At 40.4% G+C, this 144,179-nt stretch overlaps 1 protein-coding gene across 3 annotated transcripts; it reads right to left on the bottom strand.

Annotated features, from left to right (window-relative positions):
• Positions 1 to 28,516: 28,516 nt before the first annotated feature.
• On the bottom strand, positions 28,517 to 114,793 carry ZFP64 (ZFP64 zinc finger protein). Of its 3 annotated transcripts, XR_011049515.1 has the most exons (7): positions 114,671 to 114,793; positions 113,866 to 114,105; positions 112,320 to 112,481; positions 111,247 to 111,309; positions 110,371 to 110,622; positions 104,855 to 106,530; positions 28,517 to 28,655 (listed from the first exon to the last, which is right to left on the bottom strand). XR_011049515.1 is itself a non-coding variant. In XM_068416211.1 (6 exons), the coding sequence occupies exons 1-6, from the start codon at positions 114,723 to 114,725 to the stop codon at positions 105,230 to 105,232; spliced, it is 2,073 nt and encodes a 690-aa protein (XP_068272312.1). In that variant the 5' UTR covers positions 114,726 to 114,793; the 3' UTR covers positions 103,024 to 105,229. The 3 variants fall into 3 exon arrangements, 2 of the variants coding, with proteins under 2 accessions (XP_068272312.1, XP_068272313.1); XM_068416211.1 differs by lacking the exon at positions 28,517 to 28,655 and having other exon boundaries at positions 103,024 to 106,530; XM_068416212.1 differs by lacking the exons at positions 28,517 to 28,655; positions 112,320 to 112,481 and having other exon boundaries at positions 103,024 to 106,530.
• Positions 114,794 to 144,179: the final 29,386 nt, after the last annotated feature.

Here is a 144,179-nt window from a genome sequence, read left to right as displayed (position 1 = left end):
GTAACGATGGAAAAAAAGGCGATATGGGACTCTTGGCTCCTTTGTGTAACAGATCATGGATATCAAGGAGAGGTTTTATTTATATGTCATTTGTATGCACAAGATTTATGCTTGCAATTAAGTTTCAGTGTAAATTAGCCTAGCCTGTGTGTCTGTTTAATTGCAGGTGCAAATCAAGTTGGTAAAACAATTTTTTCTGCCTCTTCTTGGCTTTATAAGCAGCTCACATCTGAGCTTCAAAACTCCATGTGTATTTTGCAGATGACAGTTGTGCCTTGAAAAAAGCAACACAGATCCTAGCTCTCTTAAAGCTTCAGCTAGTAAATGGTCTCTTACACATTTTAATTAAAGCAGTTATTCAACAAGAAGCCCTTGTTAGGTTTCGGTGCCTAAATTCACTCAATTCTGTGCATCAATAGAGTAAATCGTATCCAAATATTGATATATGCTGAAAGTATTGATACAGCCGAAAAGGTATCTGGCTTTTACTTGAGATTTTCCAATTTCTAAGCCTGGTGTTATGTGACAACTTTAGCATGAGCAACCTTTATCTCTGTGCTCGTTAATTGAGAGGGGTCAGATTACTTTAAGGAGCCAATCACTTCGGGGTGGGGGTTGCTGTAATTTAGGACATCAGGAATTTTGACTCCAAGAACAATTCTTTTCAAACTTCTCTTTTCATCTCCGAGATTAACTTTTAAATTTTCAGGGAGGAGGGGAGGATAGAGGGGCTGGGGGAGCAAACCAGAAGCACCAAGGCGATTGGCAGTCACCTTGAGTGTACTAAAGGGTGACCAAAGAGAGGAAAAAATTGCAATTTCCTTTATTTACTAAGCTTGCTCCATTCCCGATTGTGTATGACTTGGCAACAATATATCGATTTTTCAGGAGTTTCTTTTTACAGTTACAAAAGAAAACGAAATTACTAAATGGGAAGGAAAAATTCTTTGTTCTGTTTTGTAAAAGAAACAGGTTTTTTGTGTGTTTGGAAGAAATAGAAATGCATTAAAAGAAGAAAAAGAGAAGGAAGAAGATGATGCCACAGAAATCAATACAGAGAATTAGGTGAAATAGAACATCTTGTATGTTTTTTTAGAAAATCATTTTTCATACACTAAATACATTTGCAGACTTGTTTCCTACAGACCTTTTCAAGTTGCAATTTGAGTCTGAAGCTATAGGCCTCCCGATAGGTTATAAGATGGCTGAGAAATCTGGTTTGTTATTTTTGGGAAAGGAAAAGATTAGGAAGAACTCAGGCCTTCGGAGACCATCTGAAGTAATCTTAAGAAATGCACATATATTTATCTTCCCTACACCCACATGAAAGAAGGTATAAAGTTATTGCCTGGGGGTTGAAAGACCTGATCATGTGTCATCATCAAGGCGCAGGGTGTTACCTCCATTTGACATAGTGAAAGAAGAACTCGGTGCTGAGACGGCACATCCTCACCCGCTGCATGCACAATACTGAATGCTGGTTCTCCCAGACAGGCTGTGTAAGAAAGTAGTTGTCTGACCTCAGTGTGCGTAATGGTGAAATCAAGGCTGAGTAGCTTGATTTTTGAATGCTAATGCTGCTCTCAGAAATGGTGTCTTCACCTGATATAATCAGGGAGCAGCCCATCACCCTCATTTCCCCCCTTGCTATTTATTTTGGGCAGTCAGTGTGCTCAGGGCTGTTTAAACACAGAAGATGACAAAGCCCAAGTGGCTTACAATCAGGAGACCTGGTATTTTCTCTCAGGGTGAAGTTACAGTTTGGGATGAGCCAAAATACCTAGTTACTGCCATCCCTGTTTCCAGCCAGGGATGGGAAAAGGAAGGATGGTGGCACAAAGTCTTTAAATATGATTTTTCCTGCTCACAGAGCCAAAGCCTCCCAGTTTAGTTTGATGACATTTGAGCATCAGCACTAAACAGCATCATGGCTAAACCAGCCTCTCCTCCCACCTCACTTTTGTTCTTTTTATGCTGCACTGGCTGAAAAATAACCCAGTAAAAAGAAAAGTTGCTAGCTCAGCTGGATCATTTCCTCAGACCACAGCCAAGAAAAATGCTTGTGGGTCCATCCAGCAAGGAGGGCAGGCGTGTGGGGCTGGACCACGCCAGCCACGGGCTACAGCCTCCTGCCACCCACAATACCTGCACCACCCAGGTCTCTCCCTTTTATCAGCTTCTCACTAATATAGCCCTGGACAGGGCAGGAGCAGATCTCATGTGTTCAGGAGCAAATTCTACTTTTGAGAACGCCGTGCAGGGTTTTTCTTGCCGCCAATGTAACTTCACCTCTAGGAAAGGGGAAATTAGTCTGCAATTATGTAATTATCAGCCACCCTAAAGCTCAATTAATGGGTTCTGTAACTCTTCCAGAAAAGGGGGAGGTCTGTTGGGTGCACAGTGTAAGAATAAACAATGGGAATTTCTCTATCCAGCTCTGTTTCTCTGTATTTTTAATTGCATTACTAGGGTGATGTGTAAAGGAACCGAATTCAGACTGGTGAGGGTTTCCATCTGCAGCTACTGGCTAATACTGATGAGCTGCCTGTTACCTTGCTGTGCCTTATTGCAGGCCCTGCCTGTAGGAATGGAGTTGCTTCAGCACAAGGAATTTTCCTGCAATAGCCTGGGGCAGCCACGCACAAACAGCCTCTCCGAGGAAGAAATACTCTGAATGAGTAACCCAGGATACAGTTTCCTGGGATAGAGTGGATTTACTTCAAGTCATGGAGTTGTATAATATGGGTGTAACATTTTTTCTTTAAAAAAATAGCCTGCCCCTGCCCTTTGCAGTGAATCGCTGGGGGTGTTCCCCAAGGTTAAACAGCTTTTCTAATATTTAGGTATCCACAAACAGTTAATCAGGAGCAGTGACTCCAAAATAAGGCTTCACATAGATAAAGACTGAAGAAGGACTTGAAATTTCATGAAACAAGGAAAGGGTGGATTCCATCCCAGCACAAACACAAGGTTTGCTTGTCCCAGAGGGGTGTTGCAGCCTCCCCTCCAGTTTCTGCCATGGCCCTGCAATGAATTTGCACCAGTGAAAAATCCTGAAGGTGCTGATTTACTGGCTCACTAGCACCCAAACTAGCCAAAGCACGCTACTGTAATACAAGAGGGGAAGGACAAAGTAATCCATAAATTCACCTGTTCAGTCTTCATAAATCCTGAGGAGTGAGATGTCCAGCTCCTCCTTTGTGCCATTACTCCATAGCCAGACAACAGCTTCTTCATCCTCCAAACCTTTGCCTTGCTCCTCAGACACAGCCAGGAGAACCACTGAGATGGGGTGGGTATAAATGGGCTCCCACAGCAGCAGTGTGATGTGTAACAGCTGAGGCTCTAGCCCCATAATGCTTGTGACCCACCAGCTTCTCTTCTACCCTGCCCCCTACTTTCAACATCTGTTCAAGAAAAACTGATTTTATTTAATCAAGCCTTACATGTAATTATGTGTTATCTGTGAAATATGATGGAAGCTCCATCCATACATGTGCAAAAAAAGAGGAAAAAAGTTTTAATTCACTGGTGCCTGTTTGAGGAGATATTTATGCAAACTTCCATAATTTTGGGAACATGCTATTACATGGCCAGCTGATGGCACTTCTGAAAATGAATGGCTACTGTTCAGAGCACTCACTGTTCATATCAAGCAGTTCCTCGATACAAACTGTTCGGTTTCGGGTTACTAACTCCCATGATATTTGATGTTTCATTTAGAACTGAAGTTCCTAGAGAAACAAATGGTTGTAAGAGAAGCCTTTCTTCTGTGGATCTGTAAAGTAATCTTAAAACACATGATAATAAAGAAAAGCTTGAAAATGTGGGGTCTCTGTGGGGTTCATCCTAAGGTCACAAACCCCCAGAAAGCAAACAGAACTCTACCAGTATATATATATATCCATTATATATATGTATATATATATTTCCAGCATATATATATCTCCAGTATTTATATATATCCTCTGTGTGTGCGTATATATATCTATTTTTATATATATTAAAATCTCAGATAACTTTAAGGTAATTTTGGAGCTTTTGGGGTAACTGAAACTAATACCTGTTTTTTTACGTGGGTTTTTTTTTTTTCCTCCAAATACCTGTGAGGCATAATGCTGTGTTTATCTCACTCTTATGTGAAATTTATTCATCCAAACCCAGCGCATATTTAGTTTTCCAGATCCTATCAATGATACTTGAATAAAACAGGCATGAGAAATCAGATTTCAGCCTGCTTGGAATATGAGCTTCAGTTTCTTTCTGGTTTTAGTCTGATGATCAGAGCACGTAAATAGATTGTGGAGATGCAACTTGGAAGAGATATTAAACATAAGGAAAAGAAATCTCAAGGGAGATAGATGGCAGGAAGTGAAGTAATGGGCAAATAAAAAGAAACACACATTGTAGGGCTGGGGAAGGACGGGACGTCACCATGATCGATTGGCTCCAAGTGACAGATTCTTCGGAGGCAGAAAGATGCCTCAGCAAGATTGAGTTTAACTAAGTGGGCTGATCCACAGTGGGCCTCTAGCCATAAAACAGATTTGCCAAATTGCCTTTGATTCATTATATTTATGAGTTTAAAAAGCATGTAAAATATTTTTACTTTTTTTTTTTTTTTTTTCAGGAAAGAATAAACATAAATAATGCAGGAGAAGGCTGAGTTCAGCGGTGTGGAAGTAGCACCCACCTGAATCCTGATGAATATGAGATTAGGGCATATGGGATTGGGTGTGCGTGGAGTGAGACTCTGGGGACAGATCATGGCATCCAGGGAAGGAAACTTGTATCTGAGTAGCTGGTTATTGCTGTGCTTGTAAAGCTCATCATCTCTATCTTCTGGAGACAGAATCCCTCCGCAGGCATTTGCACAGCACTTTTCCTGCAGTGTCTGAACACCAAAACTTGATTTTAGGACAGTAAAAATTACTGTGTGGGACTAAACCAGGGGAATGGGAAGGTGCCAATCTCACTCAATAACCACTTTTGATGCTGGACATCATTTGATGCTCAGGCAGGATGGTGTAAAAGACCATGCAAGATAATCAGCCACCACATTAGGTATCATCTTGACCTGAAAATCAGAGTATAGATTAGACCCCGAAGCCTGAGGTTAAACAACCCTTGCAAAAATGCCATTAGCAATAACAGTTAAACAAAGATAGTTCTGTCATCCAGTCTGTGCACGAAACATTTAAAATCCCTGTCTTGGTGGCCATGAGTCCCACAGTGCAGTAAATCACTTCACTGAAAAAGCATTTCCTATGAATTTGCTGTCTTGTATAATAAAATATCTCTTGAATGTCATGTCCCCTTTTTATGTGTCTCTCTTCAAATTTTAAATGATTTTACTTCCTGCTGGAGTCAGGCTATTGTTTAATCCATAAGAGCTTCTTGCCTGATTTTCAGAAGTGCTGAGCACCCACAAACTGAGTCAGTGGGCTCTGTAAATGTGCAAGATTTTTTTTAAGATCAAGGCATGGTTTTGATGCTTAGCCAGTTCAATGATGCCATTGATTCCAGCCCATTTGATGTAATGGATTTCCCAATTAGCAGATAGGGGAGGATCACACCTTGGGAATATGTGCTTCATAAAGGGATACAGTATCTGCTCTGAACAAGCATTTAAAGCATTAAACCCAAAAATGAGTCCAAACCCCAGTTGTTAGTTCTCCAGCTAACAACCTACCTTCTGCAGCTCTAAGTAGTATTTAATCTTCTGAAGAATAATTACTGCTTGCAAACACATTAGCAAGAACAGCACAAGATTGGCTGAGAATCCATATGTTACAATTATTGGGTCTTGCTGTGGTAATGTGGGTGGGCTGAAGGCTGAATTTTTAAATAAAAGATGCACAGGAGGAGAGCAAGAGTGCAGTGGAACCGGCCCGTAGCGCTGAGGCTGTTCTGTATCTGAACTTACTCAATGGAAGTAAAATATTTTGCTTATGAAGAATTTTCATAAACATGTCTGAGGATGTGTATTAGAGGTACGTCTTAGGATGTGCATTAGGAGTAAGCTAAACAAGATGGTATAAACACAGGAATGGCTCTGTAATAGGAGAATAAATGGCCTGTCCCTGCTTCCCGCAGCAGCCCCTGCGGAGGCTGCGCACCCGGCGGAGCCCTTGGCTGGAGCGAGGGACCGCAGGAGATCAATCCCTCAGCCAGGCGTTCGCTGTTTAAATCTGGGAGATGCCTAAATATAGAAGTGCATGGCTAACTCCAGGATCCCATTTTTAAAATGTCTTTAAATTGCAACCACATCTAATTTATCTTCAGCTAAAATTAAAAAGGGCAGATATACCTCAAGAGATATCTCGGTGTCAAAAATACCTAAAAGTTTCTCAGGCAGTGGAAAGAACAAATCAAAGAGAGCAAGGAGATTTTATTGGCTTTATTATTAAACATTTGTCCAAAGTGTCTTGCCAGATTTTGAAAGCTATTTAGGCATTGAAAGGTACAGATAGGCATGTAAGGGTGCTTTCAAGAGAGTCTAAGCAGGTCAGGTGCCCAATTCCTATTGAAATTCAGAAATACCTCAAAATTAGTTTCCCTGTACTTTTATCGTCTGGTCTTGATTCCCATTAAACCCTAACTTAGGCAAACCTTAGCTAGAAAAAATCAGATGTTCAGCATTTAAAATCGGGTAGATGCCTAAATATAGAAGCAAATGCCTAATTTGAGACTTCCACTAAACTTCTGTTTAAAACTACCACCACATCTAACCTATATAAAGGCACAAATCCGAACTGAGTAATAATAATAATTGAATTCAAATGCTTTCATCCAGATAAAGGGCAGCAATTGAATTAAAATCTGCAAGGATTTTTGGAGCCAGGGTGGACAGTGTAAGTTGTAATCTAGTTTACGGTATAAAGTACTAATTATACGTCCATGGTATTCATCAGATGAAAACATTTCCTGTGTGATGCAAAAAACGTATGGTAAAGATTAATTTAATTATGCATTTTATAGATGAAACTATGTTTCTAATATTTTGTAACTAACAATAACTTTAAAGGGCAACTGTAAATATATAGTATTTTGGAACCTTAAGAGATTAAAATAAATAACATATGGACCAAAATCATGCGTGAGGCCTGGGGTACAGTTTTGCTAACATCACTTTTAGAAGTACAATACTTTACTGACAAATAAGGCCAGCAAAAAAGCCAGCTCAATATAACCTCAGTAATATTGGCCAGAAAAGGTCTTTTTACTAGTGAAACTGGGAACTGATTTAAGCTAAATTGACAAAAAGCCAATACGTTTTTCACTGGTGAGGTTCAACAGTACTGAAGCAGGCCAGTTTCTGGCATTGCTGTTTTAGCAAACCTGGGAGGAATAAATACCTGTGCATCTCTCAGCTGTCAGCACTATCCATTGAAAGGTTACAAAACAAATCAGGATTTCCACTTATTTTATCTAACTCTCACCTTCCTACTTGCAACTCCGCCACGCTGCTTTGGAACAAGGTGCGTGACCGCACCTCTGTGCCTTGGCAGCGTCTCTGGGTTGTAGCATCCTCTCCCCGTGGCAGAATCTGCTCCGCGCCCCTGGAGCCGGTGCTGCGTGGAAGGGTGACCTTCAGTGAAGTTCTAGCAAGGATAAACATCGCTCTCGCTCTTTCTCTGCCTCATCTTCAGATGGGAATTATTGTTGTTACCTCATCACAGGAGCGACATATGACAAACACATTAACGGAAGGGCCGGGCTAACAAAACAACAAAAAGTTTGCTCTCTTGACGGAGTAATTAATTTTGATGATTTTTTTTTGAAACAGTGGCCCTGCTCTGCTCTCTGCCTGTGGATAGGTGTTAGGTTATTCCTGTGAGAAAGGCGGCTAAGGGTAACGGCAGCAGCAGCTGTGGAAACCATTCGCAATCTAATAGCACTTCTGCGGCGTCCCCAGTGAAAGCCCCGTCATGTAGTGAGCAGAGACAATTCCATGCAATAATAAACAAAGAGTATCTATGTGAAGATAGTCAAGGTGAAGTCATTCTTGTCCAACCTTTTTTTTATTCTTTTTTTAGCCATTCCCCTGTTTATTTTGTGGCCTCAGCCTGATTAAAGTCCTCTTTTTGTGTTCCTGCTTGGTCTCATAGGCTGCATCACTGACAACTTGGTGCTATTTAGTTTTATTTGCTCTTAAAATGAACAAGGCATTCTTAGGATGTGTTATGTGATACTACTGTTTTGTTACTTCCCCTGGATAATAAACAGTCTGGAAATTAATGATTTATAAAGGGTTAGTGTTTGTGTGACAGAAACTAGGACAAGTGGCTTGACTCAGATCCTGCTTGTGCCTGTAACTCTAAATATTTTAGATGGTTCACCTCGGATTTGCATTTATTCAGAATCCTGCCCGATGCACTTCTTTTAACACGTATAAGTCAAACGAACATTTAGCGCTAATGTAATGGCCACTGATGAAGGAACCTAGTAGAAGTCATAGCTATATTTTCTTTGCAATGAAATACATACACAGCTGAATCACATTAGAGGGACAATTCTGCATGGTAAACTCCAACTGGGCCTTGTTTGTTGTACAAATAAGCTTCCGCCCTCCAGGATTTAGGAAGACAGAGTATCAGCCCCTTGCACAATGCTGCTGGGAAGCGATTCTCCCATGGGGTCAGTCATCAGCTGCATGTCGCAGGCTATGACTAACCTTATCTGCGGATTCATGTCACGGCGAGTTTTGAGGCAATTGTGGTTTCCAACAATCCAGGACTCCCTCCACGTTGCTTCTTCCATGCACCGTAGTCCTTCCTGTGCTGGCCCATCTAGTTGTGAAATCGGTCTGTCATCCAGTTCAGGGAACTGGTCCAGCTTAAAAACACACACACACAAAACAAAAGGGATGGAGAACCAGCTCGGGATGGGAACTGGGAAAGGTGTGATGGGGCAAGAATACTCTAAGCCCTTTCTGTCACCAAGCCCTTTCTTGCCATGAAGCCGCCATCACAGATGCCAACAGTTCAGTCCACAGGTTTTAGACCTTTTGAGAGGATATGTCAAATACAGTGAGGGATATATTGGCTGGCACAAAAGGCTTGATCCTGCAATAAAACTTAATCATTCGTTAACTTAAGACAGCATTTACATAGAAAATATGAACATATTAATATCTGCACACATCCTCAAGTGCAATTGCCTTGGACTTGATTTAGCTCTCAGTGAGCTGTACAAGCTTTCTCCCACTCATATAACCTATTTAACAGAAAGATACGCAAACACACCCTTAATGAATAAAACTGAGTAATACTAGGTGATGCGACACACAATTTTGAGATCGCTGCTAAAATCCATTGCTGGGAATGGCTGTTGCTCCAGCTGAATTTTGGCACAACTCTGTAGACTGAGAAAAGAGCCCTTTTTTTAAGCTGTGCACCTGCAGAAATGTCATAAAAATCCAAACAGAAATACTAGAAAACAGTTCTCATGTGAACTCGCCCACGCTTTCATGATACAAGTATAACTCCCAGGCAGAGCACGTGGGATATATAACACCCTCAAACAATGGGCTTTTGTTAATGAGCTCAGGAGAGGCTCCAATATAATTTACCATACAATGGTGCACTGTAAGGGATGTGCAAATCCGTAAACACCTCCCCCTCTGGCAGTGTTTTGTGGTTTTGAAACAGCACGGTAAGATCACATAACCTAAACTGCAGATGCAGGGACAGAACAGACCTATCAGCCATCCCCAGCTCAGTTACTGAGACTCTGGGTCAATGTCTTTAAAATACTTCCAGCATCATGGATCAGTGGCTACAGAATAACATGATGGTGTTATGTGCGGGGTTTTGCTCACGTGTGCCTGTAAGCGCTATGTAAGGCTTGATGTCTTTCATGGACTTTCTGAGAATTGCATATGGACAGGAGTCCCTCGACTCATCGCTGTTTTCTGTGGGGGTCCTGCCTTGGGAAGGGACACCTTACCGAACTCTGAGGTTTTGGTAGCAAAATGCATCGGCAGCTTGTGAATGGAAAGATTGAAAAGCGCTATGAAAATTGTAAATCGTTAACTGTATTTTTCTAAAAGATTAATGTCAGATCCTCAAGAAAAGGGCATGTCTACAGGCTGCTAATTTATTACCAGTAAAGCTTGGTTTAATAAACTTGTGGTAAATATTTTCTGATTTTAAGACCCTTTAAGGCTTCAAAGGCTCCCATTTGCTTTAAGGTCCCTAGGGATGCTGGTGCCAATGAGACATGTTTCATTAATTATGTTGCACAAATAAGCCAAATATTGCACAAATGTGTGTAGCAACATCGTGAGGAATGCAGCAAGGACTCTTCCTAACTTCACACGGAGCAGAGCCGCCCAGCTGGGTGCCCTTTTGAAGGACAGTTAGGGCCTGAAGCGCACACTTGGGTCCTGTCCACACCCCAAAATTGTATCGTTACTGTTTAGGTCAGCACAAAATTGCCAATAGTTTTCCCTCTGGAATTCACAAACATCAGGCTGTCTTTCCCAGTGCACGGCCCTGTTAAAATAGGAATAGAAGGAAAAAGCACACTGCAGGGACGTTGCAGATCCCTCAGGTCTTGTTGGGTTGGAAATTATGCAAATATAGTGAGATGCCAGAGGATGATGAAGTCTGAGGTTGTGTTCCCATAAGTCATCTTTGCCTGGACAAGGTTGAAAGTGGGGCGTCTTTCTGTGAGGAGCCTGGAAGTGAGATGCTCTTGGGTCAGGTTCATACACAGAGTTGTTCAGTGCTGGAAAATGAAAATACCTGTGAGCAGGTAACTGCAGTAAAACTGAATATAGCAGGAAAGGGCAATAGACAGAGATATTTCACAGCTATTAGTAAAAGAAGCCACATGATGATTGTACCTTTCAGGAGGACTGTTGGAAGAGCAACAGGCAAAGATGAGTTTCCCAGAGGGGCATGCAGGAATAGAAAACCTCTTTTTGATTCTCACCTTACCTTTTTGCTTGCGTAACTCACACATAGACCAGCAAAAAGCCGCATCTTGTCTGAGCAGGTGAAAGCCCCCTGTTAAACAGGCAGTTGATAAACTGAAAGGCTGGAGATAAACTCTTGACCAGTCCCTCTCTAAACCAACTATTCGCACAATCTGTGTTTTCCTGGTAGCTGAGAAGGAAAATTAGCAAAAGCTCAGTGGTAACTAGAAAATGGAAAGATGCTGTTTGACTGGCTGGACACAAGAGCAGTTACAAAACCACACTGAAGTACTTACAGCTGAGGGAGACCTTAAGAGCATACGTTGACAGTGTGCCATATGTCAGGGCACGTGCTGCTTTATATTACTTGGTGCAGCTTTGTGAAAGAACTGTACTTGCCTTGTATATGAATTTTAAATGAATTGTTAACACATTTTATGAATCTGGTAAAGGGGTGCTGATGTGGGAGAGCACACATGTCTGTTCTGCAAGATGGAGTAAATAAATCATGACTTTCACAAGATAAAACTTTATTGAGTAGCAATAAACGACAGAAATACTTCTAACAGCATTTAAAGCTGTGTAAAAGAAAGCACGAAGGGCTGATTGCCCCCGAGTACACGTGCTTGTAACAGCTCGTGTTGCACTGATGGGAGAGAAGGTGCTTTGCTGGAAGAGCACTGGCTGTCATGCACTATAACTCCCTGGGTCTTTGGTCCATAATGCCTTTCAGCACCTACATTTGTTGCTCACAGTATCTACAACATTTTGGTGCCTTTCCCTAGACATAATCCTTCTCTCACTCTGCCTTTCCTGTCCATAAAGTCCTCTGCTGTTTTGTCCTAAGGACCATTTTGGACCAGAGGACACATCATCTGTGCTGCTCTCCTGCCTGGGTTCACCCTCCGAGCAGGTGGGGAAAGTAATTTTCTAGAATAACACACTCAAGGCCTTTGGGCATCAGTAAGCCAAAATTAAACTGAAAAGTGGGCAAAAAAAATTCCCATAATTTTCTCTTAAAGTTCTTCATAAAAATACCTTGACTCTTGTCAGTGCATTTTGGCCATTCGTAGAGGGGTGGGTAAGAGCTGCCTGGCAGGTCCTCTGCAGTAGGGGATGGACTCCAGAGCATCTTGGGCAACACATGCAGGAATGGTACCACAAATTTTGCTTAATGTGCTGGTGACTGACATGCTGTTACATGTGAAGCATTAGAGATCCACAGGAGAAAACTGCCTGAACTGGTATCAAAAAGCTCTTGTACCTTGAGCAATGTGGACCGGTGTCCTAACACACAAAACCAAGGCACCTTTTCTAGAAATATTTACTCAGCTTTAGGAAACATCAGCATAGAAGTTGGACTCTGAAAAGAGTTTTTGCTGCTATGCTATTTCCAACAGCTACATTTTTGCCAAATCCTCTCAGGCAGCAACAGATTCTGGCTTTTCATAGAAAGTAACCAAATAATTGATCTGGACTCTCAAAACTGGAAAACCATAGTTCTGCATTATTGACATAGATGTTATAGATTTACTTTACAATTATATTCATGAAAATCTCTAAGTCTAGATGATCAGTTCCTGGATCACTTGCGAGATTGCCGAATTCTGTTTACATCTCATGTATTCCTTTCTACATCTCTCTGTTCATGAGACATTGATTTATGCTGCTAGAAGCCTGTTTGCTTGTCTTACCCTGCCCTATCATGGTGGCTTTTAGTATTTGCTTTTGTCTAAGACTATTACTACTTATTTTTTAAATAAACCAGCTATTTAAAAAGGCACTTTCTCATTCTCTGCTTGTATTTTTTTCTCTGTCATTTAGAGAAGAAACAATAGAGGACTGTGGAGGGGGTATTCTGGGGAACATAGTATCTACCTGAATGTCTTTCCCTTCTTCACTGGGTTGTGTATCTGAATTTGTCTGGATCTCCAAGAACCTGTGGGTCTTTGTTGAAAGTGAATCAGCTGAAACCCCAGCCTTCAACAGGCTCCTCATCTGAGTGTACTCCAGAGACTCCTGCTTTCCAGAAGCACAAAGCCTGGGGGATCAGTCACAAGACAGACAGTATCCAGGTTGGTATCCAGAGTCCTACCTTTACTCATGTTGGCTCTTTTCTTCAGTGCTCTTCCTCTGCAAAGCACTCCTGCCTCTGCACTTCTCAGGAACCATCTGTCCCCTGCAAATTTGTTTCTTTGTGTGCTATGGCCATTCAGGAAGGTTAGTTCTGCCCTAGGTAGAAGCTGGAGGTCCAGATGCAACTTGAAATGGAGTCAGGCAATGTAATACTTGGAGATTTGAGAGAGCCAGAACTGATTTCCACACACCTTGAAGGTGCACAGCAGGAGTAAAAATTTGTACCAGAAAATCTGGAGTGCAGTTTGTACCAGGAGATAATGAAGAGTCCATCCTGCAGCTTCGTGGGTGGAACAGCCTTGATACAGACCTAGGGCTATTTTGAGAATAATTTCATTTGACCACTGGGATATCGACTTTTACTGGTGAAGCCAAGTGTGGATATATGCAAAGATACCTCCACTTCAGACACATTTTACCAGTCAGGCCTGGCAGGCTGGCCCTTTCAAAGAGCTTAACTTGAAATACACCTACAGTGATGGTATTCATGTCGAGGTATTACAATAAGACAGCACAGATCATCCTAATCGTGGGATTACTCTGCAGAGGGGTATTTTTTCCCAAATATTGAGTCAAAGATACTTATCTTATGTAAACAGGTGTTTACAAAGTGAGAAAATATCATCCTGCTTTACCCCAGCACTGTCAGGTTTATCAAGAAACAGTTCACTAAATTTGTATGTGCAACAGTGACCCAGTGAAGTCAGTGCAACATTTCCCCTTTATTGAAAGGGACCAGGATTGCAGTCTGTAATTTGTGAAATTAAGTTTCTCAAGCTTTAGGTCTCTGGTTTGATTTTGCTCCAGAACTATAATCTGATCTATTATTTCTTTACTCTTCATGGATATTGGGATGATCAGAATTGTTCAAAACCAGGAAATGAAAAAAATACAAAGTTATCTTGTAAAAAGACACAGGCAACATCACTTTATGCTCCCAGGGAAAGTTGGCACTTTGCACAGACTCAGATTTCATGCAACTATTCCCTTAGCCCAGCTCAGCGCTCAGTAAAAACAAGAGGAATTTCCATCATCCCGAAAGGTTCTTGGTTCCCAGAAAAACTCCCCTTAAACCTCAGAGGTACCCACAGAAGCAGACAGATGAATCTTTCTTCTCAGTAAAAAATAGTTTTGTAGATGAATAAAGTTTAAAAAAAAAAAAATCACTTGCCTGATTGATCGCTTTTGGCTGAATGTGAAGTGGAATGAAACCTCTTGCAATGGGACAGTCATACTTTTCTTCTAGTGCATTCACTGCAGGCTGCAGCCCAATAAATCTGTTCTTCAGTGTATCCACAATACCATCAGCTGATCAGGGCTCAGCTGAACGCTCTGTGCTTACTGATGATATAACAGAGACCCGAGACAAGGAACTTTATATACACATGACAGTAATCCCCCCTCCATCCAGACATTTTTAAAACATCTTAATGTAGAATTAAAACAGAGATGTGAAAAGAGGTGAAATTATTCAGGATATACAATGGAAGAATTTTATTACCAAGCTGACTGTGTTATAAATCAAGTGCTCTGTAAATGCAATAAAACAATTGTTTAGTCTGCATGATTCATACCACAAACCTCAGTATTCGGTGTTTTGATCTTATTGCAGCAATAAACTGTCTAGACAGCAATTAACAAACTGTTTTTTCTTCAGATGTTTGGAGTGCCTTTGCTGCCTGATCAGCACTCAGAAATACAGGGCTTTTTCTCTATTCCTATTAATTATCAGGTTGATCAAGAAGCATGGTTAGCCATTCTCTGTAATTGTATAACATTTCTCTTTAAGTGAATTGCTATAGGAAAAGTACCGATAATACTGTTTTTCATTAGTACTAAGTAGCTAAGATAAAGATTTATTTTGCCATGGTGCTCTAGAATGAGCTTTAGAGTATAATTTATACTGAGCAATAGCATGCCATTTTAGGCCCCGATTCAACAAACTGCTTACGCACGTGCCCAACTTTAAGCATGTAAGTAATCCCAGGAGAACGTGTGCATTTAAATTGTGGTGCATGACTCCATACTTTGGTGAATTACAGCCAAATAATTGATCCCTCATATATAGCCATCCCTTATCTTTTCACACAATAAGTGGCGCAGATGTGTTGCGTTTTGGTCTTAAGCTTAATGGCTTACCAGTGGGAGGTGAGATGGAAGGGGTCCTAAAACCTAGGACAGCTTGTGGGGGAAGAAAGATACTTGAGAAAAGCCTGCAGAAAGAGATTGGGATAGTTTCTTCAGATAGTCATTTAACATGTGTGATACAGTGAAGCCTTGAAAATCCTATAATGTAATTACACAGAGTTTTACAGAAAGGTAAACAGAAGCGTATTTCCCGTGACGGCGTGTGTGGGTGAACCCTTCCTTTTCAGGAACGATTTAAGGTGTGAGAGGCATCCACTGTGCAGCTGAAGCACGGGCATCAGGGGCTGCAGCGCGTTTGTTCAGCGCAAACACCGAGGCTGTAAGTGTACGTGTCTGCGTGTGTGCTTATGCTCGTAAAGCAGGGAGTGACTCACCGCACACCACCTCCCTCACACACCGCCGTGCTTTGGGGGGTTAATGCAGCTCTGTACAATTTACAGGAGATGGAAACAAACAGCCCCCGGTTTGTCGCCGAGTATAAAATAGCAAAGCAGCGTTTTCTTGACTTTTGGGGCATCCCTGGCTCTTCCTGCTAGTGGAGAAGCCGCTCCGTGCCGGGAGCCCGGCGGCCGCTGCCCGGCCCTTGCTGGACAGCTCCCGGGGCCGGGGCGGGGGGCTGCGGGGCTCCCGGGGCCGGGGGCTGGGGGAGCAGGGGGGCTGCGGGAGTAGGGGGGCTGCGGGACTCCCGGGGCCGGGGGCTGCGTGGGCACAGCCCACCTGCACACGTACCGGAGGGAAAACATCGTGGTGAGTTCTGCTGTAGTGAGCTCAGGTCTTCAGGCAGCGGAGTTGCAGATAAACGTCCAGCGGTGGCTCTAAGAAAACATAAACTCGTGGGTAATTCAGCTGGGACGCGCTGCTTGCTTCGATTTGCAGAAATCATTCCACAGGATTTGGCTGTAATGCGAAGTCAATGACTAAATAGGTGTGATCTTAAAAGCAAAATGGAGAAAATCAATTTGAAGCTGCTTTTCAGAAGTTATTTGAAAAATAATCCTTCTTTAAAGAAAAAAAAGTGGGTTTTTTGCAAATGTTTTCTCTCATTCCCTATTGTGGCAGTGGAAGGAGGAATAGGGAAAAAACCCAAAAGTGTGCAGAAAAAGAGAAGGGAAAAACTACAATCAAATCTGGTTTGATTATCCTTGAAAGTGGAAAAATAAGAAATTAGTTGAAATGGAACTTTTCAGCTGAATTCACAGTTTTCATTCACAGTGTTTCTAACAGTTCTGGAGTACTGTTTGGCATCTGCAGAGGTAAAATATTTTATCTCAACATAAAAGGAAATACTATGGGTCTGATCCTGATAAACAGTGTATAAAACACGCTTGCCATCCTGACCAGCAGTGCAATGCAAGTGGTATTTTTAAGTCACAGGTGGTACACAAAGATGTGAAAAATACGCTGAAACTTGCGAAGTTATTTTTTGAGCACTATGTGGTTTATATGAAATACTGCAAGGCATTTAATTCAGTGATATCAGTACTCCACAGCATCTTAAAATAAATCACTGATCTCTCAGCCAGTGGTGATGATAAGGTGACCAGTTCTAGTGCACTTGCAGAGGGATAATACAAGTTTGATGTTCAGATGCTAAGGACTCCAAATGCCTCAGTTATTAATTTATCTGTTGATGGTGACCCTGGTGTTGCAAAGATTTCTTTGAGTGTCTGTATTACAGCTTCCTTTGCTTTCCTGGGAATATTTGCAAAAAATAAGCACAGTCCTGTTGAAATTAGGAGCAAGTTTCAGGGTTAAGATTTACATAATTTCTCTCTACAACTCAAGAACGTAGACAAGTAACAAAGGCAGTTGTCCCTATTTCTTTCCTGAAAAAGACCCTAGAAGCAAAGAACCCAGAAGCTTCACCATGTTCTCTTTCATTGAGCAAGGTCACAGTAACCAGTAACTGGGGGAAAGGAAGATTCTGCAAGTAGACATGGGAGGATATGCATTTTACAGGTTATTGATTGAATAATTGATAAGTCCAGCACACAGTAATTACAGTGGAGAAGTCTGGATGTCAGGATTTGTCAGTTATATCTGGAGGGGCTGGAGCAGATGTGAGGGGAGACTATTTAAGTGCAACCCTGGGAAGTGTGGGAACCACTGTAGGAGTCAATAAGTGCCCCATAATCCACTGACAAATACTTGCTATGTTTGTTTGCTTTTTAAATTTCAAAGAGTTTTGCTTACAGAGTTGTACACCATTTATAAAATCCTCCTCTTGCTTCAGCTTCTTCTTTTTGTGTGTGCTTTTTTTTTTTTTTTAAACAAACTCATTCCTTTGGAAAGCTTGAAAAGGAAGCTTCCTTTCATTCTAATTTGCTTTTCCTCTATTATGTATGAACACTCGGCAGATTTAGCAGGATTGCCCATGAAGTCAGACGTGAAGCTTTGATATATTTTCCCTGGAGAAACATCTTTGTCTTGGGGCGGGGGGGGGGAATGTAGAACTACGCAGAGTTTTCAAACAGTTGTTAGGAAACACACGCAGTCGGTCAAATCAAATTCCGAGCTTGCTAACCTTGACAGTGTCCCTTCAAATTAACTTTGCAGCCTGGAAACACACAAACAAAAATGTTTTAAAGAATTTATCTGAAGAAGCAGCAGTGGCAAAGCTGAGGTTTGCTGCGCTGCTTGTCTGGAGAGTGAAATCCCAGCGGGTTCCGTGCACCCACGGCGCAGGGAGGTGGCCTTCCCGGGTGCTCCCTGTGCACCCACCCACGTCCCCTGTCTGGGGGCAAGGAGGGCAGAAGGGGCCTGTCTGGGAACTGGTTAGAAGCTGGTTTACTTTAAGACATTTACCAGCAGCACATGAAGCACAAACACGAGGCTCGTTTCACTGCGCTGGCTGAGGTGGGGGCCCCTCTGGCACGCTGGTGGGATGCTCTGCTCAGCCGGCCATGGGCTCCCCTCGCAGCTCTAAGGCCTCCGTCCAGCCCCGAGAATCGCTATGGGTGTCAGGGAGGGCTGCCTTGGCACTGGGAGGGACGAGGAGCGTGCACAGGAGGGGCCTGTCCCCTCGGCTGGGGGCTGCCTGGGAGGAGCTGCCAGCAGGGACATGGCCAACGCCTCGGCCACCCCCGCAGCCAACACCAGCCCAGCCCTGGGAAGGCAAGGGAAGGCTCGGGGGTGCAGCCAGATCACACGCATCCCCCTCCTTTCTGAGGGTATGATTTCGCCTGTGGATTAAATCCATATTGACACACTCCTAAAACGTAAATCACACTTTGTTCTCTGGTTTTCCTCAGGATTGTAGCCCATCTAAGTCCCCCACCTAACTAGGCACCCTGTAAAAATTCATGATGGCATATTAGCACTTTCAGAATATTTTTAAAAGGCAGTTCAATGTAACTTAAATCCATTTTTCAAGTTTTCATGCAGGAAAAAAAATTCCCAGCACAAATTTTTCCTACTTTTTTTTTTTTTTTTTAATTTTAATCTTGGGCATGAAAATGCATTTTCCCTGTTCACTTGTGAATCCTTCTTTGGCTTAAAAAAAATACAGAGGGTAAGCTGTGCTGATGAGTCTTAGGAAGGTGGGTGGAAGGCAAAAAAAAAAATAGAAAAGAGAGCTCTGATGTGTCTTTTGTGCTGCTGCACAGAAACTGCTGCCTGTAACACTACAGCCAGGCATGCTCATTGTACAGCCAAACAGCATTGTTAAGCTGGATTGCTGAATTTCATTATTTTTTTCCCCCCTTTTCTTTTACACAGAGGTAAATCCGTGTTTTTACAGAAGATGGAAAAGCAGGCTTGTTTAACTATTTTTCAAGATTTTTTTTTGTAGAAGCTTCTGCAAGAGGGAGGTGCAGCTGTTGCAAGTTTATTTTTTGTTAATTAACATTGGATATTTCAATAACAAACAGCACTCCTGGCACCCATCTTGCAACCCAGAAAATCTTTAGGGAAAAAAAGCAAATTATTAGGACCATGGAAGTTGTTCAAAACAGCAATACAACATCCCACATAACTCACCTGCTTTATAGTTTTAATCCAAACTCCATATTCAGATCAGTTTCTTCAAAATGCTCCTGTGCTTTTCCAAATCAAGCCTGAATTCACTGAGAAGCAAAAGTCCTATGGCAGGGAAGTCCCCTCTAGCTCAGAGTTTTATAGCCAAATCAAGGAAAAACAGTTTCACCTGGTTTTGACTCAAAAAATCAGGTGATGTTCATCTATTTCAGATAACTATAACTTTGAGAATTAACTTTCCTTAAAACTTTGGGGGTTTAAGTGGATATTCATTAGAACCTGGCAGAATATTCTAACGAATGCCATTTATCTCAACATCAAGATTTACATAGCTCTCAATATAGCCTTAAAGAAAGACAAACCAAACCAAGCTTAAAATTTCAATATTCCAAATACATTTTGTTGCGTTTCCTTCCAGTTAATTCTGCCAAACAGTGAATCTAATTAACTGGACACAGGAGGGCCTTTATGAATGGAATGTAACATAACCATACAAAGTAATCTCGTTACATTGTAACAAGAGGTTAAATACCACTTCCTGCTATGTAGTAGCTGTTAAGTATAGTATTGATGAAAAATATGCTAATAACACCTTCTGAAAAGAATAGCTTAGTTCTTGTTAGCTAATCTCTGCAAGCTGTTTGGTAAGCTGCTTTTGTGGTATGGGTATATCACATGCACATCAAGCAAAACTATTCTGTTATGTCTATCACCGCCTTTTAAACTACTGGATTGTGTTTTTTTTTTTTCCATGGGGAAGATTTACATATATATACATATAAATATATATGCGCACAAATAACCAGTGTTCGGATCTGTTCCTCAGCACTCTTCCCACCCCCCTGCTCTGCCTTCCTCTAAAGGCTGGCAGTGTGAGAGGAGCTGCCAGGCGTGGGGTTGCTGACTGTATCAGTGCTAACACCACAGAATTAAGATAGAGTTGGAAACAAGGGCCTGGGTTTGGAACCCAGTTTGTGCTGAAAATCCCCCAAGTTTCAAGTAAGGCTGTGCTAGGGCTTTTTATACAGATTTATACAGAGGAATGGGAATCAGACTTATTCTTTCACTTGTAAATCAGCAGAATTCTGCTCATAAACTATTACTATTTGCATCTGGGGGATAATTATTAGTCAAAGCTCACAGTTAAACCTGAAATTTTAACTTGAGAGTAATGTAAAAAAAAGTTAACTGTTTTAAATCACAGCAGCTGGAATGGATTTTCACAGTCACTGAACTGATTTGCAGTTGTATTAGTCCATCAGCATCTCTCATTAGGTGTCTATAATGCAGGCAGGGACATCATGCTAAGCCCCTGGGTTTCTTCTGTGCATGGGCCCATCTTTATCTGGAGAGTAATGTTCTGTTTTCTTTTCTCCCTCTTCATTTCCATAAAAAATATGCACAATTCTCCGAGCCATTCAGTCTGCAAATAAAGGCGGAAGGCTAAGTAAATTTGCTTCACACCAATTATTTTTGTGAGGTCACTGAGTTAAGCATTAAAGAATACTGCTGTGGATGAGCACTCGGGAACAGTATGATTTGTGCTACGACCTGGACAAAAGCGCTCAGTGCATAGCAGAATACGACATTTATTGGGAAGCTTTGTTCCACGAGTTAACAGAAGAATAATCCCTTTCTTTTAACAGCTACGAATTACTCATTTTACCGCATAACCCAGCTGCACTGTAAGTCACTTTTGTAAGACACAGCATAGGAAAGAAAGTGAAAGATGTGTGATTTCAGAAAAAAAAAATTGATTGCTCAGTTCGGTATCAAGCTGTTTTGCTTCTATGCACAGCGTGAGGGTGAGTAGTCGTCAAATTATTGTGTTGTGTTTTTATGCAAATAAAATTACAGAAGGAAAGAACATTTTTAAGTAATCAGAAGCCAAGTGAGGAGCCAAGAATCCAGCTGTTGTGGATTTGCGTCGCTTTATTGTCACACTTCTCACAGCTGCTTACACCAGCGAGAGGCTGGCCCCACATTTTACTGTTTACTGTGTATGGCTGGCTTGTGAGCGGTAAGTAACTGTGACAAAATGCTCTGCACATGGGTAATTGCTGATGATTACATTTCAGACAAAGGACTCAGGCTTGAACAAAACAATAAGGCAATATTTCCCCAATGGAAGACAAAATTATACAGAGGTTATATTGCTATTAATGGAAGAAGGAGTAAGGCTTAAAGTCACTCTACTCATCTCAGGATGCGAGGTCAGAATCAGACCCTAACATTTCAGGGGATTTAAAAAATCAAACTCAAACAGAAAAATATGACTGTGCCTGAAAAACTTAGAGATCAGGCGTGGGCTAGAATCGATGGAAATTTGACCTGAAAAAATCACTGTGGGATCTGATAGTTTATCATGATTCCTAGGAGACAGGGCTAAAAAGTGGTACCTATGCTGGCATTTTGAGTAAGACCAAGTTGCTTTATTTTTGGACACTGTTTTGTTACAGTAGAACATAAGTGACTATTACATGTATCAATAAAAGGAAGGCAATCAAATTACACGTTTGATTATTTAGTAAAATATAGCTTTTAAATCACACATCTAAATCCAAACAAAGCACATGCTGTGCCTTTCAAAACCAGATGAGAAGGCAAACGTAGCAATGGCCTGAATTCTCACTGCCCGGGTCTATTTGTGCCAGGGTGGTACCCCAAATCAGAGATAGCTCCCTCCATCCCCACTGGAGATTTCCACCCCCCTCAAAGGACGGGAAGGCACGAGTGCCCCTGTGCCGTGCACCCATGGGGCTCCCACTCACCGAAACTGATCCCATCATGCTCCCTGTACAATTGTCCCAGTGAGTGCAGAGCCACACACCAAAATCTGGCCATGAGCCACCTCCTATTTGCATTAGGGGGCTTGGAGCTGGCCACAAATCCTCTTTTGTAGCAGCTTTGGGTTTCTTCTTCTCTCTTTTAAACCGGGACCCGCTCAGCCCCTTTGGGGTGACTTGCAGGTATCCTGGAATGACGGATGGTAGCAAAGAGTTTCTTATCAGAGGCAGGACAGCATTTGGAGCCATTTGTTGGTTGGGTTGTGTTTTGTTTTTTTTTTCCAGTCACCATATCAAGCTTCCCCAGGTGCTTTAATTAACCATTTGAATGACTTTTCCCTCCTCTTAAATATGCTTCAGTTTGGGTGCTGGGTGACCGTACAGGGTCCTCATTGTACACCTGAGTTGTGCTGAGATTATATGGCCAGGCATGCAATGGAAATATCACAATGGAGATTTGGTTCGGTTTTGTTAAAAGAGAATATCTCCTGTACAAAAAATGACTTCTTAGAGTTTTTAATCTTTCACAATTTTAATGCCTGCCTTGTTTTTATTAATAGTAGAAGTGATCACAGTTCTCTCAAAATAGGAACAATTACACTGGTGTGAGGCCTCACTGGGTCATCTCTTTGTTCAGACAGTAAGTGTCACTTAATTACTGTCAAACAGACAAACCTATCCCTCATCCATTTGCAGTATTTAAGTTAGTAAGGGCTGAAGCTGATCAATACACATGAGCCTGGTAAAAGATGTCATTTTGTCATTTACAGTAAGAGACAATGCAATGAATGCAATATTTGCTCTTTCCTTGAGACGTCTGGGTGTCAACGATAACACCCAAGGTCTTTGCCTTTGTCACAAATATTTGATTGTCTCTTTGGCACCCTCAGTCACTAACAAACACCTCCAACATTTACTGGCTGCTGCCCATTTTCAAAGCGAAAACAATGCCGAGAGCCACACATCCCTCTGCTGCAGAAACTTGTGAAACTCTTTGTTTCATTTTTTTTCCCCACTGTGTTGAATAACCCTCTTGTCCCATATGTCAGTAAATTTGAGTTCTTTTACACTTCCCAGATCGGTGTGGACCAGGCTAATGTGACTAGTGCTGACAAAGGGACCACTGCCTCCAGATATGAAGCATAAGCACTGCTTGGAAAAAAAATAACTGTTTTGTAAGTTGATTAGTGTCTGCTTGGAATTTGGTGCTATTTATTCAGTCCCAGGAATGAATGGCGAATTTTCCTTGAGTCATCTTCCTATTCTCTAGTTCTGCAGATCCGAATGAGCACAGAGAGGGTAAACAGTTCTGAAATGAAAATAGCAAATTCCACAGTTATGACTCCAGTAAAATTACTCAGGCATTTAAATAATGGGACTTCCTACTCCCCAGATATCTTCCTTTCTGAAGAATTGTCTCAGGAAGGGATAGCATCAGGGATCATAAATTGTCTTTTGGCTTTTCAACACTTTACAGGCTCCCATGCATCGTCAACAATAGGACTGGGGAATGACTCTTAACAGCTCATTAAGGCTGTTTTTGCCAAATGCAAATAATAAAAAGGCCTCTTAAGAGGCTGTCTCATTTTTATTCAGAAAAGACTACTACAGAATATAAAAAGATGCCATAAAATGGAAATGCAATAGAAGACCCAGTGCAGTTATCTTTGGTGTCCTTTGAAAGATTTCCAGGCTAACTTCAAATCTCATGGGCATTTCTGGATGGATTGCTGAATGATTCTGCTCTGCAAATACGATGGTTAATACAGAAGGACAGTTAAAAAAAAAAAATCAGATACAGACACTGTGCTGGCAACATACACATTTCTGAGGAGTAAGGGAGCAGAAAGAAGCAGGGATGAGATTTTAGTGGATTTGCATCACTTTTGCCACAGTTTTTTCATATTAGTTCCCAATTCTCTTCCCCTGCTTTGGCCTGAGTGTAGGTCTGACTCTTCAGTGCTTTTGACCTTCCCACAGACAAAGAAAATACACTTTGGCTATGCATGAAACCCAATTTGGTGTCCCCAGACAGGAAACTCTCTCCCCATTTATATGCTAAGTGTTGGACTAGAATTTCCTAGATTAGTGCAAGCAATGGCAGGAGAACCACGTCAGAGCATTTGCTGGAGTTTCACGGCTATTGCCCCCTCCAGCCTCCTGCCTCGCTACTTCTGTGCTCCCGCTTGACTCTCATTGCTTGGGAGGCCCATTCCCAGGTAACCTTCCATGGCCTTCAGCATCGCTGGATCAGACATGACCCCAGCACTCATGTCTGCATGCGGGTGCTGGTACCCAAGTTGCCTGTGAGAGAAATATGTGCTGAGGCCTAAGAGTTTTGGCACTGATATTTCTTTCTTTTCCTCCTCAGAAGAAGCAGGATTCTGGCTTGATCAACCTGTGATGTTATCACCTAATTTTCAGAGATGTTAAACACCTAAAACTTTCCTTGATTTTACCAGAGGACTTGAATGCTCATTACTTTTTGAAGTTAGGTCTGCAGGTAGCCTATGGTAACAATCACTAAGATATCTGAAGATTGCATTGAAGACTGCGATAGTCTAGTTTATACAGACAGGGACTTGGGATCCACCTCCCTCTATTGTTAAATCCCAGTCCACATATGAACCAAAGTCACTGGACAAAGATGTCCACTGATTTCAGCTGAATAAGGCAATTACTCCAGCACAGCTTTAGAATAACTTTAGAATGACAATTTATATCAGCTGATGCACTAGTCCAATTGATTTACACAAGTGACCAGTGTTATAAGAGATTTAGATTTACTTCCTTTCCCTCCCAGGAAGATTTTTCTTAGAATATTGTCTGGAAAAAAAAAATATTTTCTGAAAGCTGAACATTTGCTTAAATCTGAATTACTTGAATACTGGTAGGTTTTCCTTATCTTTTATAATCATTGTTATTTATTATGTAATAAAACTAGAAATCCCCCAGTGAAAATCAAGCTGTCATTGTGGGAAATGAGTCCGTTACCAGAATTCCCCAGAAGCTCACTGAACGTCGCCATGGGGAGCCTGCAGTCTTCATAAATTTATCCGGCTCTCTTAAATCAAGCTTAAGAATTAACATGAAGATCAGACTTGGTAACTTCTCTTGAGTGAGGCTTGAAAAAGAAACAAAACAAAACAGAAATCCACTGGGTAAGGCTGCAGAACTTGGCCCAGACAGGATTCATGCCTGGGAATTACTCTTGGGCCAGTGCTGGCCTGTATGAACTCCTACATAATTTTCCTCAGTGCTTACCTTTGTACAGCCTGAGCCAGTGGGGTCACATCTCTACATCTAGGTTTGATTTTCCTGAAAAAGAATGGGGGAGGGGGGAAGAAAAAAAGAAACAATATATTTGGTTTGGGGCTTTACTCTGGTGTGCAACTCGAAGAGGAATTTCTGGCTTTGTTCCATACAGTTACTGATGCTATGCCACACGCAAGCTCACGTTGTGATTTATTGCAGTTTTCACTACCTTGGCCTTTCAGAGTGGAAGGGACAGGCAGACTTGACTTCTTAAAATGCAAATGAACCAGAACCTTGAGGGGCCATGGAATATTTTCCTAACTTCCTGAGAGCCCATAAAAAATGTGTCTCTAACATTGTGTTATGATGGGAGATCCCTAAGAAGCAGCATAATGAAAAATGGCACCGAGTTCTTAAGTGCAGGAATCCAACTCACCTCCATGCTCTTGAGAAGCTTGCTGCCTGGTAAGTTAACTTCTCCTGAGTCTGCTCTCCATGTTCCCCGCCCTCCCACATTTAGAGATTGCATTGATTTGATAGTGGTTCATTGGCGCTATGCCCTCTGAGGAAAAAGACAGTAGGGTTAAATTGTGAATAGCCCTCAGTTTTGAAAAACTGCTGAGCTTCACCATATGGACTGCTATATGGCAAGGAATATGCTTTATTGGCATTGCTTGGAGGTTTACAAGCAATCTTCTTGAAGTTTTAATGGTTGCTTGGGTGATTTATCCCATCTTGAGAGTCAGCGCTGTTAGGAGGCACCCAATTCTTGAGCTCTTGCTTTCCTTTATTATGAAAACCTTTAATCTTTCCTACATGTACCATAAATAACCTCATTATGGCCACACAGAGAAAATGTAACAGTTCCCATGTAAGTTTTGACTTTTTACTTAACACTTTTATGAGCTACTTTAACTTCACAAGGGGGATGCTTAATATACAGCAGCAGAAATTTGGTGGGTGAGGAGTGAGACCAAGAATGAAAGTGTCATATACAATTTTGAGTCTTTGCAGCCATTAAGTTCAGCATAATTTTTCAGCCAGGACTGCTGGCATGAAGACAGGCACTCTTTGCTTCCTTGAAATACTCAAGGGCATCTTGTGCTGCTTCTTCCAGTGGCTGCTTCACAGCATTTAGTACCCCAGTATCTGGTACCTCAACCTAGTATTTCTCCCCCAACACACTACTTAAATCTGTTCTGTGTCAAAGTGTTTTCATGGAAAGAAAGAAGGGATACATTTTGGAGGCTGGGATGGGAAGCACTAATAGAGTTGAACTGAAGACAGAAGTGTTGAGGTTCACAGCATGAGTAACATTTACTTCAAGTTATCACTTGCATGTATTTGAGACAAAATCCACAAAAACTGAAGGACATGCAGGAGAAAGGAAAATCATGATAACCCTTGTAGCTCAGCTATATCCCCCTTTTATATCGTCACTTAGGGAAAAATGGGGCATAATGTCCTCAAACCCATCAAATACTCCAAACCTCTATGGCTCTGTATCAGATCTGTCTTTGTCCAGATCTATCAGATGTAACGTTCTGCTCTTTGCCTCAGTTTATGTACCTGTAAAATGCAGATGACGATGACGTTTACTCCTCTTTGTGAAGCTTTGTGAGACCTACAGCGAGAGAAAAGGACTCTATTAATGGTCAGCACTAATACTGCTATTTTTTCCTTTAGCTTTAGTGATTCTGCCTCAAGGGATTTTCTTTAACAAAACCTCGGCCCAGGCAAGAGAGTTAGCCTTTGGGACTATGTGGGATGTAGATCACCACGCCCGTGGGTGGAAAGCATGAGACAAATCTCAGATAAGGAGGGAACAATTAGAGAATTCAGACTGATGTTTCATGCAAAAGGACGTTCACATTAGCATAAAACAGCAGAGCATATAGCTTGAGACAGAGGGATCTGTAATTGAAGCAAAGCTCTAAGTGCATCTCTTGAACTAATTGCCATCTCAGAGATTGTAAAAAAAGAGGGGGGAAAAAGGACTGGAGGGCAAATTACAACTTTGGAGTAGGGATGGACTAAAGTTAGAGGATGCATGTGAGAGTTATGCAGGGAATTTGCAATGGGTTGGGCAGTGTTTTATGGAACATTTGCCCTTAAGTTTTAAATATGTCCTTGGTTGTGCAAGGGGGGTGGGGAGTGCAGGGTCAGAAATACCTCTCTTTTTTAGATAGAGCACATTTGATTTGAAATTAAATAGAAGAAACATATAATGTATAATAACAATAGATTAAAATAGACCATCATTTACTAACTCTCACAGCAATCCTTATGCCACATTGTGAACACTAAAGCCAAGTCCCCAGTCCCACGTACAACATCACACCTTTACCTGGGAGGTTTTCACTATTGCCCAGAGCACAGACATCGCTCCCAGCCAGAAGCAGGAGCCCGGATCTGATGGACCAGTGGCAAGCTGGCAAAAACGACATTCCAGTAATCACAACTGGCTTAATTAGCGGCAGCTCATATCTTTTGGAAATGCATTAGTACAGAATGTAGATGGGGATACTTTATCATTAGGTGTCCAGTTAAAACAATAATAAACATATATTGTTGAAACTTCCAGAGGTTCAGACTATTAGCCCAATCCATTTGCTTCCCGACCCCCTTTGTTATATTTTCTCACATTGAAGTTGCAGCCATTTCGAAAAGGAAGCACCTTTTTGCTATAATTATTTCCAGCACCTAATACAGTTGAAATCAGGGATATCATGAGAATGCCTATGTGCTCCTGCAGTATGGAATAAACACCTCGTATTAAACTAGGATTTTAGTTGTACTTTACAATTGCTATCAAGAAAACGTAGATAACTTTTCCCCCTTTGTGAAGCTCAGTAAGGTCTATGGATGTAAAAGGGACGTGATGTCAGTAGTAATCTAATTATTTTTTCTTCTTGTTTAGTGATTCTGTTAAAGGAACTTCCATTAACGAAACATATGCGCTGACAAGATAGCAAGCTTGTGTGCTTTTAGCAAAGCTGGGAAGAGTTTGCTTTGGAGGAAGCATGAGTGTACCAGGTTACGGGAGCCAGCACTCAATCCCTTCCAGTGAAGTTCAGAAACCCAGCACAAAAGAAACACAGCTGGGATTGCTTCCTCACCTCACTTCTGGCTTCTTTGTGTATCCACAGGGAAGGGAGCAATAACCAATCCTGCAACATGATGCAGAAAAACTAACTTAATTTGCAGTTATGTAGAAATAGTCTCTTTTGGGGAAAAAAAAACAGAACAAAAAAACCTTGTTCTCGTTGCAGGAGTTCATTCAAAGGGCTGCTTTAAACACATCTTCTTACCCTGTCTACATGCTGATGGGTGCACTGTGTCAATGAGAGAGCTAATTCTCCTGGCATGTGCTAAACTTACTGTGAACGGCATACCTTGTCCATGAGGATTTAATCTTCAGAGGTAATTTGCTGGAATAAAGACAGATTATACAAGTTAGCAATATATTATCAGATATTTTCAGATATTATTACTATCAACACAATCAGTTATCAACTTTAACAAGCTGATCTGGCAGACAAATGTGCTATAATCTCTCCAAAAGTTACTTTTCCCTGTTTGAGTCTCACCATCAGGTCCACCTGTGGCCTGTGGTTGAGGCCACACAGTCTCGCAGAATTGTTTACTTTAACTCGAATATTCCCATAAGTCTGGGGCTGTTTCCCAATTTTGAAGATGGTGTGGGGAGGGGATTGGGAGCTGATGATAACGGGATGGAGGAGATTAGGCAGCTAAGCCATCCATTTTAGTTCCAGTGATCAAATTTCACAGTCTTTATCTGAAGCACTGACTAGCTAACTTTTCAAGTGAGGGTAAAATGAGGGAGTGCAGCTATAACCAATAAATTAATGCATGTTGATCGCCACCACAAAATTGCCATCTGTCTGAAGGTGCCTGTGTCTTTGTGCCGGTATGTGTGCTTGAGCTGGAGAGTTTGATCTTATAAATGCTTATTCTTGTTATCTGTAGAATTATAGCAGAAAGCTCTGCTCCCAGTTGTGATTGCAATCAAGGACTCACAGTAAGCATCACAGCAGAGAGATGAGGTTTGTAAAGATCAGCACAGATACCAGGGACGGGATTCTGCTCTTACGCAAACAAAAATGCTTAAGGATTGAATAGCAAATGCTGTACTGGACCATTAGGTAGAAATTTCTTATCAAGAGGGGGGGGAAAAAAAACGAGTCAGGGGAATTAAGTCAGTGTTGCCCAGACATTTTACAAGGAACTGTAAATGCTTAATACTATGGGTGCCAAATACTACGAAATACAATTAAATGTTATTAAGCTTTTTTTTATGGTAAGAGGGAACTTTTTCTTACAAATAGTTTTTAACTAGTAGCTTTACTTGTTTACCCTCAAAAAGAAAAATTTTACATGTTTTATTTAAAACTAAAAATGCAGTGTTATACATATTAACATTCTTTGAAAGCTCCCAAGAGTTTTCCAGACCTCCCATAGGTACCCTGAGGGGAAAATCAGAACCACATATGGGGAAGTGTGGGGGTGAGAAGAGAAAGAAAAGTTAGTTCCACGTGGATTTTAATGCATCTGATCTCAGGAGGCACAAAAAAAAAAAAAAAGTGCATTTTACAAGGTGAACACTATATTGATTTGAGATCTTTATATCAGAAGGAGCTCAATTAATCTGATTTCAGCTGACTAATAATACATCCCTACCTTTAAAAACCAGAAGCAACCACCATAGCAACAAAATATAAATAAACGTACACAATAAAAACCCACCATAACAGAAGATATTGATGTAGATTGTTAAAAATGGAAAATACTGTAGTTTAGGTCCCAAAAGCTTCACAAGTGTTCACAGTGGTATTTCTGTTACAGGAAAGACTTGAGGTCAGTTTGAAATACAGATGGTGATTTAACTGTTTTGATCTTTGTTGTTATTTTATTCTAATGATTACATGTTCTATAAACCGAACTAGACAAGTCATGTTTCTTGTGAACTGCTGAAGTAATAAACACATTATTTAAATTAAACCTATACGACTGACTGTATGAAGATGAAATTAAAAGGTAGAGAGGAAAGGTGAGAACTTAGTAACAAACACACAAAAATTACAAGTCTCTCTGACTTTACTGCCATGGGATCAGAAGCTCACGTGTACAGACAGTATTAGAGCTGCTGAGGCTTTGAGCTCACAGAAGCAGCACTAATGGCATTTCTCCAAGGATTTGCATGGACACTGTCATGATGTCTGCCTAGCTGAGACGCTTCCAGTGTTGCTATTGGTATTTGTAACCTGGAAACCTCTTTTTGTTTGCACATGGAGTAATATATGTGTGTGTTCTGGAGTTCTTTTGGCTAGTTTGACACCAGAAGATAAATAATACAGCACCATATGAGAGTTAAGAGTCAGCTGTCACCCCATAATGAACAAAGATATTCAGAGGGTATTGTAACAGGCTAAAACTTGGTGCAAAAATTGCTATGGATAAAATTTTATCAAACTGGCTTCATTCACAGGTGGGTAAAATCAAGATGTTTTGTGCATATTTAAAAACATAAAAAGTTTAATTTGCAAATGGGATGATAACAATGATAATTTCCATTATTTTGCTGTTTTAAACAAACAAACCAACCAACGAAACCCATAAGAACAGTAACTTAAAATTTCTGCATTGTTTGTTGAAAAGAGATGACACAACAGTTTGGGCTCCAGGGCCACCTTAGCATTGCAGAAAGGTGGCAGAAGGCACCTGCCAAACTACTGCCCCCTTCTCCAGGGTCCCTCATGCACAGTTACCGAGACTTTCACCCAACAAAGTGCCAGCACTAGGACAGGACACAGTGTGTGGCCATTAATCTGCTACAGCCCAGGCACCTGCTCCCCAGAACATGACTGAGACCTTCCTTACTCTCTTCTCAAAAAGGAATTTCAAGAGCAGGAATGTTTTCTTATCAAGAGCAGCAACTTTCAGACAGGCAGACTCATGACTGCTGGATCAGATAAAGTAGCTATGGAATTTATATGGTCCCCATTACAGAGTATCCAAATGTAATATGTCACAACATCACGCTGACATTGGGAAACATTTTAATCTGCACATTTCCTTGTATAAAGGGTGAAACTGAGACAAAGACATAGCAGCTAAGTTGCTCAAGGTTGCCCAGGAAGTTTGCAGTCGAGGGAGGACCTGAAACATGGGCTGCCAGGGTCCTCAGCCAACACACTACCCTCTGCACAGCTCTTCCTGTCTAAATTAGTATTTGTGAAATTTTCATTAATGATGGTGTCTAGTGAGCTGTGTAAAGTACATGGAGATGTTATATATGATGGACAAATTGTTGCCAGCAGAAGTCTATAAGAGGCCCCCATTTTGCCATACACACCCCTTTCATGCCCTGTACAGAGCCTGTGCCAGCTGACTCCCGTGCCATGGTGAAGAAATCATGGATTTTAACAGCAGCTCATGTAGACTGGTAGCTAGACTCTACCTTCTTGCTCAGCTGTCAGTACTCAGCTGTTTGTGTTTAATACAGCTGCAAGAGTGAATCATGGACTGGAGCTGCCCTGTGTCATGCTGTAAACTGTCCAAATCATCACACTGGGAGGTTCACAGTGTAGGATTTCAGAAGTGTAAGTAGAAGGAGTAGAGACAAGAGGCATGGAAAGGGGGTGTAAAGGCAGCCTACTGTGGTAACTGGTAGAAAATGATGCTCCTGGAAACCAACCAGCCATTGACTGTCACCAGTCTAATCTCTTACCTTCTGCTCTTGCTTAACTTGCCCCACACATTGGGAATAACTTCTACACCATTTCTCGCTGGCTGAAAGTCGAGCATTTGAATCTGACGTCTCCTTTGTAAAGAAGTAAACAATATCTCTCAGGGACTGATGTAAGTCATAGACACCATCTGACACAGTAATGATGGAGAGACATCCTGACTTTGCTTTTGCTCACAAGAATTAGAAGGTTCCCTTTACTTTCCTTTGTACATCAGCCCTACCTGCAGTGCTGTATCTGTGATTTGTTGTAGATAGGTTTCTACTAGTTCCTTTTTCAGGGTGAACCAAGCACTTTCTTTTTTTGGTTATTGCATGACCACAATAACGGCCTACGTTACACTGATGAGCAGTTGAGCCTGAGAAGAGTGAGGAATGCTTTGAATTAACCCCAGTGCTTTGTGCTTAGAGAGAGATGTTATCTATCAGCAAAAGTAATTTTTATGCAAGAGGAAGAGATAAGATAATATGAAAAACATTAGACATTTATTTCCATTTCTTATATTCGTATGTATGGGGGTTTAAAAAGCGTTATAGAGCACTTTAAGATGTACTACAAAAGACTTTTTTATATATTGCTACTCTAATCAAAGTCTAAGAAACAGGTATGCTCTGGCAGCAAATTAGAAGTTGATAGACACTTCCAACTAAATTGAAATGAATTATATTCTAGCAAAAACGTGCCAATAAGTAATTGTTTGTGGGCATACTATGATAAAGGGGTTACTGAATAAATATACCTGTCATCTTCTAATAGTCAAAACCATAACTATACAGATTGATAACACATATAATATGGGTTATACAATCACATGGCTTTTGTAAATCTAGAGATAAATCTGGACCCTAGATCTGTAAGCTGCTGAATCAAGTTTCGAAGCCAATTGCAACCAGCCAAATACAGGTTTTATAAGCTTTCCTAAAAAAAAAGGAGAAAATAAATAATCCCAATTTACTCTTTCTGTAAATAAACAAACAAAAAAGGCTTTTAATTCAACAGGGTTGCTTCTGACATGAAGTTGTATTCAACGTGAGTAAGGGTATCAGAACCCACCATGAAGCTGTTTCAATGCTGCTAATCAGGGCTGGTGGCTTTCAGTAAAGACCATTAAGAAACAATGAAACCAAACCCAAATCTACTTGCTGATACACAATCCATGAGCACATCTATCATTTCCTCATTTTATCTGCACTTTTATTTACAATTCCTATGTACTTAGCAAAACTTTGTGCGTTGCAAGCCATATACCAGGCCTAGAGTTCATGCACAGGCTGTCGAGTTAGAAGCTGGGATCTGAATGATACATAACATAGAAGAAAAATTACATAAAAATAATGTTGTGGCGTTTTTCTCTCAATATCACATGCAAAGACAGAGAAATAGAGTTCAACATCGCACATTGAATGGCTGTAACTATGCTAACTGCAGGGCTGCAAGCACATGAAGTCCAAGGGAAGATTCACTTCCAACGCAACAGAAACAGTTTCTGGTCGTTTGAAGTCAGCGTGATGTTCTTGGGTTATCATCAATTCAGTAAGGCACTTAAACAAGGAAGTTACTTACATGCTTCAAACGAAGAACTTTGATCTGAAGTTCAAATGTTATAATAGAATATATGCCTTGGCACTAGATTTGCTTCAAGAGCACAAGGACAAAAATACAGACTCAAAATAATTGTGAAAAATCCCACAGGCTTCAGATCATAAAGAGATATCACAGAGGCTTTTACCTGTGATAATACCACAAATTCCCTCTCTTTCTGGAGTTCTAGGAATGCGACTATTCAAAATTTCTGTAGATTAAAAATAGTACTTATTTAATATGAAGACTACACTGCAGGCTGTATGTGTGGATACACAGTTAAAAATGCTGTTACTATTACAGATTATGACTTTTGAATATTGAGATTTTCAGGCCACTTTAAATTTGAAGTTCATTTATCTCTGCAACAATTTGTCTAACTTGACCACAGAGTTTTTTTTTTCCAGAAGGAATCAGAAGCAAGAAGCCCTCCCTTTTTTTTTTCTTTTTAGAAGACAAATATTTTGTTTATGTAATTTAAAAAAACCCAAACAAACAAATATCCTCCCTCAAAACTTATGAATTCTCTCTTTGTTCCAGATGATTGTAACTCTTCTGAATTAGGCAAACCATTTGGTGTGTGTGTGTGAGACCATAGAATGAATTTTATTACAGCTACAAAACAGATTTTCAGAAGTCGCTTAGTAACTGAGAGCAGATGAAAGGGGAACCAGCTGAGATCTGTGCACTGCAAATTGTTTCCCCATGATTAAACTATTTCATCCTTCGGGCTAACATCTCTGTACCTGTTTGGCAACAAGTGATAATGTTAGTGATAAAAGTCTCTCTTGCATGATCAGGGCAGGATGATAACAGTTATTACTATATTTTTTTTTTGTGGTTAGTAAACACTTTTTACAGATATTTTGCCAAATACAATCAAATATGAGGGATTAAAATAAAGAATAATAAAAAAGAGACTACTATTGTCACATTGCAGCATTGCAGGAGGTTGTGATGTGTTGCTAGAGTTTTGCCTTGGGAAGAATGCAGAGCGCACCTTGTTAGTAAGAGTACGGTATGTGGCTGTGTTCCAGTGTGGCCAAATTATTTTTGCTTTAATAATCACTGTTTTGGCTTAATTATGAATAATTAATACAGATTATTGCTATGTATTTCTAGTTATCATAAACTTAAATTTACTACTCGCAGAAAAACATACAGGTAACTACTAAACTTATAACTGACTCCTCCACAGAGCAAGAGAGATAAATACTGTTTATCCCTCAGAATAAAAATAAATAAATAAAATATTCATTCCTTTGCTTATCTGTTGTATTTTTTACTCATTTTATAGTGTTACATTTTGGACAAAGCATTGCAAACTTATGGGCATCACTTTCAAAGGTGAGTCTAACCCAAAGCTATGCATTTATATTTTTATCAGGTCAATGGGAATTCAAAGCATTCAGTGTCTTTGCAAATCAAGTCACATTTTTAGGTGCTGTAAGCCTGAATTTTGACTAGTACTTAAATATAGTTTCAGCTGATGTTTACAAGCATTCCTGAACAAAGGCTTAATTATCAATTCAAATGCTAGTTTTCAGACATCCAGATTTACAGTTCTGGCTTAATTTGTGTGTGTGTGAAAACTTCTGGAAACATTTGAGATCCCAAGTTTCAAGAAGTAGAGATAAGCCAAAAGAAAGATTTTTTGGGCCATTTAAAGTCAGATAGAGATTTTTTTTTAAAAAAAGAATCACAGAAAACTGATACCAACATACAATCATTGCTACAGGAATCTGAGCACTTGGACTCACAAATGCAGCAGCGCTGCCTGAACATAAAGACACCCCTTATTTCAGACTGCATGTGCAAATGTGTGAGAGGGTGTGTGGAGGCACCCGGGAAGCCGCTTCCCAGCTAGGGAAGGTTTGTGTGCAGCCTATTCAATACCAGAACTTTTGCTACTAAACTGTTTTCAAATACAGTTCATTTTCATGACACGATCTTTAATGAAAAGTGCCTGCTGAGTGCAGTACAAACCATTTGGTGCCCCAGTGTCAGGGGAGGAAAAGAACAACATTCAGTAAAACTGAAGGTTTTTATTATCACGTCGTAAATGAACAAATGGCATCTGTCAATACAAAGGAACTCATAGGGGGTATAGAAAGGAAGCTTAGTTATTACACTCAGGGTGTGCTGCTGAAGTGACAAACTGGAGTTTTATTAACATGCCAGTTATAGATCTCCTCTTCCTCCCCCACCACCCCGACCCTTTTCTTTAACTCCTTCAATTTGGTACATACCAGAACTGCTGTAAAATGAGCTTTGGTCAGACAGTGCTGACCATTTAATGCTGGAAGTTGCAATCATCACTATGAGTAATTAAAAAGCAGGGGCCTCTGTATTCGAAATGAAAACCTGGCTCCAAATTCACCCCTCCTTTGGGGAACGCCCCTACACGGGATCAGGCAGCAAGCCTCCCAAAGCACTAACCCCATCATAGTTTTCGTATTTAGGCAATAAACATCTTTCAATGCACTGATAAATGACAAAGGTGTTTATGAGCTTCAGGAAACGTTTATACCAAATGTATAAAAAACAGAGATGGGATTGTTCATGCTAGCGAGGAATTGGGTTCGGAGCGAAGATGCAGAGGGAACGGAACAGGAGGCGCGGGGGGTGGGAACCTCAGCAATGATTTTTACTGGAAGTTATTAAGGAGTTTTTCTCATAAAAGACTTCAGTGGCCTTGAGCAGGTGTGGCTGCAAGCTGGCAAACGCCAAAGAGGCAGTGCCCTGAGGTGAGCCGGGGAAGCCCTGGGGACCCCGCTCCCTGCCTGGTGAAGGAAGCGGGGCTGGAAGTGCCCCCCCGCACTGTGCCTCGCTGGGACGCTGAGCCGGGCTGCAGGTTCACAGCAGGAGCGTTTCTGTGTCGTAGAAAGGGGAAAAGCTGGTGTTCCTCTTTGGAAAAATCATACAATTAGACCTACAGTACACTGAAAAGAGCTTAGCGGGCCAGACCTAAATCATGTTAGCAACCATGCAAATACAGGACATCGGGCATTTTTAACGGAAGCAAGAAAATCCCAGAATCGCTTACGTACTTTACTAGCTTTTCAACTGCAGGGTCCAGTTTGCATTTTATGATTAGCAAGCATCAGAGCTGCATTTAAAATGAAGCATGAAAGGAAGTGCCTTTTGGTTATGACTATAAACAACAATCTCAGTGAGACTTCCTTTATAAACTGCCCAGAACACAAAGTCAAGCTGCTTCTTGCTGATGCACTAAATGCAAGCAGGAGTTTCATACTGTCCCCCCAGAAGGAAGGATTCCATGCAACAAAGCCTAAGGACCAAAACTGTGAAGCCAGGAGATTCAAAAGATGTATAATCAGGTCTAGATCAATTTGCAACTCAGACTGACCTTGTAAATCAAGGCTTGCAGTGCTTGGCAACGCATGGGAACGCCGAGGTGGTTATGCACATCCTGTACTGGCCCTTGGATTCCCTCCCCCCACAAAGGAGCATGCTGTAGCGCTACTTTCAAAGAGTAGGAGGGTGGACATGGTCCCCCACTTTTTTAGGGAGCAGTTACAGTTCCCAAAGTGTGTGCTGTCTCCTACAGTTCCCACTGGGGATGATGCACAACCAGCCTGTGTCATACCGCTGGCAATGAATTACAGCTGTAAGTGTTGGAGCAAACTCATCGCAAGTGGAAATTGTGCAGACGCTGACACAGGCTTCTTGGGATAACACCTACTCGTTATTTTTCACCTTTACCTCCTGATTCCACCTTGCTCCAACATTATTAACATGTCATGAAAAGAGAAGCCCATCTTTCAGACAGTCCACGATATTGAAGAAAAATCTGTTTTGTCCAAGCTATTTGGAGGCCAAGCTACGCTTTGCTCGCCTTTCCAGTGTAGATTGTATCCTCAGCTGACACAGCTCAGTGTGGCTCAGTAGGCCGCAGACCCTTTTCGCACCTGCAGAGAACCTGCCCCCACCACACTTCCAGTGCCACTTGTCATAAAAAGATTTATCAGAACCTTTGCACAAAAGCTGCATTTCCTTTCACTGATCGACAAATTAAAAAGCCTCTTAAAACCAGAATAATCTCAGGGATGTCGCCTTTTGTAGGGGATGACTTTATGTGCCCATTTCCTTCTCATGCAGACTCCTGCTTTTACAGCTTAATGACAACAACCGCTTAGCTCCAGCATCTCCGCCGCAAAGGGAAGAGAAAGCAAATCAGGATACCTGGCTGCGACTGCCCTTCTCTCTTCATCTGGAAGGGTGACACCTCTCAGACCTCTCTTCCCCTGCCCCGAGAGATGTGAGCACACACCAACGTAAACTCTTGGCTGAAACAGAGGGAACAAACCTGATAAATCTAAAATGCCAGAGCAGTTCTTCAGCCCTGACCGAGCACAAAAAATTTTGGAAGTTTCCCATATTAAAGCAGGAATCTTGCCATAGTACTCAACGTCCTACAGCAGAGTTACGCTGGGTTACTGAAAATGAGGTTACCTGTACACTGCCAGGGAGGTGCATATGCTCTCTCAGAGAGCGAAACTTGCCTTCAGCAGAGTTTTAACTCAAAATTAATGTAAAATGCAAATGGATGAAATAAAGATTGCCAGTCTGTTTCAGTAACTTGCTGCTTTTTGGTTTTATGTGGTGGGAAATGAAAGGGCTTGTGTATGTTTGGCAGATGGAGGGCTGGGAACAAACCTCAATATTTGCTTCAAATTAAAAAAAAAAAATCATAGTAATTTTACTTGTTTGTCTCCGTGTCCTCATGTTTCCACTCTTTGTAAGAGATTTGCTTGCTGGGGGAAATCTTACAGAAAGAGCAGCTGTTGATATAAAAGGGAATGTTTAGGCAAAGCAATATTTAACATTAATAATTTACATTGGAAACATGATCGTGGTCTAATTTGAGAAGAACACTTAATCTCTGACATCTTGGGACTTACACATTTCTGGGCCTGTGCATGTTTCAAAGCTTTTCTGAACCAGGACCTTTAAGGCTTTGTCTTCACCGACACAAAGGTGTCTTTTTACAACCAGCCGAGGAGCCCGTGGTGGGGATTTTACAGTGAGATAACTAAGTGGAGACAAGGCGCTTCGGTGTTTATGGCGAGGAGGCAAGGTCATCACCACTGCTGACCTCACCACGTGCTAAAGCAGCGCGGTCTCCTCTGGGGTTTCACAGCAGCGCAGCTCCTGCTGCCCACTGTCCCCCGTGGAACATAAAAAGTTATCACGGAGGACATAGCACGAGGGCTTCTCTGCGCTGGGATTAGAGGAGGTGAGCTAACACCTAACTACAGGGTCCCTAAGGGCTGGATCCCATCAGCTAACAGGTTAACATCCAACCGGCCCTGCATATTCCGTCGAGTTAAAAAAGGCCAGAGCGTTGCTGCCGGGCCGTGCCCGTGTGTTCATGCCCGCTCTGCAGGCACCAAGCGCTCATGCTGCTCTCGGTCACATGCTCGTCGCAGGGGTGATTTGCACAGGCCCTCTGTGAGCTTCTGTATGAAGAATCCTTCCTCCTCTTCGGAACAGAATAGCCATGTTGTATCAGCACTCACAGTGAGGAGAGCGCAGGACGAAGGAGGTTACTGGGGAGCTATCATGGCTCATGCCAAGCCATCTCACGGGGGCAGGAAGGATTAGCAGTGAGCTCCATCAGAGGACCTCCAAGCCAAGATGCCATGAGCTGCAGCCTCGTTAGTAAGTCCAAAACTGGAAAGGGACATAAATCCATAGCATTTCACTCAACTTTTTATCTTCCTAGTCTTTTCTGTTGCATAAGCAATGAAATTAATGAAAGTTTCCTGCATATTATGCAGTTGGATACTCCGCAGTCCAATGAAGACTGAACATCCCTTTCTGTAGTCTGGAAATACAGATGTCCTTCTCTGATATCCAGCTATTTTCAGGAAATGCATCATGATCTTTGAGACTTCTACCTCCCCATCAAATTTAGATCAGACAAGGCAAGAATTCTAGAGTTGCTTGAGGAGAAGTGTCTACAGAAAGAGACAGACACCATGTTATGATACGGGTCTCCTTTCCTGTATAGAGCAAGACAAAAACCTTTATATTTATAAAGACTTACTTCATACCATAAGAACTAGAGACTGAGAATACTACTACCAACTATTCCTGCAGGTACCACAACATGACCAAAATGTTTCTTTTGCCTGGTTGTTTTGACCTTGATCATACAGTAATTTGAGATGGCTAATGAGTTAATGATTGTGAATGAGATACCAGTCACGTAAAACTTTGCTATTTTCTCTCTTAATGGAGATTTATACATAACATGCCAAAGCTCCTTTTGTAGCTGATATGCATGTGACTCAGTCACATGAGTAGTTTAAGCACAAAATTCTCCCCCTGCAAATTGTCATGTACAAACAAAGGAAAAATCCATTCAGTTGAGAAGGGGGAAAAGCTTCAGCTGAGTTGTTTGTTTTTTTTTTTTTTAATTTTAATAAGAAAGTAATTATTTGAATCACATGAGAAAAGGGGTTGTTAGGGAAGAAAGCCCAGGCAACAGTCATCCTTATCTAAGGACCCTAAAATAAATAGGGTGAGATCATCTGAAGAAGTTATTAACACATCAGCTATGCTGAGTACAAGCACTGTGACCCATGGTCATCTTTAGTGCAGTATAGTGGCTACAAAAGGGATATAAAATGTATGGAACTTTTTTCACCTTTTAGCTCATGCAGTGGTAAATTGTCTCATCCTGCTGATACATTGCTGTTTGTCATGAGTGATCTAGAAATGAAAGGAACAAACACAAAACAAATCACTGACACATTTCACACCTCATCATCAAACCCATGTTCAGAAACGCTGTGGAGAACTTTTGTTGTGCTCTGCCAATAATCATGAGGGGAGAATCAGCCCATATATTTTTTATTAGAGGCACTAAAAATCCTGCTTTCACTGGATAAATCTATAGTATAGATTTATGAAGCCAGTATTTTTTTAAGAAACAAAACCAATACTGATATATTGGTACTAATACTTGACATCTTTTCTAGCAGCTTTCATCTAACAAACTTCACAAACTATTGTTTGTGAGGAAAAACACCCTTGTGGAATTAGTATAATTAAACCAAGCTACATGAGAAAACTGAAACACTGGGATGATTTCTGTACCTTTTCCAGCACAACTAACAGTAAGCTGGGAATTCTTCCTCTCCCCTTTGCATCTGATAAATAGTTTATTTTACCATCTATTTAATGTACTTTTCTTTTGCCGTTCAGTGGCAGCACTGTTGGCTTTCCGGGACAGGCACATTGTATTTACACCAGGATCAGATAAGCCCCAGGCTCACTTACTGCAGTCTAGGAGCCAGACTGATTGCATTTAGAATAAGAATTTCCCATAGTGTTACTATTCATATTCAGAATCAGAGAAATGAATCTGTCTAATCTCTACAAAAGCCTGTTGGCATTGCACTAAAATTGGCAGTACTTGAAAGTTTCCCATCAGGGATGAGACCCAGCAGCCTGTTCTCCCCAGTACAGTTATTGGCAGCACTGCTAAAGTAGCATCTGAGGTCCACTTGCTGGTGGAGAGGAGATGGCAGTTCAGAGCATCCCCTTGTAGCCAGATAGATGTGGACACTAAGGACACCAGTTAAGCAGGCACATGGTGCCATGTCTACCAGGGCCACCCCATGTCTGCCAGGGCCATTTGGAGATCTCAGGTTTTGTCCAGAGGTCCCTTTACATGGCTTGGGCCATGCACAGCCTCCCTGTACCAAAGTGAGCTAATCAGAAAATAAAACAACCTTGACATGTTCTTTGAGTTGAAATTGCAGGTGGATTTTTCCCAGTCTTTTTTCTGCATGTTCCCATGACAGCTGTGCTGGCACACAGAGGCAAGAGTGGCTAAAGCCAGCATTATTATATGCACACATATGTGCATATATACATCCAGTGACTTGACCTAGGGCTCCTGGCAGATCCTGCACCGAGGCTGGACAGAAGCCTCTTGTGCTTGGGAGCTCCTTCTACTTTGTAGGTGGGGAAACAGCCTCATTTTTCACAGGTACAAAGAGGAAAAACTTTACTTACACTGAATATGAAGAAATGCGTTTTGTGTAAATATCTTTTACCCTCTCTTGCCATCCACCTCCCCTGCTTCTTCTGGCATAAACTGTTGCATTCCTTTAAGATTTATGAAAGATTATTTGAGCGAGAAGTGAATGTCTCAGCAAACGACTAACTGACCTTCCACCTATGATCATGACCCTAAACCAGATGAGCCTTTTGAAGAAATATTTTGGATTTAGTTTGGAAATGGCAGTGTAATTGAAACAAACTTGGTGGGGCTGTTCAGCCCTCAGGAAGAACAATGCTGTGGTTAGGAAACCTATGTCTACTGCTTTGTCTTCTGGAGTTAAGTTAATGGTCAATTTTTCCACATACAAGACAAGACAGAAGGAACTTTTCAGACTGTAGTGGTAATAAAAAAAATGAGTCATTTGTTTAAAAAATTATTTCATGTCCAGAAAATAGCTTTCATCAAGTCTATAAATCAGCTACAAATTGAAGTACTTGGAAGTTGTGTGTGGTGTTTTGTCTTTTTTTTTTTTTTCATTGTCTTACTGCGGGTATCTGTCCATATTTCTGAACAGGGAACAATGGGCATCTAAAAATTTATCTTTTAGTCTCACAGGAGATATCCAGGCATTGAGATAACCAGTAATGCCTGTATTATAGACCTTCATATAATAAGACAGAGGTAGGAACACCAATGTCATGAGATGCTGCAGTAAGGAGGGAAACTGTACTTGGAGACTGTATAAATGACAGCACTTCAAAATTCTCAAGAGTCTCTGAGCCAAAGGTCTCAAATACAAATTAAATTTTCTATTACCTCTATGAGCTGAACCAGGTCTTGCTTGACATTTAGTCTTTGGTCACTCCTCTCAGCGACACTACGGATGTGGTCAGAAGTTATCTGCACAGAAATATGTGTGAGCCAGCTTGATGGTGCTGTGCAGGGCTGTGTTTTGCTGCCACATATTGGGAAACATATCTAAAGGAAAAAGCTTCAATGCTGAACAGCAACTAAATTATTTCTTTGCTTTTTACATTTAAAACAATAATGGAAAGGCCAGAAGAATCTCAAAGGCTTGATTTCATAAAGGGATTGATTTGGGCAAAAAAATCTGAAGTGAAGAAAACTCTCAGTTTAAGACACAATGAGTTTACAAACTACCACTAGTTAACCCAATCTACAAACTGGAATTCAGCGCACTGCCCTGGGCAGAGGGAGCAGTTTGCATCAGCTAAGTTTTGAAGAAAGATATTTTGAAAAATGCAGCAGGGAGTGATGTGTGTAAAGCTCAGTGAGACCAGTACTCTTGATCTCTTTAGGCTTTTTTTTCTTACTTACTTTTTTTTTTTAATTCTCTAAGTGCTTCACTTCTGATTCACCTTCAATATCATTGCCTAAAATGGGCTAGTTTTAAAATTCCAGGCTTACTCTCTTTTTTGCATATTTTAGACTAGGGAAAAAGAAAAACCCAACAATTTATCACAAACAGCAATAAGATACAGCTATAGTGCAAGGTCTAGTTAGACATTTTAGTCATACGACCTTCATCTTTGCAAGGATCTATTGTTACATTCCATTTATTTTTGTCAATATTGACATCTGACCATGGACACAAAATGATCTTTTTTTCTTGCCTATACTCTCCTGTCCAACTTTGCATTAAGAAAGCAATTGAAAAGCCTAATGCATGGAAAGTGAATCTTTTGTATTCACTATAATGCCCAATTTTTCCTTTGGAGTTACCAAAGCTGTCCAAACAAGAGCTAGATTTTCCCTTTCAGAAGAGAATAATGGAAACTTTAAATGAAATCAGAAGGTTACTTGACCTGTTAGAAACTCTGAGGTAAAACTGATGTGAAATTATAACGTAAAGCGATGTGAGGCTGTTATATAAACCGTAGTGCATTATGCAATCTCATATTTTCAACAGAGCTAAAAATGAAAAAAGCTCGGAAACTTGTAACGATTATGCCAGCTGCTAAACTATCATGTTTTGTGTTGTTGCCAGGATGTGAACCTGAATATAATTTTATTTCAATTTACTCACAGTGAAAGATTGATTATGAACAATCAATCTATCAAAAGGCCTTTCAAATATCTATGAAAAATACTGTTGCTTGCTACTGAATTTCACCCAACACTTTGCAAGGAGAGTCCTGAGTACACCCTGCTCGTCTCAACACACGTTTCCACCTCAAAAGCAAATCCTGGACTCCTGAATCTCAGCAGCATTTTTACATGCATCAAGTCCTAAATGTGACATCTAATTTCAGACATTTAGAGTCCAGCTATTACACCGACGTAGGACTATCTGAAAGCAGGGATTCCACCTAAGAAAATACCACCTCTCCTTGCAGATGTCTTCCCAACCTCTAGTGGGAGAGTACAGTGAAAGAGAGAGGGGAAAAAAAAGCTGGTTTTCACTCACTTCAGCAGATCTAAACCCATGGCTCTACCACCAAACATGCAATAGAGACGACGTGGGTACTTTTGCTCCAGGATAGCTTGGATTGTGCTAAATAAAGCACCATGTTAGTGGTCAAATCCTAGAACTGAATCAGAAGGAAAAGCACTTACTGCATTAAATCTTCTTCTGGCCCCCTAATGTTCTGTGATAGGCACCCACAAAGAAAGGACGTTGCACTGCCTGTAGCTTTATATGACAAAGCAAAAAAAAAAAATTGTTTGCAGCCAATTTACCAGTAAACCCATCTAACATCAGCTTGTCTCTCTGCTGTACTTGTTCAGCAAGGCAGAGTCAGGGATATCCAAGGCATTGCTTGTACTCATCATAACCAGAGAAGTAATCGTCCTGCTTAAGATCACTCCAACGCCAGATCCAAACTCTGAATTATGCCATGATTACAGAACTGCACAGTTATACAGCCAACTAAACATACTTTTCCTTTAGTTTTAAAGAGAATTGTTTTGAACGTGATGAGTAATACATAAATATATTGCTATACATTCATTGCAAGCTCATATATTCCCCAGCATTATACAAATGTGAACGCATGAGTCTCTCTTAATCTGCTTTCCACCCAAATGAATACATATTCTGAATAGGCAACGTGGGTGTAACACAAATCTTTTGATATAGCCATGAAAACTTCAAATACTTTCGGAACTTTTTGTTAAAAATAGTTTACAAAACCCCCTATATTTCAACAACTTTTTTTTTAAATATTTTTTTTTATTGCACAAGAATTAAAGGAATGGCTGATAGTGTCAATGCTTAGAAGGCTGTTTGCCTTTTAAGCTGAGTGCCTTTTCGTCTTTCTACATGCATTTCGCCACCATTTCTTTTTTGATGAAAGTCTTTTCTCCCCCAGTTCTGTGCATTAGGTTGACAATGCACAGAATTGCCAGACAGTTTTGTCGCTTATGCCATAGACTTTACTATTCCTTTGAACCTTGCTCAGCGTAAAAGAAGTTTTTCTTAATAAGTAGTTGTTCATCCTTTGATATGCACATCTGGATGTGCCTCTTATCTGCAACATGGTAATGCTGTTTCCTGAAGATAATGATAAAAGAACAACTGCAAATAACAAAAAAAAAAAAGCCCAAAATGCCTTCAGATTTCTTTAAAAAAAATATCGGAGTGGAGAAAAGGGGAAAACTCTCTCCCCTCATTTATTTGGCCTTTTATAGTAGCTACACAAACAGATCCCAAAAGCAGAACAAAGGAAACAGCTGAAAGATTTACATATAGGAATCAATGGCATCATAAGTGTAATGATATATAATGTCTTTGAAAAGTTTTATATAGCTCAAATTAGACCTTATTTGGCTGTCAATCTGCTACCTATAATAAGGCAAAACATAAATATTAATAATTACCAATTCAAAAACCTATTTCCCAGTGCAGCTGATGAACTGATGAGGAAGAAAAACCTCTACGTCTGGGACTGAGTTCTTGCAGTGTGTGATGCTGTACTGTATCTTCTATCATGGAACCTGCAATATTTTCTTTAACTTTTAGAGTAAAACTGTTTAGTATCACTATAATCCTGCCTCCACCAGTTCTGCAATCTGTTCCCAATCTCAGTTTCTATTTTCACCACTGGGAGTTGAAGAAAATGGTTGGCGGGGGGGCAGGATGAATCCCACCGCACACAATACACCGCCGAAATGCGTGATCTGGGGCCCCACTAACTGCCTAAACCAAAGGGCTCCAAAAAAAAAGTTTCCAGGTCCCAAAGTTAAGCCAAATTCACAGAAATCTCTGCTTTCCCCATGACACGCAGCTGAAGCAATTCCCTTATCTCTGTGAATATTTCACAGCCACTTTTCCCCAGGACAAATCAGGAAATAGCAAGTCAGACTTTTTGGTGGCTACATTCAGTCGTTTGCTCTGTCTGCTGCATATCCCCGTACAGCGATGAATAAAAGGTGACCAGAAACTCTGCTCCTTATAAAACTCTGCGCTGCAATGGCAGGGCTGCGGACGGAGGTGCCGTTCCAAGTACTGAACGCACCAGAGATTGTGGTGCTGGACCCTTCTTAGCCTTACAGATAACATTCATGAATTGATCCCTCATTAGTATGCAGCAGGCATGGGAAAATGATAAACTCCTATTAACACTGTCATGGCAACTGAAAAAATGGCCGCTTTGGAAGAACAAGGTCCACAACAGAAGAAAAGCAAAGGCCTCTTTCCTTTCTTCTGTTTGACATCTGTTGTTTAACATACAAAATTGTATTATAGTGACACACACTAGTGCAGGCATAGTTAAAGGTTTGTCAGTGATTGTTATCATTATCAGCTCCTATTTTCAGGGCTTACGTGGCTCATCTCTGAAAATTCGCTCTGGGCTGCAACCTGTCATACAGAATTTCAGCCCAGAAGCAAAATTTATTGTACAGATTTTGTCTGGATTATGGCTGAGCAGAGAAGAAAGAGAAAAGTTGTCACTAATTAATTCTCCTTTGTGAAAAAAACTCAGAAAATATACTGTACATTTTTTTTAAACCAAGTTAATTTAAATACACCTCTCAAGAAATTTAGAAGTCCAGGATCTATTTAAAAAAATCTTATCAATTTTTAGAGTGACACAGGTACCTAAATCAACGAGACACATTATATTTTTTTATTGTTAAAACATTGTTAAAGCATAATTTATGTATTTGATACAAATTACAGTTTTGTTGTAATCTACTGAGTTTACTTCCACAATAAACGGTTTGCGCCATTTCCTACTGAGCTTGTGGTTCGTAACGCGGATTTTTACTACATATAGACAATACCTCTTGTTGTACCTGACTTTGTAGTTCTGGTGACCTTGGGGCTCAATTTTCTTGTTTTTAAACTGAAGACAATTACCTGCAGCTATAAAATATTTCATCTGTCGCCCCGTGAAGCAAAATAAGTGCTAAATATTGTCACGGAGTCCAAATTGATTGGTCAGAGACTCAAAAGGCTAATAATTCATCTCCCTTCCTTGTTAACCGAATCAAAATGAGGGAAATCCACAGGCTGTGATGCTGTACTCCCCGCTGCCCTGCCCACCTACCAGGTCCAGCCCTGGCTCTGGACCCCTCCAGGGGCAAATTTAACTCCTTCAAGTTGGCATAAAACCCAACTTCAGTAAAACCATGGAGGGGGTGATGTGGAGACCTCATCAGCAAGTCTGTGCAGCGAAAGCCCAGAACTTGGCACCCACAATTGCAGTTTGACAGCAAAAAAATATTAAAACTCTTACTAATGCCAGGTCTGTTTTACTTGGGCCAATTCCCAATCTGGTTTGTCATCTGGACATCCTACAGCCCCCTCCTCCCAAAGCAGAAGAGTGTGATGCGCTGCTGGTCATCCCAGCGCCCACCGGAGCAGTCCCATGGGGACGTCCTTGCAGTTACACTTCAGCCACTTTCCATGTCTGGCCAGCTTAGATGTTGTGAAAAGAGACTCTAATCAGGGCCCAGTAATTAAAAAAACATAATTATGGAAATGACTGCCACATTCTTCGATATTTTAATCTTTGTGTTGGGGCAGTTGTTACCCACGCTGCCTAAAGAACCCAAACACGCAGCTACGTGCTCAGTCGCTGTCCCACACCTCTCGCCCAGTGCCCTCTGCTCACAGCATCAGGCACCGGGATAGCTTCTGCTTTAGCCCGTTAACTGGTACATTTACAAGATTAATTCTTCTTCCAGTGCTTTATGCTTATGCATTATGGACTGAGATGCTGCTAAAGATGTGACAGAAGGAAAAAAAATACCAACCCACCAACAAATCTATCATTATGGAGGATCTGGTTCAGATTTTATCCATGTTTCACCTTCATTTCCATGGACATGGGGCAGAAAGTTCCTGTTGACACACAGGCCCTTCCTCCCATGGCCTCCTGTCCTTCTTTCAGAAGATCCATTTTCTTTTAAATACAGCCTTCTTCCCTCCTGCTAATCACACGTATTCATCTTACTTAGGTCACCTCTTACTGCTGTTAGCTGCAGTAAGACCTCAGGATTTTCTGGCGTTAGGACACCTCCTTTTTATCCAACAAACTGCTGTGGCACGCTGCATCAGACAAGACTATGGTATCTTTAACAGGTTTCTACATGAGCTGCAAATGATTCACATCCCCTACCTTAAACAACTGCATCTCTTATCTTTTGAAGACAACTCTGGAAAAACAATAAATTTTGCTAATTATGAAATTTGTGCAAAATAAATCACCTTGTATTTGTGAAATTTGGTGATCAGCATGCCAAAGAGTGACATTTTGCCTGAATACCATCTGCATCTTTCAGAGGTCTATAAGAAATGCATTTTTTTTCTGTCCACCTGCATTTATTAATTGCTTTCCCACAAGAACTCCCTCTCCTTAAGACTGAAGCTGTGCTGTGTGCAGATAAATGCATACAGAGGTGATCTAATTTAATTTCCTCTCATTAATAGCCTTCCTCCATGGCAACATATCAACTGTGACAATAAGGACACCTGAGTATACACATATTCTGTGCAGTCTCCTTATAGGCGAAAGCACGTCAAGCGTACTAAATGAAACAAAAAGAGAATTTTAAAATGTCTTTCAAGCAGTTTGTTGAGAGTTACTTGATCAGGGTAATATTTCAAGAAGAAATAGGGGCTTATATGTGGTTGTAGGCAAAATCTAAAAGACAGGCCTAGGATTTTAGCTTTTTATAGCTGCTGCTGGATCTTAATTATCCTTGCAAAGATCTTGCACAAAGCGGGAAGAGGGGCTCCCTCCTCTTAACACAGCTGAGGGTAGGAGACAGCAGCGGTCCCCAGCCGAAAAAGGGCCAGGGCCAGAGGTGTGAACCCAGCACTGCCATCCTCCCATTACTCTCACCCAGTTGTTAACTACAATGCTGGGCTATTTAAATGCTAATATTATTTAGCATGAAACAATCATTCAGGTTGGAGTCCCGGATTTTCTGAGGGGGAAAAGAAAAAAGAAACTTTGAAAACATTGCCTTGCTGTTCCCCAGGACAGCTCCTCACTCATATGTATTTTGGGAAGAACATGCTGGCAGTGCCTTGCAGTTGATTCATGGGGTTTATTTTTTTTAGTTCTCTACATATTCAGCTAGATCTTTGTTAAATATAGGCAAGTTTTGCTTTTATCTATTTTTCTGTCCTTTATCTGAGTGCAATTTTGCAGGTTTTCTTTGTGTCAGATCCCGTAACACTCCTACAATCTCCATTATTTTTTCAGGGGAAATTTGGAAATAGAAAACCCATCACAAATGGATAAAGTGCAAGCACCAAGTTGAATTTCATTGTGCTACCCAATTTGTGAAGAGCACAGGAAGAAGGAAGGTCACAAAGAATACTTCTGTGTCTGACCATTTCTTAGATAGCAGTTTCTTTACAGCCTGTGTGTTGAATATCACACCACAAAACCTGCCATTGTTCAGATCCCAGTGGCTGGTCCAGGCAGACAACAATCAACACTAAAAGAAATCATCGCTAACATTACACGATAGTATCTGCATAGAAATGCTGAACTCTGTTTGTGCCACTGGAGCTAAGATAATGCACAATCAGGACACCAAAATATGCTACTGTCCAGAGAAAAAAACAAAACCAGAAGCCTTTGAGGTGGCTGGACAGGAAAACCAAGTCAAATGAAGAGCTGAACAAAACTCACAACTTCCTCCTCACAACACTGACATCCTGGATTTAGAAATCCCTTGCCCAAAGCAATTTAAGCTTCAGCCTCCAAAGAAAAGAAATCCTGAAAGTGTAAATATGGTCCCTTAGTCCCCAGTAGCTGCTGAATGAAAGAGATGCTGCTTTGCTGGCCACCGTCCAGGTGGAAGTGACACTCCTGGTTTCTAGGATGTGGGAAAGAGATTTGGAGACAACTGCTCTGAGCTGGGGATCTTTGTTCATCCCGGCTCCCATCTGGGTGGGAAGGAGCTGGGAGTACTGGCTGCCCTGGTCCTGGTAGAGCCTGCCTTGCCTTGTAGGTCTGCCCTGGAGCTATAGACCTTTCGATGACAAGACTCACAGAGTGGTTGTCCAAAAATAATACAGACCTCAGCAAGGAAAGGGAAATAGAAACGAACTGGAGATTTCTCTCCCTGTCCCCCTTTTGGCTTTCTGTAGTTTGAACTAGAACAACATTTTTGGGCTCCCCTCTCCCTCCCCATTTACTGGTCTGCTAAGTGTCTACACGGTTTGGGAGTGAAACTGCCAACCTAGCCTGGAGGTCTGAAAATTCAGAGCACCATCCTAAAGCCCTCTGAAGACAATCCATCTCTGCTGTCACGCTTTCACAATTTCACTGAGCTCTGATTTAGCCCATGTATAAGTTGCTTTCCCATTTACACGTGCTCTGAAACTTGATGAGAGAAAGCTACTTGGTCTGGATCTAAAATCTGTTATTAAACTTAAATAAAACAACAAACCCAATCATTGCAACTTCTTGTTTTCAAATGAGATTTTCTGTCCCAACTCCGCAGACTCAGGAGGTTGAAAGACTTGGGAAAAACATGCTTATCTACAGTGAATACAAGCCCTGAGCTTGTGAAGACTCGTGTATCACTAGTTCCCATGCATTTTTGTTTTTGAATTACACAGTATTTCCTTTAAAGAGCTTGTGAAGGAGACAGTACCCCAATGACTTTCTTGGAGCCAACAAAAGCGACAAAAGTTGTATACCAAAATGAATTTTCATTGACGTGATAATCTTCTGAAATACACTAATAAGTAAACCAAATCTAAGTTTATTCCTTCAGAAGATAATTTGTTGCATTTAGCCCTGGTGACAGTGGGAACAGAGCTGTGCACAGCTGATGCTTTTCCTACAGAGAAATAAACTAAATGCAGACTGAAATTAAATTACAGTATTGGGAACTTATCCAGTACCACACATTACTTTATATGATTGCATAAATTGACAGAAGATTTTGCTTTACAGGGTTTCTACTCTGAGAAGTGACCATGCAAAAGGCTTTTTTGTGCCATGCATTTCTGCTTCCTGGGACTGATTCAGACATACAAGTGTTGTTTCCATTTCAGTGGGTTTCCATGGGTCAGAGCACAATTATTCCTGATAAATGGTGGTCCAGGATAAGATCCATCTTTTGGAACATGTTTAAACTCCTGTCTGATTACTCCAGTGGCTAAGAGGATACAATTTTACTGCTTTTAGCCTTGCAGGATATATGCAGGACAACTTTCCTCAGCACCAGAATAGTTCATGAAGTTAGAGCCGGCTGGGCCAACACCTCTGTTTTGAAGGCTAGAAGAAAGCAGATCCCCAAATTCAGCCCACAGAAGGAGGGAATAAAATCTATTTTGCCTGTCTCTATAGCAGGCAGGGCTTTGCGGTTTATGTCAAGGGCATAAATTGCTGTTTGCCAGGGGCAAGCACCGGGGTTTATTCATCGTTATCCCAGTTTGGGAGCTGAACAAACACTCCTCAGTAAGCAGGCCCTTGGCAAAATTTTCACCACAGTGTTATCATACTGGTACATTTAACCCGTCAAATTCCAGTCATGAAAAATGCCACCTTGTCATGCCAGTTTTACAGGTAGTACCTAAAAAATCTCAGACTTGCATTCCCAGTGTTAATTGTTATTATTCCAGTGTGCATCAGCAGACCTGTTTCGCAGCCTGCAACTATCTTTGAATTACATATTACTCCAGAGGTGCTTGGGGTCAGATAGTAACTGCATTTTGTATTACAGACGTTTCAAACAACAGGAAAAAAAAAAAAAAGGCTGCTAACTGATAGTGATGAAAGATGCTAAGCTGGCAGCTTAAAGATGGAACGTGCACTATGTACCTAGAAATAACAAGGGTCCCTAAGGTCAGTGTGACTTGTCCTGCCCGAGGGAGATCCCCACTGGGAAGGAAGCTGTTTAATACTCCAGAAACTCCTTAATAACATTGCCAATAACAACAATAATAATAAAAATATGGTACAAGGTAGTTAGAGTGAGATTATCAAAGTCTTCGAATAGACAGTTAAATGGTAAGCAAATGAAAATGGCTGTCAGGGATTGCTGCATGCCCAGAGTAAACTCACAGTAGAGACCTAATAATACCAGGAAGTTCCCTTCTGGAGTTATTCCTCTCTAAATGTCATGTCTTAGGAAAGAGGTTACAGTGATTTCTTTGTTTTACAAGATGCAAACTGTGCTTAAGGAGGCATCTGGTCCCTAGAGGAAGGTGGCTTCTCTTAGTGACTAACCTGGACATCTCCACCCAGTGTGCTGGTTTCTGTAGAACCTGCAAAAAACCCATCTTGCAGCAGTTCTGCACCATGTGAGGAGATCAGTGGCCACCTCCAGGCAGTGACTACTGCTGGCCAGGCCACCACAGGAGGGGCTTGGTGAGCCTGAACAACCTGGAGGACTTGGGTCTAAGTAGCTGCAAAGATGTTTTGAAGAAAACAAAATAATTCCTAGCCCTCAGCATGACCCTGTCACCAGGGAGGCTGCAGAACACCACCTGGAGAAGTCCTCTTCCTTGTATTCCCTCAAACCTCTTTAGCCGAGTCACTGGATACAGTGTTGAAAGAAAAGGGAAATTCTTAATCTAGTAGGTCTTCTCCCTCTCTAAATTTCCCAGTTTCATGGAAGTTGACACAACACTTGAAAAATGCATTTCGAGCCATCACATAATGATTCAAGGTTCTGGATTTAAACAGTAAAAGACAAGAAAGGAAACAAAACCAAAATAACACTCCACATCCTGCTTTACAGTCACTTGAGCCCATTGAAAATTGCCAGAAACACGCAAGAACTTCACATAGTTCTTCACTATCCTGTGGAGTTTATCATATATGTTTCCTCTCTGTATCTCTGATCACCTACTAGCTGAATCACAGAATGTGATTCTGTGATTCTGTGAATATCTTCCAAAAATCAAAGCCCAGCACTGTGGAAACACGCTGTGAGCCTTCCTTATAGCAGAGACAACACCAGGTCCGATCTCACAGAGATCAGAGTACTCGTGCTACAATTCAGGGGAAACATTTCTGTACATGAGTCATTTTAAAACACAGGGGGAGTTTAAGGAGCCTTAGGTCAGCTGAATAATCTCAGAGGATACTACGACTTCATTAAATCCATGATGCATGGTAATTCACATCACATCATAAAAACTGAAGGGGACCAAACCCACCCTGTTAATTAACTGATTTCACCACCGAAGATTTTCCCTGCCCTCATATTAATAGAGACCTTGAAGTCTGTAAGGGCTGTGTTAAGATATTTGGTTACATTGATGTAAATGTACTTTTTCTTATCAATATGCAAACAGGACCCTAATCTATTTATCTCCTTCAAATTTCATTTGGGGGACAGGGGCAAGGAGGGTTGTCTTTGAAGGTTGCTTTCAAACTTTGGCATCTAATGAAACCAAGCAAATAATACTTTAAGCAAATAATATTTGTTATGTGCAAAGAGGACTGTTTAGTTTTCAGTAGTATTTTTCAGGTTTTATCACATAATTTTTGAAACAGGCTGTAGTTATACATAGGATTTACGTTCTGCACGGCACGTTTGCATAGATCAGCCATTACAAGCACCCTTGTGAAAATAAGGCATAGTAAGGCACAGATGTCCCTTGGAAGACCTAATGTATGAGGCTAAGTACATAATAGTCTTTAATTTTTCAAGGGAAGAAGTCACTTTGGAAGATGTTAGGAAGGTTAATGCCAGGGAGCCAATGACATCCAGACAACAGCAATCAATTCATTTCAAGAAAAGTACAGTGGTTTGGATTGCAGGAAACATCAATCTGGGCAATAACAGCTCCTCAGTGCTATCCCTCTGTCCCTTTTTGTGTGTTTCTTGGTTGTGTCCTGTGTACAACTGTAAATCCTCAGCACGGGGATAGCATTACAAACATACACTCTTGAGAAGGCTGAAAAGGAAGCTCAGTAGAGCAGAAAAAGATAAACTGATATTTCTTTTCCCATCCATTTTCGTTGCAATTTTTTTTCTGTTCCCTATCCCCACTTAGCAGTCCAGAATTTTTTTGGTCCAACAGATCATTGCCAAGTCCCACATCTCATGCAAGGGAAAGCACAACACAAAATCTTGCACTTGCAGAGGGAGGCTGACCTTCTGTCCTCGTATTTTCATGATTTATTTAAAGGCAAGTCCTATACTATCTTCATTTGAATGTTCAAATCCTCCTCTTGCTCTGGGGAAAAAAAACAAAAGGTAAAGGTATTGAGATATCTTTTAAGTCATTTTAAGCCAGAGTATCTCAGCAGGGAAGCCCTGTAGGCTGTTACCGTTATAAGGACCATGTATAATACCACCAAACCTCAACTGCTCCCAGTCACTTACAGTTATCCCTTTTCTCTTTAGGCTCTTCTTTTCAAAATAGTAGCAAATTGATGGTGTGTATTTTCCCTCTGCTTGTCAGGGGATCATTTGAAGCTGAGCCATCTAATCCTGAAGATTTTTTAGCTAAACAAAACTCGTGCACTTTATTGACTTGGACTGTGGCATGTAACCACTAGTCTGAGCTAGGACTCGTGTACAGCCACCATGCCCTTGGGGAATGCAGCATTTATTATCTAAGGGTGCAATCCACCCGGGCGGTTGCCATAGCGTATGTATTCTGCATTTTCACTGCAGAATTTTCGCTGCCGCTCTCTGTTGCATTGTGGGAGATTCACTGCGCGACTCCCAGCACACCACAGCTCATGCCATGCTTCTGTTTCATAATTTAAACAGTTCAAATCTTTGTTTTAAAAATACCTGCAAGGAACAATGCAGTATTTAGCCCTGGTAGATTATCTGGGCAATAAACTGCCACCAGTCAGAAGTTTGCACTCGACTGGCCAGCTCCCAACCTTTAGTTTTTCTACTTTCATTTAAGAGCCTTCTGTTGCCTTTTGTATAACAGGTGATAAAACTTCTCTCCCCTCACTTGATGCCTTTCACTTCATGCAACCAAGAATCAAATCACCAGTTTTGGCCATGCCATCTCAGAGAATGCGGGAGCTCAGCTCATTTTCCTCATTTGCCTTCCAGACCTCAGAGGCACAGGGTATAGGTGACTGTCCCGCAGCATGGCTGATATATTAATAACAGCAAGTATTAATTATACTATGATAATAGATGTTTGCCTTATCATCTTATGATTCACAATGCTCTGAAGCATTCATCTGTTCTTTTTATTTTGCAGCACTCAGTCAAGCCATATGTCATCTGTAAACTTTAATCACTAATGTATTTATATAAGAGTGGGCATGTGCATATGAGACAGACAGGGCTTGGGCAGACAGGGGATGGTAGGGAAGGAGGACACTGCATACATGGCTGTTCAGCTGTTTCACAATAGGGGCAACGCTACCGAGACCACGATGGTGCACATGTGGATTCTCTTGTTGACTATGAGAACAAGTCTGTTCTCATAAGAAACCACAAAAAATAATTGCAATATAATGATCTGAGGATCCCACATTATTTTCCTTAAATCTGTTTCACTATGCTGAAACTCAGTAGAAGATCAATATTCTAAAAGAGTTTGGTAGCTCTTTGCCATGTGAGGCAATCTCAGCAGACTAGAACCTACTCCCACTCCTTCATTTGGATTTGGTATTATTTGACCCCATTTTTCACTCATACTTTGCAGGTGTAGACAGTAACAGAGCTTGTGAACAGGGAGAAAAATAAAGACTGAGGAGAGCATATCTTGCAGTTGCTATTAGTGGAATTAAATATGGATATCAGGGAAAGGCAATATTTCCAGTAAACCCACTGGCTCCAGTTCTAGGAATTGGCTACAAAGAATTAATTTAAGAAAGTATAATTAAATCCATAGACATTCTGCAAACAGAGCGAAGGCTGAAGAGTTGAGAATTTTTCTGCAGAAAAGTTGGCTATATACAGATGAAGACAGTCCAGAGACCCTTAAATTCTTATTATATTCAGCAGGGGGATTGGACTAGATGATCTTTCGAGGTCCCTTCCAATCCTTAACATTCTGTGATTCTGTGATTCGCTTTACACCATACAGTCCTTAGGTCACTGGATCCCCCAGTCTCTTTGGTTAGACAGACCACTGATCTTGCACAAATACAGATGTGAATGTTACTGCCTTGCCACCAAGAAATTATTTTCGAGCATAATGCTTAAGAGTGTTTACAGTTCAAATACTAACAAAACATTTAGAGGTACACATTTCAATACAGTATATGGGAAACACCTGGCCTCAGAAACATTTGGGTAAAAATTGCTGTCAACCTTCTGTTTGTCAAAAGGGTATATTTATCCTTTGACTTTTTGTCATGACCTCTGCATTCTGAAATGAATTAAAGGTTTATGTGCAGGAATGCAGAGAGCAGGAAATCAGGAAATAGCATGGGAAATGGCTTTCCTGTCCCGTTTCACTGCTTTACGTACTGTAACGTCATCGAGTGCAGAGATTCTGTCAGTTTATGTTGGCGTCCTTAATATGGGGTGCGCATGGTATATCGCTTTGTTCTCTGCTTCTGGAGTACCAAGAGGATCTATTAAAGGATACAGTGTTGATTTAATTTCAGTACAAGACAACAAGAGACATGTTCAGATTTCAACGGTGATTCGTTTATGTGGTTAACGGGAAAACTAGACATGTTTGAGCTAGTTAGACACAATTAGCGCTCACTTTGAACCACCCGCCCTTGCACACATTTTTAAAAGTAAAAGTGGAAAGATTAAGTCTACCCAGGAAGCAAATGATTCATCTAGCATTTTCATTTTCACGAGCTAATTTCTCTAAAGGAATATTCAGTTTGGAGGTAGAGTTCACAAACTAAGAGTGCATGAAAATAATTTGTATTTCATAAACAATTTTCCGTAAGACTTCAATGCTTTTAAGCACTACAACAAAGAACCAGGTGGGCAAAGTGCATGACCTATTTGGTGCTTAACAGCCTTATTGAAATGCATTGAAATACTGAGTTGGGTGGAATTGCTCAGTCTGGCTCTCAATGGTAGCAACAATAAATTGCCTGAATTATTTTCGAGTTGTGCCACTGAATTAGAGGGGACACAATTAAAAAAAAGAAAAAAAGAAATCAAGCAGGTTTTACAGTGGCTGGATACTTTCCATGAAAACTTATCATCAATATTTTCTGAAAGTATTTGGTAACTGCTGGTTAGTAGAAGATGTAATCTCCAAATATCTTAAATATAAAATCTCTTTCCCTCAAGTACTTGAATATGAGCATCAGGATCCAGCTTCAAATTAGCTACACTTTGGTTTGGTGGCCTTTTGAATTAAGTAACATCTGTAGAACTCACTGGGGATAGGGAAAGCTCTGAAAGCAGCAGAACTCACTCAGCACTTTATAACATCAAGTTCTTAAAGACAGTCCAGAGACCCTTAAATTCTTATTGCCTTTTCTGTTGAATTTGACAAGAATTGCCGTATGCAGGAGAGTAAGAAAGGTCTTATACTCAATTTTCTTAGCAATACCCCACCTAAGAAAAAGTGCCAAATACCACATTTAAAGATGATCACAAAACATCTATTAATATTGTGTTCAGCTGAGCTTTTCCTCTGTTAACACTATTGTAAAAAAAAAAAAAATCTCAATCTACCTACATCATTCAACTCCCCTCCCAAAACTGTTCTTGTTTTTCACTCTATATATCCCATATCTGGATGGAAAAACAATTGATGCCAATTTTTAATATTTTTGTTTCTATGCCTTTGTTTTAAACAAATCAACTAACATGGCTAAAACATGCAGGTTTTCATTCAGCTGTTTAAATACAGCATTTGGAAGTAGATGGGTGTTTACAGGAAGCTCCAAAATAGGAATGTATATTTTTATGCAGTAATTAGTGATTGTTTAATATACCAACTGGGAAGGCAAAGAACAGCATAAACACATAATTGTTACCAGGCAGGGAGAAGTAGAGCATTAGGAGATAGCATAAATAGTCAAACGTGACCTCAAAAGGTCAAAAGAGAACTAAACAATTTTGTCACAGCACTTGCTTATTTAAGTCAATGCAAGTCCAATTTCCTCTCTGCTGGTTTGCCTGGTATTTTATACTGTCCAGTATTATTCTTATTTGACAGAGACACACACAGAATCAGTTGTCCTAAGTACATTTACAAGTTGTATGCGACTATTAAGCAAGAATAATCTAGAGCATTTTGCAAGTCAAAAACAACTATTTTAAACACAATGCCACGTAAAAAGCTGAACTAAAAATGTCCATGTTATATTAATTTCTAACAATGATTTACTGAGGTCAATGACAATAAAAATGCAAGTCAGCTATGGAGGCATTTTTTAACCTGGCTGATTTTTTTTTTTAACCCCCTTTATGCTGCCATGTACAAAATTACCCTGGAACTGAGCACCAACAAAATTTAAAATTCAATCTCTGAAACAAACGATTTTCACTAAATTCATTCATGTTTTGAACCCCACTCCCCCCTGAAAAAGCACCCCCATTCTATTTCAATGCAAGGCTAGGATTTCACTGTGGGGGAGTAGCCCCTATGTATGAACCACATGGAAGACAGGATTATTTGGTTACACTTTAAATCATGTTCATTTTTAGAGCCTGTTCTTCATAACAAATAGGGCATTTTGTCCTCATATTCTTTCTCTTTTTTTCCCCCCCCTCTCTTTTCCTTTTTTTTTTTTTTTTTTTTTTTAAAGTTTCCTTAGAGTGATTATAAAAATCACTTAAATCCTGAAGGGGAACTATGCCTCAGTGACAAAACAAATTTGCCACAAATCATTTTACAAAAGAACAGCAGGACTTTAGACCAAACTCGGGAACTGTTCCTATTCATCATTCATTTGTTTTGGAAACTCCACCCTCCTCCTGCCATGTTCAATATCTAATTGGCATTCTGACACTTCAGATAACTAAACATCTGCTGCATGGATGCTTCTTAGAAGTCTTTTGTTCTGAAAGTTGGAGTTCAAGGGATACAACTCACCGATACACTAGATTCATGCCATTGTTAGGGCAACTACTCTTCCTGAATGAAGAGAAAACAGGCAAATAAAAGCATTTTGCACAAATACTTCCCCCTACCCTTCTGATAAGCTTCCTAAGGGGTTAGTGTATTAAAATTCAGATGTCAGAGTACTGCTGTTTCTTAGCTATTTCCGCGGTTTAGGAAGTCAGGGTCTTTGCAACCCTCCTGTTAACAGCTGTTGACAAAAGGTTAATTTCTGTTGCACTGACAAGCGGGTTTCATCACCGAGTAAAACTGAGTGCAGATTTCATTTGCCTTTTTTTTTTTTTTTTTTTTTTTTAATATAGTAGTTCAATTAACATAAGTGAATAAGGTGGGTATGTACTATTCAGTGCTGCTGTGAGACCTTAGTAATTAATGTTTTGAAAGCAGTTTGGAACACTTGGATAAAAAGGTATTGTAGACTTGTGAAGCAATATTATTATTGGATCAAGAAATAAATCATATATAAAATTTTGGGAGCTAGATTTACATGTTTCTGCTGCTAGGTCTTCTTTAGCCTAAAGGCTTTATTATATAATGCATTCAGGCAATATTGTGAATACATTATCTGTATTGCTGTAGCTTCCAGTGTTTTGAGATCAGCCTCTGCATGCCGGGCCCTGTTCAACTTAACATAGATGAGGAAAAGCCACTGACCTCATGTACTCATGGAAGGACAAGACAGGCAAAGGCTGGGAGAGAAGGAAGCACAAGTCGGTACCTAAGCTATGACGTGTTTTGGTAAACAGCCAAGGATAAAACCCACATCACCGGGGTCCTCCTTCTGCTTCACTGTTACGACATTTCATGATGTGGTTCCTACTTAATTGTAGCAGAATCTGGCTCTCATCCAGCAGATATTTCCCTGTTCATAACCATAGAAAGAATATTCCCTTCCCAAGTATGGCCTCTGTTTCTACAGACAGGTTTTCAAATGTCCAAAGGACCTGGAAAAAAAAAAAAATACCCCAAGACCCTGGAGAGATGCAAACATCAGAGAGCAGTGGATGGGGCTCCTCACTGTCCCAGGGACTCTGCCAGGCTGAGCAGCTGCCCAGGTGCTACAGCAATCTCCTACCTGGCCAGATTTCTGAGCCTTGCTTGGTGTATTTTTTCCTCTGGAAATCTAACACTCTCTGAAATCAAGTTGCTGTAAACTCTGTGAGGCAGGTTACAGAGGAGGGCACTGATGAATGCCCCTAAAAACCCATTGTGCCCACGCTGCTGCATGAAAAAGACTGCTGAATACACTGCATAGGAAACAACTCACGTCATTGTCCTTCTGCACACACAATCACTCAAATGATGCATGTAAATAAGAGATTTTATAGGCACATTCACTTTGCAAATCCTTCCCATCTATTCCAAAAGAGCCACATTGTAAACATTAACAGGCTGATCGTAAGCCTGAATTTAGCAGAAAGGCTTCCAGTAACACATGAGTGGGACTGAATGAGACAGAGTGACTTCTGTATCCCAGATACCTCACTGGTTACCAACCTCAGACTTTGGCCCTTGCAAGCATTCAAAGTGTATGAAATCTGTTCTGTAACATGTAAATACACCAGCCAACTAACAGAGGAAGGAGACAAAATTGTGTTAAGTATCTGTCTAGGCAGAGAAGGGATGGAAGAAAAAAAAAATCATAGCTACTTATTTGAATTAATATCTCTGCAGGACCTGACACAGACAGGACAGTTAGTTCACAAAGGAGTCACATTTGATATTCCTCCATGCTATTTTTGATGAAGGGCTGGGTAGTTATAAAGAGCTAGATGAGATGGGTGAAAGGGGAATAGCCATTTTTTATCTCTTGATAACTATGGCCAAAAGTTAAATGCTTGTTAAATGCTGATTTATATTCAGTGCGGATGAGTCCAGGTTGGCAGGATGGAGTTACCATATGGCTTTGGGAAACCTGGATTTAATTCCTTGCCTTCCTAATCTTTCTCCATCTTGGCCAAGTGACTTAGTAATTAGACCTTCAATACATATAGTCTAGTGCTGCTGAATGCAAAACATGTTTGCAACAAAGAACAAATTAGCAAATACATCGTGTTTCCCTGTATTTTCTCAGGGTATATCCTAGAAAATATATGACTAGAATAATTAAATTCTTCAAGTAATTTTACTGAAGCCAACTAGCTGGAAGAACTCTAGCCCCAGGTCTGCTTGGCCAGCCAGGCAGCGAATGCCACTTCCATGGCCAGGATTAGTGGCAGCTCATTGCCAAGAGACTGGGAAATGAACTACATGAGAAATTACATTTGGGAATTTGGTGCAGTCTGGATGTGGACAACAGTCCATCATTTGAGTAACCTCATAAAGCATATTGTAGGAGATGAGCTTACTTTCTGCTGCCTGGAAAACACAGCGTAAAATGACAAGTCCTTTTAATGCCATTTCTGTGCCTGCTTTGAGATTTCCAAACCTAGGGCACCTTCAGATACATACCTTTTAATCTGAGTCAAAATACTCAAAGCGGGAACATTTTCATTTTTCCCAGTTCAGCACACAGATCTGGATCCAAGAGGAGGCAGCGTTTCACTGGGAAACCTTCCATGAAATCTCTGCTTCTCCACAGAAACTTCTGCCTAGAAGTCTTCTGGCTGATAAGGTCTTTCTTATAAAGCAATTGAGGGTCTGCCAAGTGAAGAAGGGGAGAGAGCTGGAGCTCTTTGCATGCTATGTCTCCAGTTCTCTGCTCTCAGGCTTCTAAGATCAGGTCTGTACCAGAAAGACCAAGGTGAAGTACTTCCAAATCAGTGCGATAGCTCCCACATGTATGTTTTTCCATCGCTTGGCCCAAAGGGTCCCTTGAAGCATTTTTATTTTCTTCTGTGCCCCCTCTCATGCCTGCACTCACATCCTCTCACCGAATCGCTTTCTGGACATGGTTGTTGGTTGGCGTCTTCTGTCAGTCTGTCCAACCCACTTTCTCTTTTCTCCCCCCTGCCTTTTTTTTTTTTTCTTGTAAAGAAAAGAGATGAACATCTATGTCAATGAATTCCTGACCTACATAAGCTGACCCTGAGGAGTCAGAGATAATACACAAGAGCAAATGAGGTCAAAAATGGAGAAAAGCCCTCACATGGTGAACTTCCTAGCAAGGTTTAGCTGCACCATGACTTCCTGAGAACCACTTGGTGCACGGGTAAGTTTCAACCTCTCTATGTCCTTTAAAGGCCTTTTGGTTTCTCTATGTAAATTTTTGACAAGGTTTATTGCCAAAAAGGGTAACCCTAGAGAGAGGCCTATAAGAAAAGATTTCTTTATGCTCTCCTTCCTTCGCCCTTCTGCGGTGCTGGCACGCTTGAGTGGACGTGACAAACTCGGTTCTGCTGAGGACAATGCAACGGGGTGGCCCTGGTGGCTTCTGGCACAGGACTCGCCCCTCCGCTGGCACCGCTGAGCTGCTGGGGGACATCCCCACTGTCCTGCGTGGGAAATGGAGCTATAACCCTTTGGGATGACCTCACCAACTTAGAGATGTCAGTGCCCAGCAAGGGAAAGCTTGATCCTCTGATTTAGCAGGACTGATTTAAAAAGACTAAATAGGCATCTATAGATAAACGTAAAATGTCAGTCCATGCATTTAAGCTGTTCATACCTGGCAACAAAGGTCATATGCAAAACATGCTAAAGCATTGAATTTGAACCAGACAGCCTGCAGCTTTCTGACGTACAAAAACCAAAAAAAAATCCTTTCACAAAAGAGGTCTGAGAAGTCTTACCTGTCGCTGCGAAAGCAACAGTGTCAGAATCCTATATATTCGTGCCCAGCATGAAACAAGCTTCTTTACTGATGGTAACATAACATCCAGGTGTTAGGCCTCAACCCCACTTCAACTATTGTTTATTGCCATTGCATGGATTAATCCCTGCTGTCAGTCCAGTCTGCAAGATGCTCTCAGAAAGAAAGGTCTGCATAGCATCACAAGTGTCAGATCCTGCTTTGATACACTTTATCTTCCCTTATCCCTTCAAACTCACCATGACTACTACGCCTGACATGCTAAAAATGCTTTAGAATTGGTGCATATAGGCTAAACGCTGGTTTCAGGGGAAAAAACCCCTGCCCACCCCCACTTTTTCTTCTTTTTTTTTTTTTCCTTTTTTGACAGAAATCATTGTTGATCTGATAAGAAGTTTGTGGAGTATCCAGTTACAAACTGAGAATCCCCAGAGTCGGTGATTCATTAGTAGTTATCCTAGTGTTACAGGAAGTAAACAGCTTTTAGATGTGCATTTTGCATCTAATTATGTCACAGTCCACTGGCCTTCTCAAAGGTGTGTTGTTTTTCAGGGTAATACATTAAAGATAACAGATTTTACAACAACAGCTGGGAAAAACCAAAAATAGATAAGTTGTGGAAGCTTTGTGAAAGAAGTGGGAGATCTTTGCTACCCAGAGAAGACAACTGGGTGTCATTTGGAAGGATGTGAAACTTTTTTCCAGAAAAAACGGGCTGTCAAAGCATGCCTATTTTTGCAGTTCGTATTCTACCTCCAGAAAGATCCTGAATCCATTTATTTTTGTACTTCTCCATGGAACAATCAATTTCAGTTAATGCTCAACGGCTTCATTCTGCCCTCAGATTCATTAAAGAAAACTATCCTGGATTTATATCGCAGCACGAGAGGACAGAGCTGAGCCCAGTGGGATTTCTGCACTTCGGAGTTTCAGTTTACTACTAGGGGTCAGAAGCTGAATTGCTGTGTATCCAACACTAACGGTTTTTTAACATAAATTATCTGTCATTTCAGCTGAGTTGAGTTTGTTGAGACTCAAGAAGTGTTTTCTCTAACAGGCTGGATGCCAATGCACTGCTCCCACTGCTACCCAGGGCGTCTTTGTCTGTTGCCCATCTCCTAATCCAGGCGCTCATGACTGTTACTCGCTCCCTCTAACCTGAGTGTGGCAGCGGATCTGGCATGACCTCGCTTGTGACAAGAGCAGTGAGACCAGCACAGTGCAAGGCTGATGCCTGAGACTGTGTCACTGGCAATGTGCAGGGAAGACTTTGGGCCCACTGAACGTGGGTCACTACATCGCAAGCCTAGAAGGAGCTAGAGGGATGAGTCGAGGAGAGCAGATCCTCCTGGGACATGGGCCAGAGTGATGGGAGAGATGTTCCTGCAAGACAGCACAGCCTGCCAGGCAAAACCTGGCACCACCTGCTGTTGCCATGGTCTTCACTTATTTTCAGAGATGTTAAGAAGAGGATGACAGTGCATTTTGGACACAAACAAGGACATTCCTGTCAATGCTGTCCAGGATGTATTTAAGTAGGGGATGACTGATCCCATTAGTCTGCTAAATCCCAGACTCTGGGGTGCAGAGAGCAGCATTCTTAAAAAACAGGCAGGTTTTTCTAGTTTTACTTTTAAAAAGGAAATTAATAGTCTAAGTTACATTTCAGTAAACCATAATTTGATAGTGAATAATAGTCAGAGGTTTCATTAAAGCACATTTCCCCTGCCATGACTCCTAAAATTCTGCCACCCGTGTGCCAGGAAAAATTGTTTAGTGATTTTCAAGCACTTGTGCATCCTTTTTTAATCCAAAAAACTACTGTTCTATTATTTTGCTCTGCTATGGTTTGCTGGTTTTGCCCAGCCCAGGGCAATGCTGTCAGACTGCCTGTCCTCTCTTCTGCTTTTTCACCAATTCCAGCCATCTCCTAGAGAGCACCAGCATAAAATATCTCCCTCCTTTGCCCATTTGTAATGACGGATAGCAAAGATTTAGTAGTCATCATTTAATAACCATCATTTAATAGTCTACGCACAACTATTTTTGCTGACAGCTTGAAGAGCTCAACATGTAATGCTGGGGTGCCCTTGGCTTCCCAGCAGTATGTGTGCATTCATAGGAGCTTTTTCCTTGATGTTCTACCGCACTTCTCCACAATCACCTGCCTCCACCTCACAACAATCTCCTTTTACTCAATAAAAGCAAGGATAGATATCTGGACAAATTTGCCTGTTCCCACCTCCTCCTGGACTGGGAATCAATGGCTGGGAATGGAATTACAGGGTGGAGTTGAAGGATGGGTTTGGTCAATAGTGACTTGGGCTTTTGCCTTTCATTCCCTCCTCCAGCACCTAAAATGTTATAATGTCACAAACCAAAGACAACACAAACCCAAATAAATAGGGAATACAGCTGGTTTTCCATTGCTTTTTGCCTGCATGGATTCTCCTGTTTCTACTATGGAAAACCCAGGCAGCTGCTCCTGCCTCCATCAGCACACTGAGTTCTCTCATTCCCTCCACTCCACACACAGAAACCTCGGGAAACAGATCTTCCTTTGGGACTTCTACTTGTCTCTCTAATTTGGTTGAAATCAGGCAATTTCTTGCAGTGGGGAGGGGGATGAGGGAGATGGGCACACAGATAAAACAAAGGCATAGGGAGTATAATCACCTAAACCTCATTTCCTTTGGCGGCATTTCACTTGGGGACGGTGTGTCCCTGGGGGATGACGTCCTCCTGCCTAGCACAGCGCTGCCTGCTTCAGCTCTTCCCACCCCTGGCAGCAGCACTGCACACCACTTGCAGTGTGTGCCCCAGTTCCTCCCATCCGCAGAAGGGAAATTAAGACTTCCTTCCTCATCCCGGCTGGGCATTGCTAAGATCTTCCTACCGTTTGTGAAATATTTAAGATCTGCTGATGAAAAGGCTGTGGAAGGCCACGTTACTCCACCTCTGCAGCTGGACCCTACGTCAAGAATGCATGATACCTGAATTTAAAGAATACACATATTTTTTCCTTTTGTTAAATCAGTGTTTCAGTAATACAAACTGAATTAATTTGGTTGAACTCACAGCTAGAGTAGTGGTTATGTTTCTAGGAAACTACAAAATGAAGGCATTTTGGAGCGCTCTTAAACAGAAATGCAAAAGTCCTGCTGGCAATGACAAAACAAAGTTTGAGCTCAGAATGGAAAATGGATGGGTTGTAAATAACAGTGATGTTAAAACCTCAATTGATTCAGTTCCACAGTTAATCTATTATATTCTTCCAACGGAATTTGTTTTGCTTGAGAAGGATTATATGAAATCATAACCTTCATTGACTTTGAGTGATTCATTTTTTTTGTAACCAGATGTTTAGTTACAGCTGATAAAGCATGAAAACCTGCATTCCTCACAGCTTGCTCTGCATGGGTGTGTTGGGTAATAATGACAAATATTAAGGTACAACATTGCTCTTCTTTGCTGACATAGCAGTGACTGATCTGCTTATCAGATTCAGCTGGGAACTAGAATGCCAAAAGAAGGGGAAATATGAATGTATCTAATATGAGCCTAATGGATCCTGAGAGTATTTGTAGCTCAGAACAGGCTGAAAAAAAAAATTAAATGCAAACAAATTTGAAGAGAACCCATACTGCCATTCTGTGGGGCAAAGAAGGCATCGCACGGCTTTTGAGGAGATGTGATTATTATCCAGACTGTATATGAAGGTAAAAATGCAGCTACAGTTGCTTACAAATGCTGCAAGATCTCTGTTCCTTACACACATCTGTAAACCTCAGACAAGAGATGAGCTTCTCTGTAGAGCACCTGGTCCAGGAGATCTAGATGCGCCTGTGAACGTTTCAGCGTAGTCAGCAGGCTTACAGAAGTGAAACTCCTACATAGGGTTTGTACAAGTCTGAGGGATGGGAATGCATTTTGTCACTATTTCACTACCAAATTTTCAAACACACTTAGAACCCAAAAGCTTCTGTTGGTTACGGAGAGGTGTGTCACAGTGCTGAGACAAACTGGCTGCTCTGGGTAAGCAACCCCTAAGAGTGCAACCATCCAGTCATCGTACGTGCCAAAGCACTGGGATCAACATTTCTTTGAACAGCAAGTTCTATGTCTTCTAACAAATGGAAAACGTAACTCAATCTTTAAGAAATCAATGAAAACGTAGAAGGAAACTTCAAGGCTCTTCTTAACTGAACTTTTTATAAACAGATTAATCATTTCCAGAAATAGAAAATGTCAGTCAGATCATCTTGTTTGACACAAGGTCAGCTTTCTGCAAATAAGGCCAGCGACATGTCAGATGTGAAGATAAAACAACAGCTTTGCATTACGCGAGCCCAAGGTGCAGTTACCTGTGAAGGGGTTTCATTTAATTTCATTCATTTCAGTGCTCTGCCCAACCCTCCTAGGACCGAAATTGAGAAATGCAATTTTATTATTGCTCTTTTTAATGTCTGTGCTTAAATTAGTAGCGCAGCTGAAATTTTAGCCAAACAAGCAGCAGCCTCAATAGGCTGAGCACACACCAGGATGCAGGCTGACACTTTGGAAATGGATCTACCTGAAACAATTTAAGAAGTTACCATCTTTGTTTGTTTGCTCCCACCTCTCAAATAGTTATCACCAACCCAGAGCGAGTAATAAACAGCAGCAGGCAGGAACTTCTTGAACTGCACTAGCCAGACCTGCAAGAATCTGTCAGTCAACACTCTTCGTCCTGACATACTGCAGCTCCGGCATCCCCGCTCTGGCCTGCTCTTGTTCAGGTACTTTTGTTTACACCATTGTGGTGCAATGGTTTGGGAATACAGCTGCATTACCAAAGCACTACTAACTCTAGTTATGTTAAGAATTGGTGCAAAAGTGAATTCACTTAAAAATGTCAGTTTTCATTAAGAAAAAAAGTTGTGTTTTTTTGTTTTTTTGGTTTTTTTTTTTAATACAAGCCTGATGGAAAAAACACACTCTATGTATCACCTAAGGGCTCGAAAATGAGTAAAAGAAAGAAAAAAAGAGTACTGAGTAATTTTTTAAATTTCATGATTTAAAATGATGCCTGATATGAGATTTTAATGCTGCTTAATTAATAAGGTATGGATGAGCTATACATGTTTCCTGTCTAGCATTTCTAGCAAGACCCCTCTGTGCCCACCTCCCTAAACACTCGGGTATACCTTGCACCCTTGCCTTTAGGCTATGAGCGCTATAGACAATGATATGTATAAGGTTATTGTTCCCTCTAGTATCCTTCATTAGAACCTGAAAGTGTTTTTTGAGATGAAACCCCATAGTCTATATACATAATAATGAAACTTCAAATAACTTGCAGTGCTTCTGCCGGTGAAGATTGATGCCTTAATGTTAGTTTTTCCATTTGAACATGAAGGAGTTTAAGGCTGTGTTTTCTGAAATATTAGCCATGAAGAGCACAGAACCACTAGCATTTGGCTCAAACAATCCTCCCAGCTGTTTATTGCTCCACTGGCACACTGCAAGGGCAATTGCTCAGCCAGGAGCTGAAAGAGTCATCCTGTGCAAATGAAGTATGCAATTGCCCATGCAATCACACGCCTCGCAGAGTACAGCTCTCCCACTCATATCTCTGTCCTGCCATTTACTGACACCTATCACAAGACCAGAATAGCAGCTGGAGTGGTATGTGGGCAGTAGCTTGTTTTTTTATTTCTTTTAGGAACTGTCCAGAGGCCTGAATGACTTTCTATGTTAAATTACTGCAGTAAAGTGCTTTATGAATGTTCACGCTCTCCTTCCCACCTCTCAAAAAATCCTAGTCTCTCCCTCTCGAAAGCAAGTTATTCCACCACATATGTTTTTCCTTTGAAGGAGGACGAACATGTACTACATCGATTAGGCACATCACTTATTGCACTGCTGGAAGATGCTCAGATGCATCCTGACAAGGTGAACAACGTGAGAACTTGCAAAGAGTAGGTTTACATTAACATAGGTAAAAACTTGGATCATTAATAGGTTAATGTGTGATAATAGTGACAAAACACTGCAGAGGCCAAAAGGCGCACACACAATGAAGAGCTAATGCCATGTTGTGTCTTCATACAGCCAGACTATGGTATGGATCTCATGTGAAAACAGTCACTCGAGTCACAGTAAGCATGTCTGGCTACAAATCACGGTTTCAGCACTTCATGACAGGTTGGCAGGTAGAAGGATTAGCAGTAGCATGTACAGCCAGATTACTACAATTAACAGTTTTGCCCTTATTGAGATATCAGATGTATTTTGCAGAATTCAGGTACAGTATCGCCCTGCTCCAAAGCCTTTGAAGTCCGCAGAGATCGTGAGCTATATTAGCATTTGCCAAAAGCGACAGTGTAATCGGCCATGCCTGAAAAATAATGGGAATTGTCAACACTTAATAAAACTACCGTAAGAGGTTGGATTGATCTCTTTTCAAAGGCAATCTTGCACCTGTGAAAGCTTGTCCATAGCAGTATGTATCACTGAGTTGTACAGTTGTTATTGCAGTATAATCATCTGTTTGCACCTACAAAGTTGCAATCCAGCTGACCTGAGGGCAGGTGAGCCCAGACCTCCTGTTTCCTGTAGTTTCTTATGATTTTATGGTCGAGAGTGGAACATTAAACAATAAAGTTCCTGTGGTAACTTATCTGTGACAACTTAATAAAAATTATGTTAATATTTGCTGGAGCAGAGCCCCATATCAAGTTTACCTCTCCCAAGACAGTGCCCTAATCCCTAGTTAGGAAAATTATATGCATTCTTCTTCTCTCCTTACAACTCCATTTTCAACTTTAATTACTCCATGAGAAGTGAGACAGTTTCAACAGGGAAGACTGTGAACTCACTCCTGATTAAGATATGCTCTCACAGCAAGTGGGAGATGTGGTTTTATTCACCCAGGCTGAAAAAGGAACAGATGAGAGGTCTCCTACACCCTGGGTGTCTGCTCCAACTAAAGAGACCATAGGTGGGCAGGATGGGAGGACCACCTCCAGACAGACCAAGACCCTGTCTCCGAAACAAGTGCTGGCACTAGAACAGGACATGGCCTATCTGGGTGACCTGACTTCAGCACTACTAAACTAAGTGAAAACCAGAGATAAGGCCCTCATATTCTCTACCTCTTCCTTCTTTGTGGGACAAGGACCAGATGGCTTTTGCACAAGTGATGCTTGGAAACAACAATTGCTGAAGCTGCTTTAGATGGCACTGGCCTCTCCTATCCTTTCAAAAATCTAAACAAAAGTAACATGATACACTCAAACCCTTTCATTGCAGGAGAGGTTTAATGAACCCAAGGACTAAGAGACTTAATTTCTTTTTTCCTGCTTGCTTTCTCCTCCTCCTGACCAAGCTGGGATGCATTTCTTATGCAATGCTAATATGAATGACAGCATGCAGAAGGCATAGCAGAGGATTTCCACAACACCCGGGCTTGTATTGTGCTGCACCTTATTATCATTCTCTAGCCCTGCACATATGGTCATCTTCCATTCTTCTAACTGATTCCAGGGCCCTGGAATTCAGCATGACCCCTGAGGGCTATTCTAATGCAATCAGTAGGAATACTATATCCAGGGCCAGTCCAAAATCAAAGGCCTGGCCAAAGCCCAGGATAAATTACAGCTGTTATAAAGAAATCACCTTTTCACCTTGGCCCTCATATTCTTTCAGTTTACAGTCATAACTCAGCAAGGCCAGCAACATTTGTCATTAATAAACCTGGTTGGATAAACAAGACTGATGGATTAACAAGTCACATGTAAAGAAATCTGAGAAAGTGAAAAGCTTTAGACAGAAGGTACGGATAAGCTGAACTTTTTTTTCTCCCTGAGGTAAGAGAAAAATTGATATATTTTTACATCTATTTTTCTGTACATTATCTTCACTTGTAACATGTGCTGGCATGACTGACAACTAGTAAGTACAGTAGGTCTGAACAGCTACTGAAGAGAAGACACAGCCCTGGCCTACGTGATTTCGGAATGCATGGATGACCGTATGATCTATGAGCCTGATGTTAACAGACACCCTGCTTTCTCTAAAGTAGAGACTTCTTGCCAATATTTATCTTTTATCCTCCTTGTACACCACTGTGTTCCTTCAAACAAAACCCTTTTGCAATTTGAAGTGAGAGAAAGGATATTTGACTTTAAAAATACATAACCATTTAAGACCCTAATTTCAAACTGAATTAAAGAAATACCTTGCCTAAGAGTCATTTGATTAAGAACGTTAAACTAAAGTTGGCCCCAAATGTGCAGTTCTGCAACTCTGACAATATATGATTTTCCATTAATGAAACAAATATGACATGGCGAGACTGGCATGCCAGAACATGAAGGGTTAAAAGAGAGCTGATGGAAACCTGTGAGAAAGCGGAAGAGCAGATTATATTCCCTAGCTCTCTTGGGAAACCCTATGAGGGTATGATTTTTCTTTATTAATCTCTCTGTGATTTATAGTATTGTGATTTGAAAATTGTTAAATATCTGTTAAGAAGAACAAATGCTGTGAAATACATGTAGTATATTAGTAGTTTATATAAAAATATGTATGGGAGTATATTACATTAAAAAAAAAACCTACTGAAATTTTTCTGTTAAAAAAAAAATGCAGATAGGTGAACTGTACAATAAGAGCAAACGTCCATAAATGATCTTAGATTAAAAATCCTCCCCAGTGCTACCCTGACAGTGCACAGAAAGCAAGGGATGAGACAGTTCAGTTGGTTTAAGAAAGCAATGTCCGGGTGTTCAGAGATGTTTGCACTGAAATTCAAACTGACCGAGAAGTCTGTAATCTCTCTATTTTTGTTTCTGACACAATTTAGTCTAATTAGTCCCAATTTCCCACTCCAGGTAGTGGTCTCCATGAGGAAGAGAGAGGGTCTGGCTGGCAGTAGCTGTGAATGAATATGCAAACACCACCTTAGAGGCTCAAAACAATATCCTGGGGAAAAATAATTTATTAACGTTTCGATGGGTGTTTTTTTTTTTAAACTATTTGGCCTTAAACTGTCTTCATCTAGACATCAGCTGTTTACTCTGCAAACATCCCCACCCAGCCAGCACAATGCGAGGTGCCCGCTGCAGAGCCCGCAGCTGCAGAGCACCTTTTGTGTTTTCAATTTAAAGCCTTTGGGTTGATAGTTCACATTAACATGGAGAGAAATATACAACTTGTGAGTTTGAAAAGCAGTTTTTACTCATAAAAACCTTTGATAGTTTAGCCATCTGGTCAGAGTGAAAGAAGCTCATAAAAGAGGACCAAATAGGGTCAAAGGTCTCTTGCTACGTGGGTCAAGGGGGCCGAGGAGGGTTTGCTGTAGTGGACTTTACTAAAAACTTGTCAGTGAGGATCTTTGACAAATTATGGCACATTCCATGGCTTTTTGGGAAAGTATTTGATTACAGTGTGCAGGAATGTTGTTGATATTTGCAAGCTTTAAGAAAAAAGGCATTTAAATCAGAAGCTGTAAAGATCCTTTAGGAATCGTTTTCTGCATGAATATGCACAGGGGAGATTTTTATTTTAGTCTGCTTTAATTTTTTTTTCTCTTTTTTTTTCCCCCCATATAAAAAGATTCAGGGGAAAACAAAACAAAAACCTCTCTACTACAGAAAGCACAAAGGCTTTGACCTTTGATTCAGGTCATTTATTCTTTTAAATGGTCACAAATTATAAAACATCCAATTACTTTTTTTTTTCCTTCCATCTTTTGGTAAGTGACAAAGCAGTAAACAAAACGGGGAAAAAAAATTAAACATCTACATTATTTTTCTGGTTTGATCATTTAACCTAGTTAACTATACTGCTTTTATTTGTAAGAGGTTGTTATGAAAAGTAACAGGATTTAAGCAGACTGAAAGCAATTTTCTTGTAAAGGCTCAGAAGAAAGCAGAGGAAATAACATTATTTTTATGAGGTGTTTCATGGCACAGCATTATAATAAGTCATAGTACAGTAGTCATGTCTTAAGGGACAAGGCTACATCACTAAAAACCACAAAAATAATTGTGTCAAAAGTTTTGGTTTGTTCTTTCATCCTGGGTGAGGGGGAAAAGTGGCAGAGAAATGAGTTAGTTAAGAACATGGACTTAAAATATACAATACTAACATCCCTTAATAGAAATCCACCTATTTCAGCTTAATCCAGCTTCCATTTGTGTACATGCCATGGACTGTGGCCCCAGAAAATTGGATGCACATTCATTTCACTTGGAGCAAAAACTGCACATAGTTTTCTGAAGACTAACCTCAACAAGGGGAAAAAAAAATAATAGCACTATTGCAACTTATTAAAAACTTGGCTGGCTGGGATGACACTTTGAAAAGCGTTTTGCAACCTCTTGATTTAAAGGTATTTTGTTGTTTTTAAGGTTGACATGGCAGTTTATAGCTACTGTGACTGCAGAGGAGTTCAGTGTTACAAAATATCTGTTTTTTTCTTTGCATGCACACAAAGCAGCAGTGTGCTTCTTCGTACACTACCTTTCTTGTGACATCTGAAATTAGACTCTGACCTTACAACAGTGAAACATCATATCTGCGAGTGCAAAACAAAAATGCAGGATTACACCAAAGCAAATAAAGATATGCATCAGTTAATTGTCACCTGACTGTTTTTTAACAAACATAAATCAGGTTTAATAAGTTGGATTAGTCGTTAAGTTTTCTTTTAAAGGAACTCTGATTTCTGTACATACTATTGACTCTGAAATGTCTGTGTGTCATACAAACACACGAATTTATCTGACTTCTGCGTATACATATATCTCCTACCTCCTGGCTGGAATTTATTTTACGTGGAGATTCTCAGGGGATGTAAATCAGCAAAGCCCCATTGATTTCAACAGATCCTGGCTGCTGGGGGCGTGCTGATATATCAGCAGAGGTTCTGGCCTATGGTGTTTATACTGCCTCTAAATAAATAAATAAGAAGCATTAAGAGGTGATTACGTTTAGAGCGCAGATCTGCTCTCAAGCAGGTTACAGAGTGACAGTTAAATAGAAATCAGGGCTTGTTAACTACTCTTTAACAGACTTTATAATAAATAGGCTTGTCCATTAGTTGTAATGATCGTTGTGGAAGGGCATTGCCCACACTGTCAGGCTTTCTGAAATTAAGAAAGGAATAAAAAAGGTGGGAGTGCAAACCCCCAAACTGCCAAGGGTGTGAAATGGTCTTGACCTGACCCACAGGGACAAAATAACCCAACAGAAGAGAGCAGTTGTGAACTCAGTACAGTATTTTGCAAGCACCGTGACACCTTATCCTTCTCCAGGGAGGAAGGACCTTGTCTTGGAGACCTGCTGGAAGCCATGGGTTGGAGAAGACATTGCCTGTCCTTATGCTAGCGATCATTTGCTGACCTTATCAATTGCACGAGGAAGAAATTACCTTTCTTTAATCTAGAGAAGGTAACTAGTAAATGCTCTTCTTATGTGTCTAATCCCTAAATCCTACTAAACTATTTGCCTCAGTAATATCCTACTGCAGTAAATTCCACAGGTTAATCATACACCAAACACAAGATTATTTTCTTTTATCCATTTTTGTTGACATATAAAAGGACATTTTAAATTTGACTGCCATTTATCTTTAATCATCAGATGGATAAATAAGTGTAACTAACCACACAACTTTATTGTGTGACATGCACAGAAGCATCTCTGGTACTCATGGGGAACCCTAGCAAGGTGGACGGAGGTCCCAAAGTACTGTGAAGACCTCAGTCACCATAGGTATAGGCACGACTGTAGTACTGCATGAGACAATTGTCAGGACAAGTGCAACGTCTGGCTATGGCAAGGCAGATGTGCTGTAATTTCTCCTGAGGAGCAAAGTTGGTTTTTATCACTGAAATTCCTTAGAGATCCATTCAGTTAATATGGGACATCAGTTGCCCTTTGATGACAGAGTCTGTGGAGCCTATATATGCCAGCAGCTGCTCTTTAATTATAACATTACCTCAGGACCTATAGGGACAAGCAGTTGCAGTCTGGCTGCAGAGCGTATGTGGGTCAGTAGCTGATGAAGCTGAAATTTATCATTGGAATGATCCCCAAGCACTTTGCAAAGCAGGAGAATGATTAAGTATGAAGGTAGCACTAAGCAAGGTTTAAAGATTAAGGAAGAACATGCTCAGATGAGAGGTATTCAAACTCAGATAATGATGTGAAAGCAATGGACAGTACTCTTGGTAAGATGTTAAAGGTTAGAAATACAAGGTTTTACAATACAGAGGCATCTCTTGGATCAGGAAAGCCTTCACGCAATCAGCAATAGACCAAATCAACTCTCAGTCACACTGGGTTAAATCACAAAGTTATTCTCTGTCATTCCTGTGTAAGGGAAGTTGAACTTAGCATGTCACTTGTTCTCATCTTCAATTCGTTTTATTTTATTGGCATATGTAGATTTTACTATCTTGTAACACTGAAACAGAAATAAAACAAAGAATATAAAGATATGTAGATATATTGTCTCTGTATCACTAGTCAGAAAATTGAAGAACGGTACTTTATACTTCTTCAACAAGAGTGAGGGAAGACCTATTCACAGCACATATCATAGCATTTTCTTTCACATTACTAATTCATGGACCTAAAGTTGCTCTGAATGAGAGAGCTCACAGGCTCCTTCCCTTTGGAGAGTCAGAAGTCCCCAGGTCTGTCCTGGTTGAATATCGCCTTTCAACTGGACCAAGATATGTGTTAAAAATTATACACACATTTACAATGCTTTTCCTAGTCAAGACCCAGTCCTGAGCACACATTGCATTTCTCTTTTTGAGACTATCCATTCCTGTAAGAAAAAAAAAACACAAAACCAAACAACTTAAATCAATAAACTGACAGGTAAAACCCGGGTGAAAGTTGGACTTACTGTATTTCGTTCAGTTATGGACAGCTTTATTTTTATATATGACAGCTCAGGTTAAGAGACTTCTCTGATAAATACAATGGGAAATACACAACAAGAAGTGACTAAGGTTTGAGTCATCCATTTGAAATATTTCTTCCCAAGAAGAGTTTGATATAGATGATATTCCTGAATAGCTGAACTGCAGAATAGTTGTTTGTTTTACGTGACTGTTTGACACAACCAGTCCCATGACAATAATTTTTTTTTAAACAACCTCTAACTCATCTGCTACTCAGTTATCAGCTGGCTTTGTACTGAACGTGGTGGTTAACATTGGACACCTGCTTAAAAATACTGGATACTCATAATATTACACAGACTCCAACACGACAGACGTGATTGTTCAGCTGCTATTTATCACCCGATTTACACTTCCTTTGTTCTGTTGCCTTTTTAATCAGGATTTTAGATTATCACCTTTCCAGAACAACAAACAAAACCTGTGTATTGTGATGAACTTATCAATCTCCGTTAATTATATCAGCAATGTGGTGAAATCATCTATTCTGTCATCTCTGTAATATTGCTTGGCTTCACGTTTGGCTCTCTCAATCCGATTTGTAGATATTTATTCTTGCACTCGTGACCTCCTGATTGGATTATTGGAATTCTTTGCTGACAGCTCTTCCTGATAAGGCCTCACACAGGATTCAATTAATCCAAATGCAGTAGTGAAGAAATTTTGTTAAACAACTGTTCTCTTCTTGTGATGTATACAGCCTTTTACCATCCTAACGGGACTGCGTTTTAAGCAGCTGCAGAGGCAGCCCGTATTGCATAAGGAGCCAGCAAAGATCTCACTCTTCAGCACACCTCTCTCTTTCATCTACCTTCTTCCTGGCTCCACAGTAAGATGTTCTGACCTTTTGGGTGCTCTTAATCTCTTGATCTACTGACCTCCCAACTTGCTATTTGTCCTAAGTATTGCAATAATTTCATCTTCAATATCATTCAGGGATGAAGATGTAAAATTTTCCCCTTCATGTATTGCAGTGTGGTACTCAACTCTGAGTCTATAAAGTTAAGTTTCCACAGTCGGAGACCATAAGGAGCATCACATAATTTACCACCCCTCTCTGTGGGCAATTGAGATCACTACGGTCTTGCCACTTGTAGTGTCCTTGGCTGGAGGGAGGCAGATACCCCCAGCAAAAAGTCTACAGACCTATATTGAAATTGCAGTGCTAATCCCAGTTCCTTGGGAATTTCCTTAGCTGCTATATTTATTACAACAGTCTTTGAAGATGCTTGGTAACAGTGCAGAAGGTAAACTGCTACAGAATTTAAACCCAGACACTGCAGTCTCCAACCAATACAGTTTATCATTGAAGTGGTAAGCAATGTGCATGCATATTTGACTGACAGCTTGTTGAGCTGTGATCCATAAAAGTCATATCAAGAAACCGGAGGAAAAAAATAGGAGAGTCCTATTTTTGAGAGGAAAAGGTGAATATACTCAGAATTCAGAAATTTAAATAAATTAAACAACAACAAAACAAAGCAAAAGTCTGAAAACTAAATTTACAAAGTAAGACTCCTCTGAATATTCTTGAGATTTACCGAGTAATACATAAAAACTCTTGCCACTGTTTCAAGATGGTTAGAACCTGGTACTAAGTAAAGCAGCCTGGAGTGGAATGACACTGCAGTCAGAAATGCTGGACAGACTCTTCCACAAGATCAAAACTTAAAGCATAAAGTTTGACACTAGCTCCCAAGGAAAAAATCACTGACAGATTTGAGGGCAGTATTTATTTGGGCCTTCATCTTTAAATGAAAGAAAGAAGCCTCGATGACACCTGCCTTTGCACAGAATTTGACTGATTTCCCTGGGATGGCAACTGAAGCTTAATGCTTGCATGGATCTCTCCCAAACCATCTTTCTTTTGTTTTTCTTATTCTGAAAATATCTTTCATCATGGTTTTTAATACAGCCTGTTATAACAACAGCAGGTATATTTTTATGTCACAATTTCAGCCTATTAAAATACCTGACTTCACTGACATACACCAGAAAGCCAGAAGTAGCACTTCTGTTCTTTTGCTCAGAACATTGATTACATTTATTAGTCAAAATCTTAAGTGGGGTAAAGAGACATGGTTCTTAACTGATACAAAACAGATTTAGACCTCCTTGGTCATATTTTCATACCTAGTGGGTTGGAGAACCTGGCAAGCCAAACTACTGCATCCATTTGTGTAATACAAAGAGGAGAAGCTGGAGGTTATGCTATGGGTAGCCACATGTCCACACACGCTGCTCACACACAACCTGTGCAAATATTTTTAAAATTCCAGAGCCCATAGTGTGTGTGTGGGAGGGATGAGGGGACCCTCATGAATCTTCCTTGTAAATCCTGAGGCTTATCGAATATTTATCAAAACTTAGCCGTTGTTTTGCCAAGGGTTTATGATAGATAGAATTTAGATAACTTCTGAAAATTAGGAGTGGATAATGAAGTTCACATGAGGAATTTGTTGTTGCTGTTCAAGAGTGTCATCTGGCACAGAGTTCAAGGGTCCTGGCCTACCAATATTTAAAGAAACTAACATTTCACTCCAAATTTCAGCTCAGTATATTTTACACCACAGAAAAGCAAGCTTGTGTCAACCAAGTGTAATGTAACCCAGAGCACGCTACTGTTCGGTGTGAGGCTCTTCCAGGGAAGCTGGGGAACTTCTGAAACATCGATCCTGAAGGACTTTGCGCCCAAACAAAGCACACGACCTGCCGCATTTACAGTCTGCAAAGCAGCACCAGTTATTTCTCACTGCTGCCAACTAGGCAGCATGTTCTCTCATTGTACCTTTTTAAGCTCCCCATACCAGTCTAGCTTCTGCAGCTCTCAGCGGCTTTGCAAACCACCTAACCCTGGAAGGGCTGTGGGCACCAGAGTCCCAGCAGGGCACACCAGGCTTGCCCTTTAAGGGTAACCAGATGCTTTAACTAAAACACATGCCTCTGTGGCCAGTTTCCAGAGAACAAGAACAAAGATGGATGTGCTAACATCCATAAAAGCAGTGTATATCGTGGCCTCTTTTTTCACAAGTAAAATGTTCCTAGCCAGCAGATTATAAATGCCATGCTTCATTACATTTTAAACAATAAAAATGAATGACCCATCTCCAGCGAGTGTCATATTTCTGGAAGGGAGGATAACCTGTGTGGTTAGGAACATGTCCTAAATCTATCTGCTCCATTAACCTTTGTAGGTTGGAGTAGTTCTAAGGTTTGAAAAGCAATTAATATCTTGCAGGCAACATTCTTGAATGGATGACCCAGGATTTCAGTTACACCTGAGCAGAAAGTAATACCCCACCAAGCTCTCACAAAGAAAAAAAAAAAACAACTCATTTGAAAGTGCAGTGAGAGGTCATAAAAATTGCGGATTACCTTAGTTAGTCATTTGTAACAGGTAAATGCATGAGTATAACTTCCTGGAGTGGGGGGAAAAGGTCTTTATGATTTTTCCAGGGTTATGAATACATAAATAACAATGGTGACTTAAGAAGGACAGAAGCCTTGGGATTAACCTTTCCACACATTTCTAAGTAACCTGTTGACCCAGTAAAGGATTTTTTTCTTGTTTGCTCTCCACATCAATCATATCTATAGGACATGTAAACATTTCACCATCTAGTTCAAAATGAAAACTAGAAAATAATCACTCGACCTTTACAATTAGTTGTTTACACTCAAGCTGCCTTTCGGTAAATGCATTACTACAAGAATTCTTGTGTAAGAAATGAATAGTTTCAGCTACGCCACGTATTTCTCCCATTTCAGACATGAGTCCATTCTCCCCAGCAGGTTTACAATGACCTTCCCCACTGCTCAAGGTACAAGAAATCCCCTCCCCACCATGGCATCTCCATCAGGATGGGTTTGAACTGTTGGTCTCTCCAAGATGGGATGTCTTCTCCAAGAGGTGCACACCCCTCCATGTCCACATCTAAGAGAGGCTTCCCATGCACACACACCCCCACGAAGGGCATCTCCACATCCCCAGTCTGGAACTGGCCACTGGCAACCTGTACAGGGGGGTCATTAATAACAGGCCTGAACATTAACCAGTACGAAACCAGGGATTTAAGATTAAATATGTTCCAGTAGCCTTTGCCAGTGAGAACATCAAGCCACGATGCAGAAGATACTATTTTTCTTTTTAAACTCTACAATGCCCAAGTTTGCCTGGGGAGAGGAGAGGCCCACATGATTCAGGCTATGTTACTGCATGCTAACGTCTGGAGCTTACAGATAACTTACAAAGTTTTCCCACGCAAGTTTTCCAACATAAAAATAAAATTCCTTGTTCAAAGTGGTCAAATCAGATAGCTAATCCAGCATCCCATGAAGACAGACACAAATTTCCGCTGGCATTGGGATGGGCCTTTGTTGCCTACCAAATATTGAGTAAGAACTAATTAAACTGTCTCTGTTTAGACACCGCCTCACCCAGGAGAGTTTTGCTCATGGTCGATTTGTAAACACAGCTATTATTTATAAATAGTGAGTCAGATTGAGGGACACAAAAAGCTCTCTACTGTTGCTTTAGAGGAGCCTTCATCATCTAGTAAATAACCAGGGAACAAGGTTTGTTGATCTGAAAGGAAAATTGACTCCAGACCAATGGCTCCGTCATAGTCACATAGAGTATATTAATCTCCTAATAACATGTCAAACTTCCTTTAAACTGGAGGAATTCTGCCTCTTTCCACAAGCTTTTTGAGTGCAAGGTATACTTTCTGGGTTTAGTTTGTTCTGGTTTTGCTTAAACATTTACAAGGTAGGCATCTAATTCAGGTGCTCCACCACTTTCCCCAAGGGCACCCATCTCTTCCCATTGGCTTTGTAGGGCATCCAACTTTCATCCTGCGAAGTATGCCCACCTTAAACTGGGGTCCATATCACAAAGCATTCAGCAAGGAAAAGCAGTTTATGGCATTGCCACCCCAGCTGTCCCTTGAGTTGGACCCAGCCCTGGAGCTTTCCATCCCTCCCATTCAGTTGCACTACGAACCCTATCAAGACACTGGTCCAAGCTGGAAAATAAACCAACCATTTTTAAGGTCAAATTATTTTCCTCAAGCACAATGGAGGGCAATAACTCTATTGGTCTACCAGAAAGGCCAGCACAGAACAGCAAGACAGAAAAGGAATGTGGAGGAAGGGGAGGCAGGAGCTGATGGAGCTGCCATTGCCCTTGCAGTGTCCATGCACTGGCTGAGGTGCCCTGAGCAGCCTCACCACTTATCAGGTGCTGACAAGAAAACCAGTAGGATCAGTGAAAGGAGCATCACCGAATTTAGAGGGTTCTGGATAAGTAATTTTGAGTCCAAGCTAATTAAAGCAATGATCTGGCTCTTAACTTGTCATATCACTGACTCATGCTGCCCACAGCCAGCTGCATTTATGGTACCGCAATTTATGTGATATCTACTTTACAATCAGTCAGGTTTATCAAAAAAAGTAGGCACAGTATTTGGGATATAATAAGCACAAAACACCAAATTGTACCTTTCATTTGTACACGCATTTTCCATGAATACACATGGAAATAAGTAAATCAAAACCTAATTACCTAAACAGCAGTGCCACCACTGCTGCTTGCAAGTAAATGCACATCCAAATTCAAAGTAATCGGAATGGAGACTTCAGAAATATAAAAAAAAGTTTGCAGGTGCACGATTTCACAGCACAAAGACATTTGCCGTGTTTAGCTTAGTTATTTTTTATTAAAATACTAAAATATCACATATAACTATAAGTGTCAGTTTGGCAAACATGGCATGCCACAGCTATTCCGTCTGAGTGCTACTAGAGATTTATGTTTCTATTTGGAGAAGAGAAACAAATAGACATAAACAGACATAAATAAGATTATTTCTTTTTCTGTAAAGGGTGGCTAAGCACTAGCATAAGAGATACTATCAGTCTCTTCCATTCAGCTCCATCAGCTTTCTTTAGAGCAGTCTCTGAGCTCTTTGCAATCGTTACTGGCTTTTTAGCCCTATGACATTCTAGAAAAGCAAAAGGAGCCACACCTACTTCATGGGGGGAGGAGGCTGAAGCACACGGTGGGCTGTGCAAGTTGCCCAAGGTCAAACAAGACATCTGTGGCCAAGATAATACGCTTCATGACTTGTACCTTTTAAATAAGAATTAGAAAATCTCGAGACAACTTAATTTCTGCCATACCCCAACCCCACTAATGCAAGTGAACTGTGCTGAGGAAAAGTCCAGAGGTCTCTTTCTGCTCGTATCTGCCAAAAAGGAAACAGGGCTGTGGTGCAGAGAAACTTCATGTTACCACATTTTAGAGTACCTTGAAGATGGGTAAAACGTGGCCAGTGAATATCTTACTGCTTCCTTCCGTGAAGGAACCCATGTCCCTCACACTCTACATAAGGCAACATTATTTGTCTATTTGTTCTAATAAAGAGCCTTCTTTCACTATTTTAATGGCAATAGGGATTTCTCATCCTCCCAATTTAAATTAAGTAATTTTTCTAGTGTATTGAATTACAGAGTTATGGCTAATATGTGTTTGACTTACTGTCCCCACAGAAGCTGAACAGGCTCTTGCTGCCACCCCATCCAGCCAGGGACTCAGAGCCCTCCATGCCTCGCTGCTGTATTAACATAAATAGAAAAGGATGAGAATTTACCTTCAACTTCTGAGCTGCAAGCCGTGGAAGGAGCAGATATGCTTCCTGTGCAACCACCCCCACGCCGGGGGCAATACTCTTTGATTTTAAGATTTCAGTTCACTGTACAGTGCTTCACCTCTCATGGTGCTTGAGCTCACCACCAGCAGCCAGCACAGCCTCACAGCCCCCTTTCCTCTCCTCCTTCCCCCCAGGTTTCCCTTTGGCTTGAAGCAGACACCACTGGTTGTATTTCAGCTTCTCTTCAAAACAGTCATGATTAAAATCTTCCTTAAGAAACAAGGCTCGCTCCCTCTACACACCTTTTCCTCTTGATTGAGGGATGTGAAAAAGTGCAAGAGTTGGCAAGACTGAAAATAAGCAGTGCCTCCACATTAACACAACATAGGAATTCCCACGTGTTCAATCTGGTCCATCAAGTCACCAACTAATACTTTATCAAAGATATATTTCAAGGAGGCCAATAAAATGAAACAAATAGGCTAACGAGCTAGAAATTCAACACAGTGGGGGAAAACCCCCCAAACTCCTTGCTTTGAGAGTGCAAAAATGGATTCCTAGTTAATAAAGCAGATGCTTTTATTAATGTCCAGAGAACAGCTGAAGTGGGGCAATAATTGGCAGGGACTGACCTTGGGCTAATTTGAACAAACCAAATTCAAAGGAAACTTGTGCTTTCATGAAGCACCTCTCTCTCTATTCACATTCCTCTAGCCCAAGCACAATTTAAAGAAAAACCAAAACAACAACAAACCATACTATGAAAGGATTTGAGGTTTTGACGTTGTTGAATTGTTTATCTCTAAAAACAAACTTTTGGGTTTTGCTTTTTCCCCCCCAGAATATACACATTGCCAAAAATTCCCACAAGTTAAATGACAGAATTGTCTTCAAATGGCAACAGTACCCAAGCTTACTGCTAATGAGTTGCAGATCTGCATCATAATTGAACATCCAGATTTCCATTTACAAAAGAAGGATGTGGTCAACAAGAACAAATAACATTACAGAGCCAAAAAAATAATAATTAAGAAATTTGCAGAGTCGAGAGTACAGTAACTGACATAAATATCAGTCTAATTGCTGAAGACACGGTGCATGAAAAGACTAATCAATATAGCCAATGTTTCATTCTTTGTCTGACTCCAGAAACGTTACGCGGTAATATCAGCTTTAATTGTACAATCTCCAAGAAATGTTTGCGATGGCGTTTTCATGCTTCTCTCCCCCTTTAAAAGGCAAAGTACTTGGGAAGTTATTTTCATTCTCCCAAGTAATAACGCACTCACACACACAAACAAAGAAGACAGGAAAAAAAATGACACAAATAAAAGAAATTAAGCTTGCCATAATGTCTGTGTTTCATGTTAACAGGCTCACTGTCCTGCTGGGTTGTCCATAATACTCTATCACAAGCACTGTCAGGGGCCCATGCTGGGTGGCTAATTAAAACAATTACAAAGACAAAGAAGGTATCAATAGCATTCCAAGCAGCAAACAAAGAGATAAAGTAGTGAAGATTTAAATCATCAATGGTTGATCTCTCCAGGATAGTTTTGATGTGGGGACCACGTCCCCAACACTCTCTCCCCTCTCAAAACCAGGGAGCTGGCTGGTTCACTTTGTATTATTTCATTACAAAAGGTGTGGGAATGGTTAGTTCTTTAAAAGTAGTTTCTAAAAATTGCGGTGAAGGAAGGCTTTACTGTTTGGAAATATCTGTCTTGTAAACTTGGAATATTTTGTGTTCGGTTTTACAAGATGATTTGTTTAAAGCTCACTAAACAGATTATGGCTTTTACCCATAAAACCCATGTCTTTTCTACCAGCAATTACAGGCATAAAATAGAAATGCTTCAGTTTTAATTCTAGGTTTTCACAGGCGAGGAGGATAAACACATATCATGGAGGGAATCAACAGGAGAATAGATGGCTGCATAAATTAGGCAAGTTTCTTGGATTCTGTTAAAGATTTTCCCAAAAGTTTTGATAAAGACAATTCCACAGAGTCTATATATAGAAAAATGGTAAGCAACCTTCAAGTGTTTGCAAGCCAAGCTGTAGTAATACTTTAGACAAACATGCTTACCTTGATTGAAGAGTGTAAACAGTAACAGTTGTTTTTCTCATACACTAAAATAAAGGCAGCTTCTTGAAGAGGGCCGTTTCATTTCATACAATCTATATGCCCCAGCACAAAATGCTACTTTACAGAAAAACACTTTTCAACAAAAAGCTTTTTTAAAAGCTTTTGTTATACTGATTTAGTTATCTACAGGACAGTTTACCCAAGGCTTACTTAAAATTATATAGCAATGGTAGTTTTGTATAGGCAAAAAGTTATGTGAGTTTACAGGAGTTTCATTTGCTAAATTAATCAGAGTAAACCAAAGAGCAGAGCTGGGTGTGTCAGCTCTGTAAATGCATTCTGACTTCCACTCAGCTGTTCTTTTAATCATCAGGATAAAGAGCCAAAAACTCCAATTAGCCAACAAGAAACCTTGAGGGGCAATGACAGCTTTTTCTGATTGCTTCCTCTGATGGAAGAAAAGTGATTGGGAATGCAACAGTTAGAGAGAGATCAGCAGCTGAAATAAATAAGTAAATGAGTAAATAAACTTTTAACATGGAGAACTACAAATATGGACCAGTTTTCTTAAGAAGTGTGCCTTCAAAATATCTTTAATAAACTTGGAATAAAAACTTGCATTAAAGTGTCTACATAAATCTGCGGTTTCCCCTCAAACAACTACTGCAACTGTTATTATGAAGGCACAACCATTCTACCCACGTTTAAAAAAATAAAGACTAAGGATGGTAAAAGAGGATCTCTGTTTTTAATGGATTCTGACAACTCTGTAGACAGCCTGAAAAAACATGATTCTTTGTGAAAGAAGATCATAAATCTGATTTTCACTGCAGCCTCCGTTTGCATACACTTCTGTATGTGCAATTCTGCACCGATGCTGAAAGATCCCCATAACAAGGAAGAGGGAACAGAATGTAGTTTCGTAGCTTATTAAACACATTTTTACATGGGGAAGATTATTGGTTTTATTGCCTGAGCACGCCAAAATGTAATGGAGGTAAAACAGACACAAGCTCTGAATTAGGCTACCAGAGGAGCTCTCACAATTTATTTTGTGAGAACTGAATGACAGAGAAGATCTATTTGATTTTTTAAAACATCCAAAACTTAGTATGACATTCTGAACATGTTTCAAGAAATGATCATTATTATTATTCTTTCATAGCACAAGCTCCATGAAACCTCCAATTTCTGTTGGGAAATTTCATGCTGATTTTGTAGTAACTTCTACATGAGCAGGATATGAATAACCTGAGGATTTCATAAATGAATGACTCTCAAACATCAGAAGGATTAAGCTGACACTAAACTGTTTGACTCAAGCTGCTTTGCCAAACAGAAAAAGCACCTTACTCTTAACGCAGAAACACAAGCAAACGATGAATTCATTTAAAACCTCAAAAGTCTTCTCACTGAACTGAGCCTAATTTGTTATCTGGAATCCAAACCCTGACAAAACTGGCACCAGTTAGATTTTATGGCAATCATTTATTACAGCTCCAAACCAGCCTCCTTCTAGACGTGTACAAGGATTGTTACACAAGGCTGTTCGATTTAGAAGTTTGACAACAGAAGATGAGTCCAGCAATTTCTGCCATTTTTGTGTCTCAGGGTATCTGAGAAGGTAGAACAGAAAATGCTTTTCCTTCCGTTATCATGGGTTCATGGGTGCCTCGCAGTGACGGTGTCCCCAGCCCATTGGTATAAAAGCTGCCGACATCCTCACTTGCGCATTGTATATCTGCCTCCGCTGGCCACCTATAAATCCCCCCACGTTAAGCACTGCTCCCATGTCATCACACTGACTCTTGACATTGATCTATTTATTCTGTAGTTGATATCATGAACAAGAGAGGCAGATTAGGTTTAGGAGTAAACGTCAAGTCACTGAATCAGAGTAGAGTGGAAAAAAAAGGAAGATTTGCTGGCCGTGTGTGTGTTGTATATTACAGCTGTTGCTCCCACAGCAAAATTTTCCTTTATACATCCCCCCCTGTGTTTTCCTCCCTTTGCCAGTTTCACAAAGCCTCTGTCGGCCATTCTGTTGTAACACGGGAATAATGAATTAGTTTTCTTAGCTCTAAGTTGCAGATATTAGAAAAATTATATCATACAGCTTTCTGAAGAGGCTCCATCCACTCCATTTTCTGAGAAAAACAAAACTTGTCCCTGAATTTTATAAACCAGTGCAATTGCTTTTAACACATCAGGAAGAAAGACAAGGACTTTAAGCCCTGTTTGTATAATAATGGAAACACTGTGGTTTCTATTCGGGGCTAACTCTTAAAACATGACATCTTTTGTCTCCGGCCACCAGCAGTAGCTATATAATCCCTGACCCACAACAGTGCTCTGTAACACTCGCCTTGGCTACTGTCTAAGTTCTTGCCAAGTTTTTCATCATGTCCACAGAAGACAGATTAAATTAGTGTAACTCCTAACTTCAGTTCATACAACTGCTTGTAAGAACTCCATAGTCAGGCACATAGGTCCATTCTGTAATAAGTATCTGAGTCCAGAGAAGACTGTCAAATCTGCCTCCATGCGTTATAGTCAGAGGTGCAGTAACCTACTGCTCAGTGCTTGTACAAACCGCAGGGAAGGAGATCTGGCTGCAAGGCTTCCCTACAAAAACCTTCTCAGATTTGCTGCAACTTATTCACTAGGAAGAGCACTATATACAACTGTGAAAACAGCCAATATAGATATATATTTGATAACTCAGATTGTTTAATCTCATAGGCAAAGGGGACTGATTCCAGAGAGGAATGAAAACATTTTAAATGCTTAGCTTTTGGGGAACTTCTTGAACCTTTTCTGAAAGTTTGGGGTGTGTTTACAAATGCCTTCTTTCATGACACAAAAGCAAAACAGGATTCTGTAGTTATGCTTTTATTACTGTGATAAAGATTGTTTTGTGTTTATGGCCGTATACTTAAGAATACACAATACCCATAAAGTGTGATTCTGTGGCAATTTTCAGAAGTGTTAGAGCTGGGTGTTCAGATCCTGTAGCATGTTCCTCGGGTATGTGTGTAAGTATGTTGACACAACTGATTTTTGAGCATGCCGCTGGGTTCAGCGGAGGGTAGATGAAATGGCCATACACCATTGCCATGGTGTGTGACCCCTGGAGCCCCTACTCACCTAGATTTGCAAACCACACACAAGATTATCATACATCAAATTAAGTTCATGCTATGCCTGCTTCATATTTCTCTGTGAGCCACACATTATTTAATATGAGAATCTGGCCAAACATCCAAAAGTCATTTTTTTCCTGCAATTCCAGAGCTCTGTGTATATTGCTGATACAGTGACAGGTTTTCTGACCGTGTAACTGCTGTGATTTGTTGTTCCTCAGGGCAATAAGAATTTAGCAGTGTCTGTCTATGTATTAATTGCCTTGGACCATTTCAAAAGTCAGAGCATCCCCCTAACAGAATTTCTAGGGGAAACAAAACTGAAGTTGCTAAATAACAGAAGAACTAAAGCTGCTATGTTTTAAACCACTCCAATGGACACCAAATTAAAAATTCCCTAAGAAATAATTCCTTCTGCTTTTAATAATAGCTTCAGAGTTAGAGACCTTTTCTATTTAATCAACCTGCTTAAAATTCTTGCCTCCAGCGGAAAAGAATCTCAATCAGAGGGAGACAAACATTCATTAAGCCTTGTACAATAAACCTGCTCTGCAGCTGAAGTGCTATTAATATCATTTTACAGAAAGAGGAAATGGAAGAATAGTGAGATGGGAGTAACTTGCTTGGGGTCACAAAAAGGTTCATGAAACCATGGTAGAGTAGTAAACCTTGAATCAGAGACCTCTACTATAACCCAGAGCCAGCATGCCCTCTCTTACTGTGCTCTTCCACATTGCCTTGTGTTTACCATTCATTACTTTTTTTTTTCCTTTGAAGCAATAAAGTTTATAAGATGTGAATACATTGTTTTCTTGAAGATCTAAACATTTAATACTAGTGCTTTAAAGTTTCACTCCACAATACAAAAGCAGTTCTTTTTATACTCACTTATTTTCCTAATTGATGAGCACTATTAAAGAGGTGTCCAGTCCTCCTCATTGGCCATAAGCTTTCTCTTCCCCCGTGAAGACAACTCTTGAAGAACCTGGTAGACAGCAGCTTTTACTGTCCTGGCAAATCTGTGCCAAGATAAGTGTGCTATGAATCCTCATCAGGTGAAAAGAGACAAAACTTGAGCTGGAGGATGATGGCTTTCTCAATATGACTATGTCACTTTAGCTGCTAGTATGTGACTCGTGGTTGTCCTGTTTGCTGCTGGGAATATACTGTACAGGAATAACAGACGTCTCTTGCAAAAGCCACTAGTTGACTCCTATAACCATTTAAAATAAATTTACTGGTGAGGAAGTAACGTGCAGACCAGATCCCAATTAAACATCTGTAGAATTAGAAGGAAAAAAGTTCCTATGAGAGAGGATGAAGCAGCTGGTAAAATAGAAAAAAACCCCCAAACCAACAGATTTGATAGGTTTTGTCACAGATTTGTGCTTCAGTAAAGTATACTTTAATTTTGGGAAGTTATACATATATTTTACTTATATGCATAAGATATAGATATGGAGTTGCTCCTACTGGCTGGACAGGAAACAGTGCAAAGATAGCTTAAACTTCAGCATCTGAGAAAATATTAAGAAAATCATCATGACTGGTTTTATAGAAATACCATATCTGTTTTAACAACTGTAAATATAGACAAAGGAGCTGAAAGATAGAATATCTTTCCCAGTTTAACCTTTATTTATTGCCAGATGCTCAGGGGACATGCAGCATGTCTTAATGCACTAGAGTAGAAATTCTATGCTCAATTCTAGCCTTTGCGGTGCCCAAACACTTGCTTAAAAGACAATTCTGGCACCAATCCCAGCTATATGGATGTCAGTATGATGGATGCTACAGATCTGATTTAAAGATCACTGGAAGTTGTCAGTGGTCTCTCTTACTTTGGCAAAGTTCAGGATGGCACCAAAAAGATCTGAAAAAACTGAGAGTTAAAGAGTTGGCAGCCCAAGGCCTGGCACTAGTTATCACACATCAGCTGGCTTAGTAAAGTCTTATCCCACTGCAAATGTAAAATGAAACATTAATTAACACTGTTTACAGGGGTTTACACTTGTGGATTTTACCATAGATGTGCCACTGCTCAGCCTTGCAGTCAGTTACGGCAGCTTGGTGGATAAGCAGTAAGGTTGTACCAGTCGTTGGCCGACTCCTCAAGGCTTATCCAGGCACCCAGAAACCTCCCTGCAGCATCCTGCAGTATCAGGAGCTGCAAGGACCCACTCTGGAGCAGGTATAAACTAGCCCTCCTACAAAACAGTATTCTACCAGCCCCCAATTGCATCCATCCATGCACATTCAATGCAAATATCTCAATATAGACATTAAAAACCATCACAGCCCTGTTGCCAAAGCAAATGTGTTACAACCGGGATTCAGTTCAGGCAAAGGGGGAGAGAATAATCAGATTCTTGAACCAAGCAAAGAGGAGGCTGACACCACAGAGGGGGCTTCAGCAACTCCGTACAAGGCATGGGGAAATCATGGAGTGGTGAAACACAAAAAAAAGAAGCAGGGGTTAAAAAAAAAAAAAAAAAAAGAGGAGTGAAAAACACTGAGATGCTTAACATAACCCTCACAATAAAGCAAGCTTTCAGCTGCAGCCAGCATACGAGTGCTATTTGATGCAGTTTGTGCACTATGAGCAGACACGTGGCTGCTGGCATGCGGAGCCCGACTTCATTCCCAGCACGACGAGCCATGGGTCGTTTCGGCGCTCGCCTTCTCTTCTTGCACTTCCAATTTATGTAGGTTAGCTGCCCCTGCAGAAGGAAATGGAAACTAAAAGGACTTTCAGTTGACTTAATTAATGCCTGTAACACTAGCCAATTGACATCAGCACCTTGTCTGTCACTCACTGTAGGAGGGGGGAGATGTGTTAAAAATAACAGCCTATTTCCGCTTCTCCAGCCCCAGCTCTGCTGCAAACCAGCAGAAAAAGCCAAGGCCAAGTCAGTTAGTGACATCTTAAGGCTATTAACAGAACTGGCTGGGTAGTTTATTAGATGCATTTTGTATTATACAAGAGAACCGCCAGTTCATTGCTGTTCCTCAACAGAGTACTTAGAGTCAGAAACACCTGGGCATTGCTTGGTTAACACACTGGTTACCCAGAGACTGGTGTTGAAATACGCAGCTTACAAAGAAAGTTCAACTTATTTTAAAATTAAAAACAAAAATCTACATTTAACATTCTTTCGCCTTTTAAAACTGAAAACAAGTGCCTCTAAACTAAGCAAACATGGATGAAGGAAGGGAGTCTCCGACACATCTCTTGTCTTTACAGAGAATATTTGCAAAGCCCAATTAAGCCTCATGGGTTTAATTTTACTGCGGACCAATGCATAGAGAGAGAAGCTCTTCCAACAGGTGACTCAAAGCTGACACTGTTCTGACTCAGCCCTGGAGAAAACTGTTTCCCCCCACTGACAGGAGCAGGCAGGGTGTGATTAGCCTCATTAGGTGATGGCCAGCCTTTGTGACTATCCTGGTCAGCCTAGATTACAAAGTTATAAATGGAGACTTAAAACAAAAACATTTTGAAATGATTATTTCTTTTACCTTCTATTTGTAAGTCACTAAAAAAGTAGTAGGTGCTTTACAAATAAAACAAGGCCACTTTTGTCACCCTAAAACAATAATTCTGCAAACTTCCCATCCGCACGAGGCCTCACTGATATCAGCCACGACTAACATTTGGCAGGACGTTCCCTCCCAGAGCCACCCTGGCCCAGGGCTCGGGCAGCAAGCTGAAAGGCTCACCAAGGTTGTTCCAAACTTCGCTGCTCCCAGCTGTCTCCTGCTCTCTCTTGGACGCTGCTGCTTCTAGAGCAGAAAACTTGCCCCCATCATCCTGGCCTGCAGCACAGCACTACAGCTTTAACCACCAAGAACAATGTTATTTTCTCTAAGAAGACAAATCAGAGCAGCAGTAGTGCAGCCAAGTGCTCCACGCAACCAACTCCAGCTACCAGCACCTTACCTCTGCCTCAGAAGGTAACTAAAGCCACACAGCAGGGAACATCGTCAGCATCTTACATGGGCATTTGCTCAGTGCCTGCTGTGTGCACTAAGGAAGAGCTAGGACTAGAGGGTGCATCTAAAGACATGATTGTGAGGGTGGTGGGAGCTGAAGTATATCTAGTGAAGGAAGGTGCATGTTCTCCAGCTGTGGCCCATTGGTCAAAGCACGCTCATGACGGGTGAAGCAGCTGGCAGCTCCCGCAGGCATTACTCAGCCTGGCCTTCAGCTGAGGATGGTATAAAGTACTGAGTACTCTGCAATTATCAATATAGTCACTGATCTATTCCTATGGGAATAGTTATGACTGCAAAGAAGACGGAGGTCTTCAAAAGTCACTGTTTATATATAATGTATAACATAGCTACACCTCAGCAAAACAAGCAGTCAAATCCTTTGGAGAATTCCAGCATTAAATTACTTCCTCCAGTCTCAGAGTACCATAATTTATGTGCGACACAGCTGAGAGAATTCAAAGAGTGAGCTGTCCTGGGGGATGTTTCATTTCACAGCCCGTGAATTCACACGCAGGCAGAACAAGCTGGTTAAAGAAAGAGGTTCCCCTCACTGAACAAAACAGGCTTCACACCTGCTGTCTGAGGGCAGCTTCACTTACATCAAGTGCAATGAAACTTGATTCACTGTTTTATATACAGTACTGTCTTAAAAACATAGTTTTAAAAGCTTGGCTGATCTTTGCAAGCAATTGTGATATTGCCTGCTTTATCTGCTGCTTATTTAAGAAGTTTAGGCAAGACTAAGTGGCTACATCCTGGCTACAGTCTCACACCAAAAAATGTGGGATACATTTGAGTAGCTCATCCATGGAAAATAGAAGTCTTAATGCCTCTCAGTGAGACACACCTTTACTTCCTGTGGTATAGGTGGTGTTTTGGGAGCAAGAGTTCATAGGCTCTATGATCACTGGCATCTAGCCACACAGTTATGAGGGTATGTACTAAATCACTGAGTACAGGAGAATATCAGACTTCCTATGTAAATATGAGTAAACGTGTTCCTTATTTCATTATTTGATTGATGAACTCCTACGAGAACCTCCTGCACCAGGCAGGCTGGTGACTTGGTATGGCAGCCTAGGCTTCTCCGCTGGCATCATGATGGGCAGCCCTAAGAGGTGTGCGAGTGCAGACTGTATTAGCATTTTTGTGGTTGATATATGAAGTTTCTTGTTTAAATAACTGAGATGGTTACTCCTATCAATTTACCAAACAAACAACATACCCCAGCATCTGATCCCTTTAAGCCATGGCTAGGTTTTGTCAATCAAGCCTGTTGGGACCTCTGGCACACAAATGACAAATCGCAGTGTTAGTAGAACTATTGACACACATTTTTAATACATAACTACTGTTGTTATATATAATCAGAGCTGATAGAGTTCAGCATAAAAGGGTATTTTAAAGTGCCAATAAAACCACTTAGCTTTTACAACACACTGCGTTTACTCCATTCCCCTCCTTCCTCCAAAAAAGCTTTTCTTTTGAACTAAGCAATTTATATATTGTGTCGGTGTTATAAAGTAGGTATTTATAGCAGATTTCGACGGAGTGGAAGCTGGAATAAAGGCAACTTGCTTTTAAATGCAGCACGGAGGCAACTTTGCATTGATAAGATTATCAGCTGTTTGTACATAGAAGATGATGTGGTCACTGCGGGGCCTCACATTCTCTTTCTGTAACTGTAACCCAGACTATTTGCTTTTCTAACAAATCATTTATACGTCAATTTTTCTTACACTCATTCAATGTCAACTGAGCAACTTGTTCAACGATTAGGAGCTGAACTAAAGAATTTAGCTGATAAGACCACACTGTCTTTCTAATTTAATCCTTTTCTTTCCAAAAACCACAATAAATGCATCACCAGGCTAGTGATAAAAGCAACTCTAAGTTGTATTATCACTGTAAGATGACTGCATATGCAGACAGTTGGCCATAACTTGTGCTTTGTTATGCCTCAGGGTTGCATTTATCCTGGAAATCAGTTTGGTATTGATGGCATAACTCATCAGCGATGCTAACTAGCCCCTTACTGCCAAACTGCTCTCAATTACTATAGCGATACCTCCTCCTTCACAAGCTAGCTCAAAGAAGCAGGACAGGGGTCACATAAAATTAGTGAACACCCAGATTTTTACCAAGCGTGAATACAGAAAATTATATACTGTGTTTAAATAGAGGATCTTTAAAATTAAGAGGAATATTGATTAACTTTTTGGGAAGTCCCCTTCAAAAAAATTGTGCTTTGTAATTGTTTTCCACTAATAACAATGCAAAAAGAAAGAGGGAAAATTCTTAAGTTTATGGTACAGTCTCTATGTCTAAATATGAAATAAAATAATGATAGTCTTTGTGATTTAAAGAAATTAACATCTTTATAACATGGATAGGTACAAAACAGAAAAGCTTTGGATGAACTGGATTTTCTATATGAATTAATACTGCTTTAATGGTGAGTGTGTTGGTTTATTTTTGTTTGTTTTTTTTAATACTTGCTGTTAGTTATCATAGTAAGTAGAAGAATTGTGTGTGGGGGTCTAGTTTTCCTCCAAATACAAAGTATTTCTATTTAACAAATGCAAAAATTGAATGCATACAATGGAATGTGCAGATGCACGGCAAATAATAGAAATTTGCACATGCAAATAGACCGATTATGCATGCATGTGTCAGCAGCTTGTGAAACAAATATTTGAAAACCTAACCCAGAGCAGGAAACTGGCATGTCAAAAAAGGTAAAAGAACAAGTAAAGCAAACTTCTTTTTCTGTTTTCTTTGGTATTACTGATAGTTTTCTGAACGAAGGATCTAACATAAAGCCTGGTGAACTCAATGGAAAGATTCCTGCAAAGTTCAGTGGCCACATGAATAATATATTCAGAGCTTAATACAGACAGAACTCTGTATTTCTGCACATGGATTTTATAGATCATGGCTTTTCATATCAACTGGATTGATAGTTGGATTTATTATTAAAGACTTATCTACATGGGCAGGAAAAGAGGATTAATTCAAATTTAAATACATTGCTGCAACTGCCCTGTGCTAGCTGGTATCAAGTAACTCTGCAAAGAGCCAGATGGGTTTTCATCCCCAAGTCACCATCTCCGCACAGAGGGGTTTCCATCAAAAAAACCGCCCCCAGCCCCTGTGCCAGGAACCCCCACTCCTCGCTGCTGCCAGGTCCTGCCCAGCTGCTGGCTGCTCCCATGACATCAGGGACATTTACTACTACAGTGTCTGGAGGGGTCAGACTCAAAAGAAATCCTGCAACTTGAGTTCACTTATGGCACAACTTTTCATTTTGGGCCCTTTCAAGGCTGCAGCAGGTTAGGTGAGGTTTCTGGATCTGCTGGCTGCTTGGCTTTGTACATTCCAAGTAAATAAAAAACAGGGGAGTGAACTCAGCAGGGCAAGGAGGTGTGGGTACTATCTCTTTATCACCAAGTATCCCTAATTCTTTACCTTTCTATTTTCCTTTGAGATACACAGACTTCCCTTCCTTGATGTTCTGTTTCTCAATGGCTTCTACACTCAGCATTTTCCCTTTTTGTCCCTTATTTTTTCTTCCTTTGAAAGTCTGGAAAATGCTGGACAGTGGCTAACTGGTATTCTGGAGCATTTGGACACTCGAGGACTATGCAGGAGAAAATGAGCAGTGAGTGCCTGTGGCTCAGTTTCCATGGCAACAAAGATTAAAAATGAGAAAAAGGCACCTACTCCTAGTTGTTGAGGTGTTTTTGGAGATGAGGAATTCCTTGTCCATCTTTTCTCCCGTGGGCCTTGGAAGCCCAGCACAGGGACCAGCAGCACTCATACTGACACTTAGCAGTGGTCAGCGGCTCAGTCTGAGATTACAGTTTGAGATTACAGCTCCTCTGCAGCATATTTTAGCATGAGACAGAGAGGTAGCACTACTCACTGACCACAGTTTCGAGCCCTTTATGTAAGCATTGGGAGCAGATGGTGAGGTTGGCTGATGGGGCCAGAGTAGCGGTTGCATCTGTAGCCCTGTGAGCAGTTCCTGTGGTCAAGGACTCGTCGCTGACTCACACAATCAAACAGCTCAAAAACACACTTAACTATTGCTACGTAAAGAGTCCTGGAGCACATCAGAAATTGAACATGATGGTAATGAAGTAAGAAACTTGAGTTACTTTTGGACAATCTTTTATTTCAGTAGTTTTCTGTCGTGAAGAGCCTGTCCCCAGGGCTCCTGCCAATAGGATGGCATTAACTGCTTGCTTTGTCCTCAGTGAGTGCTTTTCTCTCTCAACATAGTGCAGTCGGTGTGTGAATATGTCATGGCCAGTGACTGGGAGAGTCCCAAGCAGTGCAGGCAATGAAGCCAACGAAGATGCTAACTGTGATCTGACGGGAGTGTGTAAGGAAAGGATAAGGCTCAGGGAAAGGGCAAGAGAGGCAAAGTTCCAATGGCAAAGCATGAGGGCTACCTCTGCAGCCAGGCTGTCGCAATTCAGTCATTCTACAGCAAAGGTGACAAGCACATCATTGCTGAAGGAGCAACTATGCAATCCTCAATATCCTTCTGTTGCCTCATCTGTTTCCAATATGAATGGTAGGTTGAAGCCTATACCCCCCTCACCATGACGAAGTCCCAGCCAGCTCACAAAAGGGATGGGACAGTTGGCATGTTTCCGGGGAACCAGACTTTTGCCATCTTTGTTCGCTTTATCTTCATGCCACTTTGGCGACTCTTAAAAGGTCTGTCAAAATCCAGACTCCACCTTCACCCACTCAAGCAAAGAGACTCAGGGCCAGCACAGCTCCTGTTCCTGTGCCCAAAAGGCAGAACCACCCTGGTCCCAGCAGGAGCTGCGTCACTTCTCCCATACCACAGGGAATTGGTGGCTGACCAACGTGTTTTCTCACACTGATGCCACCTGGGCTGCTACGAGGTTTCAGTTGCAAATGTGAACTTGGTTTTCCAGAGAACTTCTCTGCTGTAGCTTCATCAAAAGACTGGCTTTACCCCGGTGCCTTCAGTGCTTTGAACTTTACTTCTGAATCCAAATGAAGCACAAATGGGAGCCATTGTCACTGTACTGAACTTTTAAGGCTGACACGCTATTTAGCAACTTATTAATGCTAGATCTTTTGAGGAAAGTTTTCACTCACCATCCACTCTAAAGAGCTCTGTCAAACTGTAACCATTTTAATTTTACTACAATTGCCCCTGGAGGAGCTGGTGAAAGTTATACCAGCTGTACATTTATTTTACTGTTTTTACCTCCCTTTTTTCTGATCATCAGTCTGTCAAGACTATCAAGATTTACATTTAAATGTAAAACTGGACTGTCCACCAAATAGCCTTTGAAGCTATTAGCTGTGAAAGATAATCAATTGGGAATGGGCCCCTGCAGAGCACTTTTCAAGCAGAGTCATCACCAAAAAGCAATTTTGCTGGCAGGCTTTTTTTTTTTTTAAAAGAAAAAAAAAATCATGAACATCCCTATCCAATTAAAGTTATATCAATGGCCGATCTACATGATTTTACAACAAAAGCAAAATTTAACATTGTTTAGGCAAATCGATTCACATGATAAATTCTGAACTTTTTAGGAGGAACTAAGAAGCAACGATTGGCAACATTTTCATAATCCCCCAGCAACTCTATGTACTTAGAGAAACAGAATGATCCCATAGGCCTGGAGATGAGGGAAAGTGCTACTATTTTAGTTAATAAGCCTTATATCAGTCTTGTAAAAAATTAAAAGCAAGGAACATTTTTGTCGCCGCTTTAGCTTTACAACATGGCATTTTACATTGTTGATTTTCTACAGCTATGTCACCATTTATAGTCCTGTTCCTTTATTAGAATAAAAAAGCTTGTTTCACAAAGAACTTTAATCTATTAATTATGACTGCTATGCATTATGCAGTTTAACTTTATGCATTCCTGTTCCTTCAAATTTTCCTTTAGGCCATCATGAGATGTGACTATCTCTAGTATCTGTCTAGGTATTTGCATCTTGCTCATCACTGAGGTATCCAAGATATTCTCATCCTCAGAACATACTGCTGAAGTGCAGGTCACCTTCTCCAGGTGGGGAATTCAGCAGCACTACTCCAGAGAAAATACATATTATTAATATAATAATTAAATATGGCCAGCAACAGTAAGTGGAGACACACTTCAGAAGTATGAAGTTGTGATCCGTGTTAAGAAAAGGCAGGGGATGGATAGTTTCTTTCTGAGACCGTAATTTAAAAGGTGCAAATACAACCATGGGGCAGACAGGGTGATGACTCAGGGCTGGGAGACCCACAGGGAACGCAGCCAACCTGCGTCGCTGGCCTTGCTCTGCCTCATCTGGCCCAGGGGTTCCCAGTCTTGATAAGCTTCCATTTTGTGATCAAAAGCCAAATGACAGAAAATTGTCTGAACAGCTCTGACCAAAAGGGATACGCAGCCTGAGTCTGCTATGCACTGCCAGCCTTTATTTCCAAATGCTGCCTGTACAGACAGCAGAAAGATTTTTTTACAGATCTCCTTCATTTTGAAAGATATCAATGGGAAACTCAAGCTGAAAATGTTGGACATTTCTCCAAGCTTTGTTTTAGGTGTCTGCCACATCAGGTTTGATAAATTGACAGACATTCAAGGCGTAACATGTTGTTTCATACCGGGCACAAGAACGCATAAATGCATCCATGTATCCTTAAAAGAACAAACCAAAACAAAACCAACAAGCCAAAATAAAACCCCTAAAAACTCTACAAGTCCTCAGATAATTTTTTCCCAGATAATGTTCAACTTTTACCTGCAAAATTCACCCACTCTCATCATTAACCAAGAGAGCTTTTGCTTTCAGACATTAAAAACAAGTTTACATGAGGTCTGAAGCTAGGAACTTAGAGCAATCCCTACAGCACCTCTACCAAAGTTGAATTTGCAATAATACCTAATTCCTGTTTCTTATAGAGGTAAACCCAACTCCTAAAGCTTATGGAATAAATCATCTGATATCACAGGTCACAGAATCCAGTGGCATTACCGCAGCAGACCCTGAATATACGTGTTATTTGCTACTCTAATAGTATATAGCATTAAAAAAAAAATCCTACTTTGCTTTGTCATGGACTTTCTTTGTCATGGACTTTCTTACTTCCCTACAACATTGTGAAGTCTCTAAAAGATGAAAGACAGCCATGTAACCAAATACTGTATGTTTTATGAATCCTTCTCCGTGTCTAGCAACTGGAATAAAGACAAAGGCAGAACTGGATACCTGAGAGAGAAAAGAAAGCTTTTCCTGGGACAGACTTTTAATTCACAATGATACCTGAGACATTATTTCCTCAGGTCACTATAGAAACCTTTATCACCTTATGAAAGGTCATCAGGATAAGTGCCAGGAGACATCAGTTTCTCTTCTTAAAATTTAAATAACAAGGCTAAAGATTTTCCAACTAGAGATGTAAAAGGCCATTAGAGCATCCAGTCAATATTCCTGAAATTATAGGATAGAAGCCTTTCCATTGAGGACACAGCAAATATTTTTACAGACACCAGAGCATTGCATTGCAAAAAGGATGGCTGACTGTATTTTGACTGCAAACACAAACAAATAAATAAATATTCAGAAATACAGAATAAATGTATCTAAAAAAGAAGCCTTTTCCCAGTTGTTTGTAATCTAGAGAAAAACGCCTTGGCATGCTTCTAACGTTTTTAAAGAATAATTTAAAACCCCACAACAGAAGATATTTTCCAGTGCAGTCAGATCATAGCAGCAACAAATACCTCTGCCCAAATGATTGGGAAATATTCTGATTATAATTTTTTAATTGCAAAAATCATGTGTATTTAATATAAGTTTTTTCCCCCCAGTCCCAAAGGAGCTAGTTTTGGGCCAAGTTCTGCTTACTTGTAGGTCTCATCTCACGTGAGGACTGATCCCATTCACTGATCCCGGAGTGCTGCCTGGTACATCTGCATATCTAGTAACCCTCCCTGTGCACGGGACAAACTGATGCTGGTTTTGAGCAGGAATCTGCCATTTTAATGCAAATGACAGTTAAAGTGTTTATCAAAACTGCATAAAAGATACTAGCAACACTGACAGAGGGCTTATTCCAGAGTGCTGCTGCTTTATTGTTCAAACTCAACACTGCGTCTTTCTGGGGAGATCGTGCAGGAGCTCACGCAGATAACTGCCACACCGAAACACAATTAAAGGTGTTGCAGACAAATTTTTCTTTGGACTTTGGATTTTTTTTTCTTGCTGCATGCTTCTACCTCACAAAAACAGGGAAAAAAACCCACATTCTAGTAGGTCTTGCTGAGGATAAGCCTCTACTCATGTGATACTTGGGTCTGGTTTTAAAAAGCAGTGTCACGGAGTAACAACAACAAAATAAAAAAGGTTGGGAAGGATGCAAGAGCAGGGGCTTGCTTTATTTGAAATGCACACACGCTACGCACCACCGCTTGCTTAGTGTTCTAGTTAACGTTCTTGCTCTGTTTAACCTAATTTCTTTAAGCAGATTCATAGTCACAGAAGAAGGAGGACTACAACACACCGTAACTCGCAACTGGGACTCCACAAGCAAATTGTGTAAAAAGCACAAGACTGTGCAGAGAGCAAAACCTGCAATGAATATGTTGAGGGAAGCTAACTGTGGAATATTTAGTTTTACATCTTCCTCTTGCAGCCAGTTCAGTGCAATGCAGTGTAAACATCATCCATTTTGTAACAAGTGAGCAAAAGCGAGAAGCAGCAGCCGGGGCAGCCAGCTTTGCTCGCTCTGTGCTTACTGGGAATGGCTTGGAGAATCCCCGGCAAGAACAAAATCCATCCATATATTTTCTCCTGGAAAGAGGTAACTTGCTGCAGAGCTCTGAGGCAGAACTCTAGGAAGGTATAAGATTTATTTACCATGTGCTTGAAAGCAAGCAAGCTCTACAAGAGACACTTGTTATGAATTACCATGCTCTCTCAAGGGATAGTTCTGTTGATAACATGAAGAATGTATTAAATGAATATCAGAAATTAAAACAATCTGCTTCTGCTGGCTCCAAAACACACAGACCGTTACTGTCATACACAGAAATAAAACCAGAACATTGGAACAGAAAACTGAGAAAAAAAAAATTGCCCCCATGTTAGCCTTGGTTATCAGCTTTCTTTTTTTTCTTTTTAGGGTGGAGGAAAGAAGTCTCTAGATTGTTCATGTAAACATAATGCAATCAGCTACACAATGTTGAAGAAGCAGCCCTAAGCTTTGTCTGTTCATTCACACCATTTTGTTATCTTTCCTGTTTATCTTAGAGGCACACATAGGACCAGAATGAAGGTTAGTCTTTACAATATAACAAATCTACTGGTTTCCTATTTTAGAAGGTAAACAAGCCTTTTTGTGAAACTGAAATGCAGATAACAGAGCTGTGTAACGTTAAGTGTGACATTAGATTGAACATGAGATCCTGGACGTGGTGGTGCATCCCCTGGGTGCAGGTCTGCTGGCCAAGCGCAAACCCAGATAAATTGCAATTCAAACTATCAGCTTTGTCAAAATCTCTCATTTTGTATCAATCTTGTAGCGCATGACAATTCTGCAGCTACAAACTATGTACATATTAAAATTAATTAACAAGGACTCAAAAATGATGAGTTTAACATAAATGGTGAGATTAAGTTCTGGCCATAAATCTGCCTCATGGGATCTTAACAGTAGAAAACTTGGGACTTTTTTTTTTTTATTATTTATTGCTTTTTATCTTAAACGAAAGTAAGATTTTTACAGCTAAGCTTTTGGTAACGTCTTATAAAAGTAGATTTTGAAATGTTTTTTACCCGGGAAAGAGTTCAAAGCAGGGAAGTGTTTAAGAGGCAGCATATAATCAAGCAGAACAGGCCACACTTCAAAGCTTACCTGGGTCTCTAGCACCACCTATAGATGACATGAAATACTCCACGCTCATGAAACCCTGCATGCAGGGTTCACTTATACCAACGAGTACGTGAAAATTAATGTTACTTTTCAGTTACCGAATTGTAGTACATTTGCACTTTCAACTTTTCAGGCTTCGTGCCATTTTCTATACCTGAAAGCTTGCCTAAAAATAAGAGTACCACTCCTTTTGTAGCAACACGGGGCCACCAGCTCTAAACTCTTGAGCAGCCTGTTTCCACCAGCTCCTAACCCAGAGCAGAACGTTTCCACCAGCTCCTGTCCCACCGCCCAGGCAGAAATTTCTTGTCCAGCTGGAGCACTTGGGAAGCTTCATCACTGGGGACTCCCAACATGCAAGCTCCTCAGCTGGGCTACTTGAACTCTGTACCCACACGGCTTGCAGAAATTAAAACATAATTATCCTTGAGATCACCAGCCTTCATAAAAATCAACCAGCAGGAAATATTGGGAAGATGGTGTGTAAGCAGATACAGAGGCAGACTTACCAGTGACAAAACCAACTATGTGAGGGCAGATCAATTTAGATTCTTTTGTCTTACAATAAAGGGAAAATATATACTAACTGGTATTAAAACCTGGAACACCAATGGACTAGCCACTCCTATTCAAAGCCCTAGCACAGGTTTTGAAAGCTGACAGTATCTTAAGAGATATTTTCTATCACCATCTGTGTTACTCAGTATTACAATTATTACAAAAGGAGTTGGAAGAAATCGCCCACCTGCTCCATCTCTGGTTTGATCTTGGTTGTAGTTTACAATCTACTTTGCCATGCTGGTGCAATGGCTTGCGGAGCAGTGCTGTAAACTGGACCACTGAGATGACCTGAAGGAGCCCCTCTCCCTCTCCATGTCAAATAGACTTGAACTTCAGCTGCATTGAACTTCCCCAAGCTTGCTCTCCTGCAGCTCAGCTGCCCATCAGCACATGCCACAGCCTGCACAGCTCAGGATGCTCCTGGGCAGCACTCATGCTTCTGGGGAAGCATCTCCTCCCCTGCAACGCCAGTGCTGCAGATGGTCTAAAACCACCACAAGCTGGGTGAAAAATGGACTGAAAGATACAGGACTGAAAGTGCCCCATCTTATACTAGTGTTTACAACGACTATTGGCCCCGTGCACAAAAACACTGTACACGGCCCGATGGTATAGATCATGCACATATGTACATGTACATTTGGAGATGGGTTAACGGCGAAGAATCACTACTATGCCATGCATTTTAATTCAAAGATAACAAAGTGTTTGATCTATGCTGCTCCAGTGATCATTTACCACTTGGATATCAGGGACCACATATAATAAGATCATGCACTTACCTGTGATGTCTTTTATCTTCCAAGTGCTTTACAAGTAGTCTCAACACAGTTGAAATGTAATGATCAAGTCTGTGCTATAGGCACAACAATGAAACGTGACTGGAGAGCCACAAAATAGCAATGCCAGTGGTAAAATTCAAAGTACACAGACTTTCAATTTATTGTTCTCAATGAATGTTCTGCAGTGATCTAATGTAGTAAAAACCTCATGCCTGCTTCTAATTTATATAAAAATAGGTGTGCTCTGTGACTTGGAACTGGGTCTTGTCAGCTCGTTAAATCACTTATGTGTAGGGAAGAGATAATTCCCTATTATTCTGGTGACTAACATGTATCACCAGAAAAGCTGAAGAACAAGTGTGGGGAACAACAAACCCTGAAATACAACTGACAGTGAACTTAGAATTTCTGCTTCATCTTTCAATACAGCATGGGGCTAGGAAACAAGTCTTTAATAATGCCTTTTTAATTAACCATTTATGAAGTTTCTCCCTCTAACTGGAGTGTGGTCTATTTGACATCCACAAGTGTCAGGCACATTGTCAGACAGTTCAAATCAAAACCCAGATTTAAAAACGAAGATTATTTAGAAGGCTTTTTTTGTTTTAAAAGAACATTAATTTAGAATCGAGGATTAGGAAGGCAGAAGAGATATGGTTCTTCAAAAATACTATTTCCCATACATAATGAAGACAGCGATACTGAAGCAGTCAAGTTTAAACAACCCTTATTTCAACAAAAACCAAAGGTCACATTTTCAAGCACAACCTGTATGACTGTACTTGTGAGTTATGATTGCGTTCTCCTGCTCGTCCTTGTAAAGCAGAAAGCCTTACGCTGTACGTAGAGTGTGTACCACACAGAGAGAAGGAGCAAGCAACACCCCCACATACACAAAATAAAGGCTGTACGAGCTAAAAATTTCAAAGACAAGGCCTATTCAGAAAGTGGCCCCGATTATATAATCTTTATGAAGTTTTTCAACCATGTTTCTAGCACATAAAGCAATCATTCAGTGTTTCCCACTAGCAAATATTGTGAAATTTAACTTGACTTTGATTCCCCAGGAGAGAATCTCAAAGCTAGTTTTGGTAACAGCCTCAAAATTTTCAGTCTTCGTGTATGTTAACAACTGTCCTTGGGATGCTGTCTGGCTGTGAAATAATCTCTGATTTATGCAGATCCAGGCACCTACAGAGCTGTCTATTTTCCCAAGTTGAGAGTCTGTTCTTTAACTAGATAGTTTGGTAGTGAAAATATTATTAGCTACCACTACAAGAATGCGGATCAGATAGGACTATAATATTGCATATTTCAAAATACAGCCTAGAATTCATTCATTACGGAAATGTGCATCATATAATGGTAAATTACTATCTCACTGTGATCCAATCTGAATTTATGCTACAGTTCAGACCTTGGATTAGAATCTACTTTTTTTTTTATTTTAAAGGGAATGAATTCTATCTTTTTCTTTTTCCCCTTTAACTTGAAAAGAACAGAGCTCAAATGTAATGCACTTTCACCACCCATGCAACTACAACCAGGTAGCATCAAAATAAAAACAAAATTTAAGTAGTTTGTAAAAAATATATTTGCAGTTGTTTTGTTCTTTAAAACACAGGTGCCTCTGACAGAGATCACTGTGCCATATATATAATTTGCAATAGTGTTCTTGCTAACAAAGTTAGTTATTACTGATGGATGGCCAAAATTCTTTTGTTTTCTAAAATCTATCACCTGGTCTTCTGCACAAGAATTTCCAGATTACGTGCCAGGTACTAGCAACTCCTACAGACATTAAGGAACAGCTCCCTTAAACTTTACTAGGGCTGCATTAGACCCAGTAGCAGACTTTTCTTACAGATCAACAATCAGCCAGGTGCAGTTAATGCATACATAGTATGTCATTGAAACAGACTTCACTTAAAAACATACTTTGGAATGGTTTGGACTATTACCTTTTCAAGTGTGCATGAAAGAACGAGTCTGCTGTGAAGGTAATTCATCATAAGGTGAGGCTTTCTTATTTTAGCCAGTACAATACAAGAATCACATTCTGGGAAGCTTACTGCTTGGTGAAATTGTCAACAGTTGCTTTGATGCTCAGATTTTACAGAGAACACAGCCTCCAATTTCAATAGAGGCACATAAGTCTACACATCCTCTTTTTCACATATAAGATGTACGATCCCATGTACAGACAAGTAAAATGTGTAAGCGGAAGGTATTTGGCTTTGTAGGACAAATCCTGCATTCACTTACATCCTGCGCATTTCTGCTGAATTCAGCACTGTCTCTGAGATTGAAATTTGTTTAATAATAGTACTTTGTGACTAATCCGGTATGGAGTCTGCTGGACACAGCAAAGCTGTATGGGCTCCACTTTGAATGATAGAATAGGTCTGCTTAGGGCTTTCTGTGTGAGAGGATGAAGAAAAGATAGGAGGAGGGGGAGCTGAAGTGGACACTGTTATACTCTGACCTCCATCACTAACCACAGTCACTTCTGTTGCTCCTTCTTGTATCAAAGCATTAAGGCCTTCTAGGTCAGAGCAGCTGATTCCAGAGCTGGTGATGAAAGCTTGGTTTGCTGCAGCCTCGTGACCGCTGACAGAAGCGGCAGGAATCAGAGTTTGATGTAAAGCGCTTCCATCGCTTTGGTCATGGGTTGTGAGAAGAACTGCTGGTTGTGCCACAGGCCCTGCTTCGCTTTGAGATATGGGAGCTGGAGGTGGTGCCAACAAACTGACTTGGCCCAGCAGCTGCAAGCGGCTGTTGGCCGAGAGGTCTTCCTGATTCTGGCTAACTAACGTAGGAGGCACGACATTCACTGATGCAGCCTGAACGATACTGTTAGTCCGAGGGACCTGGTGACCCACAATGATCTTGACCCTTCCCTCATTGTATGGAGAAACCTGAGCAGCCTGAAGTGGGACCTGGAGGTGACTGACAGTAATTGGGGCACTGGTCTGCCGACTGGGATCCATCTGGAGCTGTAGAACAGCCAGTTCGTTATTTTTAGAGCCATTATACGTACTGTGCTGCTTCTTATGACTCCTAAGAGAATCTTCTCGGACAAAGGAAGCATCACACAGGTCACACTTAAATGCTTTCTTGGCATCCAATCTGGCAACTTGCCTGGAGCCACCTTGCTTTGGCCTATCTCCCTCCTTCTTCTCCACAGTTTGCTTCTTGGTCTTGACTTTGTCGCCATGAGCTTTCCTCACGTGAGTTGTCAGATTGCTCCGCTGCTTGGTATCAAAGCTGCAGAATTCACATTTGAAAGGACGATCTTTGCAGTGAATTCGCTCGTGCACTTTCAGAGCTGCCTTGTTGGAGCAAGAGTAGTTGCACTCTGAGCACTTCACTGGCTGTTCGGGCTGATGAGTTCTTATGTGGTGCCGAAGGCTTGTTTTGTTTCCACACTGAAACTCACACTCTGGACACTTGAGAGTATTTTCCATGCTGTGCTTGATACGAATGTGTGATTTCAGATTTCCTTTCATGGCACACCGGACATCACAGAACTCACATTTGTAAGGTTTCTCACCAGAATGCACACGCATGTGCCTCTTCAAGTCTGAGTTGATTTTAAATTTAGCAGGACACATCTGACATTGGAAAGGAGCATCTCCTGTCAACAAAAAAACACAGTTAAAATTACAGATGAGACACCAAGATCCACTGGAGAGATCAATGCTATAATGAATTATGTACAGCTGACTTGTTCTAAGTACCTGTAAACTCCCAACATATTTTCAAGATGTAGATAACTGATGGCACAGTATTTATCACCTGGTCTGGCATATTTGTGTGCAAAGTCTCCATGAGCATGCCTACCCACATCTGTTGCTTTTTCATGTCTGCATCTTAGATATTCTCAATTTTTAATTCATTTTGTGTGTAAAACTGTTCAGTGTGCTCCAGAAAGTGACTGAAGTTTCTTATTTGTCTCTCTTCAGCAACAGTGTATCTCATCTAGTGTTTAGAAGTAATAAAAACAAACACTGTAACAGCTGCTATATTTTTGAAGTCTAAGAAAACAACATAAACACATCCGTGTCTCAGGTTTATACTACAAGATTTACAGGGAGGCTTGCAGATTAACTTTAAGCCTAGGTAAATGGTAGGCTACTGCAGAAACAGATGCTTAACAGGCACCAGCCTTACTGCTCAACCATACATTCCTTACTGCCTTTCTTGTACCAACATTTGTTCACAAGGTGAGTTAGACAAGAAAAACTGATTCCTTTTTTGGCCTGGTTCATGTGGTGCAGCACAAAGACTATTGCTGACACAGGAAGGCAATGGAAACTCTTGTCCAGAGCATATAGAGATGTAGGGACAAAAGTCCATATCTAGGTCAGTGTCAGGTGACTGCACAACCATAGCACTACTATAGTTATAGGCAAAAAACCAAGAGGTATCACAGATACATAAATGCAACTGGAAAAGACAAATGTGAGACTAACGAAACATGCAAGTCTGTGCCTCTGGGGATATGTGCTTACACAGAGGAGTAACATTAAGTTTTTATTTTTCTGGCATTACAGCAACCGAGAGAGAGATATTTGCCCCATGTAGCACACCTAATAATGTTCCATAGATCACTTCAAGAAAATCTAATACCAGTTTGTATTCGCACAACATCCATCTGTATTCATGCAAATAGCTGCGTAAAATATGTATGTGCTTTTTTTTTTTTTTGAGAGCAATGCTGATCCAGAAACCTAACAATGTAGTTGAAAGTTAGGTCAAATTCTTAACTGATAAAGCATGAAAAACGAACACACTCATCTGCAAGATCTCTGTAACCCTATTTATGTCAGACTACTACACAAATAACTATTTGAATTGCCTGGATCTCAACCACTATTTTGCATTTTCTTTATTTGTAGGCTTGTGTCACTACATGCATGACCAAATCAAGTTGTAGCTCTGTTTAGTCCATAATCAATTCCAGGGTGACTTCGTTCTGAAGTCATTAAAAAAAAATCCAAAGCAAACCTACCAACCCAACTAAATAACTGTTCACTTGTTTTTTAATCTAAATATGTAGTTCTCTAAACTACCTAAACATGAAGTCTTTAGGTAGGTAGTATTCCAAAAAAGTGGAAGAATTGTGTTAGTAGGTTCTAAGATACCCTTGGTGGGGAAAGGAAAAAGAGAGTGTACTTAGTTCAGCAAGCATTTATCTTCTTTAATAATCAAACTGCAAATGGTTGATTTATAAGTTAATATTTTATAGAGTTTGTGATAGCTGTATAATTCTGCATAATTTGCTTATCCAGCTACATATGTCATAGGTTTAGCTGCGTATTTTTCAAAGCAAGTTGTGGCCTACTGTGCTAATCCATGTATCTGTTTAATAATTGAGATACATGGTGTATTATCTGTATTAAACAGATTTTATTAATGAAGATGCACTGTTTGTTCATCTAGTTTATTTTACAGTCTCAGCTGCGTACTCAGCTACTGAATTTTTATCTGCTTTGCTGATGAAGGCACAGTACGTATTTCAATGACTTAATTTTCACATACAGCATAGCACAATATATGAAAAAGAATTCCTAATTTTACTGAATATAGCAAAGTATGTTGGTTCCATTTATTTAAAGAGTGGTCTATTACTTATATTTCTTTACATTTCTGTCCATACATAATTGACACTGACAGAATATAGCTTAAAAAAAAAAAGTGTCTGATCCTGGAATTACTAATTCTAAGAGTATTTTTACTCAAATTAACAGGAAATTGATCCTTAGATGACTAGTTGAACAAGTAATGCTATGTAGATGATCTCACTCTAAGCAATGTAGATTACACTCACCTTCTAGACAATGACTAATTTAATTCCAGTAAGCAATATATTCTACATACCAGTCTTACTTTTCCCCTAAAATTGGCTGTGTGCATAACAGCTTTGTAACCTAACAAGGATGAAATGATTACTTTCAAAGTTCTTGTGCCTCCTTTCAGTGAATCAAAAAAAAGTCCTTTTACAAAAGAAGATTTATTTTGGAGAAATGGGAGACAACCAAACTAAAGACTTGAATTTTAGCATAATTCAATTGCTTAAGATACAACAGACTGATCTACCAAAAAGAAAGAAGGTAGCCTAAAGCTACTTCCCAACTATTGCAATATTTAATGCCACAAAAACCTAACTCTACTGGAATACAAGAGAACCATGATCATTCATAGGTTCTCCCACAGCCAAATTCAGAGCATACCTGCCCATGTATATAAATGCAGAAGTCTGCACGCTCTTACATGACATGGGGAAAACGCAATACCATATTCTCTGGCTAGTGTGTTGACTAACAGCTTCTCATAACAACCCATACTATTTTGACTGACCATCACATCTTCTTATATAGCAATAGAAAGAGGGAAACTTGTGGAACAACTGCCTGACAGTCCTGCCTGTTCCATCACAGCAGATTTGTGAAGTATAAAAGATTCTTTTCTGCTAGAGACAGATTTGTTCAACCCTCCCTCCTTCATAAAGCACAAGGGATTTATTTCTTTTATCTACTCAAAATAAATCCCATCTCGCACACATCTGAACTAATGTTGTTTAGTACTTGAATTCAGAATCAGATGTAGGATAGGTTCAAAGCTAATCTAGTAATCACCGAACCATAACCACCTTGCAGCTAAAATTCACAGAACTAATCAAAAGTATAAAAGACAACACAGAAACTAATCCAGTACCCTGGATTAGGTGAAAAACAACATACAGAGACAGCTGTACAGCAGTATCTTTACAGCAAATCTCTCTAGGAACAACCTATAAAAGAGAAAACTGATTAAAAGGAAACTTAGGCAAATAAAGCAAATATAAAATGATACAATGTTTATAATCCTGAAGGCTAAAGCTTTCTAGCCATAGAGCAAACACAACATGGGCAGAATATAGTTCTGGCTGCTCATACTACACTGTTAGTGTCCATCAGTCTGCACACGGAAGGCACCACAAAGAAAGGTCAAAAAAAAAAAAGTGTAACTTAAAATGCTAATTACTTGCTAATTTACTGATGCAAGAAAAATTAAATTATGCAGCTGAGTTTTGCATCGATATAACTAGTGCAATGATAAAGTAATTTCAGTATTTCTAATACAGGGGACCAGATTTGAGAGACACAGATAGGAACTTAGATGCTCTTAATCAATCAATCAATTAGATCCTTCAGTTCTACTGGCTTAAGATCATGTAATAGGCAGTTTCAAAATCAATATAGAAGAAAATCTACCAAGAGTCAGATCTGTCTTCTGATTGCTTCCAGGTATTTTTAGTAGAGCTGTACTGCCCTACTAGATGCTACGCCCAAGAAATTCACAGGAGCTGGATGCCTAGGTGCTTTTGAGAATTCAAATAGGCCCTTTCTGGCATCTTGACACCGGTATACCTTTTAAAATCTTCCCTATGACCTTCAAACCTTTACAGATCTGAATTCTAGTATAAACTTACCTGTGTGAGATCTGAGATGTACAGTTAGCTGGCTAGAGTTGCGGCTGGCATAAGGACAAATCTGGCATTTAAAAGGACGGTCGTTGGAGTGAATGCGCTGGTGTTTGTTGAGACTGCTGCTGTCAGCAGCTGCATAGTCACAGTGCTTACATTTGTAAGGCTTCACCCCAGTATGAATACGCATATGCATCTTCAGCTTATCTTTACGACTAAAACATTTGTCACAAACATCACATTTATGGGGTTTGTCTCCTGGAACAAACAGAAGAGCATCAACACATCAAGAATTTTTGCACCATCAGGACATTGCTGCAATACAAAAAAAAAAAAGCACACACTAAACACTTAATAGAAATGGGGCTAGTTTTCAAAAGCTGGACATTGGATTTCAGCAGCCATCTTATCAGCTAAGAACTCTTCTATGCTCCTGAAGGCTGCATGCACAAGTGCCACAAATTTAGAAGATCCTTTGGAATGTTCTCCCTTTACAAGTCTAAAATTGTGGTTTAGGGGGAAAGGAGGTGAAATGTTGGAATCATTGTTGCATATGAAGAACAAACTAGATTTATGCACCACCACCACACTGCACCTTGATAAATACATGGTCTGCACCTCAGAAATTCAATTGTGCCTTAAATCGATGTACAGTGTTTGTGTTTCATAGCTGTGAGTGGCACTGCCTGTAGTAGGTCATGGCTTACTCAAAAAGGGCAATTCCTCAGGCACAGAGAACTACAATACTAGAATGTACAGACATATGTGGACATTCTATCATCTAACTTATCTATACATATGTTATTTTGTAGGAAAATACCTTTTGGCAAAAAGCCAAAAGGAGGAAACGAACCAAAAATAAAATATAGCAACTATATAAACCTGTATGTGTTCGTAGATGACGTTCCATATCCTTCACACCATGTAAAGTCTTGAACTGGCAATCTGAAAATGGTAAGATTAAGATCATTAAATTCAAGGAAAACATAACAAAATAATAAAAATATACTACCCTATTCTGGGCACTACGTTTCTTTTCAATAACATTTTCTTTAAAATTCAGTATTAACAGAAAACGAATTCCCCATTTTGTTTACTCACATCTACTTAAAATAGTGACTGGCTTACCTATGAACTTTAGTTTTCTAATGCTTCCCCCTAGGAGGCAATTCACTCTCTACATTACCATTTTCTGTAAGCTGTGAAACAAATTCTCTGGAATCTCTGCCCAGGATCTGAGATGCTCTTTACAGTACACAGGGGATGCTGGGGGAACTAATTAATTCCACATATGACTTCAAGTTAGTGCAATCGGGAGCTCAGGTAACAGCTCACCGTTCAGGAATTCTGTCCAAGTGGAAAGTGCTACAGTTTCAGAGCACAGAAATGAATGCTAACCATTTGAAATGTGCCTTCAAATGAAAGCCAGCTTGCAAAAAGAGATCGTAACTTCTGCTACCATTAATGTGACTGCTTATCTACATGGCTGTCCTGCACACATTTGCTGCATATTGCCTGGTTTTTACTCATTAAGGTCTCCAAATACTTCAGTTTAATGGATCCTTATAAAAATGCTAACTTACCAAAGACAAAACACATAATGCAAAATGCATGCATAATATTTCTCATGTACAACAATGGCAGTTAGCAAAAAGGTAACAAGACTCTGCTACTACATTGCTACGGGTGTGGGGATAGGACAACATCTATACACAAACCCACCACAGCATCGCCAGAGTATACCAGAGTATAGGACCAACGTCTAAGGACATGTGAAATCAATAGCAAAACTACTACTGGTATCAACGGTAGTACAACACACCCTTAGTAAGTAGGTTGCCTTCCAGGTTCTGCGCGTCTCAACTGCTTAAGACTGACAGAGCTACTGTGCATATCACTATATGAAACCTATCAATTTTAAAATGAAAAGGAAGAAGGTATAGTCCACATCTTACTTGGATAACAGCAGTTTAGTTTCTTCTGTGTAAGTGAGGAAGCGGATTTTCTTGAACGTGCTTTCGGTGGTGTAGAGACGATAGCAGCAGCGGGAGTCTCACTGCTCTCACTGGGCAGGTATGTTTGATAGCCATGCTCAAAAACAAACTCTGGTGCAGAAACTAAACACATAAAAGAACTCAACTTGAGAACATTAACTTCTCCAATCAGAAAAATCTAATTATTTTCTAGTTTCATTAATTACTTCTCTATTCTGTTTTTTTCCAGCAACATTCCTGTTCCTGGCTTCCTATTCACCTGGGGGATGCAGAAAGGAGAAAGGCTTTTCTCTCCCTTGCTATCCTGCTATTAGTGAAAATTCTGTCAAAACCTGATGAGCCACGCTGAACTTAGTACAACTCCACAGAGGCCCACTTGTCTCCCTCTGAATCCTATCTGACTGCACTGTTTAGTTTCTTCAGGAGTTCAGTTTTTTTCTGATGCCTGTCCAGGTCTTACATTAATAAACACATGTTTGTTTTTCAACACTGACTGTGCTACAGCCCAAAGGAGAAAAAAACTCGAATTATTTATATAGCAAATGTTGTCAAAAAGGCATCACATAAACAATTTTTTAAAAAATTGTTAAAAAAGTTCAGCCTCTTTCAACTATACTGTTTTTAGCTGTTACAAGAATAACAGGTAAAACTCTCACAGCCAAAGTAGCAGCTTTTAAATCAATTAAACAACGCTATACCCTGAAAGGGCAGAAGGATATAACTGCCCTCACTTTAAAGATGAGTAAATATGAAGCAGAAAAATGACTCATCCAAAACCCACACCGAGCTGAGGGATTATAATACAAAAATTCCTGGAAGTGAGCCCTGAATTCAGTTTGTTTCACTGCTCTACCAGATCCTCTGCCCTAACCTGTCTATCCAAATTAAAGTCAAATAATTTGGATTTTAGTAAGGTCCCAGACCAAAATAAAACAAAACTATATATAGAAGGGCAAACCTTCACACACGGAACAAAATTCTAGTTTTATTTAAATGTCTGCAGGATCAGGACCTCACTTGAGCCTTCACATAGGCAGAAATTTTGAGTAATATTTTTCCTGCCAATTAGTTGTGGAAGCACCGTTAGGGAATGAAGTGTTCTCACATAAAAAGGCCTGGATTGGTGCCCGACAGTAATTCTGTGTCTGTTTTTCATCAATAGCACTCTTAAAATATAAAATACATAGTAATTTGATTATTTTTCGTAAGTATTGACAATTTTAATCAGTTTGCACCAGTAGGTTATACAACATATTAGACTTAAGCAATTCTCTAAGTGAATTTGCTAACTGAGATGCAAGTTAAGTAATTGCTGTCATACCAAAACCAAGAAGGCAGCACACTTTTTTTTTTTTTTTTCCTTCCTTTGCTTGCAGGTACATGACGACTAATGTGAAAACTGTTTTTAGCTTAGTGTGACGGGGACACACGAGCAGAGGGCTACATAACGTTGTCACTTTGCACGAGTCGAGTGCTTTCAAGCTCCTGGTATGTAACACCAAAATACCTGTGATGGTCTGGGTCTCCGAAGCGATGGTCCTGGTTGCGGTTTGTGTCTGTGTCGATGGCACCGTTTCTTCCGACACAAACTGGACCGTACTGGTGGCCCCGGCTGTTGCACTAGTGAGTTGGCAACCACTTTGCTTGTGCCCAACGAAGGCATCGAGGTTATTGAACTGCTGCTTGCAGATACCGCAGATGTGGATGTCGGGGGTGAGCTCCACCACCACCGTGGTGCCGCCGGGAACTGTGGAAACAGGAGCAGGTTCAAGGGCTCGGCCCGAGAAAAGGGAGATGGGTGAAACCGCTCCAACTGACACACAGACATCCCGCTGGCCACACGCCCCGGCTGCGGGGAGGCCCTTAGGGCCCGGGGCGGCCTAGCCCTGCCCAGAGCCGCGGGGGGTCAGTCAGGGCACAGCGGGACCCCCGCGGCGGGGCCAGCAGGGGGCTGCCGCGGAGAACGGGCCGCCAGTGCCCCCGGGCACGTTGCCCCGGAGGCCTGAGTCCCGCGGGGGGTCCCAGAGGCCTCGACCTTGCTCCACAGAGCTCGCCCGAAGCCCGAGGCCCAGGGCCCGGGGCCCGCCGCCCGTCCCGCGCTCCCGGCGGCCCGCAGCCTCTCACGGGCTGGGCGGGCCCCGCCGCTCACCCAGATTCCCGGGTTCCCCCCCCAGCCAGGTTCCCGGGCTCCGCTCCCGCCTTGTTTCTTGCGCTACTCAGGTTTCGGGGCCTGCCCAAGCCCCGGCTCAACTCGGTTTCCGCCGCGCGGGCCCCGGAGCGCGCATACCCCGCTGACGCGCAGCTGCACTTACACTGTACGGGGCCGGGGAAGGCCGGCGCCGCCCCCCCGCCGCCGCCGGTGTTCATGGTGGCAGGAGCGCCGCACGCCGCCTCTGCCACCTGCGAGGGGTTTATTACCGACGGGGAAGGTCTCCCCCAGCGCCTCTCGGCCGCCGAGCGGGGGCGGATGTGGAGGAGCCGAGCATGCTCAGTGGGAGGAGTGAGGCTGCGGCTGCCCTCACCTCCCGCCGGGCTGTGGGCTCGCCCTGCTGCTGCCTCCCGCCGTGGTTCGGCGCGGCCGGAGCTGCCTCTCTTTACTGCCAGGGCTCCGCGACGTTCCGACATCAAACCAAAATCCCTGACAGACCAAATCCCTGACAAACCAAATCGCCGTTATTAAGCCCTGCGGCCGCCAACACGAGGCCTGCACGTTCCGTGAGGGCAGCCAGCCCCACGCGTGCCTTGTCTGAGGCCGTGGCCATGGCTGTGGTAGCGGGGCTGAGGCCTCAGGCATGCTTCAACCCTCCTGTTACCGGAAAATAGTAACCAAGAAAACTCTCTAAACCAAATGATAGTTTAGAAAGCTGACATTGGTTTATTGCAGCGCTGGGTGCATGGGGGATCTCTCCTCCTAGCATGCACACCTAAGAACAAAAGCTTGCTCCTTATATACATTACAGAAAAATGAATATTCATATAATTCCAGGAAAAGCCCACCTATTCCAAGAAACTTTGCATATGCTAATACATTATGTAATTGTCTTTGTGCATGCGTACTAAATTGGGGAAGGGGTCTTGGGTGGTCCCTGGGGGTCTCTAGTGGTCGCAATCCCCCCATAATTGTGCTTCTGAGCAGGCGTGGTTGAGGCCTTCTTGTTGACAAGTGCAGGTGGCCTCAAGGAGAAGATGTTGTGGTTCTCACTGGACTTATCTCTCCTCCGGTGCCAGAGTTTGTGAATCAAGTTAATTTAGACATCACAAAGTTGTTTTTCACAGTCCTGTTTGTCTTTGGCACTTTATAATTAGCAAGGTATTTAACAGAGACCTTGGATTTTCTAAGACTAAGCGCAAGCAAGAATCATTGACGACTATAACACTGTTATCAGTCCCATAAACAGACTCTATCTACAAAACATGCAGTTTGCTTCAGAACATACTGTTATTCTCTGTTATTCTAGCTAAAGGAAAATTACTGACAGGAAACTTGATTCTGTGTAAAGGTAACACAGAGTAGGCCTTTTAGAGCCTACTCTGAGGCCTACTCTTGCTAAACCATTGCTAAACCGTCTGGTATCACTCCTTCCCTCAGAGGTATCTTAGGTTAGAGCTTTAATTCATCTAGAAGTGTTTGAGGGAGTTAGGCGAGGAGTTAGGGCTGATGGGATTAAATCTTGGGGTAGTAGAAGCAGTGAAAACTAGCCCTAAGTTTTGGCTTTTTCTTTAGGGTCACATTACTGGTCTTGATGTGAAATGTTTATTGCTAGCACAACACTAATAACTGCTAGGAACCAAACTGGTTGCACGGGCCTAACTGTTAAGAAAACCACTCTGATATTTTAGCTCTCGTTATCAATCTTCCTTTCCACAACTTCTCTTACAAGCCATTTGGCCTCCACAACCTTTTCTTCAGTCATGCTCACCGCAAATATTGAAGATATTTCATTTATAGTGCCAAATAAGAATCTGGTACCCACTGAAGTTACTGGAAAGCCTCTCCATTGTTTGAGTGGGTTTCTGGATGCAGACCTCGATGGGCACTACAGGCAGACAGTATTCCTCCAGGGTTGGAGAAAACTCTTTCCTATAAGATAACATCTCTTTTTAGGGGGTATTGACATGCTTTGTGCCAAGTGTGTTTAGTGCTTTGCAGGAACAAACTGGTTTAGCTGTTTTGGAGTGCCAGCTCACTGTAAGTTATGTTGCATTTGTGCTGTATTAAAAATGCAGCTATTCAGGAAAGACCCACAGCGTTATACATACACTGAGTAGAAAATGGAAATTTAGAAGTCAGATGGCCTTTAGTTTGGGTAGATGCCTTTTGCTACTTGAATTTCACCAAGCTGTAAAACACAAAAAGCTCCACTCGCGGGTGATCAGTAAAGATTCAGTGTTTGGCAGCTGAAGTCTCCGACACATTCCATCTATGCGAAGTTTGCATCCAATTCAGGCTCCTGCTGCCTTCAGACTTGTGTTAGGCACGGATATTCCTTCTGTGCTTTGGGGAGTGCACAGTAGTGAGAGGAAAACACTTACCCTGGCTATACAGGGATAAAGTGGCTGCAGAGGGAGCAGAATGGACTAGCATGGGTAACTGAAGATTGTATAATGTGGACAAACATGAATGGGAAAACAAACTTAATTTGACTTTCTCCTTGCGAGTTTGATTTTGTTGCTGAATGGTTTTGTACCTGTGTAGATGTAACTGTGTATTCATTAGTAAATGCAAAATAGTTTGTGTATGCACTAAAAATACTCAGAATTTCAAATGCCAGTTCATATTACAGTTGAAGTTCTACTTTCCTGGGAAAGCGGTGTCCGCTTGACATTTCCGTTGACCCATTTTGCCAAAACAATATAGCACAGACATGGGATTGTTAGGGGGCCAAGATAAGACACAAAAGGTGATAATACTAGTTCCGGCCTTTGAAACCTGCTGTGTTCAATAGCACATTGTAGACCTGGTTGCAAGGATCACATTTATCTCACTTCAAGACCTCAGGTGTATTTTAATCCAATTTTAGATTAAAAATTTGATTAACACATTAAAATACTAATGAAGAAAGAAACCAAATAAACTCCGCACAATGCAAATTGAATGTGGAATATTACTAGGAGTTTAAAAATGTATTCAAGACCCCCCCTCTCCCCCAAAATAATAAAAATTAAGGAATTTACATTGATTCTGGAAATATAGATGGTTTTATGTTAGCATGGTTACATAGCCAGTACCTATAAAGCATAGCACAGAAATAGGAATACGGGTAGTGCTGATGAGCCTGTTTTGGGAGTATAGCCAAAAGAAATTAAATCTTAGGGTAATCAACCTGAATCTATTTTTCCACAGTATAGATAGAGCTGTAGAACTGAAAGCTGACTTTTAACTCATTTTGCTGTTTTTTCCAGAACACTATGACCCATTTCCAAAGCTGACAGTGTCTGCCTGTCTGTCTACCCACCAATTATAGTTGCAGTCACAGGTGTATTTTGGAGTATAGCATAACTTATTTTAATCTATTTCACCCTTGGTTTAATGCCTTTTCATTAGAATACAAGCCTGCTTGACTTGATTAGAAAAGAATAGGCATTGTGTTTTGTTAAAAGTGAAATTTCACTTATCCAAGGACCTGTAATGACAGTTAGGCAGGCTTTTTGCTCCCGTTGTGACTGCCAGAACAAATATAGCAGGGAAAGAGCATTGCAGCCGCACTCACTGATGTGCGTGCTCCTTCAGACTGCGTGTCAGGGTAACAATACTTAATTGATGTGGGGATGATCTGAGGTTGCACTACTGAGTCAGATATGAATGGTTTCATGTCTGGTGCGTTACCAGCTCTTTTAGAAACAATTGCTACATTAGTCAATTGGACCCTGTTAACGAGATGTGTTAAATTAGCTTACGGGACAAGATTCAGAGCTAAGCATATTGCTGCAACTGGCATCTGAAAGAGGAATTCCCTCCACCCCTTCCATCATTCCTTCCAGCTGTCCTGCAAAAAGCACTTGGTCAGTAGCAAAACGAACTGTGTGGTTCCCTGTGCTGGCAAGGGTTGAAGGCAATTGGAAGGAAGGTGCTCAGTCTTGGACTGCTCTTGCATTGTTCTTCCCATCTCTGGTATTTCCCAGCATGCTGCAAATACAGCTCAGCTGGGAATTTTCAGGCTTTTTTCACCGGGAAAGAGGAGGTGGGGCCAAATGAATACTTTTCATAGGGGCATATGAATTTTGATAATGTCTGTGCTGGGAAAGGTTTTTCAGATGCAGGCAGCTATGTGCGGTTAAAACCAGTGAGAGAAGGGCACGTGCAGAAGAACCAGTAGCTTGCAATGCAGGTGCTTGTGGTTTAAGTCCTTGGCCTTTTATAGCTTAAGGGAATATTAACTGTCAAATCACTCTCTCTGGGTTTTCTTTTGCTTTTGTCTTACATATATGATTAGAAGAAGAAGAAAAAACAGTCAATAGGCACTGGCTTCAATGTAATGGAGAGCTTGAAATATTTAAATAAAATGCCTCATGTCTTTGAGATAACAGCCACCTCCAGATCCACTGCTAGTTACAAGAACTCCTGACATATGGCACTTGCAAATATAATAATGTAAGGACCTGTCTTTAAAAACATTGGACTTAGAGTTACATCGCCTCTTTGCATAAGACCTTTGTAGTGAAATGATCTCAGAAGCACACGAGTATGTGGATAACGTGGCTTGCAGAGATACCAGTTATCAAGTGCACATTTACAGTGAAAGCTCTCTGAGGTTGGCACTGCTCGCTGCTTTGCGTTTCAACAGCACTTAGCTCGATAAAGGCTCGATTCTGGCTTTGGTGTGAACATTGAAAACATCATTATTATCTTATTAATAACTAATAACACTCACAGATCAGGACTTTATTGAACGATGTTCTGGACAGAGAGTTTTCATTTTACTGGATGAGGATTGATGTCTGAGAGTATAACACCGTACCGAGCACTTGAGTCATCGAGCAGAGCTCTGCTGAGATCACACTTGACACTATTTCCAGCCTTTAAGGCATAAATCAGTATGCATGTGTAATCTTCGTCACCCTTAACCTGACTGAAATGAAAATACTGCAGTGCTTCAGGCTCCCTACAAGTGCAGTGCAAGCAAACAAGGCCCAGAAAAGACAAATGTCAATCATGAGAGAGAAAGAAAAAAAAATCAGACAGAGGCATAAAAAAGTCAAGCCTCATCAGAGCCTCGGAGACAGGCGTTCCCGGGCACTGTGTTGGACAGCTGTGGCCTCAGTGCTTTCCTGGAGACAGACATTTATGTACGACAAGAAATGTGTAGACTTTCACCTTCGTACAGAGCTTCCATCCACCCCCCGTCCTCTGAGATCACAGAGGGGCAACGTATCCTGCCTTGCAAGCTCAGAGGAAAAAAAAAACCCAAACCCAGACCTATTGAAGCATGGGGAAGAGAGTTACCAGTTGAGCTAGACAGGAAAACAAACCCTGACGTAGAGAAAGTCCTTTAAAATATTATACCATTTACTGTTTTGTTTGCCTTTCACACTGGATGGAGGAGGACAGGTTTAAAAGAGAAAAAAAATGATGGAAACCAGAGGTATGAAAGTATAAATGAAGGAGAATATACCAATAAAACATGAAAAAAACCCAACAGTATTACAAGAAAAGAATATAAACTCAGTTATAAGATTGTGGTCATTGAAGAGGGAAAGCTTATCTCTCTTGAAGGCCCTAGTGCAAAAACATCACAAGTGAGATTGAGATGTGGCCTAGGGGACAGCTAAAAAAGAAATTTAAATTGTAATTAAAAATTTCAAACGTTGAAGATGGAGACAAGTGAACAGTGGATTTAGAGAAAAAACCCAGCCAATTAAAATAACTTGAAGATTCAAACCCCAATTTTTAGCATTTCATAATTATATTGATGGATAATGACATACACAGCAACATAAATGCACTGAGCTCAAATTAATTATGTTCAAATAATAGGTAATCTGTCTCTGTGTTGATAACATAATTATGATGATGTTTTTCAAGTGTTTTAAAATAATGTCATTTCATTTCATAATGCAAGGTAGGGATTTTGCTGTTTAATGTATTTGCTATTAATACAATATTTTCAATGTCATTGCTTTCCTCTACAATAAATAAAGTCTAAATAATCAGTTAGTAACTCAAGATATTTCTTACTGCTGTATGAACTGTAAAATAACTCAATATGAAAATATTATTTGCTGAAATAGCACATTGACAACTGTGATTAGACCTCAAATGAATACTGTAACAAAATAGAAATGTATTTTTATGTTGAGATGTCTAATTATTCCTTGTCAGAAAGCAGACCTAAATCCACACAGGGGAAATTTTCAGGATTTTGTGGGGTTAACTATACAACTGTGCTCCAACATCTTTCACACCATGGAAAATACACAGTTATGATTAGAAAAGTTAGCTATATTGTTTCAGGATTGAATTCGCTTTCTTGGGGAATTTCCGATTACCTGCAGTTGCTTCTCAGCATAAATTACCCTTCACCCGACGCCTGGCAGCCCTGGTTGGCGCAGTCCCCTTGCTCAGGTACCGTGTTCGCAGCTGGAGGTGCGGCGGTACGGGAGGACAAGTGACCAGCTGCCTCAGTGGCTTCGTACCCGAGCTCTCCGGTTTTGTTACTGCCGGAGCTGGGCGCACAGGAGGCTGCAGTGGCTTGGGGTTTTGTGCATGAAAACACTGTTCCAATATCAAGCTCTGATTATCCTTAAGAAAATGTTTTATGCCCCTTTTTTTCCTGAGAGTTGTGTGGACTTTAGATTTTTGCTGAATTGGAGTATCCTTAAACTATTCTAAAATTGTTGGATTTTTTTAAGCTTTTTAAGTAATTTTTTTAAAATCTATTATCTGCAATTCACTTTTTTCTTTGCAAACCATTTTTCTGCCATACCTTCCCATCCTTCCTGCACCTCTTACCTCTTCACGTTTCTGTTTCAATTCTTTTTTCTAAATGCAAATTAGCTGCTATTAAAATTTGAACAAACTTTTAAAACAAACTTTTAAAACAAACTTACATTATTGTGATGATGAATATGTCACACCTGAAAATAAAATAGTTAATTTGTGGAATATATTTCAGCACATTTTGTATAAATATAAAAGTACAATAAAACTCCACTGGGATAAACATGATAGCAAATAAATGCTGCATCGAAGATTGTACAGCCCCAGTCTAATATTTAGTCATTTTTATTATTATATTTGGGTTAAAACCAGAAAGCAACACCAGCAGAGGGACTCCCTTGACACTCAGTGGAGTTTTGCCTGCTCTCTAGCAGGGCGTAGAGGTAATTTTATTCTAGAAGCTTTTGAATGCTTTACAAGTAATAGAAACCAAGTGGGAAAAGCATATTCCATATTTTAGTTCTGACATTCTCATAGAAAAGAATATATAAAAAAAATTAAAGATTCAAAATACTTGCCTGTGATTCAGTACCTAAAGACTTTCTGGTGTTTTTCAGAATTCCCTTGAGACCTGTAAATGCTTCTGAGCTAGAAGTACCCATTGTAGCTATAGTCACTTATGCCACTTTATCAAACTAACGAGCCATTGAGTGATGCTATTCCCAGGTTCAACTCTACCGGGGAGGGAAAGTAGAAAACAAAACTGAAATTTAGACAGAATAGAATTCCTAAGAGCCAGAACAACTAGAATTTATTAATCCATACACTTCAAAGCTTACCAAAAATAATCTTCTTCCTTCAGTTTTTCTCTATAAATCTTACCATCTTTCATGAAGTCTCTGCGCATAAAGACTGCAGGATTTCAGTACAAGCAATGCCTGTCAGTTTGCCACAAACACCCCTTTATCGGGTTTCCTCTTCACACACCCAGGGTTTGTGCAAAGGTCCACAAAGGAGAAATGTTTTACTGTCAGGTGACAGTAGGAAGGACTTCTGTTTATCTCTTAGCTATTAGAGATCAAACCTCTCCAACTTTTAAATTAAAAGATTTCTTCAGCTAGATTAGCTGATGATAGATAAAAATAAAGAGAAAATTCCTTTTGTATTGTGTAATTATACATCATTTATTAAGTACCATGTCCTGAGCATTGGAACTACAGCTCCTGACAACTGCAAGTTTTTCTTACAAGAAAAGTCCTGTTCTGAGTTTAGTGGGATTGTTCAAGTGAGCAAGAGTTGCATTTCTTTTTATGCTACTGTAGATTACATTTGATATTTTTAGAATGATAAACAAATTATATGACACTTTCTTCGTGTGCAAATTTTCATTAACTCAGCCATAACACAGAGAAGTATGACTCCAAATCTTCTCTGTCAGAAATAGTGTGCAAAGAACTCCATGTTTGAACTGTATAAACATATTGCTATTTTACAAAGCGTCAGGATATTCCGACTAGAACATCCTATCTACTGATCTCTGATTATCAAGGTATTTAGCTTGGTCAGTCCTGATGTAAAATAATAATAATAAAAAAAAATTTTTGTTTTTGCAGCACAATTTAGTGCTACTGTTCTTGAATTCTGTACTCCCCACTGCACAAAAAAAATATAAGAAAAATTATAATCCTTCTGAAAGAAGGCTTTAGCTTTGTGTTCATGTCACAAGATATTGGTACTTTTATTTTTTCAGGCACTGAAAAGATCATGAAAAGGGTAACAAACATGATGGGGTAACATCTTAAGTTTCTTTAGAATTACATCTGCATGCAAAAATCACAGCTAGGGAAATATTATTTGAACTTCAGCTGCTACTCATTTTCATTTTACAATTAAATCTTTATCATAGTAATATTCCCCACGGTCATATGTGTTTGCTTTCCAGGAATCCTGTAACAAAACCATTCATCTATTATCAGGCTTCCTGAGTTTCAGAGAGTGTGGCAGCATATTCATTGAAAGCAAATTTTAAATTTGCATTGGAAACTTGATCTTAAGAATTAGATTTATTCAGTCAAGAATCAGAAACATAAGAGCATCTTCCTGAAGAAGGCAGAATATCAAGTACATAAACCATATTTGCTCATAAAGAACTACAGAATAAAATGTAGCTCCACAAACTATTTTCTGAACATCTAGAGTGGGGAAAAAAAAAAAAGATCTTTTTATGATAAGCTCAGAAATAGACAAAAATGAAGTATCTATTGGACACAAAAAAATTATTAACCCAGATCTGTTGAGTGACCCACCTGGAAGGTCTTACAGTAATGATAAAACTGTGATGAAAATGAACCTTTTATAACTAAGATCTACTTTTGAAGCAAATTGGCTCTCCGTTTCTGTTAAATTTTCAGGATTGAATATAAAACATACAGAAAAATAAAAGTAGAGTAATATTTTCTATGTTTTTCTTCGAAAGTGGAACGTGAAACGTTATCTACAGCATCTTACCTTCTCTCCCTTTCTCCTTTAGGACCAGCATAGCTCTTACGACTTGCTGCAGTCTATTTTTGCAGCAGCGTTCTGCAGGGCTGGCAGTGGCCGGGAGAGGGGGCTCTCCGGTTGTATTTGTCGTTTTTTCCCGTTTATACGGAACGACTGATACAATTGAGTATACTTTTGAAATCGCCTCCTGCACATTATCTTCTTTTAGGCTCATTAGTGTGAAATTCCATTTTAAATCGCATAGCCTAGCTCTGAAAACTTCAATGCCAGCATAAATTCTTGCTCAGCTATATTAAGCAGAACACCTAACAAGTTTAAATTCCAAAAGGTCCTTTGTGTCTTTTGACTAGTTGCTACCTATATCTTATGATATAAAGGTAACTTCAGGTAATATAGTTGCTGTTCCCTGGGGTTTTCATAAAATTCTCATGAAAATGACATGCACATCTTGCAAGGATATTTCTGTGAATGCTTACAAAGAAAAAGAGACTTCTGAAAAACAAGCAAAGAAATAAAAACACATTGCACACCAGACTTGGCAATTTTTCAATTTTAAATAACTTGACTGTCATTATCTAATTAAAAATCTCCCCCTCCTTGGAGGGGAATATGTTTACTTGTATTTTGCACATAAGGGGAAACTGAGGCAAAAAGGACTTGGCAGTGCGAGCAAGCCTAGAGGCAAGTGTCCTCCTTCACATCCAGCAGCCCAGAGAAGATGTTGCCATTTTGAGCATTGGGTTGATTTTGGGTGGAAGGGGTTCGGAAACATCCAGCCAGCTCTGCTGTGGGGCTCAGAGGCTGCGGTGAGGCCAGGCTGGCTGCTCCATGGTGGCCTTTCTGCTCACGTAGCTGTTTCAAAGGGCAGTTTTTCTTACACCTGCACAGCTGCAGCTCAGATTTATAAGATAAGCACTATCAGACACACCAGGTTATGATATCCTGCAGTAATTACTTAATAACGGGTCCTCAAGGAGATGGGTCCACCCCGGATTTGTGGTACACACTTCCAGCCCCATTTTAATTGCTGGGGAAAGAGATAACTTACCTCCTTTGGGATCACACCTGCTCATCCAGCTCATTCTCTGCATATTCAAACGGACATTCAATTCCAGGCAAGATTTGTCCTGCATGAGGGGTCAGCATGAAGCGTACACACTCGTGTCAGCCTCTCTGCCCAGGCTTGATTGTTACCCTAAGTCATTCTTTTGACTGTACTGCTAAGAGAGCTGGAGAATTACACTGTCCACTTCGAAATACAAGGTTGAACACCCAGAAGAGAGGTGGCAGCTGAGTCAGAGCAGCAGGTGGAATTGTCAGGCAGCAGCACACAGGGCAGTCCTGGGGTCTGGGACAGAGGGAGAGTTACCACCTCTTTGTGGAGGTCTAAGATTTTGTTTTGCCAAATCTTTCAGTCACACTGAAATTCAAAAAGAACAGGGTACCTACAGCTATGTTACCTAAAGCTCCTTCATCTTAAACATCTTCAGAGTTTGACAGTGGTTAATAACAGTAAACAGCTACTATCCAACCTATAAAAAGTAGTTTTCTTTGGAAAGCCTGGGGAGCAAGCCTAAATTTATAATTGTTACTGAACTAGATTCAGCAGCTTCTGTGGGCTGCTTATTTAGTGGTATCTAGCTGTGATTCTTAAGCCATTTATACATCTAAGCATGAAACAGTTGGTTACCTTTTACTTTTTGAGGAGAAAAAATAAACCTGCAAATGTTTCTAGCTGCCATTCTTTGAAAGTAAGTGAAAGTTTGTGTGGAACATTTTGGGGAGAAGTGATGAACATTTTCTAGGATTTATGAGACGAAGCAGCTTTGTGTGGGGTTCACATTAGTAATATGTCCTATTTATGTTCAACAAAACCTGAACCTGCACATGTTGTGGTGCCTTTGCTTCTCAGTTTATGCTGCAGCTGTTCTGTGCAGTAGGTAAAATGAAAGGTTTTAATTAAAACTGACATTGCTGCACCGTGTGCTGCTGGTGACAGTCCTGTTGAAAAGTATCATGAGAAGTGTGGAAGCCCACTGTACGAGTCTGCCCTCCTGTTTGCATCCCAGCATTAATGTGCTTCTCAATCTGGCAAGTGAAAACATCCCTTGAATTTTTTTTTTGATGGAAAATTACTTCTCTGACAAAAATCACTGTGCAAAGCATGCAAACAAATATTTTTCATTGCTAATTATGGCCAAAGACTGAAGGAAAAAAAAGGTCATTCAGTGCTTTTGAAACTACGAGAAAACAAAGACATTCTCCACCAGTTCCCAGCAAAATGTTTCCAGCTTTTCAAGGAAAAATAAAACAGGTTCACAGATTTAACTTTTCCAATTAAAAATCAATTTTTCACAGAAAACCATTCTGATTAGTTTTAATGAGAGGTAAGCAATCGTAAATGACATCCTGTGTCTACAAATTATGCATTTGGGTTCAGAGCTGCCCTGCAGCCTCCATTTAACACCAGAGGACCTGGTTCACAATCTTGTTTTGTACCCCTTTGACATTTCAAGGATTCACAGGAGCCGGTTTACTGCAGGGCAATGCCCATTAACCCTGCCTAGCAGGGCACGTGAATTCTCAATTACACGATGCCGTGCACCCTCTCCCCATCCACTTTTCCATTTAAAGCTTCACTTTTCCATTATGAAGGAATTAAAATATTTACAGGAAACCATTGCATGGTGTAACTGCGCAGAGTCACCGCAGTGTTTTTATATCCTGTTATTGCGTCCGCAGCATTTGAGGCTTTGCTGTGCAGAAGGGAATCTGGTGAGGGACCCAGCAATCTTTAGCTGTAATACTGCCCCATACGGACTTCATTAGCCTATAATTTCCTAATATATGTCAGAGATGAAGCTTAAATGATCCTAAATTGCAGGGAAGAAGGCATGGCTTAAAACTACATTTTCTCCCCAACTCATTTTGTGCACTCAGCCAATAAAAAAAAAATTATTCCTGATTGCGTTATTCCTAATTGTAAATATAATTATGAATGCATAAACTAAACCACTGGGGCATGCATTTAATTCTGAAACCTGAAGTCATATTTCTACCAACATATTATAGTGAAAAGTCAAATAGCAAAGGGTTTCCTACTGTTAAGAAATTGCAAAGCCTCTGTATCTTCTATTATTCTGATAACAATACTTTTTGTTTACTGCTGTTCAGAAGTGTACTCAAGAAGTGACCAAATTCAGAGAAGAAAAACACATCAAGAATGATTTAATAAATATAAATTATTTGAAAATATTCTGGGGAAGTCTGTAATGATTGACTTCAGTGTCCCCTATTTGCCAAGAAGAGGGGGGATACAGGACACAGTGGCGAGTGGACAAGGTCTCGCTGAAGGTAGGACACAAGCCTGTGGCCTGAGCCAGTAGCAACATTTGTACATTTTAATACATTTTTATGTTCTTCATTGTAGAGGCAGAAACAGAAAGACAGTCCTGGCCTGGAGGAGTTTACAGCCTCTGTAAGATCAAAATCCAGTGAACTGACAGAGAAGAAAATGAATGAGATGACTAAGAAGAGATTTCACATTTGCTTCCATGATTCTGTTTTTTTTACCTTTTTTTTTTTTTTTTTTTTTAAATTGAACATTCAAACTGCCAAAAGTTCTCCAAATCCGCTATTCTCCCCCCGCCAAATCCCACCAGTTTGGAAACAGTGTTGTAATCCGGAAGGCACGTCAGGGAGCGTGGAAATTCCACAGACACTTGATCAATCCTTAACCTAAAGACATTGTTTAGTCTGCAGCTGCCACGCTGTGCTGCGGTGGTGGGAGCGCCCGAATGATGTACATGATTCCTGGATATTGTTCAAAGATCCCTCTGAATCTCTGGGATAAATAGCACAAGAGAAACCTCAGGGCATTTTTTTCACGTTAAATGGGAAGCCAAACAAATCAGCTACTCTTCGTAGATCAAGTGCATAACTGATGAAGAGAGAAAGAAGTACAAGGGCTGACCATCACCTATTATCACTTCATTACATGTTATTTATGTTACATGAGCATTTGGTGGCATCCAGCAGGATCCATGGCTTCACTGTACAAGGTGCTGAACAAATACAAGAGACAGTCTGTCTCCTAAAAACCTTGCAAAATAACTGTAAGATGGCAAACAACTAAGACCATATGGACATGTAAAGCAATAGTAGGAAGCAGGAGTCGGCACAGCAGTGCAGCATGACGTGAGTTTTGATCTGCTTATGAGTTGAATGGATTCAGGCTACAGTTGATAAGCTTATCTTGAAGTAAGACAGAAGTTCGGCTGCTGAAATTCCTACCGTTTCACTGTCATTATACAGCTGAAAGTCAAGAACTGTCAAATTACATGAATAATATCTATCCATATTTAATACAGTGGACTGTTGACAATTGCCTCTCATCCTTCCCTTCAGCGTGTGAGCCCCACAAAGCAGTTAGGAATGATCAGACTGAATATAGGCAAATCTGTGGCCACATAACCACGCTCCAGATAAGAAACTCACTGTGTCTAAAATGAAATAAAAAAGGAGATAGCAGCAAACACAAAAAACTAGAGAGATAATTCTTCCTGGACCACAGCAAGGAAAAATGTTGGAGATTGTGCTGACACTACTGACATTACAAATACTACGAGGCTAAGGATAACGCAGACTAGACTTTTTTTCCCCTCCTCGTTTAGAAACAATCACATTATATCTTCTTATAAGATATGAGAAAGATTGTTATCTCGCATAATGAAAACCAAATGACAGGCAGATAAACTTAGTAGCTGTTTATAAAGTCTTGTACAGTATTCTCAGTGGTATACAGATAAGGAAATCACATAATTGAAATGGCTACAAACAGCATTAAAAAGGCATATAAGAAGAAAAAAAGGAGATCAAATGCAGAAGGCAGACAAAGTTTAGATTACTGATGGAGGCATTCTGGTTAGGCAGTTTGATTTCTCATGGGAGTGGAGCACCTCCTTCTCCTCTGGGCACATGTTGTCTGAACTCAGAGCCCCATTGCCCTCCTTCAGTGACCCACCATCATCCTCACCCATCTCAGAGGACTCGAGGCTTGACGATGTGGCTCCTGGAACAACCCCCAGCTTTGCCTTTTATTTTAAACTCTTTGCCCTTTAATGTCTTCAAGGATATCTTTGCTTGAGCATCTTCAGAAAGAGTGAATGCAAGGCACTAGCTGCTGCTTACAGATCTCTTCAGAAATTTGAAAAATTCAAGTCCTTTCCTATCTAAATAAGCAGCACTGTATTTTCTTAAATTTCGCAAGTACAGAAAAAACAGGGAAACATTTTTAACTGTAGGTAGAACAACAGCCTAAGAGTTTCTGCTTTGAGGCAGCTTTAAACTGAAAACACATTGTTAATGTGAGATTGGCTGGAGTTCTCAGACCTCACAGTCAACACAAACCTGAGTCAGAGGACCTGCGTTGTGTGCTCCAGAGCAACATCTCCAAGGAGCTAGAATTCAGGTCGAAGTGGAAGTCCTTACACTGCAGTAATCTTCTCTCATTAGAGAAGAAAAAAAGAATTCAGCTGGACAAATGAGCTGAAATCAGGAGAATCTTAAACAAACATTTCAAGCGTTAATAATTTATATGGAAAGAAAAAGAAAATCATCAAAATAATTGAGCAATTGCAGACAAATGCCACAATGCCTTGTATTGCCAAAACCTCATCATTGGAAATGTATACGTCTGATTTCCAGGTTTATTAATGAAACAAAAAGGCATCTACAATAGATAAATAATACATCATATGGAATTCACACAGTCTATTTATAATAGAGATCAGTGACACCTATCAACTCATATTAAATCACATCATGCATATTTTGCCTAGTCTGCACTTTGTCAATCTCTGCTTCCTATTTCATTGCTGTAGTAGCTACATTTAACAAAAAAGTAACGCACAGACCCGTTGAAAGAAGTAATTTAAAAAATCCCTGAAAGAACGTTTAGCAGAACAGCGAAGATCAGCCATATTTATACGCTTTAGTGATAATAGTGTATCACCTTTTACTTTTTACAGACGTTTAATGAATGAGTTTTGATGCTACAGCTGTACAGCAGGTATTTAGCTTAGAGATCGGCAAATCAGAATTAAGGTCATACAATGAATCAGGGTCACAGAGTGAGTCAGTGGCAGGCTTGGGACTAGGATTGGAGTATCCAACCTTCTGAGCTATAAAAACTGAATTATCTTCCATCCCTGACCTGTGTCCTGGTGAAAAAACATGGGATGAAGTGGGTTCTTTGAAGAAGAAGGATTTTTTTGAGTACTTACTTTACATTAATACATAACTGGGGTTTAGAAACATCCTTCAAAACCAGCATAAATAAGTTATTTTGCAGAAGAATTATTTACCATAAGAAGAGATAGAAATTTATAAATCAGTTCAGAGATCTGTAGGGAAAAAGTTATTAGTTACATCATCAGAAATGCGGTCTAAGGAAGCTGAAAAACCTGGATTTTGCATGCAGCTTTTAAAAAATAATTAGTGATCTAACATAAATAGACGTCACTGGCTGTAGTAATGTCTGTGGCAAATAAATAACAGTTGAACACAATAAAACTCCCTGTAAGGTACTCCGTTGTAATATTGATGGCAGCATATGGCAAACATCTGACAGCTGTTAAACAGATGTGGCAATTAGCAAACCTTATGGTCATGCTGTTAAGATTATTATGCAACACGTTCTCCAGTAAAATTAGATGACTTCCTACTTTCTGTAGCTTTCCACATGTGGAGTGCTAGTCTAATGTCCCATTTAGGCGATACCGTTAGCTAATGTCTCCTAACCCATATTTTTTTAGTTGATGCCTCATGGAAGATTTAGAGAAATCCAGAATTTAAACAAGAACAATATCAATTCAGCTGTGTAGCAGATACTTCAATTATAATAGCTAATGGACAAATTGAGAGATAAAAAGACTTTTCTATCATGTTGAAATTCAATGAACAGTTTTCAATTAGGCTCTGAGTATAAAAGGGAAAAAAGAAAGATACTTTTCCTTGATGTTAACATTGCGGGAAAAGATGAGAGTAACTTCGCTTTTTCATTATACAGAAGAGGTGCACATAATGATGCATATTTAAATTATAAATCAGGTCACTATCTGCCAAATGAAAGCAATATCAATTAGAGCTAAGGTGGATCGGGCTTTAAAACTCCTTATATTTAATGACAAAAGTATGACTGTTACCCTCACCCAGCCAACAAAGGGATAATTTAAGGCAGTAAGAAATCAAAGAGTGATGTCACAAAAATAAGCCCTCACAGCTTTTTGGATAGTATTATTATAATTAATAGACTTCCAGTGACTTTTTTTTGCAGGTTATGGGCTTTCACAAAAGCATTTATTGCAGGCATAAAATATAAAAGTCTAAAGAGTGGGTTTGACTGAGGTTGACTTGAGGGTCCTTAGCCTTTCTACTACAGTAATTCCTGTAAAATAATAGTTTCATTTATAGGCTCAATTTATAACGTTGAATTTATGCCAGTTCATCTGATATCAATCATGATAATAGCATGATCTATTGTATGTCACTTGTGCTAATGCAAATTAAATATCATTACATTACAAAAAAGCCCTATGTTAAAATAACATTAAGTGTGTAACTTTAACCAGAAAAATTAAGGATGGATTAGCAATTTGGGGTGAGCATATATACAGATAATAAATGTAAAACCATGCATATCTTATATATAAAATTATATACATGCTGAAAAAGCAAAAACTAAGCAAAATATAAAATTGATTAAGGCTTGAGTAGCAAGATTAACACTGATTTTTCCCTCTTCATTGTAGTTAAGGTCAAGTAACAAGCAGTTTATTATCTTTTTTTTTAACCACTGTGGTTTTCAGCCTCTTTGACACATGAGTATCTGAAATATTTGTGAAAACCTTCATGCTAAAAACTTTGTGCAGTTTCAGGAAGAATGAGGCTTTTATCAGCCTTGTCTCTGAGCGTTAGACATCGTTTACACAGTTTAAAACACCTAGCATGGATTGTTTGCATTTTCTTCTTGAAATGAGGAGTGAGATGACTTTGCTTGAAAATGTTGTTTGTGAATTCTCCTGGCCTTGGAAGTTCTGCAGATCCTATTGCATTTCTTGGTTATAGATTAGACATGGGGATTTTTTTTCTTTTTTAAAGATACTTGCGATGTAAAATATTGCCCATCCTATCATAACAGGATCTGTGGCATTCTGTACTGTGGTTCCAGTAAAGCTCCTGCAGACATTATTATTATTACTCTGTGGTGGTTGTACATGCCTCCCTTTTATTATAATGACTGAGCATTTTGCAGTCATTAGTATACCCACCTGTTTGTTGATGGTTATTAAAACATCGGGAAACGCTATTGCTTTCATTTGCTGATAGGGAAATGAAGCACAGAGGGGCCCAAGTCACACAGAAAGCAGCTGTGGAAAAGCAAAGCAACCTCAAGCCTCCTGAATCCCCAGCAAACACAGCATTCCTCTCTTCTTTCTGGGAACCTTCGTGGAGAAAAAGCAAATAATTTTTCAAGTTGTGGCTGCTTCAGTTAAGCTGAGATTGGCTCATGTTTTAATGTGATACCTTTCTCTCCTTCCTGCTACCGGGAAAGAAGCAAACATGAAATGAAGTCCTTGCAATATGCTCTGTGGCACTTGATATTTGGGTTCGGCATCTCTGGGCAATAGTTTTCCCATTGACCAAGTTTTGCATAATTAACTGCACGCCTTATAGGTGTATAGAAGAAACTCAGAAGATCAAACCTAGCAAGAGGCTTTGCACATCTTCTGTTACACAACAGACTGCTCTTCGAAGACACATTCATTATTTCACATTTTTCCTCCTTCAAATGGCGGCATTGCTTGTTTCGGAAGCAGAACTGACACTCTTCACAGCTCATCGCTACAGGTGTTAGAGATATTCTTTAATGTTGGAAGGAAACACAAACCTCCTAATGGAGAACTTGGCAGCTAAGTGAAAGGAAGATAGATGGTTTTAAAATATATTTATAGGTCTTTTAACATATATATGCTCTGACAGTGATCTGGTAGTTTAAAAAGTCTATTATTAAATTTGTTTTAAAATCTCTGTTTATGAAGTCTCTTATGCTTCTTTTATTACGTACTTTACGTATTAAAAAACAGGCTTTCCATTGCATTTGAACAGACTTCAGCCTACTTTCATGAACATTTTGAAAATTTTATCCAAAGTTAAAATAAACACAGTGCTTGTGCTGAATTTAACTCTTTGCCACAAGTTGAAGCCAAGTGTTTAACAGCTTTCAAAAGGGTCTTAGATGTGCATTTACATTTATATATGAGTAATTTTAAGTCTGTCTGTCCATGACATAACAATTCTTCAGATGATAAGGCGATCAGTAAAGATACACATGTGTACTCTTGCACTTGGTCTATACATCTGCTTAACTTTAAAGAAGTGAGCAAATCTCTGCTCACATTATGAAAGTTCAAACATGTGGAAATATCTGCCAGCTCGGGAATACAGTTAAGAAGAAACCCTTATTCCAGTTTCTGCCCAATGCAAGAAGCTTCATCTTAGATAGTGGTGGAATAAACCAGTTACAAGATTTCTCTTCTGGCTTTCCCTCTAACATCAGGTACTGGCTGGTGTCAGGTACAAGAAACTTGAACCACGCATCTAATTCCAGATTAGGTATTTTTTTTACAAGGCTAAATTGTTCTGCCCTGGTAACATACCGAAATGATACCTTAGGAAATGCAAAGTTTCTGAGGTAGCTTTGCTTTCCAGAGGAGGCTGACATACTGAATCTTCTGAATCTTCTTCATACTGAAACCCTTCTAAATACAGCCTGTATTTTCCATGAATTATTCAATCTGCAAATAATTTATTAGGTGAATTTAACCCCCTTTTTCTGTTCATAGATTGCCCCTCAGCATTTTTTAGTTTCCTCTTTGAAATGATTAACTGGGTACTTTTTATGAATAATTTTTAGGACTAGATTCTCCACAAGGCTAAATTGTTCAAATCTGCCTGCAGCTGCATGCGAGGGGCCTCCGTGCTGTTGTACAGGTGTGACAGGTCTGAGCTTTTGCCTGTTACCTGTAGACCTCAAGAAAGGGTGAGGAGACATGGCAGAGCTTCATTGTACCTAGTTCTCTACCATAAAGGACCCTCTAATAACTCTGACCTTGCAAGATGATGCAGCAGCAGAGGCAGACAAGAACCTGACTAGTGTGACCCAGTAGAGTGTCTTCTCTTCTGCTTCTGGAGGGGAGCACTGGGAATCGTGCCCTGACTCTGCAAATCGATGCAAACAGCTCACTGAGGGTATTTGACCTGAAATGTAATCAGAAGTTATCCTTTGCAATCACCTCCTTGAAATGCTGCATTGCTGTAAATAAAAATCAGGGCTTATGGTATTGAAAATGCCACGGAACATGGCAATAGCCCTCTGACAGGGCTCATTTTCCTATTTGACAAGAGGGTCACGAACACGTCTTTAAGTAGTCAATGGAAAAACTCAGAAGTAGCAGCAAATGAGTAACTGTCCAAAACTCTTAGGGAGGTCATAGATACATATTTCCTCAGGTTTCATATTTGGTTGGTAGAAGCAGCAAATGCACTCACAACTAATTCCATTCATTGGGAAATAAGAACAGAAAGAAGATGGAATGGAAAAGAGCAGCATCAAAAGTGCCAGCACCAAGACGAGATAAAACCAAATCAGTATTCAAATTACATGCATGTCTCAATTTTGCTTTGTTATTGTGTCACTATTTTGAAAAGCCCAAATTATGCTCATAAAAACTTAAGCTATCCATACATATGTATGAAAGTATTCAGCTTCAGCAGGGTTGAGACAGACAAATCTGGTAGTAGGTTTCTTTTCAGGTTGTGAGAAGCAAATAATAATCAAGTGTAGTTGATTTGTGTGAGATACTGGAGTCCTGGAACCACCTCCTTTGTCTTGTTCTTCTCCAAGAGACAAGGAAGAGTATGAACGTATTTTGCCATCCTATCTGGGGGCTTGTTCCAGTTTTCAGTGAAGATAGTGACAAATTGTCATTGAACTCAATGCGTGGGACAGAAATCTTTGTTAATATCCTGTTACAATAATTTATGCTTGCCCACAGAGCCTAATACATGTTCCTTGGGAGTTAGAAGACGGAACACTTCACGTTGGGTGGCTTTTACAAATGCAAAATTCCATACATGTTGTGTTGTAAAGTTATAGTGGATATTTTGTAAGTTAGGACATAAACCCCATCTCACATTATCTAGTATGTCTGGAGTCTACTGGATGCAGATTTCTCAGAGCTGTGGCTTCCAGGTGTCATCTCATTTAGGATGGCTCACATGGGGCTTTGAGCAACCTGGTCTAGTGGAAGGTGTCCCTGCCTGTGGCAGGGGGGTTGGAACTAGATGATCTTTAAGGTCCCTTCCAACCCAAACCATTCTGTGATTCTATGATTCTATGATCCTTCCATCTTCAGACTAGAACTTGAGTTGCAGTAGGAGGGATTTAACAGGTCTGAGTAGATCTGGCGTGCTTAATCTCTTTGAAGTTATGAAACTAGTAACCAGAGATTCAACACTGTTGTATTTGTTCAGTTAAAAGGTATTTTAGAGAAATTACCTCTTAAAAACATTCTTCATATACGTATATATCTGTCTGTCTTACCTGATACGTAATCACCTTCCAAATAGAGATGCTTCTCACAGACTAGTTGAACGGCCTCCTGCCATGCCAGAGCGTGGGGACTGTTCATCCCCTTCTTCTCCTCAGAAGCCTTTCGAATATTTCAGTGTTCTCTTCTCTAGATCTTCAAAGTACAAAATAGTTGTATCACATCATCTTAGAAGAACATTACTGGCTTATATTTACCCCAGGCATTTGCCACCAGAGTGCTATCTGGAGAACGCTATTTTATTGTATGCTCATTTTTCAAATAGTTTCCATTTACATATGATCATTGTGATTGTACTAGAGAGCCTTAAAATCCAGATGTACAATGTCCTCCCCTTAGTGTGCAGGTAAAAATCTGTGCTCATAAATCAGTTACAAATGAGTTCTCATAGCATAATTTCATATCAGCACTACATCCCTCAAAAAGACTAGTTATAATGTCTTGGTATTTACTTCATTATGTCTAGGACTTGAATCTTTTGCCTGATACAACTTCTGCTCAGTGAGTAACACTTTTATACATTTTTGTTTTATTTTTGTGTGCTGATATGCAGGACACTGAGTCACAGATCAAGATCTCACCGAGCTGTACAAACACAGATCATACAGACAGTGTCTGCCCCAGAGAGCAATATTTTTGAAGGGATTTTATAAAAATAGAATTAAAGTTTACCGAAAGGCCTGAGAAGGCAGCCCATTTATACACCTGCAGCAATTACATTTTGGCAGCGTACTCCTGAGATGTACATACACCGCAGAACTTCCTCACAGTGATGGAGAGTGTGGCTACTAAGGGACACATCTGCATTGTCTCCTCAAAACTGCTCACCTTTGAATATAAAGTGCAAGGATATAATAAGGTGATCATAATATTTAGCATATCTGTAGCTCTTTACAACTTCCAAGGATTATAAAACATTCGCTGATTAATCCTCACAGCACCCCAGTGAGTGAGGCGAGTTACCTCTACCATGCACATCTTCCTGGCAAGGCAAGCCTGGCCCCTGCAGCGTGTCATCCAGCACTTTCTCCACAGCAGAACAGATCTTACCTTGAAGAAAGGTGCATTTTTTTCCCTCTTTTTTATTAGGATATTCACCTTAAACTTCTCATGCCATAAAAACATGAAGAGGTTATTCACGTGGAAACATATTATAGGCAGCCTAAAACATGGGCTAAAACGTGCCTGTTTAAAGTATTTATGTCTGGTAAGAAAAAATGAGGGGAGCATATGCTACAGAAAATAAAATGTAAGAAGCAAGTGCAGATTAAGATGACTAGGAATAATATGTCAGTGCTACCCATGTCACTAAAAACTAGGAGACTGATGATCTGTGTGACTGAAAGGAAGCAAGTGGGCAGTGAGAGCAGAAAAGGGCTGTCAGCCACAAAGATAACGTTACAAGGACCCACGCTTTAGGTTTTTAAAGCTGAGTATAGAGGTAAGTCACACAGTTAGAAATGAAATTAGTAGAATTTGCATGTATCTCAATTCAAAATTGCATATGGGGAGAGATTTCACATAAAACATAGTATGACATGGAGTATTCACAAAGGAAAGCAGCAGGTAGAGATGACAGATGCTGAAGGCAACTGGTGAGCAAATATCCAAATTGAGATGTCTTTGCTGTTTACTTTTCCTATTCAAGCTGACCAGATAAATTAACTGATAATTGAGGGTTTGAGTCTACCCCCTTTAATCTGCTTTAACAGAAGAAGAAAAAAAAAAAAAAGAAAGAAAAAAAAGATACTGGAGATAACTGACTCCCCCAGCTTGTGCACCTTCACTTCAACTCTGTTCTTACAACATTGCCATTTATAAAATATATTCAGTGATGTGGCTGATAAACATGGATAAGTGGAGTTCATCTGCTTCTAATTTGCACACTATAGCGTCACATACTGTAAATGTTGAACAGATGATTATACCTATGATTTTGTCACTGCATTGGGACTCCTTGGTCTTCTCTTCCTACAGACACCTTAAGGGTCTTCTCCGTGCCGTCTCTCATACATGAAGGGCAAAGGATTCACAGCTTCTCCCTCTTCTTTCTCTTTCTTAAGAAGATCCAATTCTGTTGAAACCTCTAAGAGAGGTTGCCCAGTGTTTGAAAGCCAGGGCGACGGTCAGTGTGAGAGCTTTGAATCTAGCATATAGAATTCAAGGACAATCAGCAGAAATTTATAAAACCAGTAACAAGTTTATCAAATGCATCTATTTGCCCGTTTTCCCTAACTTTTATAACTGAATTGTCTCAGACTGCAGCCCCCAGTTTTGATTAGAGACTTGTAATATAAATATTCAATAATAACAACCATAATAAGAATGGGTAACGTAGCTCCACCCTTTCCTTCAGGAAAATTTTATTCCACTGAATGATTGCAAAGTAGCCCCAATTTTAAGTGCCTCTGCTTCAATCTTCAGCATATTTCTTAGGAAGATTAGAATATTCTCCCCTGTTCTGTGATGAATTAACTGTGTTTGGTCGTATTTTTTGAGGGGGGCAGGGGGAATTACCATATCACTATATGCACAAGAGATCAAATGTATGATTAAAAATATTTATAATACTGGTGTGGAAAAGAATGATATGTTAAACAGATAAGCATATAATAATGCATGTCTTACCCATAAAATTTAATTTATCCCTTGGGCAGGGCATAAACTTTGCTCAAGAACAACATGTTTTCCATCTATAGATTGCAGAGCTAAACTGCTTAATTTTACAGCAAATTGATCACTGCTGTAATATTTCAGGAGCGAAATGATCCTCAACAGTCAGTTCAGTTTCAAAAGCCAAAATTTATAGTTCTGCTTCTGATTTAGTGATAAGGTTTTTTAACATATTGGGCATTTCATCACTTTCTATCGGGAGTCAGTGTTGAACCAACAAAGAAATATTTTTTGAAATCAACAACAACAACAACAATAAAAAAAGGAACATAAATAATATACATCCAACTGACAGAAGAGTTTAATATTCCCTTCAGACTAGTAGGAAATTACTTAGATTCCTGTCCTTGTAAACATGTGTCCTGGCCCGTACCGGAGCTGTGCCGTACTGCCGCCTGGGTAGAATCACGCAGGCTCCAGAGCCCAACTGCCTTCCTGATGCTAAGGAAACTATTTCATTTATTTTCCCAAGTGGCTAAACTTCATTTTACCCAATGCAAATAAAATTTAGTAGATCTAAAGTTATTTGACACTTTTGATATGTTTAAAATAAATGTAAAGAGATTTAATGATGTGAAAGTTCATGACTCAGTAAAGATTGCTCCCTAGCTGGGGTCTTAGGATAGACACCTATAAAATCAAATTATTATAATCACAGGAGTCATGAGAAAAAAAGTAGGCCCTGCTGAGCAACATTCACTGAGTTTTTGCATTCATTATACTTCCAGTTATGAAACAAAGGGACGTGGTAGGCTGAAATCTCAAAAGGTTTTATCAAGTAATTCTTTGCAGCAGCATTTTGTGATTACTACAGTGAATTTTTAGAAATCCGATTCATATGCCAAGAGAGGAGGAAAAAGACACGGCTTCTTCGTTACCTCAATGTGGTAGTAAATGCACATTTTTGAACAATAACCCCCAAAATTATGGACACTGGAAAAATAAAAGTAAATGCATGGATTATATTTGTTACGTTTATCAGAGAGTGTGATTCAGCTACCTCTGGAGTAAGTTTACTGAGAAAAATATCTAACTTAAAGACATTATGTGTGATGCAAAGGTCAGATTTTAAACGCCTAACTCCCACTGATTTATGTTGTGTGTGATTTCGGAGAAAAATAGCTTTAAAAATCCTCCTTAAACATACATCTATCCCCCGTCCATTTTCATACCTGATCAGCAATTCTGTGTGGTTATATTTTGGTGAGTGGCACCTATTTACACACAGGAGAACATGTATATGGCTGTTTTATAATCAAGATTATTTCCCAAAGCTGCTATTGCCTTTATGCACATATCTGCACACTGACCTGGGACACACTGAATGGAGACACAGTAATTAGGTCATTTGCTCGGGCCTGATATTTCTTTGGAGGCTTAAAGGGTAAAATGTCTCTGCACAGTGCAGAGTGTGATGGTATATTTTTCATGTTTGTGCTTTATAATAAAAACAAGAGAAAGGAAAGGATCAAATGCCAGCATTTTTTTGTGAGGAAAACAATAATTATGGGTGCATATTTCACCTGCAATTATTTACAACTGGAGTTTAGATCAGGGAGATGTCTAAATCCTTGATGGAAGCTCACAGTCAGCAATGCAGACGCTTTGTCTGGCCACAGTCTGTTTGGCTCAATGGGATTATGCTGGGGAAGAAGATGCCAAGCACTCTGGCTCCCTTTAAAAACTGAGGCAAAAGATTTCAGCTACAGACTCGACTGATTTAAATGCACATGTTCTCCTTCAGTCAGTTACAGCCGTTAGTTGGCCGAGCATGTAAACCCTCCCCACGTCTCTGCTAATGAGCACTTACACAGATAATTTAGAAACACGGGTCCATATCCTCAACTTGTGCAGTTTTACTGAGAATAGTGGATAAAAGGTGATTTATGTTAGCCAATATTTCAAAGGCAATTTCTAGGGCTCAAAATTCAGCTTTGGAAATACATGCAAGATTTCTAATGGAAGAATGCACTAGAGGTTGTCAATCTTCTTTTAATTACAGAGTTAACCAATGAGTTTTAATTAAAGAACAACTGTCTGTGGACTGTTTAGTGGATTTGTTTTACTTTGCATCGTCTTTCTCAGGTGGTTTTCACATAAAATCCCTTCTTCAGGTTTTAAGTTTTACAGTTGTGCTCGAAGACCTGATCAGCTCTCTTGTAACTAGGTGCTATAGAAATCCATAGTAAGGGACAGCATGAACGAATGTAAAGTCTGGGCTGCGTTCAAATTAACTCCGTGTCCACGTGCTCAGAATTGCCGATTTACAAGTAGCCTCACAAAAAACCACGAACACATTTGTGGTCATAAATCACATACTATAATTATGCTTGCCAATGAATGTCCAGCAAAATATTTTAATGAATGTTTGCGTTCGTAATGACTGTGTCTGCACCCAAATCTCAAGGTGAAAATCAGGTGAAATTGCTGTGTATTGAGCCCACAATCTGAAGTACAAAATACATATCAAGTCCAGGCTCCTGTGAAAATGGGTTCACATTTGCTTAGCAGGTTCATGAACCTTAAGCAAACATTTCAGTGAACCCGATCACAGTTTTGAAAGTGCCACCCCAAACCTAGTTTCCCAGCAGAGACGTTTTCCGTCTGTGTGGTAACAGCAGCGCACACAGGGTTAGCTCCCCTTTCCCTTTTCCCTCTTTCATGCTTTTGTGCCTTTGGTTCCTCAGTTCCCTCCCGCTGTACTGCAGACTGCGTGCTCTCCTTGCATGAAATGCTCTCTGTCTAGATCTCTGTTATTATTCCCTCAAACTTTCTTTGTTACCTGCTCTGTCTCTTATTATTTCTCCTGTGTCATCACAAACTGACTCCGTACAGTCTGCCAATTAGCCTTTGTCTGTCAGCACATTCATCAGCATCCTGAAGAGCGATGGCGAATGGCAGCGCATGGAAGTGCTATTTGATATGCCGCTGTGTGTCCTTGCACATAGATAAACCATCACTGATGAAGTGGTAGGATGTGGCTTAGATTTCCGGGAGACAAAACTTTTGGTAAGAAGCAGATACAATTATGCATTCAAAATTAACAGCTAAGTGCACAGAACTTTCCTGCATTTAAAAGAGACTGTTATGAATATGGACCTCCTATGTATGCAAAGTAAAAAAGCCTGACATAGATATTTCTAGGAAACAAAGAGAATTAACGGTGTAATCTGATATTACATACCTGCAAGTGAGTAATGCAAATAAAGCTGCTTCTGTACTTGTTACAGGGAAAATAATATGACTTTGGTATAAAACACGCATTGCATTCTTCTGTGGAAATATATAAGTATGCATTATTCAAAATTCAAATATTAATGATCACATAAATATTCTATGATCTTGGCTATTACTTTCAAAACAAACATTTTAATTTTAAGATGTCATATTTGTAAAAGCTGTATTTTGAGTAAGAAAGAGAAAGAGAGAGGCAGACCTTTTTAAAGGTGTCTCAGTGTCTTGCCATAGTATCTTTGCTTAGCAAATACATGGCACGTTTAAATTTCTTTTAGCTCTACAATGTTCACCTGCTTAAACATTTACAATGCTACTATTGAAAAAAAAAGTATAGGAAGAAATAAAAAGTGTGTGTTTGGATGAAATGTGGATGTCTGAAAGTGCATGCTAGTAGGTAGAATTAGATTTATGAGGCTGGGTTTTTGTGTGTAGGCTTTAGAGCAAACTTCAAGGGTATGTATGACCAGAGCAGTGGGATTACATGAGTAGCCTATAAAACTATATCCTCCTATCACTACGTCTTTGCTAAAGGATGTTTCCAAATTAATCAGAAAGGAAAGCAAAATAATAAATTATAACATATTAAGCACAAATGAGACTTTTGACTTGTCTAGACAGTCTGGATCAGATTTTCAAAGGAAAAGTATAAGAAAAAGGTCAGCTTTTGCATAGGCAAATAGATAGTTATTACAAATGTTGCAAGTGGATTTCCAGATATTGTTTCAAAATCAGCCTGCCAGATCTGAGTGAGCTGGATTTTCCAAGTACTCAACACACGCCATTGCAGCCAGATTCCCAGAAGAGCTCAGCAATAGTATCACAACAGGGTGGGATCTATGAAGCACTTTGAAAAAGCTGGCTCTTATTTAATTAAATAGAAGGAAAGTGCTTATGAAAATCTCAAGTTCATTGTGAGTAATAAGCATATAGAAACTGGTCCTAAGGTGTTCTGAAAATTTGCATGTAAGTCTTAGATCTATTAATATTTGTTGATCCTGATCAGTTCCCAGGGCTACCTGAGGAATGAGAGTGCCTGGCAGACTTTTATGGTGGGACCTTGAACCCTTTGAGGGTCTGGAGCACCTGGTGAGGATCACTCCATTGCTTTCTTGTGAAGCACATCAAGTCCCAGCTCATAAACTGGCATGGCGGAGAGAAAGACCAGCCTAGTATTTCTCCTGGAAGGTCTTTAATCATTCTCATCATTCTTGGCTTCTGCTGCTGGAGTGTGTGGGGGTAATACAGGCTGCGGCTTCCCCACAAGCACAGGCAAGCGGGAGCATGCTCCCTGCCACTGATGCAGTAGCTGCTGCGTGTTTCATCCTTGAGGTCCTGTGCCTGGTCCTGAGGAGCCAAAGTCCTGGGCATCGAGCTGCATGGGCAGCCCCCCTGGCCTTTTTAGCTCTCTCGATTGTGCGTAACAGTACAAAGATCATTAGCGTGGAAGACACTGTTGTGTTGTCTTCCGCCCACTGTTTCATTTACTTTGTTGTAAAAACACAATCCTCAGTCTCACTTTATATTTAGAAATCATTACGCTTCAAAAGCTTGTTTTATTATGGCTTCCTTGATCAGTATTCATTTGTTTGTACCCTTAGCATCACCATTTCCTCGTGGTAGGATACAGCGTACTTTGAAAGAGTTCTCCAAGAGGAAGAAGCCATTTCGAAGAGCTTAGCGGAGGCTCTGAGTTTCAAAAGAGTTGGGGTTTGGTTGGGTGTATAAAAGGATATCTAATTAGCACACATATCTGTCACAGTGATAAACAGGGATAGTTACAATAATTTGTATGCACAGAGGCAAGAAGTCACTTCTAATACTGTTAAAAATATTGAAAAGTCAATCTCAGGAAGGTTTCCACGGTGGCCAGGAGGACTATTTAAGAAACAAGATGCCTAGAGAAAGATGTATTGGAATAAGATTTTATGACAGCCTATGCACATAAATACTGCTCACACTTTGGTGACCACAGCAGTTACACACAGGTTTGCCTTCAGCAGTGCAGGCTGGAACAAGCCCAGGAGTGTGAGAGGCTCCTGCAGGTTCCCTGTGGGCTCCGTGTCTTCTCTGTACATTCCTCCTGCCTCTCTCTGCCTCGGTCTTTTTGGGCAAAGTGCAATCCCCTGCACAATGGGGAGAGGGCCCTGAGCTCCACAGGCCCCAAAACTATATTTGGTTTGCCTTGGGTGAGCGTCCAGGCTGCACCCAGGTAATGAACGCCTACGACCGAGGGAAATGGTGAACCTTTCGGTTCTTGCCTGATGTCATGAAGAAATAATTTTCCTCATCTCAGCATGCTTCACTTTGCCATGTTTGTGTTAATTGTGAGGTTTTCACTTATTTGCTTATTGTCATGTGCCTTCCTCTTTGTCCATGCAGAGAATGTGTGCATATTATGCCATATTTTACGTTACCGGGCAAGTTTCTATTTCTTCAGCTTGCTTTACATCGTTTACAAATTCTTGGCAGAAATCCATATCAGCCAGTGACTGGTTAGCAGAGTTAAGAAATGCTTCTTGTATTTGCTCTACAGAGAAGTGCTGGTTAGTGTCCTCTATAAAATGAGCAATCAGCAATCTGATAGCAGGAGCTTTTTATTGCTTAACACCACCTGGGTAAAACTAGACTTCAAGCTTGCAGGAATAATTCTTCAGCCAGTGGGGCTGACTTCTTGTTCATGCTGTTAGCATCTGAAACTGCTGCTGACCAAATGGTGCTCAACAGGGTCACACCTCAAGGATGCAATTAATTTTCTTTATAATTACTGTTCTGTTCTCAGAGCCCGGATGGACTCTTTAAAGACAGTTTATCCACAGGTTCAATAAAACCACTCAAAACCACTGAAGAAGTAACCTTCAG

Source organism: Nyctibius grandis, chromosome 19 (assembly GCF_013368605.1).
Source record: "Nyctibius grandis isolate bNycGra1 chromosome 19, bNycGra1.pri, whole genome shotgun sequence".
Classification (NCBI taxonomy): domain Eukaryota; kingdom Metazoa; phylum Chordata; class Aves; order Nyctibiiformes; family Nyctibiidae; genus Nyctibius; species Nyctibius grandis.
Note: the sequence above shows the minus strand (reverse complement) of the source record. Positions and strands in the feature narration are given on the sequence as shown.

Bases quoted from the DNA above. Each gene is read 5' to 3' on its own strand.
- ZFP64 (XM_068416211.1), bottom strand. From the start codon at position 114,725: ATGAACACCGGCGGCGGCGGGGGGGCGGCGCCGGCCTTCCCCGGCCCC. The intron at 112,482-113,865 runs GTATTTTGGTGT...TTATGTGTTTAG, and splicing joins GGAGACCCAGACCATCACAG to TTTCTGCACCAGAGTTTGTT. The intron at 106,531-110,370 runs GTAAGTTTATAC...TTTTGTTGACAG, and splicing joins ACATCTCAGATCTCACACAG to GAGATGCTCCTTTCCAATGT.